General features: G+C 45.7%; 2 protein-coding genes across 4 annotated transcripts; one reads left to right on the top strand and one right to left on the bottom strand.

Moving 5' to 3' along the window:
- Positions 1-65,217: 65,217 nt before the first annotated feature.
- On the bottom strand, positions 65,218-107,033 carry LOC116979202 (ubiquitin carboxyl-terminal hydrolase 12). 3 transcript variants are annotated; one of them, XM_033030766.1, is made up of 9 exons: positions 106,949-107,033; positions 88,443-88,523; positions 86,476-86,689; positions 84,541-84,767; positions 81,972-82,048; positions 69,386-69,469; positions 68,835-69,032; positions 66,807-66,885; positions 65,218-65,904 (listed from the first exon to the last, which is right to left on the bottom strand). In XM_033030766.1, the coding sequence occupies exons 1-9, from the start codon at positions 106,994-106,996 to the stop codon at positions 65,803-65,805; spliced, it is 1,110 nt and encodes a 369-aa protein (XP_032886657.1). In that variant the 5' UTR covers positions 106,997-107,033; the 3' UTR covers positions 65,218-65,802. The 3 variants fall into 3 exon arrangements, with proteins under 3 accessions (XP_032886657.1, XP_032886658.1, XP_032886659.1); XM_033030767.1 differs by lacking the exon at positions 88,443-88,523 and having other exon boundaries at positions 106,949-107,026; XM_033030768.1 differs by lacking the exons at positions 86,476-86,689; positions 88,443-88,523 and having other exon boundaries at positions 106,949-107,018.
- Positions 107,034-116,201: 9,168 nt separating this feature from the next.
- LOC116979201 (ras-like protein family member 11A-like) lies at positions 116,202-130,411 on the top strand. Its single transcript, XM_033030765.1, has 4 exons — positions 116,202-116,574; positions 121,351-121,407; positions 121,501-121,580; positions 129,498-130,411. Exons 1-4 carry the CDS (start codon positions 116,433-116,435, stop codon positions 129,963-129,965), a joined length of 747 nt encoding a protein of 248 aa, XP_032886656.1. The 5' UTR covers positions 116,202-116,432; the 3' UTR covers positions 129,966-130,411.
- The last annotated feature ends 13,768 nt before the right edge of the window (positions 130,412-144,179 follow it).

The following is a 144,179-nucleotide window of genomic DNA, read 5'->3' as shown; positions in this document are numbered from 1 at the left end:
ACTTTGACTATGAGATGCCCACGAAAAAAGCCTACATCACACAGAGAGGTGGCACAGTGGTGCAGCGGGTAGAGCTGCTGCCTCACGGCGACAGAGACCCAGGTTTGATCCTGACCTCGGGTGCTGCCTGTGTGGAGTTTGCACATTCCCCTGTGACCGTGTGGGTTTCCTCCGGGTGCTCCGGTTTCCACCCACTTCCCAAAGACGTGCGGGTTGGTAGGTTAATTGGCCCTCTAGTGTGTAGGGACTGGATGAGCAAGTGTGAACGGGTGATCGATGGTGGGCATGGACCTGATGGGCCGAAGGGCCTGTTTCCATGCTGTATCTCCACACTAAACAAAACTTTCCATGGTAGATGAAAATGCTGGAGAAACTCAGCGGGTGAGGCAGCATCTATGTAGCGAAGGAATAGGTGACGTTTCGGATCGAGACCCTTCAGACTGATGTGGGGGTTGGGGGGGCGGGAGAAGAAAGCTTTCCTGACCTGAAACATCACCTATTCCTTCGCTCCATAGATGCTGCCTCACCCGCTGAGTTTCTCCAGCATTTTCATCTGACTTTGATTTTTCCAGCATCTGCAGTTCCTTCTAAAACATTCCATGGTATTGCTAAAATACATCTGTCTTCCAATAATGCCAGCCCTATTAACTGGCAATATTATCTATCTGAATTGATTGCTGCGTGTTCCTCATCCATTAGTGTTAAAATACACAGTGCCTGAAAAAACACAGTGGCAATCAATAAAGAGCTCTCTTTCCAACGAGCAGGTTTTGTCTGAGGTAAGACAATCTCAAAATTGACATCTACGGCCTTGTAGCTTGTACAGTCTCCTGTCATTACATCATGAACAAATAACTAATAACAATTCTAATTTCCAATCCCTTTCTCATCGATGTTACAGTGGCGTTAATTGTTTCACTATTTGCCTATGGTTTCTTCCCTGTGGCTATCAAACTGTACAACTCCTCCCCCCCTCTGTCGTTGGGTAGACTGAGACTGACTCCCCCCCCCCCCCCCCTCAATCTTTAAACATCCCCCAAGCCTTTCCACTCGTCACTTTGATTTCATGTTTCATGTATGTTATGTTTTTACGACTGTTAGCAGATCAATTTCCCTCCTGGGATAAATAAAGTTCTATCGTATTGTATAGTTTAGTTTATTGTCACGTGTGCCGAGGTGCAGTGAAAAGCTTTTGTTGCGTGCTAACCAGTCAGCGGAAAGACAATACGTGATTGCAATCCAGCCATTCACAGTGTACAGATACATGATAAAAGGAATAACATTTAGCGCAAGGTAAAGTCCAGTATAACCCCTGTCCCACGGTACGAGTTCATTCCAAGAGCTCTCCCGAGTTTGCTCTGATTCGAACGCAGAGATTTACGGTAATGGCCGCTCGTCGGTACTCGGGGCTCTCGTGGACATTTTTCGTCGTGTTGAAAAATCTTCACCAGTCTTCCTGTGCTTACCGAGTCTTCCTGAGTACCTGCCGTTAGCGCTAAGAGACGTCCCGAGCTCCGATGTACCTGCTACGTTCATTCTCCATGCTTACCACAAGTTTGATTTTTTTTAAACTCGGGAGAGCTCTTGGAATGAACTCGTACTGTGGGACAGGGCTATACAGTCCGATTAAAGATAGTTCGAGGGTCTCCAGTGAGGTAGATGGTAGCTCAGGACCACTCTCTAGTTGTTGATGGGGTGATTCATTTGCCTGATAACAGCTGGGAAGAAACTGTCCCTGAATCTGGAGGTGTGCGTTTTCACACTTTTTCCTGTCATAAATATTGCCTATTTTTATCAACTATCAGTGATAGGGTTCCTTCCAAATTATTCCTTTGTTTCTATGCTTTAAAAGCATTATTCAACCTGTTTTGCTCTTTCTATGATTTATATGGATTATTTATTTCAATAGCAGGGGTCGATCCTGACCTCGGGTGTTGTCTGTGTGGAGTTTGCACGTTCTCACTGTGACCATGCGGGTTGCCTCCGGGAGCCTCCTACTTCCCAAAATCACTCGGCTTTGTAGGTTATTGGCCTCTGTAAAGTTGTCCCTGGTGTGTGGATGAGAAAGTGGGATAATATGGAACTAATGTCAATCAGTGATCAGTGGTCAGTATGGACTTGGTGGGCCGAAGGGCCTGTTTCCATTCTGTATATCTCAACTACACTAAACTAAATTAAAGTAAACTAAACAAAGCTAAACTACACTAAATTAAACTAAACACTTGTATCCTAAATTTAAATACTAGATTAATTCCGCATTTCTCCCAATCTGAAGTTAGAATCTAATGATACCAACTAGTCTGGTCTGTATATTTAAAAAATACTTTATACTGCTCCAGATACATGCCCTTGGTTTCAGTACATAGATGAGGTTTAAGACAGTGATATCCCTGTAGAACATTATCTTTAATTGATAGCCCATTCAATTTATACATATAGATAGAATTAAACTACTCCCTGGGGCATTCCACCATCGTGCTTATGTTACTGGGATGACACCAGAGATGTTTGACTCATGGTCGGGAGATGTTTCTACAACGTTTATCACAAAGGCAAAGAATTTAAATTCAATTAAGTACATGCCTTTGGAATAAAAGAAAGCTGGTCCCGGCTATTTCCCGATCAGGAAACCACCAGGTTGCTAAAAATTCTGTCGGGTTCCCGGAGGTTGCAGGTGGTTACCGGAGGTTGCAGGTAGTGGAAGCAGGTAGGGAGACTGACAAAAACCTCCGGGAACCGCACGGAAACCTTGGGTGGGGTGTAAAGTCTCCAGAGGTTTCCATTCAGGTTTCCTAAGTGGGACAGGGGCATTACAGCGCCATAGACCCGGGTTTGATCCTGGCTATGGGTGCTTGTCTGTACGGAGTTTGTACGTTCCCCCCGTGACCTGCGTAGGTTTTCTCTGGGAACTTCGGTTTCCTCCCACACACCCAGGTTTGTCGGATCATTGGCTTGGCATCAATGTAAAAGTTCTCCCTAGTGTAGGATAGTGTTAATGTGCGGGGATCGCTGGTCGGTGCGGACTCGGTGGGCCTGAGGGAGGAAGGAAATCTGTGACTCTTAACCATTCTGGTCAATATATCACAGGAGATCAGCTGCAACAGGATACCTCTCATCAGCCTCAATACATGTCGTAGAGATGCTGCCTGACCCGCTGAGTTTTAGTTTAATTTAATTTAGTTTAGAGATACAGCGCGGAAACAGACCCTTCAGCCACCGAGTCCACGCCGACCAGTGATCTCCGTACACGAACGGGCACTATCCTACACACTAAGGACAATTTACGACTATACCAAGCCAATTAACCTAGAACCCTGCACGTCTTTGGAGTGTGGGAGGAAGCAGGAGCACCCGGGGGAAACCCATGCAGGTCACAGGGGGAACATAGGAACTTCCGAGTCAGGATTGGACCCGGGTCTTTGGCACTGTAAAGGGCCTGTCCCACGAGCATGTGACCTGCATGCGGTAAGCGCGACCAAACCGGAGGCGGGAGGTTGAGTGAGTGACGTGAAGTTCGAGCGAAGTCCGCGGGAAGTTCGCGCGTGACGTACGGCATCAAGACGCTGCGCGCGGAATTTTTGAACACGGTCAGTTTTTCGGAGCCCCCGCGCGATGTCGGGGCCAGCTCCGCACAACTCCATACGGCTCCGGCGATCGAAGTGGGACCAGCCCCGTGAGGCCGCACGGTTCAAGCGACCATGTTAGGTCATGTTAGGTCGCGCTTGCCGCATGCGGTCGCATGCTCGTGGGACAGGCCCTTTAGGCAGCATCTCTACTGCGGCGCCACTGTGGTGAGATACTTTGGCATTTTGTGTCTACCTTCGGTATAAACCAGCATCTGCAGTTCCATCCAGCACATAGAACCACTCAGTTGTGTATCTCTATGTTGTATATGATTTGTCTGATTCTATCTCTGAAAACCTCTTTGCTGAGAATATAAACTTGTAGATCTCATAGTCCACTTTTTCCTTAATTACATACCTAGTAATACCATATTACTCTCTACAAATTGCAACATGACCAACCAGCTCAGAAAGATCCTTCCACAAATCCCAATGCTCTCTCAGGATTCCACTTACAAAGTGTTGAATAATGTTTCCGGCTAAAGATATGTAAATTGATAAAGATATGTAAAAATAAAGATATCTAAAGATATGTTCACAGAGGGGAAGCAGTATGAGAGGGGCCCCAGTTGGCGAGAGGAGGAGAACGTTTTCTAAGTAGGCATACCTTGAGGAGATTTCGGAAAACCCACGTTCTCCAGGAATATTGCCCGACCCGCTGAGTCACGCCAGCACTTTGTGCCTTTTTTCATCAAAGAGCCAGCATCATTGCCGAAATCTAGGAAATAGTGTAAATGTCAAGAGTGTTTAATTGTCATATGTACCAACTATGGAAAAATGAAATTCTGACTTGCGTCATCTTAAAAGGCCCATAAACGCATTAACACACAGATAAGCACAATCTCTATACTATTAAAATCTCATCTTGTATGTATGTATACGTGTGTGTGTCACGTGTGTGTGTCATCTGTGTCTTTATAACTTTGTCAAAACGCCACGCGCTAGCGCAGATATTTTCACATCATATTAACACCGTTGACAAAATAAACCGCTTCACTTCACATGACATGCTTTATTTCACCTTATAGCGTTTTAAAAATAGCGAAAGCCAACTTTTTATTTTATTTTATTTATTTGATATTTTTTATTTATTTATTTATTTTAAATAAATTTTTATTAGAGGCATCTGCATATCATAGTCGAAACCAGTACAGACTTTGTTTAACGGTTACATATTAAGTATAGGGTGATTTCGCGAAAGGTCACTGGAGCGTAGATCCGCACCCACGTGACCGAAAATTTTAACTGGGGGACAAGCGTCACTTCCGGTACATGTTAGTGAATGGGAAAACACGCACTTTCACACCCGTTAAAAACATCGAAAACGGCCAGGTTTTGAGCTGCAATTTACTGAGCCAGTCGGGGTGACCGTGAGGAACAGCTACCTAAATTTACAGTCCAAAAAAAAGATAGAAACTAAGGTAAATTCAAGAAGGAGCTGAAGGTGTAAATACAGCGGAAGTGCTTAGCGGACATTTGCCGTGGAGATTTAAAGATCCAAAATATCGGGAATTATCGCGTTTGCTCGCTGCATTTCATCAAAAGTGGCATTATTGACTTTTTATCTTTATTCATTTGTTATATGAAAAGTATTAAAAGTAAAAAATCCGTCAGTAAAATTGCAAAATCGCCCATGGTTCTCAGGTGGGTTTTAACATGCAAAATGAAAACGCTTCTGAAGCTCCATTTACCATTTAAATAATCGTAAACTATCAATGCGTTTTGAAATAAATTTTACTGAGATGCAAGCTGTCAGCTGTTAGTTGGACAAAAGCAGGACATTTTATTATTTGCCAAAATATATTTCTCAATGTTTCTTGTTTAAAGCCTGCACAATCACCCAAACTACTTATTTATTTATTTATCATCTAATAACAGACAAGCCTGCAGCATGGAATGATGTCAACAATCCTAATTGGGCACCCACTGTGAGCAGGATAGACAATGTGCACAAGAACGCCATCAACTTGCAGAGCTATAGATGCTTGAGCTGCAACCAAATCTGCTTTAATACTCTCTACTTGTTGCACGTGCATGGCGTTCTTGTGCACATTGCCTATCCTGCTCACAGTGGGTGCCCAATCAGGATTGTTGACATCATTCCATGCTGCAGGCTTGTCTGTTATTAGATGATAAATAAATAAATAAGTAGTTTGGGTGATTGTGCAGGCTTTAAACAAGAAACATTGAGAAATATATTTTGGCAAATAATAAAATGTCCTGCTTTTGTCCAACTAACAGCTGACAGCTTGCATCTCAGTAAAATTTATTTCAAAACGCATTGATAGTTTACGATTATTTAAATGGTAAATGGAGCTTCAGAAGCGTTTTCATTTTGCATGTTAAAACCCACCCGAGAACCATGGGCGATTTTGCAATTTTACTGACGGATTTTTTACTTTTAATACTTTTCATATAACAAATTAATAAAGATAAAAAGTCAATAATGCCTTAATTTTGATGAAATGCAGCGAGCAAACGCGATAATTCCCGATATTTTGGATCTTTAAATCTCCACGGCAAATGTCCGCTAGCACTTCCGCTGTATTTACACCTTCAGCTCCCTCTTGAATTTACCTTAGTTTCTATCTTTTTTTTGGACTGTAAATTTAGGTAGCTGTGCCTCACGGTCACCCCGACTGGTACAGTAAATTGCAGCTCAAAAACGGGCCGTTTTCGATGTTTTTAACGGATGTGAAAGTGCGTGTTTTCCCATTCACTAACATGTACCGGAAGTGACGCTTGTCCCCCAGTTAAAATTTTCGGTCACGTGGGTGCGGATCTACGCTCCAGTGACCTTTCGTGAAATCACCCTATTCAGGTTTCCAGGGGCTCAGTTACCAAAGTAGCTGGGATCCTCCTTTCTCGGTTACATATTAACATTGCCTCTAATTATTTATTTATATTTATAGATAGAAAAAATACAGAAAGAAAGAAAGAAAGAAAGAAAGAAAGAAATGAGAAAAATAGGATAAACTATCAATAATGCAACTGAAAACCAACTTTTTAAACGGCAAACCATCAACCCACTTCGCGTTGACCCCAGCTGGGTTTTACGCGGCCATCTAGGAGGCATCGAGACCGCGGCAGTGATGGAGACATCGAGACGGTGGCGGTGAAGCCTCGCTCGGGTCCTCGGGTCCATGCCCGCCCGTGTTGAGAGCTGGAATATTGCGTTGGGGGAGCTGACCCAACGGGTCTGCACTTGGTCTAGCAACTTATAAATTCAATAAATTAATAACTAAATCAAGGGCCAAAATGACTGCAATGCAACCGAAGACACAGTCCATGGAAGTTAATAGTTGCTGAGGTTAGTGTTGTGTATTGTTCAAGAGCCTGATGTTTGCTGAGGAGTTATTCTGGAATCTGGTGTCCATGGTTTTTTCAAGCTCCTGTACCTTCCACCGATGGTAGAAGTGAAACGAGAGCGTGGACAGGGTGGTGCCATTCCTCGATGACGCTGTCTGCCTTTTTGAGGCAGCGCCTCTTGTAGATCCCTTCGATGGTGGGGAGGTCAGTACTTGTGACGGACCGGGCAGTGTCTGCCAATCTCTGTAATCTCCAGCGGTCCAGGGTATTTGTGTTGCCAAATCAGGGCGAGTCAGTATGCTCTCCATCGTACACCATGATTAAGAGGGAGTTAGATGTGGCCCTTGTGGCTAAAGGGATCAGGGGGTATGGAGAGAAGGCAGGTACAGGATACTGAGTTGGATGATCAGCCACGATCATATTGAATGGCGGTGCAGGCTCGAAGGGCTGAATGGCCTACTCCTGCACCTATTTTCTATGTTTCTATGTTTCTATGTGATGAAGCCCAATAGCTGGTGCTTGTTCCCTCAATAGCCACCTCAGCAGTGAGGACAGTGCATGCACAACACTTCTCCCTTAACCAGTAAGTGATTCAAAATGTCAAACATAATTCATCACATTTGAAGTATTATGCAGTGGAAATTACCACCCACTGTTTGTGGATGATAAGAGACTTTCAAAAACATACAGAAAGCCTTCAAGGATGCTGAATGCAGCTAAATTTAGTTCTACATCATTGCATGAAAAAGCAGGAATGAGGAACAGAAATAAACATAAAACTATTTTCACATAAAATGGAAATAGCTATTATTAGAACTGTAATAGCAAAATCACATTTATTCTACACAAAATCCATTCACATCATTCCTCACAAATTTATTGAAACGTTAACTTGAATGAATAAGTTTATTGGCCAAGTATGTTCACATACAAGGAATTTGCCTTGGTGCTCCACTCGCAAGTAACAACACAACATACAGTAAACCATTAAGAATAAATGCAGTTGTACAGGGTCTTGGTGAGACCACACCTGGAGTATTGCGTACAGTTTTGGTCTCCTAATCTGAGGAAGGACATTCTTGCCATAGGGGGAGTGCAGAGAAGGTTCACCAGACTGATTCCTGGGATGTCAGGACTTTCATATGAAGAAAGACTGGATAGACTCGGCTTGTACTCGCTAGAATTTAGGAGATTGAGGGGGAATCTTATAGAAACTTAAGGGGTTGGACAGGCTAGATGCAGGAAGATTGTTCCTGATGTTGGGGAAGTCCAGGACAAGGGGTCACAGCTTAAGGATAGAGGGGAAACCCTTTAGGACCGAGATGAGAAAAACCTTTTTCACACAGAGAGTGGTGAATCTATGGAACTCTCTGCCACAGAAGGTAGTTGAGGCCAGTTCATTGGCTATATTTAAGAGGGAGTTAGATGTGGCCCTTGTGGCTAAAGGGATCAGGGGGTATGGAGAGAAGGCAGGTACAGGATACTGAGTTGGATGATCAGCCATGATCATATTGAATGGCGGTGCAGGCTCGAAGGGCCGAATGGCCTACTCCTGCACCTATTTTCTATGTTTCTATGTTTCTATGTTTCTAAAACATTAAACATTAAAACATTAAGAATAAAACATTACAGTTTAAACATGTGAATGAATTCAAATACCAGAGCAAAAGGAGGCTGCAGACTTTTGGCTGTTGAGTAGAGCTACTGCTTGTAGATAAAAGCTGTTTTTATGTCTGGCTGTGGCAGCTTTGACAGTCCGGAGTCGCCTTCCAGAGGGAAGTGATTCAAAGAGTTTGTGGCCAGGGTGAGAGGGGTCAGAGATGATCTTACCCGCTCGCTTCCTGGCCCTTGCAGTGTACAGTTCATCAATGGGGGGAAGGTTGCAGCCAATAACCTTCTCTGCTGATCGGTCGATTCGCTGCAGCCTCCAGGTGTCGTGCTTGGTGGCTGAGCCCAACCAGACCATGATGGAGAAGGTGAGAACAGACTCTACGATGGCCGTGTAGAATTGGACCATCATTGCCTGTGGCAGATTGTGCTTCCTCAGCTGCTGCAGGAAGTACATTCTCTGTTGGGCCTTTTTGACTGTGGAGTCGATGGTGGCCCCCCACTTAAGGTCCTTGGAGATGATGGTTCCCAGGTACTTAAAAGACTCCACTGATGTGACTGTGGTGTTGGTGGTGAGTGGGGTGAGGGGAGGGGGAACTCTCCTAAAGTCTACTATCAATTCCACTGTCTTAAGAGTATTGAGCTCCAGGTTGTTACGATGGCACCAGGACGCCAGCTGTGTCACTTCCTGTCTGTACGCGGATTCCTCCCTATCCTGGATAAGTCCAATCAGGGTTATGTCGTCCGCAAACTTGGGAAGCTTGACAGAGGAGTCAGTGGAGGTGCAGTCGTTGGTGTAGAGAGTGTAGAGGAGGGGGGAGAGTACGCAGCCTTGCGGTGCTTCTATGCTGAGGGTTTGCGGGTCTGAGATGTCCTTTCCCAGCCTCACATGCTGCTTCCTGTCTGTCAGAAAGTTGGTGATCCATCGACAGAGGGGTTCAGGCACAGTCAACTGGGAGAGTTAGGAGTGTAGTAGCACTGGCACAATGGTGTTGAATGCAGAGCTAAAATCAACAAACAAAATCCTGGCGGTCTAGGTGCTGGAGGATGAAGTGCAGGCCTAGGTTGACTGCGTCATCCACAGATCTATTGGCCCGGTATGCAAACTGCAGAGGGTCCAGCAGGGGGTTTGTGATATTTTTCAGCGTGGCCAGCACAAGTCCTTCAAGGGTCTTCATAACTGCAGAGATCAGTGCGACAGGCCTGTAGTCATTAAGACCAGTAATCCTTGTCATTTTGGGTACAGGGACAATGGTGGAGACTTTGAAGCGGGCAGGGACAGTACATGTTTGCAGTGACTGGTTAAAAATGCCTGTTGTTCGGCACAGAGCTTGAGGGTAGAGGGGGAAACATTATCCGGTCCTGGAGAATTCCGGCTTTTCTGTCTCCTGAACCACCTCCTCAATTTCCATTGTTGGTGATGGAGAAGTGGCCAGACTGATATTGGGCAGCAAGGAGGGGGTGGGTAGTGGACGAGGGCCCAGTCTTTGCAGACAGGAGTCATGCTGTAAGTGGGTGTGAAGTGGTGATTGGGGAAGGGGGGAGCGGGTACCAGGATTAAGTTTCTCTTTGTCGAACCTGCAGTAGAACTCATTCAGGTCATTGGTCAGCTGATGATTGTTTTCCTCTTGTAGCTGGTGATTTCTTGCAAGCCCTTCCACACTGAAGAAGAGTCACTAGCTGAGAACCTGCTCCTCACCTTCTCAGAGTACCTTTCCTTGGCAGCTCTGATTCCTCTTCTCAGCTTGTGCTTGGCCTGCCTGTGGAGGTCTGCATCCCCGCTCCTGTAGGCCTCATCTTTAGACTGGCGGAGCTGTCTGACTTCTGCTGTAAACCAGGGCTTGTCGTTGTTGAACCAGATCCGGGTTCCTAGTGGGAATGCAACTGTCCTCACAATAGCTGACGTATGATATTGGCATTCACAAATAACTGGGAAGAGAATATTAATTTCCGTTCCCTTATTTGTAGGTAAGAGTGATGTCCTTACTGCGTGGGCTAACATTAATTAGAGAATTACACTCTCAAAATAGTAACAGTGCCATTATCCAACTGAGTCATTTTAACATTAATCAGTACAGGGGCGGCACGGTGGCACAGTGATAGAGTTGCTGCCTTACAGCGCCAGAGACCCGGGTTCAATCCTGACTACGAGTGCTGTCTGCGCAGGGTTTGCACGTTCTCCCTGTGACCACGTGGGTTTCCTCCGGGTGCTCCGGTTTCCTTTCAGTTTATAATGATCCCAAATGATCCCAAAGCAAGAATTTCATTGTCCTTTCAGGGACACATGACAATCAACTCCCTTGAACTTGGACTTGAACTTGAACTTGAACTAATTGTGTACTTGAGTTTGGCTTGATTGTATTTATTATAGTATTATCTGATTTAATAGGGTACGTGGCATGCAAAACAAAGCTTTTCACTGTACCTCGGCACACGTGACAATAAAATACCTGAACATGAATCTAAGCTCTGCCACATTCTGATTACAGTGTAACCGGCAGCGAGTCCTATAATCCAAGTTAGAGGAGTTTTTCTCCAACATGTGGCACGGTGGTGCAGCGGTAGAGTTGCTGCCTTACAGGGTTTGCAGTGCTGGAGACTCAGGTTCGATCCTGACTGCGGGTGCTGTCTGTACTGAGATTTTACGTTCTCTCCATGACCACGTGGGTTTTCCCCGAGATCTTCAGTTTCCTCCCACACTCCAAAGGCGTACAGGTTTGTAGGTTAATTGGCTTGGTTTTGTATACTTGGTATAAGTGTACACTATATAGTCCACAGTGTGTGTTGGCTTGTGTTAATGTGCGGGGATCTCTGGTCAGCGTAGACTCGGTGAGCCGAAGGGCCTGCTTCCACGCTGTACCTCTAAATTAAACTAAACTAAATGTCTTTACAATAGACAATAGACAATAGGTGCAGGAGGAGGCCATTCGGCCCTTCGAGCCAGCACTGCCATTCAATGTGATCATGGCTGATCATCCCCAATCAGTACCCCGTTCCTGCCTTCTCCCCATATTCCCTGACTCCGCTATCTTTAAGAGCCCCATCTAGCTCTCTCTTGAAAGTATCCACAGAACCGGCCTCCACTGCCCTCTGAGGCAGAGAATTCCACAGACTCACAACTCTCTGTGAGAAAAAGTGTTTAGCAATTTAGTACTTAGCAATTAAAACAATGACTTAATAAGAACTTTCATACATTATAAATCTTACCAGTTAAAACATCTTATTCTCTTCTTCTCTAACTTATTATAAATAATGCAGCAGATATAGACTTTAGAGATACAGCATGCAACGAGTCTGAATCGACCTTAGATCACCCCGTACACTAGCACTATCCTACATACTGGAAACAATTTACAGAAGCCAATTAACCTACAAACCACAAGTTCCACAATTTGGTTGAATTGTGGACATTACAGTGTATCATCTTCATAGAACCATAGAAACATAGAAAATAGGTGCAGGAGTAGGCCATTCGGCCCTTCGAGCCTGCACCACCATTCAATATGATCATGGCTGATCATCCAACTCAGTATCCTGTACCTGCCTTCTCTCCATACTCCCTGATCCCTTTAGCCACAAGGGCCACATCTAACTCCCTCTTACATATAGCCAATGAACTGGCCTCAACTACCTTCTGTGGCAGAGAGTTCCAGAGATTCACCACTCTCTGTGTGAAAAATGTTTTTCTCATCTCGGTCCTAAAAGATTTCCCCTTTATCCTTAAACCGTGACCCCCTTGTCCTGGACTTCCCCAACATCGGGAACAATCTTCCTGCATCTAGCCTGTCCAACCCCTTAAGAATCTTGTAAGTTTCTATAAGATCCCCCCTCAATCTTCTAAATTCTAGCGAGTGCAAGCCGAGTCTATCCAGTCTTTCTTCATATGAAAGTCCTGACATCCCAGGAATCAGTCTGGTGAACCTTCTCTGTACTCCCTCTATGGCAAGAATGTCTTTCCTCAGATTTGGAGACCAAAACTGTACGCAATACTCCAGGCATGGTCTCACCAAGACCCTGTACAACTGCAGTAGAATCTCCATGCTCCTCTACTCAAATCCTTTTGCTTTGAATGCTAACATACCATTCGCTTTCTTCACTGCCTGCTGCACCTGCATGCCTACTTTCAATGACTGGTGTACCATGACACCCAGGTTCATAAATCACTACAGTTACTGGCTGCTTTCTGACAGCAATGTTGTGAGTATAACTGTTGATCTATAGCTCAGGCATTTTAATGGTTAATTTTGTATTTGTAACCTGGTGTGGAAAATTTTCCAAAATAGTAAAGGCACAGTGAAATATTGGCAGGGGTAGTCCAATCATCTTAGAGTTGTTGCAGGAAAGAACTGCAGTTGCTGGTTTAAATCGAAGGAGGACACAAAATGCTGGAGTAACTCAACGGGTCAGGCAGCATCTCTGGAGAGAAGGGATGGGTGACGTTTCGGGTTGAGACCCTCGACCCGATACGTCACCCATTCCTTCTCTCCAGAGATGCTGCCTGACCCGCTGATTTACTCCAGCATTTTGTGTCTACCTAATGCCCCTGTCCTACTTAGGAAACCTGAACGGAAACCTCTGGAGACTTTGCACCCCACCCAAAGTATCCGTGCGGTTCCCGGAGGTTGCAGGTGGTTGCCGGAGGTTGCAGGTAGTGGAAGCAGGTAGGGAGACTGACAAAAACCTCCGGGAACCGCATGGAAACCTTGGGTAGGGCACAAAGTCTCCAGAGGTTTCCGTTCAGGTTTCCTAAGTGGGACAGGGGCATTAGAGTTGCTGCCAACTTCATGGGCTTAAGAAAGATTCCATCTATTTTGTAAAACATGTAAATAAAGAAAAGCTTCAGACTCATTGACCTCCACAGGGAAAAGGAATGTTGTGACATTATCTGAGACCCTGGACACTCCCTCTTCTCCCCTCTCCCTCTCGGGCAAAAGGTACAGAAGTGTGAAAACGCACACCTTCAGATTCAGGAACAGTTTCTTCCCAGCTGTTATCAGGTAACTGAACCATCCCACCACAACTAGGGAGCAGTCCTGAACTACGTCTGATGAAGGGTCTCCACCCGAAATATCACCCGTTCCTTCTCTCCAGAGATGCTGCCTTTCCCACTGAGTTACTCCAGCATATTGTGTACCACCGGGCTATCTTTGATCGGACTTTCCTGGCTTTACCTTGCACTAAACATCCGTTATCATGCACTGTCTTTCCTCTGGCTGGTTGGCAGCGCAACAAAAGCTTTTCACTGTACCTCGGCACAGGTGACAATAAACTAAACTGAACTGGGGCACTTACAATTTTGATTCACATAAACGCTGCTTCCTTGAAGGGAAGGTTGGGCCACATGGCAGAAGGAACCATTGTTCTGTGGCTATTCTGCACACGTGGGATAGAATGCATGTATGGGTGATTGTGGTGAGGTTAGTTTATCAGTTTAGTTTATTGTCACTTGTACCGAGGTACAGTGAAAAGCTTGCCGTCGGTGCGGACACGGTGGGCCACGCTGTATCTTAAACTAAACTGGACTAAATGGTTTAGACAATACACACCAGACAATAGACAATAGGTGCAGGAGTAGGCCATTCGGCCCTTCAAGCCAGCACCGCCATTCAATGGGACCATGGCTGATCATCCCCAATCTGTACCCTGTTCCTGCCTTCTCCCCATATCCCCTGACTCCGCCATCTTTAAAATCCCTATCTAGCTCTCTCTTGAAAGTATCCAGAGAACTTGCCTCCACCGCCCTCTGGGGCAGAGAATTCCACAGACTCACAACTCTCTGTGTGAGAAAGGTGAAAAAGTTTAGTTTAGAGTTAGATTTCGCTCTTAAGGCAAAAGGAATCAAGGGATATGGGGGGAAAAGCAGGAACGGGGTACTGATTTTGGATGATCAGCCATGATCATATTGAATGGCGGTGCTGGCTCGAAGGGCTGAATGGCCTACTCCTGCACCTATTTTCTATGTTTCGAACCTAAACTAAACTAGACTAAAAACTAAATATCAAGCCAACAAAAAATGACAGAAGACACAACAAATAATTTTCTTTTAAATAGCACCTTTAATATACAAATAATCAGTGTCCAAATCTCAATGGAAACTTTTTAAAAACACCCATGTGCAGAATTCTGATTAGCTCGGAGGCAGAATATATGAAATCTTACGTAAACTAAGTGACCTTTCCTCAAGGAATTCCCTTTGATAATACGATCTTGTGTTTGAGGAATCATTGCCCTTTGTGGTGATATTTATTCTCTGAATCGCAAAGAAACGCCTCCGGGATTGGCTCTGCCGAGGGTCCCATGAAACTCTTTCAGAAGTCTTCAAACTAAAGTAAGGACTACATGTCTAGATTTGTTTTCCAGGCACGCACCCATTTCTCCCACTCGCTTGATTCTCTTCCTTCTCCCCTCCCCCCTCCCCCTTCCCAACCACCCCCTCCCTCTGGCTTGACATTTCACTCCTCTTGTTCTTCATTGAAATGTTTTTCTCATCCCCTGTTACGTACTCTGCCATATTCTGTTGTGCTGCAGCAAGTGGGAATTTCATTGTCCCATCTTGACTCTTGACTCCTTATCTGACACACGTTTTTCTTCTTTTCATCTCTAGCCCCTGTTAGTTACTCCACCCATCGAATCCCCTCCACTCACATCTGTACCCACCCATCTAGAACGTGACAGGGAAATACTTCTTGCATTTCCTCCCTGGCGAATATATTTGTCTTCGGATGAGGGAAACAAAACTATACACGATACTCCGAACATGATGCCTTTGCCTGGTCCGTGTCCCTCTGTCCCATGCACTTGCAAGTACCAATCGGGGAGCCCCTTGAATGCCACTGTTGTGTTTGCCTCCAGTACACTTGCATTTATCTTCAGTAGACTTGACTACAAAAAGTAGTAAACACCGCCCAGTCCATCATCGGCTCAGACCTCCCTTCCATCGAGGGGATCTATCGCAGTCGCTGCCTCAAAAAGGCTGGCAGTATCATCAAGGACCCGCACCATCCTGGCCACACACTCATCTCCCCGCTACCTTCAGGTAGAAGGTACAGGAGCCTGAAGACTGCAACGACCAGGTTCAGGAATAGCTACTCCCCCACTAACATCAGGCTATTAAACTCAACTCAAACAAAACTCTGAACATTAATAGCCCATTATCTGTTATTTGCATGTTATCAGTTTATTTATTCATGTGTGTATTTACGTATAGAAACATAGAAACATAGAAAATAGGTGCAGGAGTAGGCCATTCGGCCCTTCGAGCCTGCACCGCCATTCAATATGATCATGGCTGATCATCCAACTCAGTATCCCGTACCTGCCTTCTCTCCATACCCCCTGATCACTTTGGCCACAAGGGCCACATCTAACTCCCTCTTAAATATAGACAATGAACTGGCCTCAACTACCTTCTGTGGCAGATAGTTCCAGAGATTCACCACTCTCTGTGTGAAAAATGTTTTTCTCATCTCGGTCCTAAAGGATTTCCCCCTTATCCTTAAACTGTGACCCCTTGTCCTGGACTTCCCCAACATCGGGAACAATCTTCCTGCATCTAGCCTGTCCAACCCCTTAAGAATTTTGTAAGTTTCTATAAGATCCCCCCTCAATCTTCTAAATTCTAGCGAGTACAAGCCGAGTCTATCCAGTAATGTGTATAATGGTATATGGACACACTGATCTGTTTTGTAGTCAATGCCTACTATGTTCTGTTGTGCTGAAGCAAAGCAAGAATTTCATTGTCCTATCAGGGACACATGACAATAAACTCTCTTGTCTTGACTTGACTTCACTAATGTAATGCTGTCTTCACAGGGTCTTCCTAAAAGATCGATTAGGCAGCTGCAGCTAATTCAGAACACCGCTGCTCGCGTCCTCCCAGAAGGCTCTGTCCCACTTATCCGAGTTACTCACGAACTCTCCCGAGTTTTCCCCTTGATTCCAACTCGGGGAATGTCGGGTAATGTCGGTAGCGAGTCCGTAGGAGCCCGTAGATGTTTCGTGGCGGCTCGTAATGCCAGCCGTAGGAACTCGGGGCATCAGGTAAGTCGGGACGTTTTCTCCAACATGTTGAAAAATGTCCACGCGTAAAAAAAATAGCCCCGAGTACCTGCGAACGGCTATTACCGCAATTCTCCGAGTTCGAATCAATGGGAAAACTCGGGGGAGTTTGTGAGTAACTCGGGAAGGTGGGACAGGGCCTTAAGACCACAGAAACTCCAGTTTTGAGGTCTTTACACTGGCTGTTGAAGAATTGATTTCAAAATATTACTGTGTTTAAGAAGGAACTGCAGATGCTGGAAAATCGAAGGTACACAAAAATGCTGGAGAAACTCAGCGGGTGCAGCAGCATCTATGGAGCGAAGGAAATAGGCAACGTTTCGTCCCGAAACGTTGCCTATTTCCTTCGCTCCATAGATGCTGCTGCACCCGCTGAGTTTCTCCAGCATTTTTGTGTACCTTCAAAAATATTACCGTCAGTTTATAAACCACCGAATAGTCTCGGCCGGGGCCAAAATACATTTCTGATCTTCTGCTACAATATGAACCATCCACACCTTCGAGGTGGTCTGGGACAGGTCTGCTTTCTGTCCCCAGAGTCAGAATTTAACATGGAGAAGCAGCTTTGAGTTTTTATGCACCATTTATATGGAACAAGCTTCCTGAAAACTGCAGGTCCGCTCCAACTCTCAGTTCTTTTAAATCGGGGCTGAAGACTTTTCTGTTTGACGCAGCCTTGAATTAAATTAAATAATTATTAATTTCTTACACTGCATTCACCATTATTCTTGTTTTTTATACTTGTCTTATTCTATTTTAGCTTGTTTTAATTCTCTATTATTTTTAATGACTGTTTTTAATTGCATTTGATTGCTCTTTAATGCTTTGTTAAACCGGTGGGCGGCGCGACTCACGTCACAGCGGCCTCTGCAGTCCGTTTGTCTTTTTGTTATTTTTTGTCCCGTTTTAATGTAGTTTTTATTATTTTTTTGATGGGGTATGTGTGTGTGTGTGGGGGGGAAACTTTTAAAATCTTTCCCCTGCACGGAGAACCCGACCTTTTCCCTGTCGGGTCTCCGTTGTCGTTGGGGCTGCAACGTGGAGCGGCCTCCAGCAGGAACGTTCCGGGGCTCCAGTCGCGGAGCTGCGGACCTACTCACCATCACGGAGCTGGGCGAGTCCGGAGTGGGTGGAGCGGTGGTGGCGCGCTGCTGTGACCCGACCCCCGGAGATTCGGAGGCTTACCGCAGGTCTGGCAGACAGTAATATCGGGAGCCCGCGGGTCCCTGGTGGGAGACCGCTTTTCGGGGCTTCTGCAACGGTGACTTCACCCGCCCGAGTAGCGGGGTCGAAGAGTGCCTGGAGCGGGGCCTTACATCATCGCCCGGCGCGGCTTCAACGGCTGCGGGACTTTGCTAGCGCCCGCCGGGGGCTCCAACAACAAGACCCGGAGCGTGGCCTTGCATCACCCGGCGCGGCGTTAATAGCCGCGGGACAATTGCCATCGCCCGCCGGGGGCTTTGACTCTGCCATCGGGAGGGGAATGGGGAGTGCAGGGGAGAGATAAGTTTTTTTGCCTTCCATCACAGCGAGGAGGAGATGCGCTGTGATGGATGTCTGTGTAAATTGTGTTGTGTCCTGGGTCTTTTTTTCATGTGTGTATGACTGCAGAAACAACATTTCATTTGAGCCTCTATAAGGTTCAAGTGACAAATAAATTGTATTGTGTATTGTGTATTGTGTGTTTGTGTAAAGCACTTTAAATTGCCTTGTTACTGAAATGTGCTGAAAGAAAATATCAATAAACTTGCTTGCTTGCCACCACCCCTGGCAGTCTGTTCCAGGCCTCCGATACTCTCTGTGTAAAAAACTTGCCCCGCTGTGAAAATATGCAGGGTGCTCTTGGATGATGCTCGGTACATTGGCATCGACTACCTACACACCAGTGGCAATTCACAGAGGTCACTTAGTTTAGTTTAATGTATTATTGTCGTTTGTTTGTATACAAATGCACACATCTATATAATATTAAAACTGTGTGTGTGTGTGTGTGTTTCTGCCTGACTTGTGGGTGCCAGCCTTTGATTCGTTGCTACGCCAACACCAGAAGCAGAAACGCCCAGATTTTTTCCATTTCGGCAGAGATTTCACTTTTCATTCCAAGTATCCACTCCTGATTAAATTTTGTCATGTTTATGTATACATTTTTAATAAAATCCTTCTCCCCCACCCCCCCCCTCCACTCACTAATTTTGTTGCCTCCTGCTGGCCAGCGACCATAACGGCTGCTGGCGCCCGCCTCTCGCCTCAAAGACGCCATTTAAAAACAGCTGCACTGCTGAGTGCTGGAATCTTATGTTCGGGTACGGCTTGAGTTGGAGGACCACGTCTCCCGTGGGGGCTACGGGTAGGCAACGGCTGCGATGGGGGAGCAGACCCAACAGGTCTGCACTTCGTCTAGTACTCAATAAATAACAAATATAGTGCAATAATAATAATAGTCTGTAGCAGTTCAGAGCTTGTTTGTTGTCGTGTTTAATAGCCTGATGGCTATAGGGAAGCAGCTATTCCTGAACCTGGACGTTACAGTTTTCAGGCTCCTGTACCTTCTTCCCGATGGCAATGGTGAAATAAGTGTGCGGTCTTTGATGATGTTGGCTGCCTTTTTGAGGCAGTGACTTCGATAAATCCCTTCGATGGTGGGGAGGTCAAAGCCGGTGATGGACTGGGCAGTGGTCACAACTTTTTTACAAATGAGATGTTCAAGGATTTATTTATTTTTTTTCTTTATTAGAAGTAAGTACAATACAATACCTTTTTACAGGTTCCCAAAATGATGTTAACATATTATATTCTCTGTACAGCTTCCATTTTTTTTTTTTTTTAAAGAAAAGAAAAAAGAAAAAGAAGTGATAAAGAAGGAAAGATAGACTAGTGTGCGTGAGTAAGAAGCAGAAAAAAGTAGCGAGGAAAATAAATAAGTGATGAAAAAAAAAAAAAGAAAAAAGTATTTTGTCCAATTGCCACAAGGAGATGATTTTTTATATTCTAAATCATCTTTCACCCATACCCAAAACTTTTAGTCTTTCCAATACCGTTGCACCACATGGCTCCAAAAAATCAATAAATGGAGACCAACTCATTAAGAATCGGTCTTGTTTGTCTATTAGGAGGAGTCTCATTTCTTCCAAATGTGCTGTGTCCAGCATATTACTTCAAGGATTGATTTGATTACCATTCTATGGAAAACACATTTGGTCACCACCCCCCAGTCTTTTTACCGATCTGTTTCACGTTTTTTTGTTGGAGATGGATTATTTTCAGCTTAGTATTTCTTCACGCTTTCACGAAGATTTAGATTCACCGCTCAATCTGTCTCCTTACATCGCTGTGAAGATTTAAACCATGAGAGCTCATAGTCTGGCCAATAATAACCATTCCACGGTGAAAACTGCACAATTAGGGTTTCTTCAATTCTTAAAGGGCTTGTATGCTTATTTTTGAAGAGCTGTCTCCACACGATTGAAATTCACACTCAATTAGTTTTAGTATCTTATGTGGCTACTGAATGTCCATTCTCCATCTTTACCGGTGGTGCAGCGGTAGAGTTGCTGCCTTACAGCGCCATAGACCCGGGTTCGATCCTGACCACGGTGTTTGTTCGTTCTACCCGTGACCTGCGTGGGTTTTCTCCGGGTGCTCCGGTCTCCTCCCACACTCCAAAGACGTGCAGGATTGCAGGCTGATTGGCTTGTTATCATTGTAAATTGTCCCTTGTGTGCGTAGGATAATGATAGCATACGGGGATCGCTGGTCAGCACGGACTCGGTGGGCCAAAGGGCCTCTTCCCGCGCTGTCTCTCTAACCTATACTAAACTAAATGCTTTCAAGAGAGAGCTAGATAGGGCTCTTAAAAATAGCGGATTCAGGGGATATGGGGAGAAGGCAGGAACGGGGTACTGATTGGGGATGATCAGCCATGATCACATTTAATGGCGGTGCTGGCTCGAAGGGCTGAATGGCCTACTCCTGCACCTATTGCCTATTGTCTAAATCTCTTAAATATGGTGTGCCAAGAAAAATACATCAAATAAACACACACAAAGATCAGAAGACACAAGTAAGAACAAAAATAGCTTCTATGGTTGAGGAGAGATACTGTAACTCCTGCTATGAAGAATGGTTGAGAGTGTTATTTTTAGGATGCTTTAGGTAATCGCACTACAATGTATGAGGCATCACTAAATCCCTCTCACTGCCATTTATTGTTTTTGCTCCTTCAAATGTATTTTGGTTTGTACGCACAGCATAAAATAAAAATCATATTGGGAACACTTATCGCTATGGTACAAGAAATTAAACAGGCATGAGGGAACAGAAGAAAACAACTCAAATGTAATAATTTCCAAAAGGATACAAGAGGCTTTGGCTGGCGACAGGTGGGAAAGTAATATTTACCCACATGAAGCCTGTTGTTTGATTTATTTGTTGAGGTGTATAAAAATAACTTGTCAATAAGTTTTCAAGTTTGTATTGCACATCAAATATCAATTGAAAAGTGTGTTTGAAGAAAAAAGTAACTGCAGTTGCTCGATCAGGACCATGGTACGTCAAGCACAGATAATACGATTAAAAAAAAGGATGTCTGAACAAACTATTTATTTTATTGTTCCACTGGCATCAATTCAGGGCATGCACTGGGGCATGTGTATAAAATCACCTTCGAATGAACTTGTAAAACTAGAAACTTTCAACCCATTGACAGAAGTCACGAATATGATGTATTCTGAACATTTAAAATATGTACGGTACAATTGTACATGGTACAATAAAATATCATTCATAGATCTTAAGAGGAGTAAATCGGGTAGATGCACAGAGTCACTTGCCCAGAATAGGTGATTCGAGGACTTAGGTTTAAGGTGAGGGGGGAAAGATTTAATAGGAATCTGAGAGGTAACATTTTCACAGAAAGGGTGACAATAGACAATAGACAATAGACAATAGACAATAGGTGCAGGAGTAGACCTTAGAGCCAGCACCGCCATTCAATGTAATCATGGCTGATCATCCCCAATCAGTACCCCATTCCTGCCTTCTCCCCATATCCCCTGACTCCGCTATTTTTAAGAGCCCTATCTAGCTCTCTCTTGAAAGCATCCAGAGAACCCGCCTCCACCGCCCTCTGAGGCAGAGAATTCCACAGACTCACCACTCTCTGTGAGAAAAAGTGTTTCCTCGTCTCCGTTCTAAATGGCTTACTCCTTATTCTTAAACTGTGGCCCCTAGTTCTGGACTCCCCCAACATCAGGAACATGTTTCCTACCTCTAGCGTGTCCAAACCCTTAACAATCCTATATGTTTCAATGAGATACCCTCTCATCCTTCTAAACTCCAGAGTGTACAAGCCCAGCTGCTCCATTCTCTCAGCATATGACAGTCCCGCCATCCTGGGAATTAACCTTGTAAACCTACGCTGCACTCCCTCAATAGCAAGAATGTCCTTCCTCAAATTAGGGGACCAAAACTGTACACAATACTCCAGGTGTGGTCTCACTAGGGCTCTGTACAACCGCAGAAGGACCTCTTTGCTCCTATATTTGATTCCTCTTGTTATAAAGGCCAACATGCCATTCGCTTTCTTCACTGCCTGCTGTACCTGCATGCTTACTTTCATAGACTGATGTACAAGGACCCCCAGATCCCGTTGTACTTCCCCTTTTCCCAGGTGGCAGTATGGAACAAGCTGCCGGAGGAGTTGGGCTGAAGGGCCTGTTTCCACATTGTATCACTCTATGAGTCTATGTCTCTATAGAGTCATAGACAGTCATAGAATCATACAGTGTGGAAACAGGCCCTTCGACCCAACTTGCCCACACCGACCAACATGTCCCAGCTACACCAGTCCCACCTGCCCGTGTCTGCCCCATATCCCTCTAAACCTGTCCTATCCATGTACCTGTTTCATTGTTTTTTTAAACCTGGATTCATTCATTGTTCCATTTCTCACAACTAATTTGAAAACGTTTATCCTAAAAATAGAAGAACAATATTTTAAGCTTTTAAGGAGTAATGAGAATGTCATGGTTCTACGAACATCAGAAATGACAGATATTTACCACAAGTCACATCCTCCATCTTAATTTGGTGGTAATCACATTTAAAAATTGTTTTTAATTGGCTTATTACCAATCACCGTCTTGTACAAGATAATAGGTTCATAGGATCATAAGTGATAGGAGCAGAATTAGGCCATTCGGCCCATCAAGTGTACTCTGCCATACAATCATGGCCGATCTATCTCTCCCTCCTGTTAAGATACACTCTTAAGAACACTGATATAAACATTATAATGATTGTTAATATTCCGATTTCAACCATGCTAACAAATGATAGATCAAATTCATGGACGACTCAAATGGTCCAACATGAAAGATCCATTTGATTCTCAAGAATCAAGAGTTAAGAGTGTTTTAATGTCATGTGTCCTAGATAGAAGCAATTAAATTCTTGCTTGAAGCAGCACAACAGAACTGTGTGTAGTGACCCATGTCACCCTGGCACTCCTGCCACCGGGAAGAAGGTAAAGCTGTATCTCTAAACTAAACTAAAGATAGGCACAAAAAAGCTAGAGTAACTCAGCAGGACAGGCAACATCTCTGGAGAGAAGGAACGGGTGACGATTTGTGTCAAGAAGAAGGGTCTTGGCCCATTCCTTCTCTCCAGAGATGCTGCTTAAGTCCACAGTTTAAGAATAAGGGGTAAGCCATTTAGAACGGAGATGAGGAGAAACTTTTTCACACAGAGAGTTGTGGAATTCTCTGCCTCAGAGGGCGACGGAAGCTGGTTCTCTGGATACTTTCAAGAGAGAGCTAGACAGAGCTCTTAAAGATAGCGGAGTCAGGGGATTTGGGGAGGAAGCAAGAACGGGGTACTGATTGTGTATGATCAGTCATGATCACAATGAATGGCGATGCTGGCTCGAGGGGCCGAATGGCCTACTCCTGTACCTATTGTCTATTGTCTGTTGCCTGTCCTGCTTAGTTACTCCAGCTTTTTGCGTCTATCTTCGGTTGAAACCAGCATCTGTAGTTCCTTCCTAAACTAAAATAAAGTTCATCGGTGAAGTTAGTGTTGTGTCAGGTTCAAGGGTGAGATGATTGTTGGGAAGAAGCTGTTCGATCCTCTAGAAAATCTAGAAAATACCTTCTATACTCCACGGAAAACATTCACATAATTCAATGAACCTCTCCCCAAAATTTGCAGGAATGCTGTAACTTGCCCAAATGATTGTTGATTTTCTTTCCATAAATGATTGTTTCCTAAAATCTTCCCCATCCTTGTGTTAATAATGCCCTGTATCCTGGACAAACCCCATCCATGACACACTGGTCAACCTGAGGAGCACCTTCAGCAACAGACTGGTTCCACCAAGATGCAGCACAGAACGCCACAGGAGATCCTTCTTTCCTGTGGCTATCAAACTGTACAACTCCTCCCCCTTCTGTCATGGGGTAGACTGACTCTCCCTCCCCCCCACACACCCTCCCCAATCTTTGCACATCCTCAATGTTTTTCCACTCGTCACTTTAATTTCATGTTTCAAGTATATTGTGTTTTTATGTTGGCTGTTGGCAGATCAATTCCCCTCCTGTGATGAATAAAGTTCTATCGTATCGTAAATTGAATGAGCCGTTGTTAACAGGTTGCCCTCTCCTGTTATAAACAAGGTTGCAACAATGAGATTATCTGCTCCTTTAAGGGCCTGTCCCACGAGCATGCGATTGCATGTGGCAAGCGCGACCTAACGTGGTCGCTTGAGCCGTACGGCCTCACGGGACCGGTCCCACTTCGATCGCCGGAGCCGTATGGAGTTGTGCGGAGCTGATCCCGACATCGTGCGGGGCTCTGAAAAACTAACACTGTCCATAAATCCCACGCGGCAACGGCCTGCCGGCCCGCAGCCGCATTGACGCCATACGCAGCGCCTCGACGGGCGTGCGCAGCGTCCTGATGACGTACGCAGCGTCTTGACGGTGTACGCCTAGCGCATGGCGTTGCGCGATGACGTCACCGCCCGGTGTGCCGTTGCGTGATGACGTAACCGCCCAACGCCGTGCGACGTCCAAATTCAGTCGGCCCGCCTCCTGCCCAGCTGATTGGTGAGTATGATGCCGGGACCAGCCCCGCACAACTCCAGACGCCTCCGCGGTTGGAAGTGGGACCGGTCCCGCGAGGCCGTACGCCTCAAGCCACCACGTTTGGTCGCGCTAGACGCATGCAATCGCATGCTGGTGGGACAGGCCCTTTAGTCCCACTGTTCACATCAGTTTAGTTTAGTTTAGAGATACTGTTTGGAAACAGGCCTTTCAGCCCACTGTGTCTGTGCCGACCAGCGCATCCTGTACACTGTCACTATCATACATACACTAAGAACAATTTACAGTGCTACCAAGCCAATTAACATACAAACTTGTACGATTTATGGAGTGTGGGAGGAAACCGGAGCAGTCGGGGAAATCCCACGCGGTCACGGGGAGAACGTACAGAATCCGTACAGACAGCACCCGCAGTCGGGATCGATCCCGCGTCTCTGGCGCTGTAAGGCAGCAACTCTACCGCTGCGCCATTGTTCCGCCCACGCTGTACATAAGGAGATTGGAGATATTGTGTCCATTACCTCCCCTCTTATCGTTTTAATAACATCTTACCATTCTGACTTAGTTTAATTTAGTTTAGAGATGCAAGCATAGAAACAGGCCCTTTGGTTTACATCGATCATTCATCACTAAGGGCATATCTCTTCAGACTGGCACTACTTGCCTATACACTCCCTACAAAACTAGGGGCCATTTACAGCAGCCAATTGACCTACAAACCCGCATGTCTTTGGGATGTGGGAGGAAACCGGAGCACCCGGAGAAAACCCACGTGGTCACAGGGAGAACGTGTAATACTCCACACAGACAGCACCTGAGGTCAGGATCAAACCTGGGTCTGTGGTGCTGTGAGGCAACAGCTCTATCAGCTGCGCCACCGTGCCAAATATGTTTGCTCAAGTCAGGTTATAAATGTTTTATTTGAATTATTCTTCAGTGCAAAAGTTGATATACACGATATGCACTTTGTTTCTATGACAATTCACAGCTTTCTGGAGTGCTGAAGGGGAATGAAAAAGTCAACACTGTTTTTCAAATGATGGACCATGTATAATTCAAGCCTTCAAATATGAATTTTTAATTAGACATATCTTGCCACCAAAATGGGTTCTCCACAGAGTCGCAATGAAGTTCACATTTATAAAGGAATGCATGTGAGTATGGATGCTTTGTCAGGTCAGAAATATTAATGTGTCTTTTCCTTTTTCAAATGAGTGCAATGCTCACTCTTTTATCGCTGGTTTTGTACATTCGAGAATATAATTTTTGTACATTCGAGAATATCGGTACTGGCGGTTGCACTCATTTTCTGGATGAGATTCTTTCTGGATTCTTCAATGAAAGCAGGACTTAAGAAACAGATTCTTTGCTCAGCAGGCGAGGCAGCACCTTAGAGTCTAGAGTTTGGAGAGATACAGCGCAGAAACAGGCCCTTCGGCCCACCGTGTCTGCGCCGACCAGTGATCCCAGCACACTAACACGATCCTGCACACACAATACAATACCGTTTATTGTCATTTGAACCTCAAATGAAGTTCAAACGAAATTTGGTTTCTGCAGTCATACAACAAGAAAAAAAACCAAGACACAGTTTACACAAACTTCCATCACAGTGAATCTCCTCCTCACTGTGATGGAAGGCAAAGTCATTGTCTCTCCCCTGTTTTCCATTCTTCTCCCGAAGTTAAAGCCACCGGCGGGCGATGGCACGTTCCGCGGCCGTTAAGGCCACGCTGGGCGATGTAAGGCCCCGCTCCGGGTCTTGATGTTGGAGTCCCCGACGGGTGATGGTATGTCCCGCGGCCGTTAAAGCCGCGCCGGGCGATGTAAGGCCCCGCTCTGGGTCGTTTTCAACCCCGCAATACGGGTGGGAGAAGTTGCCGTTGCGGGAGCTCCAAAAAACGGTCTCCCACCAGGGACCTGCGAACTCCCGTTGTTCCTGTCCACCGGGCCTGCGGCCGGAGCCTCCGAAGCTCCAAAGTCAAGTCACAGCCGCGCGCCACCACAGCGCTCCACGCTCCGAAGCCGGCCAGCTCCATGATGGTGAGTCCGCAGGCTCCGCGACTGGAGCCCCCAGGTCGTTCCGGTTGGAGGCTGCTCCACGGTGCTAGGCCCCAATGACAACGGAGACCCGACAGGGAAAAGGTCGGGTTCCCCTTACAGGGATTTAAAAGTTTCACCCAAGCCCAATCCTCCCACACCACCCCCCACATGTACAATATATAAATTACAACCAAACTATACACTCAACAGGACAAAAATTAAAAAAAGACAGATGGACTGCAGAGGCCGCTACCGCGAGGCGCCGCCATCTTAACTAGGGAATAATTTCCAAATTATAACCAAAGCCAGATGGATCTCGACCCAAAACATCACCTGTTCCTTCTCTCTAGAGATGCTGCTTGTCCCACTGAGTTACTCCAGCATTTTGTGTCTTAAGGATCTGTCCCACTTAGGTGATTTTTTTGGCGACTGCCGCCGACTGTCACAGTCGTAACAGGTCACCGAAAAAGCGGTGACTGACTGGATCCCCCTACGACAATGTCTTTGACAACCTCCCACCTAGTCGACGTCAAGCTACGGCAAGCTACCGACAACCAGCGACCCATTAGGACGCCCACCTACGACCACACAAACGACAACCTACGACCACGCAGGCAACAAACTACGACAACCAAAGTCAACCAATGTCCACCGACAAGCAACCAAACGACAAACAACGACCCTGTCAGCGACAAGTGAAGACAATTCAGTCGCCAGTACCCGTCGCCGGTTGACGTAGGTTGACGCAGGCAGCCGCCAATGGAATTCACCGATCAGCACCCGGCGACAACCAACGTCACCCGGCGACAACCTGCGTCATCCTGGCAACAACCTACGACACCACCTACGACAGGAGAAGCCAAACTACGTCAAGCCCACAGTCGCTGGAATGTTTTGAACATTTCAAAATCCAGCGGCGACCAGAAAAATGTTACGACTCTTTAGACGACTTGAGGAGAATAACTCACAACCATACAGGCGTCACCTCGTGACCATGTGGCGACAGCCTAGTCGCCTGTAGTCGCGGCCAAAATCGCCTAAGTGGGACAGGGGCTTAACTTTGTGCCAATCTTGGGTCTGTAGTACTGACAGCTTGCCACTAGATGGAGTATTGAGTTGAGGTATGTAGGTGAACCTCATCACTCAATGTGCAAGGCTGCGAAAAGTGAATGGAATTCATGTCTATTGGCAAGGAGACGTTAGCTGATGCCATGCATAAATTACAAAAGGTGACCGACTATAGGAAGGAGAACAATCTCGGCACGGTGGTGCAGCGGTAGAGATGCTGCCTTGCAGCGCCAGAGACCCGGGTTGGATCCTGGCTACGGGCGCTGTCTGTACGGCGTTTGTACGTTCTCCCCGTGACCTCGTGGGTTTTCTCCGGGTGCTCCAGTTTCCTCCCACACTCCAAAGACGTACAGGTTTGTAGGTTAATTGGTTTCGGTAAAATTGTAAATTGTAAATTGTCCCCCTGGTGTGTGTAGAATAGTGTGAGTGTGCGGGGATCGCTGGTATTGGAGTAAATCAGTGGGACAAGCAGCATCCTTAAAAAACCTCTTGAGGCCTGACCAGAAACGTTGCCCATTATGTGCTCCAGGGATGCTGCCTGACCCGCTGAGTTACTCCAGCACTTTTTTTAGACTTTTCTTTTAGACTTTAGAGATACAGCGTGGAAACAGGCCCTTTAGGCCGACCGAGCCTGTGCCGGCCGGTGATTGCCCCTATTCTACACTCCTGGGACAATTTCCAATTTTACCTGAAGCCAGTTAAACTACAAAAACCTGTACGACTTTGGAATGTTGGGGGAAACCGGAGCGCCCGGAGAAAACCCACGTGGTCAAAGGGACTAGCGTTTAAACTCTGTACAGACAGCACTTGTAGTCAGGATAGAACACGGGTCTCTGGCGCTGTGAGGCAGCAACTCTGCCGCCGTGCCACCGTGTAAACCAGGGAGGAGAGAATCCCTTGCGGTGGGGGAGACAAGTGAAAAATGTGATGGGACTGCTACAACTAGTGGGAGAACCATCATTAAACAAGCCGCCCGGCCTGCTTCAGCTGTGAGTGTTAATGCCCAACGGCTCCGAGACCCACTCAAATAACGAATCACAGCGGGAGTGGGAGTTTTGGAAATGGTAAATCGAGTGATCATTGTGTTTTAGTAACCGTGACAGCTGGATGACAAATAACCCCAGAACTCGCACAGAAATACTGCAAGGAGAAAAAGAGAGAGAGAGAGGGAGAGAGAGAGGGAGGGAGGGAGGGAGAGGGAGGGAGTGGGAGGGAGGGAGGGAGAGGGAGGGAGTGGGAGGGAGTGGAGGAGGAGGAGAGAGAGAGAGCGAGAGAGAGATGAAAGAAACAGAAGGGATTGCTGTTCAAAGCAAATTCTTGCCTTCTGCTTCTTCCTGTTGGGCCTCTGTCAGTGTGTCCATGCAGCCATGCATGTACTGCAGGTGACCTGTCAACAGTATCGTTAACTGTGTGTCCACTGGCTTGTGAGAGAGAGTGATCCACTTTAATCTCTCGTTACAGCCGTACCGGGTGTGTTAAGCATTGAGGGTTGCTTTTCAAGTTTCATGTTCATTGCTAATAGACCATATTTGTTTTAGTTTTTAGTTTTAGAGATACAGCACGGAAAGAGGCCCTTCGGCCCACCGGGTCCGCGCCGACCAGCGATCCCCGCACATTCACACCATCCTACACCCACCAGGGACAATTTAAAAAAAAAACATTTACAAAGCCAATTAACCTACAAACCTGCACGTCTTTGGAGTGTGGGAGGAAACCGAAGATCTCGGAGAAAACCAAGGCATTGTGACCTATTCCATTTTTCTATTTCGAGCCATAGTCATATATCATACACTTGGGATGGCACGGTGGCGCAGTGGTAGAGTTGCCTCCTTACAGTGCCACAGACCCGGGTTCGATCCCGACTACGGGTGCTGTCTGTACGGAGTTTGCACGTTCTACCCGTGATCTGCGTGGGCTTTCTCCGAGATCTTCGGTTTCCTCCCACACTCCAAAGTCGTACAGGTTTGTACAGGGCCGTAGGGCCTGTTACCGCACTGCATCTCTGAACTAATATGAACTAAGCATGAAAACAGGCCCTTAGGCCCAATAGACCACGCTGACCGGGATGCCCCATCTATCCTAGTCCCATTTGCCATATTTTAATGATTCAATGACACTTTATTGCCACATGTACCTAGGAACAGTGAAATGTTTTATTTTCCATACAACCCAGTAAAATCATTCAGCAGACCTGACCTCGGCAGTCACAAGTGTCACCACACTGTGGCACCAACAAAGTTACAAACATTCACCGAACAGTCTTATCTACTGCAATCTCCCCATCTGACCCAAATTCATTCACTGCACCTTCGGGTGCATGAGACAAATACATTTGACTTTAACTTTAACTTTGATCCCACTAATCCTTTCCCATCCATGTACCTGCCCAAGTGTCTTTTAAATGTGGTTATAGTACCTACCTCAACTTCCTCCTCTGGCAGTTCATTTCCCTATATCCACCCCCCTCTGGGTGGAAACGTTTTCTATTTGTGGAATTCTGTTTGTGGAATTCTCTGCCTCTGGAGGCAGGTTATCTGGATGCTTTCGAGAGAGAGCTAGATAGGGCTCTTAAAAATAGCGGAGTCGGGGGATATGGGGAGAAGGCAGGAACGGGGTACTGATTGATGATGATCAGCCATGATCACCTTGAATAGCGGTGCTAGCTCGAAGGGCCAAATGGCCTACTCCTACACCTATTGTCTATTTTTAATTTTGCCCTTTCACCTTAAACCTCTGGTTATTGATCCCCCTGCTCTGGGCAAAAGACTGCTGTGCTTTCATCCTATCCAATCCCCTTGCGGTTTTATACACAGCTATAAAATTGCCCCTTGGTTTCCTGCACTCTTAGGAATGAAGCCCTAGCCTGTCCAATCTCTCCCTATATTATGGAACACAAAAGCTTTTCACTGTACCTCGGTACACGTGACAATAAGAAACTAAACTAACCCTACATCAAAAAATTCACCCTTCAAACCGCTTTTATCTTATCCCCGCTCACTTTAAAATGATGCCCTCTAGTTTTAGACACCCTTAAAGGGCCGGTCACACGAGCATGCGACTCCATGCGGCAAGCGCGACCTAACGTGGTCGCTTGAGCCGTACGGCCTCGCGGGGCCGGTCCCACTTCGATCGCCGGAGCCGTATGGAGTTGTGCGGAGCTGGTCCCGACATCGCGCGGGGCTCCGGGAAACTGACACTGATCAAAAATTCCGCGCGGCAATGGCCTGCCGGCCCGTAGCCACCTCGACGCCGTACGTCACGCGCGAACGTCCCGCGGATTTCGCTCGAACTTCATGTCACTCACTCGACCTCCGCGCGGCCCCCGCTTCTGGTTTGGTCGCGCTCGCCGCATGCAGTCGCGTACTGGTGGGACAGGCCCTTAAATGTCTGAAGAAGGGTCTCGACCCGGAACGTCGCCTATTCCTTCTCTCCAGAGATGCTGCCTGTCCCGCTGAGTTACTCCAGCATTTTGTGTCTTTCTGCTGGTCTAAACCAGCACCTGCAGTTCCTCCCTACATAGTTTATATACCATATATCATCTCTCAGCCACATATGCTACAGGGAAAATATGACCTTGTCTATCCAACCTCCCCTTGTAACTCAAGCCCTCCATTGCAGGCAACGTCCTTGCGAGTCTGTCCAACAGACTGTGAGCAAAACAAGTTGTTATTAATCTAACCCTATTTTTGTACAACAGATCAAGTGAATTAAGTGACACAAATTTGCAAATGCCACTCATGAGGTGACATGTCAAACCATTTTACTTTAGTTCCCAGGGGACATGGCCCTAGAAGTTCAGACCAATTTGAACTAATCCATCTTTTCCAAGGCAACTGGCCTACATGCAGGGTGTACGATACTGAGTGGGCAGTGGGCAGCTGCTATAGACCTGCACGGGAAGGTAGACGCTCCCGCCCCCACCAGTCTCGGGCAGATGGGACTCGTCAGCCTGGGAAAGCAGTCCATCTAGGAGAGGGAAAACTCTGATTTAAAACCTCCACTGCCTTGTGGCCATATCCAGTCATGGAAAAGGCTCCAGGAGCAAACCTCAAGAAAACCGGAGTCGGAGCCCCTTTCATGCCCCTGTCCCACTTAGGAAACCTGAACGGAAACCTCTGGAGACTTTGCGCCCCACCCAAGGTTTCCGTGCAGTTCCCGGAGGTTTTTGTCAGTCTCCCTACCTGCTTCCACTACCTGCAACCTCCAGCAACCACCTGCAACCTCCGGGAACCGCACGGAAACCTTTGGTGGGGCGCAAAGTCTCCAGAGGTTTACGTTCAGGTTTCCTAGTCCCAGTCGGTGCAGTAAGTGTATTTTCCATCTGATGAGGAAATACCAGATGCAGTGCATGAGAACATTTACTTCCCACGAATATCATCATCACCATCTCAAAGCGACATCCACATATCACGACAAGTGCATCCAGAACTATTTGGAATTGGAACTAAAGAATAAGGTCTGAAATTCGTTCTGCACGCTCGTTATTTTACCTTTCATCCACACAGATAGTGCCCGGAGTCAGGATCGAACCGGGGTCTCAGGCGCTGTAAGGCAGCAACTCTACCGTTGCACCACCTTTAAATTCCTGCACACGCAAGTTCACAAGTTATAGGAGTAGAATTAGGCCATTCGGCCCATCGAGTCTACTCCGCCATTCAATCATGGCTGATCTCTGCCTCCTAATCCCATTCTCCTGCCTTCTCCCCATAACCCTTGACACCCGTTCTAATCAAGAATTGCCTTAAAAATATCCACTGACTTGGCCTCCACAGCCCTCTGTGGCAATGAGTTCCACAGATTAACTACCCTCTGACTAAAGAAGTTCCTCCTCACCTCCTTTCTAAAAGAGCGCCCTTTAATTCTGAGGCAGTGACCCTCTGGTCCTAGACTCTCCCACCAGTGGAAACATCTTTTCCACATCCACTCTATCTAGGCCTTTCATTGTTCTAAACTCTAAGAGCTTTAGAGATACAGCACGAGAATAGGCCTTTGGCCCACCGACTCCACACCATCGACCACCCGTTCAAACTAGTTCTACGTTATCCCTACTCATTTGGGTCAATTTCCAGAGGGCCAATTAGCCTCCATGTTTTTTTGGGATGTGGGAGGAAACCGGAGCACCTGGAGGAAACCCACGCCGTCACAGGGAGAACGTGCAAACTCCACACAGACAGCATTCAATGTCAGCATTTAATCTGGGTCTCCGGTGTGATGAGGTGACAGCTCTACCAGCTGCACCTCTGTGCCTCCCTCTCAGATACATTCGGCCCATCAAGTTGGCTCCACCATTCGATCATGGCTGATCTATCCCTCCCTCTCAACCCCATTCTCCTGCCTTCTGAGGAAAACATTTTTCACACAGAGAGTGGTGAATCTCTGGAATTCTCTGCCACAGAAGGTAGTTGAGGCCAGTTCATTGGCTATATTTAAGAGGGAGTTAGATGTGGCCCTTGTGGCTAAAGGGATCAGGGGGTATGGAGAGAAGGCAGGTACAGGATACTGAGTTGGATGATCAGCCATGATCATATTGAATGGCAGTGCAGGCTCGAAGGCCTGAATGGCCTACTCCTGCACCTATTTTCTATGTTTCTCGTCAGAACCAAACTTTGCTGTAAGATCTTTGGTCAGAACCCCTGACACCTGTACATTGAAGCATAAGGAAGCATTAAAGTATACATTTTCAATCATTAAGTTTTGAACTAAGAAATGGCTGAGTTCCTGTTTAGATATTCGCTGTGCTTTTGGATTCTACTGATTAGTAAGGGACCAACAAGACCAGATTTAATTATCAGCATCATAGCACAAACTAATTGAAACAATTTTAAATTCTCTATAATTGTGTGTGTCGCCAGGCGTACGTACAGCAGGCACCACTGCTTTACCTCATCAACCCATCAACAATTACAGTTTGACAACCTGACTATTTGCCATTCTCTCCCTGTCGCGCTCCTGGTGTTGGAAGGCCGTGGGACCATCTCGGGGGCGTGAGTTCATGTAAAAGATGCAATCCAGAAACCAACTCATGTGCAGAATCAAGATGCACGCAAAATCACTTTCATGTTTGAAGGAGAAAGATTTTTAAAAAGTTCAAAAACAGGTAGTTGAGTCAAGAGCAAAAAAAACACAAAACGCTGGAGTAACTCAACGGGTCAGGCAGCATCTACCTGGGCCTCCTCCTCTGTCAGAGTGAGGACAAACACTAAATGAAGGGACACCCTCTTATATTTCGCTTGGGCAGCTCATGCCAGCAGTATGATGTTTGATTTCTCTAACTTCAAGTAACCTTTGCATCATTATCACCTAGCCCACAGCCAACAACGGATCATTGTGGGCTCCAACTTTCCTTGATCATCGTTGCTTTTTGCATATCTTTCATCCATTTGTGCCGTCTATATCTCGCGTTTCCCTCTCCCCTGACTCTCTCTCAGTCTGAAGAAGAGTCTCGACCCGAAACGTCACTTATTCCTCTTCTCCATAGATGCTGCCTGACCCACTGAGTTACTCCAGCATTTTGTGTCTGTCACTGGCGGACATGGATAGGTGACATTTCGTGTCCAGATCCTCCCCCCCGCCAGTCGAGAGTCAAGAAAGTGTCAAGAGTGTTTAGTTGCCAAACGTACTGACAATGGAACAATGAGAGTCCTGTAAGCACAATGCACATATATAATATATCATAAACTGAATGTCAATAAATTAATAACTTTAGATTAGATTACTTTATTTGTCATTCAGGCCTTTCGATCTGAACGAAATTTCATTGCCTGCAGTCATAATAAATAACAAAACACACAATAAACACAAATTAACATCCACCACAGTGAGTTCACCAGGCACCTCCTCACTGTGATGGAGGCAAAAGTCTTAATGTCTCTGTCTCTTCCCTCCTATTCTCCCTCTGCGCTGAGGCGATCCAGGCCTCCGATGTTGTTACCCCACCGGGCGATGGTAAGTCAGTCCCGCGTCTTAACCGAGCTCCGCGAGCGGGCCGGTTCAAGCTCCGCGGCCCGAGGTGGTTGAAGCTGCCGAAGATGCCGCCCTCCAGTCCAGTGGACGTAGCTGTAGTTGCGGGAGCTCCGTAAAAACAGGTCACCAGCCTGTGACCTGCAAGCTCCCGATAATGTCGTCCACTGGGCCCGCGGCCGAGCCCCGGATTCAGGTCGCCGCCGCCGGAATGCCACCTCAGCCACCGGAACGCCGCCTCAGCCCCGAGTCGGGCCGCCGCCACCGGAACGCCGGAATGCTGGAACGCCGCCACAGCTCCGAATTTGGCCAGCCTCGCGTTGGTAAGTCCTGGCTGGCTCTCCATCCGCAGCCTCAAGGTCGGCCGCAGTTGGAGGCCACCAGCTCCGCCGTTAGGCCTCAGCATAGATGGAGGCAGAGAAGGGGGATACGACAAGTAGAGTGGCATTCCCCCGAAGGAAGAGACAAAAAAAACACCAATATAGTGCAAATAAAAACCTGTAGTCCTTGGTGCAACCAAAGTCGATAGTTCATAGATGAGGTAAGTATCGTGTATGGTGGCAGAATGGTTGCATTGCTGCCTCACAGCGCCAGAGAAACGGGTTTGATCCTGACTATGGGTGCCGTCTGTACAGAGTTTGTGCGTTCTCCCCGTGAGTTTTCTCTGGGTGCTCCGGTTTTCTCCTGCACTCCAAAGAGGTCCAGGCTTGTAGGTTGAAGGGTCTCGACCAGAAACGTTGCCTATTTCCTCCATAGATGCTGCCTCACCCGCTGCATAGATGCTGCCTCACCCGCTGAGTTTCTCCAGCATTTTTGTCTACCTTCGATTTTCCAGCATCTGCAGTTCTTTCTTAAACAGGCTTGTAGGTTAATTGGTTTCTGTAAATTGTCCCTTGCGTGTAGGATAGGCTTCTCTGTGGATTGTCACCTTGTCGTGGTGGAGAAGCTTGTGTGGTCCTGGGATCCTGAGAGCGATGCCGTCTGGAGCTATGCTCCTGGTAGAGCCACCCATGGCGGTAAGGTCGAGGGGGAGGTCTCTGACAAAGTGCAATCCAACCAAGACCTCAACGGTGGAACAGGCGGAGGACGATGGCTGACCTTAGTGGAGCGTCACAACGGCTGGGAAGGCGGATGAAGGCTGCAGCAGGAAAGGGTCTCCGGTCGTCTTGGACTCCGTGCCACTGGATCCTGACCCAGATCTGTCAAGGACCGTGTGGTGGCTGTCTGTGCACCAGTCTCCCCACGTTAAACAAAGTCACGCACTGGCGTCCCCCAACCCTGGAGACAGGGCCTAAGAAGAAGTAGGATAGTGCGAGTGTACAACGTGATCGCTGGTCGGCGCGGACTCGTTGGGACAAAGGGTCTGTATCCACCCTGTTGGGTTCATGTTTGGCTTCCCTGCTTTAAACTTCTGTGGAACGACAACCAGAAAACATTCTCATGTCAGGAATGAATGGCAGGGTGTTCTGCTGCATGTCATGGAGATGGCCAGGGCAGAAAGGAAATGTTTATTTCCTGACGTTCTTGGGAAAGAATATCAGGATAGACTTAGGGATAACATTCTCACACAAGGTGTGGTGGGTGTATGGAACAAGCTGCCGGAGGAGGTAGTTGAGGCAGGGACTATTACAACGTTTAAGAAACAATGAAACAGGCACATGGTTAGACTTAGTTCCAAGTCTAGAATCTTGTTGTTGTCCATGTTGTTGGCTTTGTTCCCCGTGCACAAAGTATAAATTTGTGGACACACTAGAGGCAGGAAATATGTTCCCGATGTTGGGGGAGTCCAGAATCAGGGGCCACAGTGTAAGAATAAGGGGTAAGTCATTTAGAACAGAGACGAGGAAACACTTTTTCTCACAGAGAGTGTGTGGAATTCTCTGCCTCAGAGGGCGGTGGAGGCCAGTTCTCTGGATACTTTCAAGAGAGAGTTTGATAGGGCTCTTAAAGGTGGCGGAGTCAGGGGATATGGGGAGAAGGCAGGAACGGGGTACAGATTGGGGATGATCAGCCATGATCACATTGAATGTCGGTGCTGGCTCGAAGGGCCGAATGGCCTACTCCTGCACCTATTGTCTATGGTGAAATCCTGCTGGTTGTTGCATCCAAACAGCGTTAAATTTGGCGATGAAATGGTCCTCCTCAGTCAGTGATAGGAGAAGAATTAGGCCATTCGGCCCATCAAGTCTGCTCTGCCATTAAATCATGGCCTATCTATCTCTCCCTCCTAACCCCATTCTCCTGCCTTCTCCCCATAACCCCTGACACCTGTAAGGAAAACAGCTTAAAATATAAGGGTCTCGACCCGAAACCTCACCTATTCCTTTTCTCCAGAGATGCTGCCTGTCCTGCTGAGTTACTCCAGCTTTTCCTTGTGTATGTTCAGTGTAAACCAGCATCTGCAGTTCCTTCCTACACATTTTGTCTGCTCCACTGTAAAATCTCCTCAAGGTATGTCTACTTTGAATGAGTTCTCCTCCTCCTCTCCAACGAGGGTTCTGCAACACTCTCTCTCTCTCTCTGCTGCCCCTCTGCAATTCTTCTGCATTTCTTTCATTCATTTGTTCTATGTCCCTGTTCATACCTCTTGAGCCCCTCTATCCTGACTCTCGGTCTGAAGAAGGGTCTCGGCCCGAAAGGTCACCTATTCCTTTTCTCCAGAGGTGCTGCCCTTTGGAAGGAGTAGGAGGAGGACCCACAGCCCCATTTATATCAACGGGTCGATGGTTGAAAGGGTCAAGAACTTCAAATTCCTGGGCGTGCACATCTCTGAAGATCTTTCCTGGTCCGAGAACACTAACGCAATTATCAAAAAAGCTCATCAGCGCCTCTACTTCCTGAGAAGATTACGGAGAGTCGGATTGTCAAGGAAGACTCTCTCTAACTTCTACAGGTGCACAGTCGAGAGCATGCTGACCGGTTGCATCGTGGCTTGGTTCGGCAATTTGAGCGCCCTGGAGAGGAAAAGACTACAAAAAGTAGTAAACACTGCCCAGTCCATCATCGGCTCTGACCTTCCTTCCATCGAGGGGATTTATCGCAGTCGCTGCCTCAAAAAGGCTGGCAGTATCATCAAAGACCCACACCATCCTGGCCACACATTCATCTCCCTGCTACCTTCAGGTAGAAGGTACAGGAGCCTGAAGACTGCAACAACCAGGTTCAGGAATAGCTACTTCCCCTCAGCCATCAGGCTATTAAACCTGGCTCGGACAAAACTCTGATTATTAGCAACCACTTTCTGTTATTTGCACTACCAGTTTATTTATTCATGTGTGTATATATTTATATCATGGTATATGGACACATTTATCTGTTTTGTAGTAAATGCCTACTATTTTCTGTGTGCTTAAGCAAAGCAAGAATTTCATTGTCCTATACAGGGACACATGACAATAAACTCACTTGAACTTGAACTTGAACTTGACTTTTCCCCGCTGAGTTACTCCAGCATTTTGTGTCTTTCCTCGGAGTAAACCAGCATCTGGAAGTTCCTTGTAGCACAATTGGATCCCTGCAACTCTTCCTGTTCTTTCACTCTCTCTGACAAAGATCTATCCTCCCGACCCGCTGGGTGAATCCAAAGGCATTTGATCGGGACGCATCAACACAAACAGAAGACCTCGATTAGGGGAGGGGGGGAGGGGGGGAGGGGGGAGGGTGGAAGGTTTCCTTGTGGAAAGGGGACTGGAGGAGTAGTGGAGGTGGGAATTGTGTAAGTGCACCTCGTTGTAGAGCAGACAGAGCCATCCAGTGTGGAAACGGCCCAACTTGCCCACACCGGCCAACATGTCCCATCCACGCTAGTCGCAAGCATTTGACAAGGTCACGCATGGCGGAATTATGTAGAACGTCACACAGGATCCATAGCGTGTTGGTAAATTGGATACAAAATTGGTTTGGTCATGGCAACCACTCTGGTGGCCTTTCAGAGAATGGTGGCCATTCTGACACAAGCAGAAAGCATAATATTGTCTTGCTTATCCTACTGAGGGTGTGCCCAAGACTGAAGAAGCTTCAGGTCCTAAAGCCGAATAATCTAACAGGACGATGATACATGACGAGGTGAAGCAAATGCAATGGACAACTTTACTAACACAGCATCGAGAAAACAGGTAATAATAACCGTAATAAAATGGACATCAGGTAGACACAAAATGCTGGAGTAACTCAGCGGGACAGGCAGCATCTCTGGAGAAACGTCACCCATTCCTTCTCTCCAGAGATGCTGCCTGTCCCACTGAGTTACTCCAGCATTTTGTGTCTACCTTCAGTTTAGACCAGCACCTGCAGTTCTTTCCTACACATAAAATAGACATATATTCTTCCTGACATTGGCTTTGTAACCACACGTTTGCGTATATAATTCTCCTTTCATCGCTTGTAGAATTATTTTCAACCTGTTGTCAGAAAATATAATCGCCAGAGTTTTCTTATTGGAGCAAGTGTCAAGGGCAGGTAGCCATGTATAAACACAGCTATGGAGAAATACCCAAGGCTAAATGGGCACTGATGCATTGCCACGCAAGCTCTAAAATAAGATACAGGATCTAATTTTAAGTGACAGAAGATTTCGTATTGAAACAGTGAAAGGCAAATTCTGTTGCAGCCGTACAAAGTGCAAGTGTGATGATCGTCCCTCATCAGTACACTGGCTGCCATGGATACTGCTCCCTCAATACGTGGACTTCCTTTCAATGATCCCGATGGCAGCTGGCTTATCAGCGAGGAGATGTGACATTGGGAACCTCCTGGTTTGGATCGGAGCCAGAACATGGAACAGTGCAGCACAAGGACAGGCCCTTCTGCCCACAATGTCCGTGCCGTACATGATGCCAAGACCATTGGGCGGCACAGGGGTAGAGTTGCTGCCTCACAGCGGCAGAGACCCAGGTTCGATCCCGACTTCGGGTGCTGGTCTGTACGGAGTTTGTACGTTCTCCCCGTGACCTGCGTGGGTTTTTCAGAGATCTCCGGTTTCCTCCCACACTCCAATGACGTACAGGTTTGTAGGTTACTTGGCTTGGTATAAATGTAACACTGTCCCTAGTGTGTGTAGGAGAGTGCTAGTATATGGGCATCGCTGGGCGGCGCGGAATCAGTGGGCCGAAGGGCCTGTTTCTGCGCTCAATCTCTGAACTAGCATGGAACAGTACAGCACAAGAACAGGCCCTTCGGCCCACAATGTCTGTGCCGAACTTGATGCCAAAACCATCTCTTATCTACGTCACCTGCGCATACTCCATATCCCTCCATTTTGACGTGACTATCCAAAAACCTCTATCGTACCTGCTTCCACCACCACCCCTGGCAGGTACTACAACGGTATTTAAACGGACATTTGGACTGGTGTGAAGAAGGGTCTCGGCCCGAAACATCACCCACTCCGTCTCTCTAGAGATGCTGCCTGTCCCACTGAGTAAAGGGCCTGTCCCACGAGCATGCGACTGCATGCGGCGAGCACGACCAAACCGGAAGCGGGGGCCGCGCGGAGGTCGAGTGAGTGACGTGAAGTTCGAGCGAAGTCCGCGGGAAGTTCGCACGTGACGTACAGCGTCAAGACGCTGCGCACGCCCGTCGAGACGCTGCGTATGCCCGTCGAGGCGCTGCGTACGGCGTCGAGGCGGCTGCGGGCCGGCAGGCCGTTGCCGGGCGGAATTTTTGAACACTGTCAGTTTTTCGGAGCCCCACGCGATGTCGGGACCAGCTCCGCACAACTCCATACGGCTCCGGCGATCGAAGTGGGACCGGCCCCGCGAGGCCGTACGGCTCAAGAGACCACGTTATGTCGCGCTTGCCGCATGCTCGTGGGACTGGCCCTTTACTCCAGTATTTTGTGTCTATCTTCGGTTTAAACCAGTATCTGCAGTTCCTTCCTACACATCAGGTTTAGAGGGTTGTGGGTCAAATGTGGGCACATGGGACGAGCTTAGATTGGACATCTTGGTCAGATTGGACAATTTGGGCCAAAGAGCCTGTTTCCCTACTGTATGATGTTATGAGTAAGACTCTAAGTGTACGGAGACCAGACAAAGTGGGAATAAGGGTTATATTAAGCGTGTTCTGGTGATTTACAGTTCTAATCTAATATAGTACCAACAGTTATTTCATTTTGTTAACAAATTAAGTATTAAGGTTGACCTCTAAATTAATAATTGGCATATAGACTGGCCTCAATGAAAGATCAAAGCTATTTCATTTGAGAGTGGAACATTTATAAATCTTTTTACAATGCCATTTTGTGGTTCAGTAATCACCATGAAATAAAATCTATAAAGATCCTTCGTAAAATATCCTTTGACAATAACTCATCTGGTGAATTTGCTTGTCCAAAAGTGCTAAAAATATTAAGGACCCTGTCGTCTGAAGAGGTCCCGACCCGAATCGTCACCCAGCCCTGTTCTCCAGAGAATGCTATCTGACCTGCTGAGTTACACTACAGCATGTAGTTTAGCTTAGAGATCCAGTGCGGAAACATGCCCTTTGGCCCACCGGGTCCACGCCAACCAACGATCCCGTACGCTAGCACTTTCCTACAGACTCGGGCCAATTTTCAATCTTCACCAAAACCAATTAATCTACAAACTCTGTACATCTTGGGAGTGTGGGATGAAACCGGAGCACCCGGGGAAAACGCATGCCGTTACAGGTGGCGTCTCTAAGTCAGGATCGAACCCGGGTCTCTGGTGTTATAAGGTTGCAACTCTACCGCTGCGCCACCATGACACCCCACAGTGCCTTTTTTTTGTGTAAAACAGCGACGCAGTTCCTTGTGCCTGTCTTTCCAGGTCCATGAAAATGCTGGAGTAACTCAGCGGGTCAGGCAGCATCCGTGGAGAACACGGATAGGTGACATAGAAACATAGAAAATAGGTGCAGGAGTAGATCATTCGGCCCTTCGAGCCTGCACCGCCATTCAATATGATCATGGCTGATAATCCAACTCAGTATCCTGTACCTGCCTTCTCTCCATACCCCCTGATCCCTTTAGCCACAAGGGCCACATCTAACTCCCTCTTAAATATAGCCAATGAACTGGCCTCAACTACATTCTGTGGCAGAGAATTCCAGTGATTCACCACTCTCTGTGTGAAAAATGTTTTTCTCATCTCAGTCCTAAAAGATTTCCCCTTTATCCTTAAACTGTGACCCCTTGTTCTGGACTTCCCCAACGTCGGGAACAATCTTCCCGCATCTAGCCTGTCCAACCCCTTAAGACTTTTGTAAGTTTCTATAAGATCCCCCCTCAATCTTCTAAATTCTAGCGAGTACAAGGCGAGTCTATCCAGTCTTTCTTCATATGAAAGTCCTGACATCCCAGGAATCAGTCTGGTGACTGTTCGGGTCGGGATCTACAATTTTCCAGGCCCAAGATTTGACATGGAAGATTTGACATGGAAGGGGGAGTAAGGGATGGAAGGAGCATGTGTAGAGACAAGAGGAGCTTGCCAGCTGCATGGAGGACAGAGATGTGTGGTGCGTCCATCACCGTGCCCGTCGGAAACCAGCACCACTGTGTCGCTAATGGTTTCAACAAAGCTTTTTGTTGCGTGCTGTCCAGTCGATGGAATTCTCTGCCTCAAGAGGGCGGTGGAGGCAGGTTCTCTGGATACTTTCAAGAGAGAGCTAGATAGGGCTCTGAAAGATAGCGGAGTCAGGAGATATGGGGAGAAGTGCTTAAGAATGAACTGCAGATGCCGGAAAATCGAAGGGAGACAAAAATGCTGGAGAAACAGCGGTTGCGGCAGCATCTATGGAGCGAAGGAAATAGGCAACGTTTCGGGCCGAAACCCTTCTTCAGACTGATGTAGGGTGGGGAGAAGAGGAGGAAAAAGGAAGAGGAGGAGCCCGAGGGAGAGCAGGAATGGGGTACTGATTGGGGATGATCAGCCATGATCACATTGAATGGTGCTGCTGGCTCGAAGGGTCGAATGGCCTACTCCTGCACCTATTGTCTATTGTCTAAGACAATACATGATTACAATCGAGCCCTTTGCAGTGTATAGATGCATTATAAGGGAATAACCTTTAGTGCGAAGAAAAACCTACTAAGTCCAATCAGGGATAGTCCGAGAGTCACTAACGAGTTTGACGGTCGTTCAGCACTGCTCTCTGGTTGTGGTCGGATGGTTCAGCTGCCTGATTACTTTATAAAGCTGCCTGATATCTTGCGAGCTATGAGTACCAGAGGCACCAAGTGAATCCTCTCAAGGTGACCCATGACATTATCTAAGCTTGCTGCTCAATTATATTTAGCTTTTCACGGTCCACAAACCTTACCTTTCTGCTCTGGCTCATTTCCATAGCAACAAAGTTTTGACTTTCCCCGATATCCCAGTCACATGGTCATTTGGGTCGAAATCGAATGCTGTTTCTCGTCATCAAGGAAGGTTTCAAAATCTATCCGAAACATTTTCATTTACGCTTTACTCTGGCACATCCTGCTTTTGATATTCTTTTTTTTAGCAACGCTGTCAGTTTGGGTCCCGGGGGAATGCTCCGTTGTTTTTAGATCCTATTTTTCCATCTTGTACAATGAGATGTTTGATGCGTCTATTTTGCAAAACAGCAGATGGTTTCCCCTTTGAGGGATTCGATCGCTTACAGTTCGACAAGACTCGTGCGTGCTTCTGTCGCTGCCTGCATGACCTTCTGTGCCTGAGCTGGCCACAGTTCCAAGATTGAATAACGGCGCCCGAAATGGCGGTGCCCGCCTGTGTAATGTACGCAAAAAGAATTTCACCGGGCAGTTACGTGTGTGACAAATAAAGCTCTATTGACCATTGAAGATTTAAACTCGTTCAACGGAACTGCAGAAAAAGAGATGTGGGGGATTTTTTTTGTCTGTCTGTCTGTCGACTAACCCTTATTCAATTCAAGAGAGTTGGATTTAGCTCTTACAGCTAACGGAATCAAGGGATATGGGGAGAAATCAGGAACGGGCTACTGATTCTGGATGATCAGCCATGATCATATTGAATGGCGGTGCTGGCTCGAAGGGCCGAATGGCCTACTCCTGCACCTATTTTCTATTATTCTATGTTTATTGCCTTTGGTTTGGTTTTAGATTGGTTTAGTTTAGATATACAGCATGGAAACAGGCCCTTCAGCCCACCGAGTCCGCACTGCCCATTGATCATCTATCCACTCCAGTCTGAAGAAGGGTCTCGACCCCAAACGTCACCTGTTCGTTCTCTCCAGAGATGCTGCCTGTCCCACTGAGTTACTACAGCATTTTGTGTCTAGCCACTTAGCACTTCAGGTGTGGACTGTGCTTTAATCGCCTTTTCTTAAGCTCCTTTTTTGAGTACTTTTTCTTCCTTGTGATTGAGGCAGTGCTGCGTCGGTTCACGAGATTGATCGCTGGGATGGCGGGACTGTCAGATGAGGAAAGATTGAAAAGACTAGGCTTGTATTCACTGGAGTTTAGAAGGACGAGGGGGCATCTTATAGAAACATATAACATTATAAAAGGACTGGACAAGCTAGATGCAGGAAAAATGTTCCCAATGTTGGGCGAGTCCAGAACCAGGGGCCACAGTCTTAGAATAAAGGGGAGGCCGTTTAAGACTGAGGTGAGAAAAAAACATTTTCACCCAGAGAGTTGTGAATTTGTGGAATTCCCTGCCACAGAGGGCAGTGGAGGCCAAATGGATTTAAGAGAGAGTTAGATAGAGCTCTAGGGGCTAATGGAGTCAAGGGATATGGGGAGAAGGCAGGCATGGGTTATTGATTGGGGACGATCAGCCATGATCACAATGAATGGTGGTGCTGGCTCGAAGGGCCGAATGGCCTCCCCCTGCACCTATTTTCTATGTTTCTTCTTTCTACTATAAATGTATGGGTACAATTGCCAACATGTCATTTACCTTTCCGACTATTTAAAAATAGCATGGGTGTCCATTTTATGTAGCTTAATTTAGTCAATGGATTTCACAGGTTAACCATGCTGTGGCTAAAGAAATTCCTCCTCATCTCCTTTCTAAGTCATCTTAGACTTTTAGACCTCGGAGATACAGCGTGGAAACAGGCCCTTCGGCCCACTGAGTCCAAGCCGACCAGCCAACACCAGCCCCGTTACCAAAACCAAAACCAATTAGCCTACAAACCTGTATGTCTTTGGAGTGTGGGAGGAAACTGGGAGAAAACCCACGCGGTCAAAGGGAGAGCGCACACAACATCCGAAGTCAGGATCGAACCCAGGACTCTGGCTCTACTGCTGAGCCACTGGGCTGCCAATATGTATGCCATAGAGTCATAGAGTGATGCAGCGTGGAAACAGGCCCTACTTGCCCACACCGGCCAACATGTCCCAGCTACACTAGTCCCACCTGCCCTGAAACCTGTCCCACCCATTTACCTGGTTAATATTGGGAGAGTCCCTGCTCTGGCAACTCGTTCCATACACCCACCACCCTTTGTGTGAAGAATTTACCCCTCAGATTCTTATTAAATCTTTTCCCCTTTACCTAGGTTTATGTCCTCTGGTCCTCGATTCACCTACTCTGGGCAAGAGACCCGATCTATTCCTCTCATGATTATATGTGTATGTGTTCTGTGCATGTTGAGTCCACCACCATCAAACCCCTTTCCACAGATCCTCCTTCTAGCTATTCACTATCTTCTATCCTCCCCATTGTGAATGACCTCACATTTACCTACACTGAAATCCCCTTTTCAGAGTTTTCTGATTTTGCTTAAATTGTTAATATTTTTTCAGTGTTTTCTTTTTACACTTCCATCCACATCGATTTTTGTGTCTTCGGCAAACTTTTATACTTGTCTTCATAACCCATCTACAAGGAATTTATAAGTGCAGTGAGTTGTTTTGGGCCACAACACAGGTCCCTCTGCGTGGGAAGGAACTACAGAAGCCGATTTAAACCAAAAGATAGACACAAAAAGCTGGAGTAACTCAGCGGGACAGGCAGCATCACTGCAGAGAAGGAATGGGTGACATTTCTGGTCCCGACCCAAAGCGTCACCCATTTCTTCTCTCCAGAGATGCTGCCCGTCCCGCTGAGTTACTCCAGCTTTTTGTGTCTGTCTACAGATCCTTCTGTGCCTCACAGCGCCAGAGACCCGGGTTCGATCCTGTCTACAGGTGCTGCCCATAAGGAGTTTGTACGTTCCCCCTGTGGCCGCGTGGGTTTTCTCCGCGTGCTCCGGTTTCCTCCCACACTCCAAAGACGTACAAATTCATATCCCTCCAGCCACTGCAAATCCATGTGCCTATCTAAGAAACATTCTTAAGGGCCCGTCCCACGAGCATGCGACCTGCATGCGGCAAGCGCGACCTAACGCGGGAATCTTGAGCAAATCACACAAAGTGCTGGAGGAACTCAGCGGGTCAGGCAGCATCTGTGGAGGGAATGGACAGGAGATGAGTCGGGTCTGAGTTGGGGACCCGACCTGAAACGTTATCTCCACAAATGCTGCCCGACTCGCCAACTTCCTCCATTTTGCTTTGGACATTCCACTGCTTCGTATTAATTTTTGCCTCGATGTATCTATGACCTTTGAGCAGCTCTAGAGTAAAAAGCCTATTTGTTCCTCGGGCAGAGAACGTCACTTTTTGTGACCAACCCGCAGGTGACAACTGGTCTCAAAACAGCGAGTTGATTCTCGTATCTCTTCATAAAGGCCAAGGGCAACAGCAGTCAGTTTCCATGGTAACCTCGGCCATTCAAACCTTTGCCTGGTCACAAAGAGCAGAGAAAATGTCATCAATTCATATTTCTCTTCAGAGTTTCCCAGAAGTCACATTATGTTGGGCTCGAAATTCACATGGAAAATCTCCACTGAGTATTCATGAAAATAGTGCAGCAAATGCTCAACTAGACGAGTAGTATCTAACAGGGCCTTGATACTTGGATTTTGGGGCTGAGGTAGTTCAAGTTCAAGTTCAAGTGAGTTTATTGTCATGTGTCCCTGTATAGGACAATGAAATTCTTGCTTTGCTTAAGCATACAGAAAATAGTAGGCATTTACTACAAAACAGATAAATGTGTCCATATACCATGATATAAATATATACACACATGAATAAATAAACTGGTAGTGCAAATAACAGAAAGTGGTTGCTAATAATCAGAGTTTTGTCCGAGCCAGGTTTAATAGCCTGATGGCTGAGGGGAAGTAGCTATTCCTGAACCTGGTTGTTGCAGTCTTCAGGCTCCTGTACCTTCTACCTGAAGGTAGCAGGGAGATGAGTGTGTGGCCAGGATGGTGTGGGTCTTTGATGATACTGCCAGCCTTTTTGAGGCAGCGACTGCGATAGATCCCCTCGATGGAAGGAAGGTCAGAGCCGATGATGGACTGGGCAGTGTTTACTACTTTTTGTAGTCTTTTCCTCTCCAGGGCGCTCAAATTTCCGAACCAAGCCACGATGCAACCAGTCAGCATGCTCTCGACTGTGCACCTGTAGAAGTTAGAGAGAGTCTTCCTTGACAATCCGACTCTCCGTAATCTTCTCAGGAAGTAGAGGCGCTGATGAGCTTTTTTGATAATTGCGTTAGTGTTCTCGGACCAGGAAAGATCTTCAGAGATGTGCACCCCCAGGAATTTGAAGTTCTTGACCCTTTCAACCATCGACCCGTTGATATAAATGGGGCTGTGGGTCCCCCTCCTACTCCTTCCAAAGTCCACAATCAGTCCACTCCTTCCAAAGTCCACAATATATTCAATTATTGGTCTTTTGCTCGATAACAAGAGAATGGACAAGTCATTGAGTGATACAGCATGGAAACAGGCACCGGCACATCTTGCCCACACCGGCCAACAATGTCCCAGGAACACTAGTCCCACTTGCCCGCGTTTGGTCCATATCCCTCCAAACCTGTCCTATCCATGTACCTGTCCAACTGTTTCTTAAACGTTGGGATACTCCCAGCCTCAACGACCTCCTCTGGCAGCTTGTTCCATACACCCACCACCCTTGGTGTGAAAAAGTTACCCCTTAGATTCCTATTAAATCTTTACCCCTTCACCTTGAACCTATGCCCTCTGGTCCTCGATTCACCTACTCTGGGCAAGAGATTGCATCTACCCGATCTATTTCTCTCATGATTTTGTACACCTTTACAAGATCACCCCTCATCCTCCAGCGCTCCAGGCTTCCTCCCACATCCCAAAGACGTGTGGCTTTGTAGGTTAAATGGCCTCTGCAAATCGCCGCTAGCCTGTAAAGGGTCGATGCAAAAGTGGGATAGCATTGAATGATTGATGGTCGAGGCGGACTCTGTGTTCCATGCTGTACGTTTAAACTACATAAAGATGAAAGGATGAATATGGATCATGTGCAGGCAGTGGAGATTCGTTTAACTTGGCATCATATTCAGCACGGACATTGTGGGCTGAAGGGCCTGGTCCTCTCCTCTACGTTCAGTACTATACAAGATAGAAACAGACCTGAATATTAAATATGAGTTTATATTTCCCTGTATGAGGTGGCTCTATCTGAGATTCACAGATTCAGATATAGCAGGAGATATCTGTGCCCATGCTCTGGAATAGAACATAAGTTCAAAGGTTCATAAGTGATAGGAGCAGAATTAGGCCATTCGGTCCATCAAGTCCACTCCGCCATTCAATCATGGCTGATCTATCTCTCCCTCTCAACCCCATTCACCTGCCTTCCCCCCATAATCCCTGACACTCGTACTAATCAAGCATCTATCTATCTGCCTTCAAAATATCCCTCGACTTGGCCTCCACAGCCTTCTGTGTCAAAGAATTCCACAGATTCACCGCCCTGTGACTAAAGATGACTAAAGATAAACAGTGACATTTGAATTGCAAGACACAGCCGAAGGGTATGGGGAGAAAGCAGGTGAACAATGTGGAGGCCAAGATCGGATCAGTCACAGTCGTATTAAACGGCGGAGTATGCTGGAGGGGCCACATTGTCCACTGCCGCTCATGTTTGTTATGTTCTTCTGTGCAGTTAAGTCAAGGGGCAGCACAAATAATCCCTGTGGAGTACTTGTATCTCTGGTAACTCCAAGCAATGCAGCAGACGTTGATTGTCACTTAACAAATTTCCAAGTCTAGGTTAAAACCAAGCTTCCTTTCAAGAGTCAAGAGCTTTTAGTTTTATTTAGAGATCCATCGCGGAAACAGCCCCTTCGGCCAAACGGGTCCGCGCCGACCAGCGATCCCCGCATACTAACACCATCCTACACCCACTAGGGACAATTTTTACATTTACCAAGCCAATTAACCTACAAACCTGCACGTCTTTGGAGTGTGGGAGGAAACCGAAGATCTCGGAGAAAACCCACGCAGGTCACGGGGAGAACGTACAAACTCCGTACAGTCAGCACCCTGTAGTCGGGATCGAACCCGGGTCTCTGGCGCTGCATTCGCTGTAAGGCAGCGACTCTACCGCTGCGCCACCGTGCCGCAGTACCAGGCTCCAGGTAAAAACCAAGCTTCCTTTCAAGAGTCAAGAGTGTTTTACTGTCCTATGTCCCGAAACGGGACAATGAAGTTCTTCCTTGAGGCACCACAACAGATATGTGAACATGGTATTCTGTAAAAACCCATAATTAAACAAGACAATGGGAAGTTCAATATTACACCTGGTTTGAGATGGACAGGCATCAGGGTTTCACATACACAATGTGTCCATTACACCAATTTGTTTCTGTCAACTAGTTCATCAAGTATATTTATTTCATCTTTTTTTCACCGAGTAAGTGATAAGGTCATGCGTAATAGGAGCAGATTTAGGCCATTCGGCCCATCAAGTCTACTCCTCCATTCAATCATGGCTGATTTCTCTCTCCTAACCCCATTCTCCTGCCTTCTCCCCAAAACCTCTGACACCCGTACTAATCAAGAATCTATCCATCTCTGCCTTAAAAATATTCCATTGACTTGGCATCCACAGCCTTCTGAGGCAAAATAAATTCACCGTCCTCTGACTAAAGAAATTCCTCCTCATCTCCTTCCAACAGGATCATCCTTTAATTCTGAGGCGGTGCCCTCTATTCCTAGACTCTCCCACTAGTGGAAACATCCTGTCCACATCCACTCTATCCAAGCCTTTCCCTATTTGGTACATGTCAATGAAGTTACCCCCTCATCCTTCTAAACTCAAGCGAGTACAGGCCCAGAGCCATCAAGCGCTCATTGTCCCAAGCAGTCGTTCCAGGTGCGACAAAGGTTCACCTGTATCTCCCGTCCCAAGCAGTCGTTCCAGGTGCGACAAAGGTTCACCTGTATCTCCCAGTCCCAAGCAGTCATTCCAGGTGCGACAAAGGTTCACCTGTATCTCCTCCAACCTCATCTACTGCATCCGCTGCTCTAGATGTCAGCTGATTTACATCGGTGAGACCAAGCGTAGGTTGGGCGATCGTTTCGCCGAACACCTCCGCTCAGTCCGCAATAACCTACCTGACCTCCCGGTGGCTCAGCACTTCAACTCCCCCTCCCATTCCCAGTCCGACCTCTCTGTCCTGGGTCTCCTCCATTGCCAGAGTGAGCAACAGCGGAAATTGGAGGAACAGCACCTCATATTCCGTCTGGGGACCTTGCGTCCTTATGGCATTAACATAGAATTCTCCCAATTTGGCTAGCCCTTGCTGTCTCCTCCCCTTCCTTAACCCTCTAGCTGTCTCCTCCCACCCTCCCATCCGCCCGCCCTCGGGCTCCTCCTCCTCCTCCCCTTTTCCTTCTTTCTTTCCCCCACCCCCCATCAGTCTGAAGAAGGGTTTCGGCCCGAAACGTCGCCTATTTCCTTCGCTCCATAGATGCTGCTGCACCCGCTGAGTTTCCCCAGCAATTTTGTGTACCAAGCGCTCATTATGTTAACCCACATTCCTGAGATCATGTTACTAAACATCCTCTGGACCCTCTCCTGGGCCGAGTTGTCCCGTTCCGATCTGGTTGAAACTGAGTGAGGTTGGAGGAGATGCCTCGCTTGGAAGGACTCTTTAGGTCTCTGGATGTGGTGTCAAGTCAAGTCAAGTCACATTTATTTATATAGCACATTTAAAAAACAACTCTCGTTGGCCAAAGTGCTTTACATTTGTTATAAGAATAGTATAAACAAACAAACTACATACATATATACATATAACCCTCGCTCAGTGGACTTCAGGAAAGGCTTGGGAGTATAGATACGATTTTAGTCTTGACTTAAAGGAGTCGATGGAGGGGGCGGTTCTGATGGGAAGGGGGATGCTGTTCCATAGTCTAGGAGCTGCAACCGCAAAGGCGCGGTCGCCCCTAAGCTTATGCCTAGACCGCGGGATATTCAGCAGCCCCAAGTCGGCCGATCTGAGGGACCTGGAGGTGGAGTGGTGGGTGAGAAGACTTGTAATGTAGGTGGGGGCAAGCCCATTGAGGGCTTTGTAGACATTGAGGAGGGTTTTGAAATTTATACGGGATAAGGTATGAGCTATAGGGAGAGGTTGAGTAGGCTGGGTCTCTATTCCATGGAGCGTAGGAGGATGAGGGGAGATCTTATAGAGGTGTACAAAATCATGAGAGGAATAGATCGGGTAGATGCTCAGAGTCTTTTACCCAGAGTAGGAGAATCGAGGACCAGAGGACACAGGTTCAAAGTTAAAGGGAAAAGATTTAAAGGGGAAAGATAGGAATCCGAGGGGTAACCTTTTCACACGGTGGTTGGTGGGTGTATGGAACAAGCTGCCAGAGGAGGTCGTTGAGGCTGGGACTATCCCATTGTTTAAGAAACAGTTGGGGTCTGTTGGTCAGGAAGCCAAGGATCCAGAGGATTTACTATCATGCCAATGACATTTGGAAATTCACAATACGCTTAATTCTAAAGTAACAAGCACATGGTGCGATGGAAAATGGACTCAACAAATTTAAGTTAAGGGATCATATTTATTGGGGTTGGAATCACAAGAGCGCCGTCTGTTGGGCTCCACTGCTAAAGACAAATATAACTAAAGAAATAAAAAATCTTCAGTGCAGTGGTAGTTGCTGCCTTACAGCACCAGAGACCCGGGATCGATCCTGACTACAGGTGCTTGTCTGTACGGAGTTTGTACGTTTTCCCCATGACCTGCGTGGGTTTTGTCCGGGTGCTCTGGTTTCCTCCCACACTCCAAAGATGTGTAGGTTAATTGGCTTGGTATAATTGTAAATTATCCCTAGTGTGTGTAGGGTAGTGTTAATGTGCGGGGATCCCTGGTGGATCCCGAAGGGGCTGTTTCAGCACTGTATCTCTAAACTAAACTAGACTACTCATGCAAGGTTCAAACAAGAACCGTTCCAAAAACTGGCACCAGGCACACCTTGTTGGATTGGCTACAGTGGTTTGCATTGGGGAAGTCCCATTGCATTAGCTTTTTGGGCAAATGGTTCCTTAGGAAGGAGAGGGAGATGGTTTGGTTACAGAGAACGTGCAGATAAAGAAGAATGCAAGATCGGGACTAGAAACATAGAAAATAGGTGCAGGAGTAGGCCATTCGGCCCTTCGAGCCTGCACCGCCATTCAATATGATCATGGCTGATCATCCAACTCAGTATCCTGTACCTGCCTTCTCTCCATACCCCCTGATACCTTTAGCCACAAGGGCCACATCTAACTCCCTCTTAAATATAGCCAATGAACTGGCCTCAACTACCTTCTGTGGCAGAGAATTCCAGAGATTCACCACTCTCTGTGTGAAAAATGTTTTTCTCATCTCGGTCCTAAAAGATTTCCCCTTTATCCTTAACCCTTATGTTCCTACACCCTTAGTTTATGTGAGGATCATTCAGTAGTCTGATAACAGCAGGGATGGAGCCGTTACTGAATCTGGTGTATGTGCTTTCAGGTTTTCGTATCTTCTGCCTGACTGGAGAAGGGAGAAGAGGGAATGACCTGGGTGAAAATGGTCTTGGATTATGTTGGCTGCTTTCATAAGACAGCATGAAGTGTGGGAGTCAAAGGGATGTATGCTGATTTGTGTGATGTGCTGGGTTACGTCCACAATTCTCTGAAATGCCTTGTGATCTTGGGCAGAGCTGTTGCCCAACGTGATGCAACCTGACAGGATACTCTCTGTATCTGTAGACATTGGCAAGAGTCATTGGAGACATGCTGAACTTCCTTGGTCTTCTGTGGAAGTAGAGGCATTGGCGTGCTTTCTTGGCCGTGGTTTCAATGCGGTTGGTGTCGGTCAAATTGCTAGTGGCTGGGAACTCGAGGTTCTCAACCATCTCCATTTTGGCGCCAATGATGTTGACTGGGGAATTTGCAACATTTCTTTGCCTGAAGTCAGTAACTAGTTCCTCGGTCTTGCTGAAATTGAGGGAGAAGTTGTTATCTTGGTACCGTGTTACTCAAGCTTCTCCCCGTACTTTGTCTCATCATTGCTCGTGATCCGGCACACTAAGGCGGAGTCATCTGCAATATTATACATGGAGTTTGGGAAGAATTTGGCCATACAGTTGTCAGTGTATAGGGAGATTAGTAAGTGACTGAGAATGCATCCAGGTGGGGTACCAATGATGACAATCATTGTGGAAGATATTTAGTTGGCCATATCCTTACTGGCTATGGTCCACAGGTCAGGACATCAAGTTGTAGAGTTCCATTTGCAATTTCTAAGGCACAGTATCTAACACATAGTGAAAAGCTTTTATTGCATGTTATCCTGTCAAAGTAGACTTGATTATAATCAAACCATCCACAATGCACATATGAAGGGAATATTATTAAGTGTAAGATAAAGTCCAATTAATGAAACAGTAACAGAAACTAGGTGCAGGAGTAGGCCATTCGGCCCTTCAAGCCAGCACCGCCATTCAATATGATCATTGCTGACCATCCAAAATCAGTACCATGTTCCGGCTTTTTCCCCATTTCCTTTGATTCCCATAGCCCTAAGAGCTCAATCTAACTCTCTTGAAAACATCGTGAATTGGCCTCCACTGCCTTCTGTGACGGAGAATTCCACAGATTCACAACTCTCTGGGTGAAAACGTTTTTCCTCATCTCAGTCCTAAATGGCCTTAAACCGTTCTTAAACAGTGACCCCTGGTTCTGGACTCCCCCAACATCAGGAACATTTTTTCCTGCATCTACCCTGTCCAATCCTCTAAGAACTTTATATGTTGCTCGGCTTAAACTCCGTCTGTGATTTCTCCACCCATGTCTGTAGCTGTTCTATATCCCACTGTATACTTTGACAATCTTCCGCTCGATCCACAACTCCAACAATCATGGATATAGTTCAAAGGACTCCGATGAGATAGGGTCAGGACTATACTCCAGCTGTTGAGAGGATAGCTCAGTTGCCCGAGAACAGCTGGGAGGAAACTGTCCCTGAATCTGGAGGTGTGCATTTTCAAACTTCTGTGCCTCCTACCTGAGGGAAGAGGGGAGAAGAGGGAGTGACTGGAGTGAGACTGGTCCTTGGTTATGCTGGTGGCCTTGCCGAGGCAGTGTGAGGTGCAGATAGAGTCAAAGGGAGGTTGGTTTGTGTGATGTTCTGGGCTGCATCCATAACTCTCTGCAATTTCTTACGGTCTTGGATGGAGGTGTTCCCAAACCATGAAGTGATGCATCTTTAATATATTATATAACAGATCAATGATGTAACTGCACACAAATATGGACATTGCAATTTCTATTTTTGAACATATGATGGCAGTAACCTGCAATTTCACATGAATGTCACCATTTTTCAGCGGGTTTTATTGGGCATTGCTCCATTACTAATATATAGTGTTCGCAAATCTTAAAAATACCCCAGCACTGACACACATTGGTACATGACAGAGGCAGAATTCCTCCACTGGGAATACAGAATCATAATTTCAAACGTACAAGAAAATGAAAGTTTAAAAATCTTGTGTAAAAATAAAAATTGTTGGGTCAGCAAAACAGAACAGATTAGAATTAGATTTTTTTTTAAATATAGTCACAGAGCGTAGAGACAGGCCCTTCGGCCCAACTTGCCCACACCGACCAACATGTACCATCTACACTAGTGCCACCTGCCCGCGTTTGGCCCATATCCCTCTAAACCTATCCTATCCATGGACCTGTCTAACTGTTTCTTAAACGTTGTGATAGTCCCTGCCTTAACTACCTCAGCTGGCAGCTTGCTCTTGCCAGCTCTCCTGTTTTCAGGGCTTGCTGGGAGGCTGGAGTTAATGTACACCATCCCCAGTCTCTTGAAGCACTTCATGATGGTGGATATCAGAGCCACTAGATGGGAGTTATTAAGGCACGCTACCTTACTTTTAGTTTAGGTTAGAGATACAGCGCGGAAACAGGCCCATCGACTCACCGGGTCCGCACTGACCAGCGATTCCTGCATATTAACACTATCCTACACCCACTACAGATAATTCTTACATTTACCAAGCCAATTAACCTACAAACCTGTACGTCTTTGGAGTGTGGGAGGAAACCGAAGATCTCGGAGAAAACCCACAGGTCACGGGGAGAACGTACAAACCCGGTGCAGACAGCACCCGTAGTCGGGATCGAACCCGGGTCTTTGGCGTTGCAAGCGCTGTAAGGCAGCAAATCCACCGCTGCGCCACCGTGCCGCATTTTCTTTGGCACCAGCTTACAGACCCAGGTTCGATCCCGACTACGGGTGCTGTCTGTGTGGAGTTCATACTTACTCTCCGTGACCCACTTAGGTTTTCTCCAAGATCTTCGGTTTCTTCCCACACTCCAAAGACGTACAGGGTTGTCGGTAAAGGGCCTGTCCCATTGCGGAGACCTAATCTGCAAGTTTAGACGAGTTTGCCCTCGACTCAAACTCGCAGCATGGTCGACACGTGGTCCTAGGAGGTCCTATGAGGTCACTGGAACTCTCCTTCATGCTCGAGGGAAGTTCCCGCATACTCGCGGCCTCAGCTAGGTCGCGGAAAAATTTCCAGCATGTTGAGAAATTTTACGCGAGTAAAGATTGGTCGGCATGGTTCTATTTAACTCGTAGTGCAGTGGAGTGGGGTCGCTATGTAGTTACAGGCAGTCGAGGGCAGCCGTAGGCAATCTCCTTCGCTGACCGGGCATTTTAATTGGCTCATTGGAGTTTACATGACCAGGGAAAACCTACCGGTAGGTTAAATGTCCGCTAAACTTTATTAAACTTCTTAAAAGTGTCTCCACTCCTTCTCCCCCCCTTCTCTCCTCCCTCCCCCCCACCCGCCCACTTCTGCGCTCTCTAAAGGACTTACCGTACACTGTGCCATCCATCTTTTACCGTCCTCATCATCGCAGGTGTGAATTTCAGACAGCGCTCCCCCGCTTTCCCTGGCCCCCGCCTTTGCGATGTGTTTGTGTGTGTGTACGGTCGGTCGATCCAGCTCGCGGTTTCAACGCGGACGGCCGATCCAGCTCGAGGTTTTCCAGGCGAGTGCCCTCGAGCTTGAAGGTCGAAGACATTCTTCTGAACTCACGTATAAGGTCGCCGCAGTGGGACAGCCCCTTTAATTGGCTTGGGTTTATATACATGGTATAAGTGTAAATTGTCCTTAGTCTGTGTAGGCTTGTGTTAATGGGCGGGGCTCGCTGGTCGGCGCGGACTCGGTGGGCCGAAAGGCCTTCCACGCTGTACCTCTAAACTAAACAGTATACATTTTCAAATTTAAAACAAAATTCACTATTTAGAGTAGTTTGGAAAGTTGGCTTGTCAGCCAAAACAACGTGTGCTTCAAGGCTGAGATCGAACTGCTCAGATCTGCTCAAATAACGATATATATATGTACACTTAAACCAATGTGAAAAAAAAACTATTTCAAGGATGAAATCATATTGATTTTAGTTATTATATTGCTTGACTGGCTGCCTTACACATAAATTACAACTTGTACAATCGCCAGACAGAAATTCATGAAAGAAATGTTTCAATTTTGTAATATCATTAACGTATGCGACAACCAGGGATGGTGATTGTACGTCAAGATACAGATGTATATATAATGTAGAAACACAACGTACCTTCATGATCATAAAGGCATTCCTCTTCAATGGTAAAGGGCCTCAAGGAAAACACGCTTAAAATGCTAAACACAGAATGAGATACTTTACCTACACTCTTGATAAGAAATTGCAGGTTCTTAAATGTAATTGAAATAAATAATTTTAAAGACATTACTTGTATGGAACATAAAGAGAGCTAAATTTATATTTATTCCATTGGTGCTTTTGCTTTTTGTAACATACTCACATTTGTTCCTAGCTTCTTTCATAATCTTGAACTGTGAACAATACTCCTAAGTTCATGTGACAGGAGCAGAATTAAGCCATTCGGCCCATCAAGTCTATGTAAGACTTTATCACTGTGAAAAACTGTCAATCAGGGTAGTGATTTTTATTACAAAAGTCTCGACCCGAAACGTCGCCTATTCCTTCGCTCCATTGATGCTGCCTCACCTGCTGAGTTTCTCCAGCATTTTTGTCTACCTTCATTACATTTTTAAACGAGATGCATTTTAGTATATTCTATTTAATCCAACTTGAGTTGGTGTCACTTCATGATAAGATGGACAGAGCTACCAGCCTTGGAGGGCATCTACCACACACGGTGCCTCAGGAAGGCCGTCAGCATCCATAAAGACTTATCACACCCCTGTAACTGTCTGTTCGAACTACTTCCCTCCGGCAGACGTTACAAGGCCTTCTACGCCCGAACCTCCAGACTCAGAAACAGCTTTATTCCAAGAGCTATAGCGGCTCTGAACCAGCCCTGCTGAGTGCCCCCCACCCCCCTGGACTGTCTCCCTCGGATGGCCACGACACATACCTTATTTATTTATTTTACTTTTCTTTTTCATCGGTTGGAGCTGCATACTAAATCTCGTTGAACTGACGTGCAAAGACAATAAAAGATATTATTATTATTATTATAAATAAATGTCCACACATGCAAATGCAATAAACAGCTCTGGTCTTGACTTCTGCGGTAGTTGGCAATCCCAGCGCTACAGATTGAATAGGAATCTGAGGGGTAACTTTTTCCACGCAAAGGGTGGTAGGTGTATGGAACGAGCTGCCAGAGGGGGAAGTTGAGGCAGGTACTATCGCAACATTTAAGAAACATTTAGACAGGTACATGGATAGGATGGGTTTAGAGGGAAATGGGCCAAATGCAAGTAGGTGAGACTAGTGTAGGTGGGACATGTTGGCCGGTGTGGGCAAGTTGGGCTGAAGGGCCTATTTCCATGCTCTGTGATGTAGTCTGATTTTAAACTATTGTGCATTGCTTGCTTGACATTTAGGTAAGACTGTGAGATATCGTTCATCTCTTTCCCAGCACAGATTGCTTCAGAGGCCTTTTTTTCTGGCCAAATGACCCACATCACCACACCCATACTCTAATTTCACTCCTGTCATCGGGAAGAAGGTATAAGAGTCCTATATTTACATATTCTGTTGTGCTGCAGCAAGTAAGAATGTAATTGTTCTATCTGGGCCACATGACAATAAAACACTCTTGACTCTCTTGAGTCTGAAATCCATAACCAAACAGTTTAAGAATAGCTTCCCAACAACAATCAGGCTCTATTCAACACTAACTACAGCAACAATGGTCTTCTGTGGACTGTGTCTTTGGTTGCACTAAGAACTGACGGTCTTGGCACTGGTTATTTTTTTTAAATTAAATGTTATCCAAGTATATGGCATTAACAGACTTGTTATGCCGCTGCAAGTAAGAATTTAATTGTTGTTTTGTTGCTACATGTGACAAACACTCTTCAAGTGTCAGTGGATATTTTTAAGGCAGATTCTTGATTAGTACGGTGTCAGGGGTTATGGGGAGAAGGCAGGAGAATGGAGTTAGGAGGGAGAGATAGATCAGCCATGATTGAATGGCGGAGTAGCGGCACATTACTCATTTTTAACCTTGGAAGGAGAAAGGTGGAAAATAGAAGAGAAAAAAACACTTCCTTTTGGCTTTGTCCAGCCATGAATGTATCAGAAAATCATTTGAAAAATTAAAGCAATTTATGTGGAAAAATAAACTCACTTTATTGATATGATTTCTGAATGGAATCAAACAGTTTGGAATAGAAACACACATATATAGACTGTATTGTGGAAAAAGTGAAAATAAATCCCACAATGGATATTTTAAGGCGGAGATTGACAGATCCTTGATTAGTGCAGGTGTCAAGGGTTATGGGGAGAAGACTGGAAAATGGGGTTGAGAGGGAAGGATAGATCAGCCGTGATTGAATGGCGGAGTAGACTTGATGGGCCGAATGACCCGATTCTGCACCAAGAACAATCCTCCACCACAGACAGATCAGAGACCACCATAGAGTCAATACCAATATTCACTAAAGCTGTTAAAGCATTGCAAAATGCCTGGTGAACACCCATGGAGAATACTTGGAGGAGCACATTTTTAGATGTAGTTTCCTGGACATGAACTGAAATGCAAAATTCCCTTGTGAGATTTCTAAGACTGGCCTTGACTCTTTTTCTATTCCCTCAGAAGTGAAAAACTTTTAACTGCATTAGAGAGACACAAAATGCTGGAGTAACTCAGCGGGACAGGGCGACTCTGGAGAGAAGGAATGGGTGACTTTTCGGGTCGAGACCTTTCTTTATTAAAAACTATTTGTGCACAAAAGAAATAACTGATTGATACTTCAATCCTATACCTTGGCCTGTGGGAACCACTCAAAAGATAGCTTCATGTGACGAACACACTGTAAATGGCTCGAATGTAATCATGTATTGTCTTTCCGCTGACTGGATAGCACACAACAGAAGTTTTTCACTGTACCTCTGTACAAGTGACAGTAAACTAACCTGTAAACTGAAGTGAAAGTTCATTATGTTTGCTTGAAATAGGTTTATACAATCTTAGACCAGTACTTTAGTATAAAAATGCCCATAATTAAGCAATAGCTCGCAGTTCGACTGAAAAGAAAAGTAGTTGATCTGAGAAATAAGACAAACTCATCATATGTCAAAATAAATGTGGGATCCATAGTTATAACTCCACAGATGTTATTTTCTGCTAAAATTATAAAGTGAATCATTTATCAATTTAGTTATTGTTATCAAGCACATATTGTTCCAAAAAAGTTGGCAATCAATTTGACCCAGGGTGATTGATAAGAAATGTCTGATTTCTTTAAAACAAAAACGTTGAAAGCTAGAAACATGGAAACAAAAGGTTTGGTGAATTCAGGTCAGGAATCATGTTAACAGAAGTTGGAAAATTGATGTTTTTGGTTATGGAAAATTTGAACTGATGCACAAAGTCCCTTCTTAAATGTATTCTAATTTCCTTGGGGGCAATTGCAGGCAACATTTTTTTAAAATTATTTTTATATTTTATTAGAAGCAATTGTACAAAGATAAAATGTTCCGCATCTAGAATTATACAATTAGTGTGCAGCTTCATTTTTAACCTTATAACCTAAATTGAAAAATTGGAAAAAAGGGAAAGCAAGAAAAAAAGAAAGGAAGAAGTGAAATGATAGAATAGAAAAGAATGAGAAAAAGTCCCCTAAGCTACCAAAGCAGTGTAGCAGAAAGGAAGAGGAATAAGAAAAGATGGAGATATACCCCCCCCCTCACCCAATGTAGCATCGGATTTAAATTTAAATTTGTGTTTCACCATACTATTGTTGTGAAAGTTCAGTAAAGGGTGTCCATGTCTTAGGAAATTGATCTGGTTTTTCCTCCTAATGTTTTCCAAGTGTAGTGTCTCGGACATATCTGTAATCCACATCTTCACTGTGGGGACTGTTGTCAAATTCAAATTCAACTCAATTTACAAGCTTGCAGACGACACCACCGTAGTGGGCCGGATGTCAACCAATGATGAGACGGTGTACAGGAAGGAGATGGAGAACCTGGTAGCCTGGTGTCAAAATACCAACCCCTCCCTCAATGTCAGCAAGGTGAAGGAGATTGCGATTGACTTCAGGAAGCGACGCAGTACACACACCCTGGGATACATTGATGATGCTGAAGCAGAAATGGTTGAAAGCTTCAAGATCAGGAGTAATGATCACCAGCTAGTTGTCCTGGACTAGCCACATCGAAGCGATGGCCAAGAAAGCACACCAACGCCTCTGCTTCCTTTGAAAGCTTAGGAAGTTCGGCATGTCCTCAACATTCCTCACCAACCTCTGCAGATAGATGCGCTATAGAAAGCATTTTATCGGGGTGCATCACACCATAGTTTGGGAACAGCTCCATCCAAGAACGCAAGATCGCAGAGTTGTGGACGCAGCCCAGACCATCAAACAAACCGACCTCCCTTCCATTGACTCCATCTACATTTCATGGTGCCTCAGCAAGGCCACCAGCATAATCAAGGACCAGTCTCACCGCAGTCACTCCCTGTTCTCCCCTCTTCCATCAGGCAACAGGTACAGAAGTTTGAAAATGCATTTCGTCAGATTCAGGGACAGTTTCTTCCCAGCTGTTATCAGGCAACTGAACGGTCTTCTCAGCAGCTGGTGAGCAGCCCTCAACTCCCATCTACCTCATTGGAGACCTTTGAACTATCTTTAATCTGACCCTATCTTACACTAAATATACCCTTTATTCCCTATATATACACTGTGAACGACTTGATTGTACTGTCTTTCCGCTGACTGGTTACCGTGCAACAAAAAAGCTTTTCACTGTTCCTCGGTACACATAGCATTGATAAACTAGGCAAATAGGACTAGCGCAGATGGGGCATCTTGGTCAGCATGGGCGAGTTGTGGCAAAGGGCCTGTTTCTGTGCTGTTTGACTCTATGCTTTCCACACCACTCCCCCACCACAGTTTCGAAATGTTTAAATGCTCCACACTCTGTTACACCCAAGATTAGTATTGTTTGACGTTGCCACTTGGAAGAGGGACGCTGTTCCCTACCCGTTCCCCAGTTGTCAAGAAACCTTCATCTTCAGCAACCTAAATAAATTAAATTGGCAAACAAAGAACTGCAGATTCTGATTTACACAAAAAGTGCTGGAGTAACTCGGTGGGTCAGGCAGCATCTCTGGAGAACATGGACAGGTGATGTTTTGGGTCTGAAGAAGGGTCCTGACATGAACCGTGCCCTGCCCATGTGTTCGAAAGATGCTGCTTGACCTGCTGAGTTACTCCAGCACCGAGTCCTATAAAATGAAATGGGGATTTGATAGATTTCTTAAGAAATACATAACTGCGATCAAAAATAAATCTTAACTGAATCTGCAGCCACTGGTGCTTAATTGGACTTTGTCCATTTCATTAATCAGTTTAATTGCAGTATTTCAGGAATCTCCACCCAGAGCCAACAATACGTATCTTAAGATTTCTATTAGCAAAGTGCCAAAAGCAGTTAAGGTAGAAATGAGGATGCAGTCATCCGAAAATGTGAGCCACTACTTCAAGAAATCCTGTAGCACTGGTATGAATAACTGCAAGGTCATGGTAGTCACTCAAAAAGACATAGTGATAACTAAAAAGCAAATAAATATGTCATTGGGCCCAGCTTGCAAAAAAAGTGTTGAATATTTGAGCTATTGTTTCTGCTTTGTACCAAAGACAGACACAAGCAGTTCTTTGCTTTTACATTCTATGTTAAGTTTCCTAGCCGCCTCCAGCTCAAATATTTGAGAACTGTGGACATCATATTTACATTTGCTGACACTTCACAGCTTTGAAACATCTTACAAAGAGAAGTGCAACTTGCAAAGTACACGTTTTTGTTTTGGAATAGCTCAGAAGCGTGATAATAGGAAACAATTGATTGAGATTAGATTCATAATCTACATACACTTTAGTAGGATAGACTGGAGTACATTTCAGAACAATTACTTATGCAACATTCTTGGATTTATTGATGTAGTTACAAACGAACAATATAACAATGTTTTGTGGATGTGCAAATGAGGATTCCGAGTGCACCCATTTTCTAAGCAGAACCAGGATCTGATGAGACATTACTGAAGAATTATGCTAAAATTAAAACTGTAATTATTACAGAACTTGTACAATATCCATTATTCATTGCTTGCCCAGATTTATTATTTCTAGTATAAAACAAAGGATGTTTTTTTTCCACTGGAAAAAACATAGTAAATCAAGTTATATTAATACACCCCATAACTTTGAAATAAGGCTTTGTGGATGTGACTATCATTTCATTCAAAACGATTTTTTCTGACCATGTTCGACCAACAGTTCAGGAAAAATATCCCAACTCCAGTGTTTATCCTAGAACATTTATAATCAAGCAATTAATTTGGAGAATACAACAGAAAGTTCTAATGAACCCGCTGCACCCTGTCCTACAATGTTGTCTACTTGGTTGTTCCTATTATATGATGCAAGCAATGGCTGCCTCCCCAACAGTCTGTCTATCCCTTCCTTCTTTGTTGTTTGTATGTGTTAATTGTATGTTTTTAGCTTGTTTTATGTGGGGGGTGGGGTGGGGGTTTGGGGGAAACTTTTTCTAATCTCCTCCCTCGACGGAGATGCAATTTTTTTTCTCCCGTATTGTATCTCCGTCCGCACTGCGGCCTAATATCGAGGAGTTGGCAGTCTTTGTTGGAGACCGACTTCTGGAGCTCCACCACAGAAGCCTGTGGACTTACCATCATGGAGCTCGCAACCCCTTTGCCAGGGATCGACCACTGAGCTCTACGGTGGGTGTCTGTGGACTTTAACACTGTGGAGCTCTGGTTAGAGACCGACTTCGGGAACTCGCAGAAGTCGCAGGAGCTTCGATCGCCCCGACTGCGGGACCTCCGATCACCTCGACTGCGGATGGTTCGACTCCCCCGATCGCCGGAGAATAAAGAGGAAGAAAATTGGAGTTTATTGCCTTCCATCACAGTGAGGAATGTGGGGAATCCACTGTGGTGGATGTTTATGTTAACATTTATATCGTTGTGTCTTGTTGCTTTTATTTTAGTATGTCTGTATGGTAATTCAAATTTCACTGTACTTTAATTTCACTGTATCTTCATTGGTACACGTGACAATAAACTGAACTTGAAACCTTGAAGTACACTAAGATAGGAACAATGGATTTTATCCCAGCTGGGTACAATAAGTAATCTAAGCCACTGAATGCTTATTCTACATTATTCAATTTTTCCTTTGTTAGTGCCTTCACAATTATCAAAGAGAAAGACAAGTTCAGAAATCATTCATACCTTGTTTAGTTTAGTTTAGATACAGCATGGAAATAGGCCCTTCCGTGATCACTACACACCAACATAACCCACACACGCACACACACCTGTACGTCTTTGTAGTGTGGGAGGAAAACGGAGATCCTGGAGCAAACCCACGCGGTCACGTGGAGAACGTACAAACGCCAGACAGACAGCACCCCTAGTCAGGATCGAACTTGGGTCTCTGGTGTTGTAAAGCAGCAATTCTACAGCAGTGCCACCCAAAGTTACCACCAACATGAGAGTTTAATTTAAGATAATTCAAAGCAATAAGGCGGCGCTGAAGCTTCGATGGTTTGTATCAGAGACCCATATCCTACCAAGGAATTGCTCCAAGTTACAGTACTATGGACCTGAGAATGAGTTGGCTGTCGATGGGCATGGCGCAAGGCACAGAAAGGCTTAATAAAGAACAGAATCAGGAAGATACAATAAACAGCTTATTGAAACCATTCAGAGCCTTAATTGGCCAATTTATATTATACTGCACAGAATCATTTCAGAATTTATTTTGGACCATTTCTTTTGGATGCTGCCTGTGTTATTCAATACAGGCAGCATCCTTGGAATACAAGACTGTGTCAAAACACATCTCATAAGTTATGCCTGTTTAGATACTTATAAATCTGTATCAAAAGTGCACTTTGCAACAGGTTTTCAATCTATACTACATCTTGCACTATCGTACATCTTGCAAGTTTTCAAATCACACGCTGATTGTCTGTAAAAATGTTGAGCCCAATATACAAAATACATGTCTCTAATGACCTGAATAACTTTCCATTACAGAAGCTAGAGCATGTGTTCACAGTGCCATCGAAAACACTGAGCTTGGCCCATTAGTCACCAAGGGAGTGTGTATTCACCAGTTGGTGGACAGCGAGGGTGGGGGAAATAGTTGGAGCTGGAGTAAAACGAATTTGAAATGAATAAGACATCTCCAAATTAAATTAAACCTTTCGTAGGTATTAATTTTCATTCACTTCTCACAACTTTATATACACATAATTTAGTCGAGTTTGTTGCAAGAATGAAATTCAGCAGCACCTGTTGTCAAAAATAGCCCTGATCACACTAGTTCTACAGCAAGCCAATATACCTCATCGCTTCATAAGCCTAAAAATTCAGTGATCATAATCGAACCTCCATAATTTTCACGGTACACAAAAATGCTGGAGAAACTCAGCGGGTGCAGCAGCATCTATGAAGCAAAGGAAATAGGCAACGTTTCGGGCCGAAACCCTTCGTCTGAAGAAGGGTTTCGGCCCGAAACCCTTCGTCTGAAGAAGGGTTTCGGCCCGAAACGTTGCCTATTTCCTTCGCTCCATGGATGCTGCTGCACCCGCTGAGTTTCTCCAGCATTTTTGTCTACCTTCGATTTTCCAGCATCTGCAGTTCCTTCTTAAACTCCATAATTTTGATCTGGGAGGAAATAATAGTTTGCATTCCATTAAAAAAAATTATATCTGAAAGAAAACTTAAGAGTTAAAAAAAAAAAAAATCAATGTTCTTCACATATCAGAATGTTCTCAGTGCCAAAATCAATTCATTGACTTAATACATTAATAACTAAATAATTTACAGTAGTGTCAAATATGCTTAAAAAAGTCAAATTATATTATTCAAAACCAGTTCTTTTTAAAAGTCACCGGGAAAAAAAAAGCCAACTTGTCTTCTCTTCGCCTAAATAGTGTACAATGATTTTTGGAAGATGATACATAATAACAGGAAGAGAGTGGTACGGAACACAAAAGTCTTGTGCCGTCATGCTGTAGGCAGACATTCATACTCTCAGCCTGCATACCATAGTACCCTTGTTGTTCATCGATCTCTTTAGCTGGTCCCAGTCCCACGGCGCACGTGGGTATTACTGTCGCGTACCAGCTATCTTCAACATGACAAGTAACTCCTACTTGAAATCTCTTAGTCCCTTGATTGGTAGAAAAGAATGTAACCTGATTCGGAGTTTTTGGAGATATCCGATGTCAACCCATAGAACTCTTCAATAGCTTGAGCGTCTATTTTCTGTAATTTGAAAAGAACAATTCAGGTTGAGTATTCAATATTTTACGACAATTTTTTTTTTTTTTTTGCTCCACTACCTTTTTGTTTAGGCGTCACAAATATTAAAAACCATTTTCTTTTCGGAGACACCAAGAACTGCAGCTGTTGGTTTACACAAACAAAAAAAAGACACTTAGTGCCGGAGTAACTCAGCCGGTCAGGCAGCATCTCTGGAGAACATAGATAGGTGATGTTTCGGGTCGGGTCGGGGCGCTTCTTCGGTCCGAATGTTACCTGTTCAGTTTGAAGAAAGGTATCGACACGAAACATCACCTATCCCTGTTCTCCAGAGATGCTGCCCGACCCGCTGAGTTACTCCAGCACTTTGGGTCTATCTTTGGCATAACCCGCATCTGCAGTTCATTTTTATTACTATTCTTTTATACATTTAACAGTTGTAAGCCAGTGAGTGTCCTTTTCTTCCGCTGTAATCAAAAATCAGAGAGGATTGCTGGGAAATTGTTTGTTTTATTTATCAAATCATTGAGATAATCGCTTTAGGAAACAGTCATGTAACAGATTGCACTTGAAAGTGCATTTGTACTTTGAGCCACGTCCTTGTTTAAAGCCTATAATACCCTTAGTGTAGTCCTCAAATTCCAGCCCATTGCCCTTGGAAAAGTGCTTATACAAATCAAACGTCAGAATTTATTTTGCCTATCAAAGAGCACAGTCGAGATTTTCTTTTTAATGACAATCACAAAACTGGCGGCAACTATTTTACGACAGGATACCTTCTGTATCAGTGAAGAGACAGAGAAGGTTCTACCATCGTGGGACTTTATCAGACAAGTTTACAAAAAAAAAGATTAATTACAAAGTCATCTAACACAATGTTAAAGATTATAATCGGAAGAGATTACCTCCACAATATCGTCATCAAATAGCAACCAAAAGCCATGACTCTTTACAATAGTGATATAATGTCCACGATTTGGCCCGCTAGAAGAATAAGATTTTAATGTCAGACTTTACGCATTTTTATTTACAATAAATCGTAACTTGAGTTGTTTTAAGTGATAAAGTTACGTTTATTTACTTTAGTTTCGAGATACAGCGTGGAAACAGGTCCTTCGGGCCAACCAGTCTGCGCTGACCAGTGATCCCCGTCCAATAACTATCATAACACTACAGGCTTGTAGCCAATTAACCTACAAACCTGTATGTCTTTGGAGTGTGGGAGGAAACCGAAGATTGCGATGAAAACCCAAGCGGTCGCGGGGAGAACGTACAAACTCTGTACAGACAACACCCGTAGTCAGGATAGAACCCGGGTCTACGGCCCTGCGGGTGCTGCAAGGCAGCAACTCTTACTGCTGTGCCAGTGCGCCATCCAAAGGATATACATTTGTGAGACACAAAGCACTGGTGTAACTCAGCGGGTCAGGCAGCATCCTGACCCGTATAAGCGATATTTCGGGTTCGGGACCCTTCTTCAGTCCGAAGATGGGTCCCTACGCAAAACACGACCTATCCATGCTCTGCAGAGATGCTGCCTGACCTGTTGACTTACTTCAGCACTTTGTGTCCTCTTTTTGTAAACCAGCATCTGCATTTCCTTGTTTCTATATAACTATATAACTTTCATATCATACCCAACAACATAACAAGGCAAACTGTATTACAAAGCAGTACAATAGTGTTAGTAATAAATCCTGTTGGTCTAGTAATAAATCTAATTTCATACTTAAGTACCTAAATGCATTGTGTAAATCTGACACTTGCAGGAATGGAGGAGGGAAGTCGTGGAATCTCCCCATATCTCCCACGGATAGAGTGGATGTGGGGAGGATGCTTCCACTAATGGGAGAGTCTCAGACTAGAGGTCATAGCCTCAGAATAAAAGGACGTACCTTTAAAAGGGGGATGAGGAGGAATTTCTTTAGTCAGAGGGTGGAATTCATTGCCACAGACAGCTGTGGAGACTGGGTATTTTTAATGCGCAGACTGACAGATTCTTGGTTTGTAAGGGTGTCAGGGGTTATGGGGAGAAGGCAAGCTACCCTATACACTACTCATAATTTTCTATCAGGCCTCCCTTCAACCTCTAGCAGAAACAATCCAAGTTTGTCCAGCCTCCCCTCGTAGCTAAAACCCTGGGCAATGTGACACAAGACAACATTCTGTTAACCCTTTCCTGCTCCCTCTCCAAATCCTTCACATAAAGGGGTGATGGGAACGACACACAATACTCCAAATGCGGCCTAACCGAGGTCCTGGAAAGTTGCATCGTAATTCAATGTGGCATCATTCATTACACTTAAATCCGTGTAGGAAGGAATTGTAGATGCTGTTCCACGCCAAAGACAGACACAAAATGCTGGAGTAATAGCCCTGTCCCACTGTACGAGGTAATTCAAGAGCTCTCCTGAGTTAAAAAAAAAAAATCTAACTCGTAGTAAGCACGTAGAATGAACGTAGCGGGTACGTCAGAGCTCGGGGACGTCTCTTAGCGGCTCGTAACGCTAACGGCAGGTACTCGGGAAACACGGTAAGCTCGGGAAGATTTTTCAACATGTTGAAACATGTCCACGAGAGCCCCGAGTACTTACGAGCGGCCATTACCGTAAATCTCCGAGTTCGAATCAGGGCCAAACTCGGGAGAACTCTTGAATGAACTCGTACATTGGGACAGGGCTTTAACTGAGCGGATCAGGCAGCATCTCTGGATAAATGGAATAGGTGATGTTTCCTATTCCTTTTTGCCGAGTCCCTTCCTCAGACTGAGAGTCAAGGGGGAGGGAAACTAGAGGTATGAAAAGGTGTAAATCCACTTGAACATGCATCAAAAAGAACATTTAACTGAAAAAACATTTGCATGCAAACTGTATCAGTTAAATAGCGATTTCCATTGAAGAAAATATTTTGCAGAGTGTAGAGTTTGAAGTTACCTGCCACAGTGAACGACTACAGCAACAAGATCATACATTCGATCTGGATTGGTGGCATCCCCCGAAGTGTTAAAGAGCCTCAGTTCTAGGGGGAAAACCACCCTGTAAGAGAGTTTCGTGTATCGGTGGAGCTGATCCATGTATTTGAAACGTTTCAAATGCAACGCAAGTATCATTGGTAGTTTCTTTACCCTCATTCTGCGAATGGAAGAGTGGAGAACAATATTATATTTGAATCGTTTGCAAGCACTTCAACTTGCAGCAAAATATGAAGCACCATTATCATGGAGATTCTGAATTTGTCAAAGTCGTGAATCTATTTTAAGTAACTGCATAAAAAAGTTTTTAAATCATAATTTACTAAGAACATTTTACTATCAAATTAGGACACAATGCAGTGAGGCAGAATAAATAACCAAAGAAATAAGTCCGTTAATGCAAAAAATAAAAAAAATTGTACAGTATTACTGTACAAAGATTTTCCAAGCAGGCTTAATTTGATAATCCACAATCATACATTTTTTTTGGATTCACTGCAGGGAAATGCTCACCTCTTTTGGGCTTCTTGTTTACTACGACACTGCTCACAGTAGTATTTGTATTCACTGCACAGTGTCTCAGTGTTACTGAAGCCTCTGAAGGGGAGCAATATGAGCAACAATTAAAAGATTAGAATCTATTAAACATTGTTTAATTATGCTTTAGAGAAGAGACTACTGTCATCTTGAATAGGTATCCCTGCTCTAGGCTTTGCTGAACACTTCCGCTCAGTCCACCATGGCCTCTGCAATCTCCTGGTTGCCAAACATTTTAATTCCCCTTCCCATACTGACCTTTCTGTCCTGGGCCTCCTCCACTGTCAGATTAAGGCCACGTGCAAATTGGAGGAACAGCACCTCGTATTTTGCTTGGGCAGCTTACAACCCAGCGGTATAAATATAGATTTCTCTAACTCCAAGCAACCCCCTGCAATCCCTCTCTCTCCGTCCCTCCCCCATCCTAGCCATCCTGCTCGTTTTGCTGTTTGTATCCATTTGCTAGCACCTCTTCCACAGCCAACAATGGATCATTTGTGAGCTCCATCTTTCCTCGTTCATTGGTGAGGGCTCTGATTTTGTTCTGAACCTTTCCTTACCTCTAGTTTCCCAGTGCCCTGACTCTCGGTCTGAAGAAGGGTCTTGACCCGAAACGTCACCTTTGCCATTTCTGCAGAGATTCTGCCTGACCCGCTGAGTTACTCCAGCATTTTGTGTCAATCGAGGCCGTTGTAGTTGTTTCATGGTCAATCATACATTTTTGCTAATTTTTCATTTCTTAAAAATCTTGAATTGTGCTTCAGCAGTAGGAGCTGAACAAGGGATACATTATAGTATTGAATCTTTTCCCGATATACACATGTACTTACAAACTAAATGACTCTTTAAAGTGCTCTTCGAAGATCACTACTTTAGATTAAACTCTTTATGCCTCTCACTGCGGTTAAAAACAGCAGGTAAAACATTGTAGTAAATAAAGTCCGCAGAAACTAGGTGACAACAAGATGAGATGTTAATAGCCCAGATAACAAGGATGGGGAAAAAAACAAACTGAGAAGCAAGTTCCACTGTTCTTAGTTCCTGCAGGAATTAAGTGGAAATGAATATCTAGAATATGGACAACCAGGGAATGTTAGTGTAGGAAGGCCGTGTAAAATAACATCTTTGTAATTTACAGGAAAGATCAAAGCTGTGATGATTATGTTGGGATCGACCAAGCATAGGTGACAATTATAGATGCATAAGACCAGTGTTTATTTAAATGAGCAAGATTCCCCATCGGAATGCCGGTGTTACCTGTTTGCGATGACAGGGGGCGCTCAAAGAGTCACTGCAAGTTTAGCAGCAGTATTCAAGTTGTGGGTGCATTCTGCCTTTTCAGAAAAGTAAGTTGTTGAAGAGAAAATTGTAAGTTGTTGAAGAGAAAAGGACACCGATCTTCACACAGTAACATTTAGCAATGAAGCTTCAAGTTCTCATTCAACTCAACAGAGAAAGTGAATCCAAGATAGACAACTACTGAAGAAAAAGCACTTAGAAACTGTAAGTACATTGTGACCTCACACCAAACTGCTTTTGAAGGTTAGACATTGCAAAGAATGATCAGTCTAGGAGGTTGACTCTAAATCAATTCATGCCTATGTTCAGCCAAATCTAACTTGCAAGAGTGGCTTATCACCTGGAGTGTTAACCATTTGTAGCCACAGGTGCTGCCAGACCTACTTAGTGTTTCCAGTATTTTCATTTTTATTTCAGATTTTCAGCATCTGCAATTTTGGTTTAAACTTATGTTTTTGGGATGTGGGAGGAAATTGAAGTACACCGCCACAATCAGGGGGAGATTGTGCAAACTCCACATCGATATCACAGGATTAACATAGAAAATAGGTGCAGGAGGAGGCCATTCGGTCCTTCGAGCCAACACCGCCACTCATTGCGATCAGGGCTGATCGTCCCCTATCAATAACCCGTGCCTGCCTTCTCCCCATAATCCCTTGACTCCACTAGCCCCTAGAGCTCTATCTAACTCTCTCTTCAATCCATCCAGTGATTTGGCCTCCACTGCCCTCTGTTGCAGGGAATTCCATAAATTCACAACTCTCTGGGTGAAAAAGTTTTTTTTCACCTCAGTCTTAAATGACCTCCCCTTTATTCTAAGACTGTGGCCCCTGGTTCTGGACTCGCCCAACATTGGGAACATTTTTCCTGCTTTGATTTGAATCTTGGTTGCAGGAGTTGGGAAGCAGCAGCTCTACAAGCGTCACATCGATCACGTTGAGCAGAACCAATAAAAAAAATTATATTTCTGCACTCAGCTTTTGGCTTGACTCAATTCAATGCTTAACGGCGCATGCACAGAGTGATAAAACAATTCATCAAAATGATATTGAAGTACAAAATGTATTCCTTTAATGCCCACAAAAAGCACTTAGGGCAGTATGGTGGATCTGCCTCACAGTGCCAGAGGCCCGGGTTCAAGCCTGACATCGGGTGCTGTCTGTGTGCAGTTTGCAGGTTCTCCCTGTGATCGCGTGCGTGTCCTCATGGTGCTCAGGTTTCCTAGCACATCCCAAAGGTGTGCAGGTTTGCAGTGTGTCGGGAGTGGATGAGAAAGCGGGATAACTTCCTACTATTGTGAATGGGCGATCAATGAGTGGTGTGGACTCGGCAGGCTGAAGGGCCCCATTTCAATGTTGTATCCAAACCACACAAAAAAATCCTAATCAACTCTCAGTTGTAAATTATTTTCAAGTAACAGGAAGGGAAAGAAAAAAAAAAAAATACAGAAAGAAACTTGCAGCTATTTTCACTCAGAACATGACACATTGAAGACTTCAGAATATTACTTGAGAAACTACTGAATGGAAGGAAAACTAATGGGGAACTCCAGCTTAATTGAAACTGAATAGCCATCATCTCAGTAATAAAACGCTTACCTGATGTTGCTATCACAGGTATGCACCCAGCAGTGGGAAAACACAGAAAATGTCCTGTTTCCTAAAGTAAAATTAAATAAAGTAGCATTTACTTCGAAAAATTAAAACTTTGGAAAAAATTGTAGATAAGAGTTATAGAGGGTCATAGAGTTATATAGCACGGAAACAGGCCCTTCAGCCCAATTTGTCCATGCTGACCCATCCAAGCTACTGCCATTTGCCAGTGCCTGGTACATTGTCCCTCTAAACCTTTCCCTAGCCACATACCTGTCCAAATGGTTCATTAAAAAGTTATGATTGCACCTCCCTCTACCACCTCTTTTGGCAGGTTGTTCCATATACCCATAGAAAAAGTTACCTCTCAGATCAGAATTATATCTTTCCCCTCTCATCTTAAACCTGTGGTCTCTAGTTCTCTATTCCCTTACCCCGGGAAAAATAAGGGGCAGGCCATTTAGGACTGAGATGAGGAAAAACGTCTTCACCCAGAGAGTTGTGTGAATCTGTGGAATTCTCTGCCACAGAAGGCAGTGGAGGCCAATTCACTGGATGTTTTCAAGAGAGTGTTAGATTTAGATCTTAGGCCGAAAGGAATTAAGGGACATGGGGAAAAAGCAGGAACGGGGTGCTGATTTTCGATGATCAGCCATGATCATATTGAATGGAGGTGCTGGCTGGAAGGGCCGAATGGCCTACTCCTGCATCTATTTTTTGCTATGTTTCTAAAAGACACTGTGCATTCACCCAATCTATTCCCTTCATGATTTTATGCCCTTTGGAAGATCACCGCTCAGCCTCCTGCGCTCCAAGCAATAAAGTCTTAGCCTGCCCAAACACTCCCTTACAGCTTACGCCCTTGAGTTATGGCAACAACCTCTTAAATCTTCTCTGCACTCTTTCCAGTTTAATGGCATCTTTCTTACAGCAGGATGACCAAAGCAGAACGATACTCCGTGCGTAGCCTCACCAACTATCTTGTATGACAGCAACATAATGCCCCAACTGCTTTACCCTGACTGATGAAGGCCAGTGCGCCACAAGCTTTCTTCACCACCCTATCTACCTCGGAAGCCACTTTCAGGGAACTATGTACTCGTACTCCTCCATCCCTCTGTTCTGCAGCTCGTCCCAGGGCCCTACCATTCACTGAGAAGGTCCTGCCCGGGACGAAGGTCGATGCCACAGATTATAGTGTCAAACCTATTCGTCGTGCCTTGTACATTCTCATCCAAATCGTTGATGGAGGTTAATTGGTGCGATTAGCCAGCACCGATCCCCAAGGCACACCACTAGTCACAGGCCTCCAGATCAAAAACCCTACCACCATCATCACCCTCCGCTTCCTGCCATGAAATCAATTCATAGAAACATAGACAATAGGTGCAGGAGTAGGCCATTCGGCCCTTCGAACCTGCACCGCCATCCAATATGATCATGGCTGATCATCCAACTCAGTATCCTGTACATGCCTTCTCTCCATACCCCCTGATCCCTTTAGCCACAAGGGCCACATCTAACTACCTCTTAAATATAGCCAATGAACTGGCCTCAACTACCTTCTGTGGCAGAGAATTCCAGAGATTCACCACTCTCTGTGTGAAAAATGTTTTTCTCATCTCGGTCCTAAAAGATTTCCCCCTTATCCTTAAACTGTGACCCCTTGTTCTGGACTTCCCCAACATCGGGAACAATCTTCCTGCATCTAGCCTGTCCAACCCCTTACGAATTTTGTAAGTTTCTACAAGATCCCCCCTCAATCTTCTAAATTCTAGCGAGTACAAGCCGAGTCTATCCAGTCTTTCTTCATATGAAAGTCCTGACATCCCAGGAATCAGTCTGGTGAACCTTCTCTGTACTCCCTCTATGGCAAGAATGTCTTTCCTCAGATTAGGAGACCAAAACTGTACGCAATTCCTTATCCAGCTCTTCCTAGATCCCACACAATCCCTGTGATCTAAACACCCAGAGCAGCCCACCATGTGTAAACTTGAAGGCTTTGCCAAAGTCCATCGCAACTACCTCTATGACCCTGTCCTCATCAACCTTCTTGGATACTTCTTAAAAAACCCCAATCAATTCATGGTAAATCCAGCACCTCCCCAACTGTAACAAGACATTGTCTTCAACTTTCCAAACCCCCCTACTCTTTGCGTCATTCTCTGTGGGAAAACCAGAGGAGAAATATTCATTGAGGATTTTGTCCCATCTCCAGCAACTCCACACATAAATGACCACTTTGGTTTCTGTGGGACCCATTTCCCTCCCGTTACCCTTTTTGCCTTCATAAACTTCGAGAATCCCTTTGGATTTACCTAATCTTATCTATCAGAGATATCTCATATAGCTTTTTTTGTCCTCCTTAAGAATTTCCTTCTTAAGTATGCTCCTCAATCCCCTAAACTTCTCCAGGGATATACCAGATCCCAACTGCCTATACCCAACCTACGCCTTCTCCTTTTTCCTGACCAGAATCTAAATTTCTATCCTCATCCAGGGTTCCTTACACCTCCCTGCCTTGTCCTTCTCGTTAACAGGAACATGTATACCTTCAACTCTCACAATCACACTTTCCGGATGTCCCTTTGCGCAAAAACAACCTTCTCCAATCAGCTTTTGCAAGTTCCTGGCTAATATATCGTCAAAGTTGGCTTTGCCCCAATTTAGAACATTAACTTGTGGGCCAGCCCTGTCATTATCCACAACTATTTTAAAGCTAATAGAACTATGGTCACTGGTGCCTCACCCACTGACATGGCAGTTACTGACCCTGCAAAAGTCCCTAAGAAGAGGTCAAGTTTTGCCCTCTCCCTTGTAGGGGCCTCTACATATTGCCTGAGGAAGCTTTCCTGAACATATTTGACAAATTCCACCCTGCCTAAGCCCTTGACACCTTGTCAGTCCCAGTCTAAATTGGGAAAGTTAAAATCCCCTACTATGACTAGCCTATTAATTATGCAGCTGTCTGCAATCTCCCTACATATTTGTTCCGCTAATGCCAGTTGATTATTTGGGAGTCTGGAGTACAATCACGTCGATATAATAATTATGTTTCTCTGAGGTTCACTCCTTATCAAGAAATAAATGATCAAGGGCCTTACATTAAGGGTCATTTTTCCACAGATGAGCACATACCAAGAATTGCTTTTGTAAGCCTCCCATGACTATAATGGCAGTTTGAGTTTCAGCTGAACCTTCCCAAAGGTTGAGTAAAGGTCACTAGTTGGGCAAAAGTTTATCTTCATGACAAACGCAACCGTAGACTATCTGGAAAAAGCAAGATAAATGGGCCAACAAGTTTTTTTTGCTACATTCCTTCCTTTTATGTTCACTTGACCATAATAAAAACTGTGCACTTCTAAATTTAGTAGACTGGTCTCATCATGCAATAATATATTTCTAATGATGCTTAACGTCAAAGCGTTTGAAATTTATTTTCTCCAAGGACAGAAACTTGCACTTGATCATCAATAATGTTATATTTTCATGAAACCATGAGCTGATATGGATACAAGCATCAAACATTCAAAAATGTTCAACTACAAGACAAAACCATTATAGCCCCAAACGATAATAAATCCACAATGTACTTATGGAATGACAAGTCTTTTTTGAATTCTATATTATCACTATTTAATACTTGCCAAGTAAAGTGTAATTGTATTTAGTTTAGGGCCTACACATTATATGTTAAGAATGTATTAGGTGTAGTTGTTGATTCAGTTGCACAGCATTGCCTCAATCCAGCTGTTTTGCTTTTCCTCTTCCAAAATACTTACAACTTTGAATATAATTTTGAATTAATTAGTTTGCACTAGCCACAAAGGCAGCCGTTAAATCAAAGCAAACTATTTATTATACAACAAGACTATTAAATGTATGGCAGATTAAGCAATAAGGCAAATGCAAATGTTATTGCAGTTTCATACCATGCGTTACGGGGTCTGAGAAAGGGTTCCATAGTATTAACACTTATCCAGCATATCAGCCAAACAATTTTTCGTCAGACCGCAAAATTCGGCAGATGCTGGAATCTGGAGCAAAAGTATAATTGCTGGAGGAACTCAGCGGGTCAGGCAGTATCTGTGGAGAGAAATGGACAGTCGATCCCTGCAAGGATGCGTTCGCAACCACTTACTTTTCTCCCTATACACTCATAACTGTGCAGCCAAATTCCTTAAAGTCTGCATCTGTACACCTTGGATGGCTTGATTGTAATCATGTATAGTCTTTCTGCTGACTGGATAGCATGTAACAAAAAAAGCTTCTCACTGTACCTCGGTATATATGACAATAAACTAAACTAAATAAAAAGACTCCACAACAGATATATTGAAAAAGGTATTGACTCTATGACAATTCAATCCAGTGCAACTGAAGACTGGTGCCCCAGAACCAGTCACATTTAGTTTAGTTTAGGTCAGAGATGGAGCATGGAAACAGGACCTTCGGCCCACCGAGTCTGCGCCGACTAGCGATCCCTGCACATTAACGCAATCTACACACAAAGAACAATTTACAATTATACCAAGCCAATTAACCTGCCAATCTGTACGTCTTTGGAATGTGGGAGGAAACCGGAGGTCCCGGAGAAAGCCCACGCAGGTCACGGGAAGAATGTATAAACTCCGTACAGACAAGCACCCGCAGTCAGGATCGAACCCGTGTCTATGCTGCTGTAAAGCAGCAACTCTACCACTGCGCCACCATGCCCCACAGCTAGGATGTGCAATATTCCTAAAAACACTGGCAATCAGCAATAAAATTGTCCACCCGAGGAGGAATCCAATCCGATCATGCACTTCCCCACCAGCTACTCGCAGTCATCATCAAGCCGCAGTTATTCATCACCAATCTAAGCACAGTGTTCAATATGGCTTCCGCCAACTCCATGCATTTACAGATAGTACAAACTTGGTCCAAACATCTACAAAAGCGCTCAGATCCAGAGAAAGGAATGGAAGTGATTGACATTAAGGCAACAACTGACAATGAACAACATTAATGAACTTGAGGTCAACGAGAAACACCAGAAAAACCTAACCCCTGGAGTTACACCTGGCAAAACAGACGGCTGTCATTATTGAAGGTAGCTTTAGGACAGTGATCTTGGCCAACATCCAGCTGCTTCATTAAGGACCCTCCCTCCATCAAAAGGATTTTGCTGATGATTGTAGAGTTTTATTCACAATTCCTTTGATAATGACTGGAACTGCAGATGCTGGTTTATACCGAAGATAGACATAAAGTGCTGGAGTAACTCAGCGGCTCAGGCAGCATCTCTGGAGAAAAAGGATGGGTGATGTTTCGGGTCAGGACCCTTCTTCAGACACAAAATTGAAGGTGGTCTGAAGAAGAGTCCCGAGTCAAAACATCACCCATCCATTTTCTCCAGAGATGCTGCCTGACCTGCAGAGTTACTCCAGCATGTTGTGCCTATTCTCACATAATGAAGTAGGCCACATCTGATGCAGCAATATTTAGTGTGCATTAATCTTTGTACTGTTCAAGTGATGATATTCCTGTCACTCAGCACCCACCTCCAGCAAGAGTCTAACCACCATTCTTTGTAAATCTGTGGCATGAACATCCCACGTGGAAGATAATTGGGTGAGGGTGGTAGTTTGGTGAGTGCATACCAAAGATGCATCTCATGGCAAACTCTTCTCTAGACTCCTTTATTACCATCTACAAGGCACGTCCGATGAAATATTCTCCACATGCTTAGATAAGTGCAGTTCCAATGGCACTCAGAAAGCATTTGTTAAGATCAACGACTGGTTGGGCTTATTGTCCATCTTAAACATTTACTTCTTCAGTGCTAGCACTCTGAGGCTGCAGCGTGCATCAGCTGCAAGATGTAATATGGCAACTCATGATCTCGTCAATAATGCTTCTTCACAAGTGCGTGATCTCTACCACTTAAAAGACAGCCAGGACGGCACATATATGGGGCCATCACCATCTGCAAGTTATCTTCCTAATCCAATTGAATGTATATTGCAGGTCCGTCAATGGGTTGAATTGACCTGACTGCCATTTGCTTGGGCCTCAGCATATCTTGGCATCCTATGCCAAATAAAGAAGCCCAAGATGACTTGGTTATTAGTTGCTAGCACATGCGAGTCACCTCAGACTTTGCCCAGCAGTGGAACACACATGCTTTAGGCCAGAGCCTGTTGATGCACAGTTGATGACACTATTCATTGGAACAATGTGGAAAAAGTACTTGAGTCGCTTTATAGTTTTTAATTACTTGGATAAACAGGGTCTGATTAGGAACAGTCAACATGGATTTGTGCCTGGAAGGTCATGTTTGACTAATCTTCTTGAATTTTTTGAAGAGGTTACTCGGGAAATTGATGAGGGTAAAGCAGTGGATGTTGTATATATGGACTTCAGTAAGGCCTTTGACAAGGCTCCTCATGGAAGGTTGGTTAAGAAGGTTCAATTGTTGGGTATTAATGGTGGAGTAGCAAGATGGATTCAACAGTGGCTGAATGGGAGATGCCAGAGAGTAATGGTGGATGGCTGTTTGTCAGGTTGAAGGCCAGTGACTAGTGGGGTGCCTCAGGGATCTGTGTTGGGTCCACTGTTGTTTGTCATGTATATCAATGATCTGGATGACGGTGTGGTAAATTGGATTAGTAAGTATGCAGATGATACTAAGATAGGTGGTGTTGGGGATAATGAAGTAGATTTTCAAAGTCTATAGAGAGATTTATGCCAGTTGGAAGAGTGGGCTGAAAGATGGCAGATGAAGTTTAAAGCTGATAAGTGTGAGGTGCTACATCTTGTAGGACAAATCAAAATAGGACGTACATGGTAAATGGTAGGGAATTGAAGAATGCAGGTGAACAGAGGGATTTGGAAATAACTGTGCACAGTTCCCTGAAGGTGGAATCTCATGTAGATAGGGTGGTAAAGAAAGCTTTAGGTGTGCTGGCCTTTATAAATCAGAGCATTGAGTATAGAAGTTGGGATGTAATGTTAAAATTGTACAAGGCATTGGTGAGGCCAATTCTGGAGTATGGTGCACAATTTTGGTCGCCCAATTATAGGAAGGATGTCAACAAAATAGAGAGAGTACAGAGGAGATTTACTAGAATGTTGCCTGGGTTTCAGCAACTAAGTCACAGAGAAAGGTTGAACAAGTTAGGTCTTTATTCTTTGGAGCGCAGAAGGTTAAGGGGGGACTTGATAGAGGTCTTTAAAATGATGAGTGGGATAGACAGAGTTGACGTGGATAAGCTTTTCCCACTGAGAGTAGGGAAGATTCAAACAAGAGGACATGACTTGAGAATTAAGGGACAGAAGTTTAGGGGTAACATGAGGGGGAACTTCTTTACTCAGAGAGTGGTAGCTGTGTGGAATGAGCTTCCAGTGAAGGTGGTGGAGGCAGGTTCGATTTTATCATTTAAAAATAAATTGGATAGTTATATGGACGGGAAAGGAATGGAGGGTTATGGTCTGAGTGCAGGAAGATGGGATTAGGGGAGAATACGTGTTCGGCACGGACTAGAAGGGCCGAGATGGCCTGTTTCCGTGCTGCAATTGTTATATGGTTATATATGGTTTAGTTTAGAGATACGGCGCGGAAACAGGCCCTGCGGCCCACCGAGTCCGTTCCGACCAGTGATCCCCGTACACGAGCACTATCCTGCGCACTAGGGACAATTTTAGCAAAGCCAATTAACCTACAAACCTGCACGCCTTTGGAATGTGGGAGGAAACCGGAGCACCGGGAGAAAACCAACTGGGAGAACGTACTTGGAAGAGAACATCTTCCAAGATGATCCTGGCCACAGCCCATGGAGCTGTATCCTGAAATATCCTACCTAACGTCCCTGTGCAAGTGTTTAAGAAGGAACTGCAGATGCTGGAAAATCGAAGGTACACAAAAATGCTGGAGAAACTCAGCGGGTGCAGCAGCATCTATGGAGCGAAGGAAATAGGCAACGTTTCAGGCCGAAACCCTTAAGGTAGGTGAGCAAGTAATACAAATAAAAATGCCATGGGTTTGAATGGAGCGAGTTTGGATTGTTTCGATTTATCTAAACGGATAGTTGGGTGCTCTGTATTCCTGGTTGCAAGCAGTTTTAAAAAAAAACAATTTTGAGATGCAGATTTATCTATTATTTGTCACCTCTTACTGCTGCTGTGCAGATTTTCTGTTTTCTTACATTATGTTCCATATTCTCCAGCTTGATATCATACGCTAATTTTAAAATAAGATGCTGGTTTCCGAGTCAAAACAAGTAGCATAAATAATGATAACAGTGGTCGCAGCAGAGATGCCTTTGGAACAACTTCCTTTAATCTGAAAAAACAACCTTTGCCATTCTTTGTGGTTTACATTAGTCAAATTGTTATCTGTTTTTATTCCCTGACTGCACATTCTGTAAAAAAGAACTGCAGCAGCTGGTTTAAATCGAAGGTAGACACAAAATGCTGGAGTAACTCAGCGGGTGAGGCAGCATCTATGGAGAGAAGGAATGGGCAACGTTTCGGGTGGAGACCCTTCTTCAGTCTGATGTCAGGGCCCCCTCCCCTGACATCAGTCTGAAGAAGGGTCTCGACCAAAATGGCCGCCCATTCCTTCTCTCCATAGATGCTGCCTCACCTGCTGAGTTACTCCAGCATTTTGCATTTACCAGCACATACTATAACGTACATTGTGAGATTACCAGTTAATAAAAAGTTAAGCATGGGACCTGTAATCCATCACCTTTGAATATTCTTCCTATTACATCTTCAAAGAATTCCATCTGGTTACAGACAACAACCTGTAATACCTGGGGATACACATTGCCTAGAGATGCATTTAATGTTTTTTTTAAATACAAATTCCAGATTTTTTTTCCAAGGCTAACAAAGATAATGACAGTTTGTATCCCATCTTTCTTTTGACACCTCTATGATGATATGTAGTTCCATATTATTCAAAATTTGGGCTTTATCCTTTTCACTCTGCCAATTATTTTCTCCATCTACACTCCAATTGGATTTTTAACTTCAACCCATGGTGACGTGTTTGGTTTATTATCTTCTTTTGTAAAAACTAAAGAGCACGGTACAACAAAACTATTGGATTTTTAGTATTCCAGATCTTTCTAAACCCATCCCTGCATTACTTTTCCTTAGAATTTCTGTATGTAGCTAAATATTATTTCTTTATGTAATCTATGGTAATTTTACTTTGAAATTGCTTTTTGCCTGCTAAATCTTCAAACTTTATTCTCCTGGGACCTGCAGTGTATCATATTTGAATATTTTTCCTATTACATCTTGAAAGAATTCTACCTAGCTACTTAAAACCACCTGTGATACTTTCTTCATATTTGTTTCATCCTTCAAGGTAGGATAACTTTAATCTGTAGTCAGATTTTTATGCGAACTGTGAGTGCACTATTAATGTGGATCGCATCCTATATTCCTCAGTTTTATTGATCAAACACCAGCACTCAATTCATCTGAGCTGCAAGGAGTCAACAAAAAACAGTAAAAATGTAGCTCTGAAAAATCAAAGTATGATAAACTGAGTATGGGCGTGTTTCCTTCCAGAAAATAAAAATGTCCATGTCTCACCTTTTACTTTGATCACAAATCAAATTCTAGCATTATTATTCCAAATAATATCCTTATCAAACTTCATCACACCAACCTACCTTAGACAATGAGTTATTGAAGTGTTTTGTTCTACATCAACCGAGAGATCCAAAAAATCTTCATCTTTGCTACTGACCTGTGTGGAAAGCAAACAAGATACTTAATAGAGAATGTTAATCAGAACTTTGCCCAATCCTTTATTTTGAGGGTGGAGATGAGAGGAATTATTGATCCAAGCATTGTATACAAAGCAAACTTCCCCACCGGCTCAAACATTAAAAGGTGATATCTGGGTGGCGTCTTCAGACAATGCGCATCCTTAAGGGCATGTAAGTTCAAAGGGAAAAGTAACCTTCGAATGCTGCAGAAGTGGGCTATGTCAGGAAGCGGCAATGAGATCATTTCTGACAAATACAACATCAGTTGCAGTCTGTGCTCAGTTATAGAGTCACATTCTGAGGAAAATACCGTACCATTCTAATAATACGGCATCCTGGGTAGACACAAAACGCTGGAGTAACTCAGTAGGACAGGCAGTATCTCTGGAGAGAAGGAATGGGTGACGTTTCGGGTCAAGACCCTCCTTCAGACAGAAACGAGACCGTTTTTCGTAACTCCAAGGTTTTTTTGAAAATTGTTGCAAACGCATTTTTCAATGAGTTTGGGGAGTTTAAATGGATTATATAGAAAATATAAATGGATGATATAGATGATAAAAAGATAAATGGATGATATAGAAACCGATTTCACTTTGTCAACTACTGAACGGGGGGGGGGGGGGCGATGGGGGCGAGGGGGAATCACAACGGAACAGCCTGCCTCAGCTCCAGTCCCAATCCCTGGCGCATAATCCATCTACCTGAAGGAAGAACCTTTATATATCATTCTCTAGTCCCTTGCATATTTTACTCTTCTATGTAATCATTCCCTGCCCGCAATTAAACATATGACATGTTATTCTATTAAAATGAAAATCTTTTCCCTTTTATAACAGGTCATTCATTTCTGATAACTTCTGATCTGACGAGTGTATTTTTGTTCTCCCCCAACAAATGCTCCTTGATCCACCAAATGTGTTCAGCATTTACTCCTCACCTTCATTCACCACTCTGGTCATTTCCACAAATAAAACAAGCAATTTGAGAGCTGGGACATAACTTTCCCAAACAAATGTTTTCATGTAGTTATTTATCATATTACATACACTGTTTTCAAACACGTTCCATCTTACAAACGTTAATCTCCTGTTTTGTTTTTTTAAGTCGACATGGTCTGATTGTTGCCTTTTGTCACTATCAGAAATGTGAACAGAATGTGAACAAGTTAGAATATGATTAGCAAGATTATATTATCAGTACAAACTCCCAAATGTGAGCATTGGCCTGATTTAATCATATCCCGTTTTAAAGGCAGGTCTCTGCTGGTTGCTATTAGAAATAACCTTTGAATCTAAATGATTGATTTGATAGTGTTGCAGTATTGAATTCCATTTTTTAAATAACTTTCCTAGATCTCTCTGGTCGCAACCAAAGATCCTATAGCGAGCAAGATAGATCACTCGACGAAAAAGACGTAGTACGGTCATGGGCCGATTCATGGGTAATTTTCGGCCCCATTTCCGTAACCGGCTTCCGTCTCTGCACCAAAGGTCTCATAGCGGAGCAAAGATACTAGTGCAGAGACGGAAACCGGTTACGGAAACATCCTCGTAAAAATAAAAGGTCTTTGGTAAAGATCTTCTCCTCATTTTCAGAATTATAATTTATTAACACAAACTGTTCCCCTGCAACGTTGATTACACTGCGAGTCGGGTCGGGTTGAAATGGATGAAATAAAGGCCCACGTTCCGCACCGTTGCGTACTACACGTCAGCCCATTGCATTTAGCAGGAGTGGTCTATCTTGCTCCGCTATAGGATCTTTGGTCGCAACTTCCCATATGGAAAATTTGTAAAGCACTAAATTTCCACAGGCCTCTGTGTCAGCAAACAACATTACCAAGAATGGCAAAGAAATAAGTTCCCAATTTCATTGAGGCACACCTCAATTATGGGGCTGTTGTCGGGACTCAAGGGCCTGAGCTATAGGGCGAGGTTGAGCAGACTAGGACTTTATTCCATGGAGAGCAGGATGATGAAGGGTAATCTTATCTTATAGAGATGTACATGATCACGAGTGGAATCGACAGGATACATGCACAGAGTCTTTTGCCCAGAGAAGGGGAATCAAGAACCAGGGGACATAGATTAAAGGTGAGGGAAATAAGATTTAATAGGGACCAGAGGGGCATTTTTTTAAAAAACATAAAGGATAGTAGGTATATGGAACGAGCTGCTGGAAGAGGTGGTTGAGGCGGGTACTATCACAATGTTTAAAAAACATTTAGTTAGGTACATGTATAGGACGGGTTAAGAGGGATATGGGCTGAAGCTAGGCATGTGGGACTAGTGTGGATGGGACACGTTGGTCGAGGTGGACAAGTTGGCCGAAGGGTCTGTTTCCACACAGCGTGACTATCTGGCAATGAGAGAAGCAACACAATGTTGGAATAATGAAAGTCTCTCCTTTCCTAATACAATTAATAAGCTCAGTAACATTAACTTTCAGATTTCAGCGCTTTGAAACTTACAGTTTCGCAGTTAAGGCACCTTGTTTCATTAGTTAGTGTTCCTTGAAATATTTCGTGTACCCAAGTTGGATCCGTTTTATCATTTTCCTCAGTTTCAAAGTTGCCATTCTGCACCTTGCCATTCTGTTTCTCCTGTTTCTTTTCCTCTTGTAATAGATCGGCAATTGTGTTTAAAAGGTAGTTCAGGAACTCGTGTGCGTCTTGCTGCATATAATTATCAAACAATTCTGGAAATGTAAAATAAAAACTATTAGTAACAAGTCTGAACAAAGTTCCCTTTGTAAACAGTCGATAAGCAATGTGAATCCACCAGCACCTCCAATTATGTTTGCCACAGGGAATCAAAATGGATAGCCATGCCACTAATTTATCATCTTTTCACATGGTACCAAAAACCACCAGAAGCAAAACACTCCACACCCATGCAGAGAAACTGACACAAATTGCTGGAATAACTCAGCGGGTCAGGCAGCATCTGTGGAGAACATGAATAGATGATATTTCGGATCGGGACCCTTTTTCAGGCCAATTGTAGCTGGGAAGGGGGTTGGGGGTGGGGGTGGGGTGGGGGGAGCAGGGGAAGAAAATGGAAGTGAAAAGGGGCAGGACAAATACAGCCAGCAACGAATGACTTCAGGCCGAGGGGATTCCCTGATAGGCAGTGATTGTTGAGGAAAAGAGATACAAAATGCTGCAGTAACTCAGCGGGACAGGCAGCATCTCTGGATAGAAGGAATGGGTGACATTTTGGGTCGAGACCCTTCTTCAGACTGATCGGCAGATTGTTGGATGAAGGCTAGAGATAGAAATAGGTGTGATCCCAAGGAAATACATAATTGTGAAGTGTGAAGTTAGTTAAGACTTTTAGTGGTAGAGGGGGGGCCTGACGGAGGGTCCCGACCTGAAAAGTCACCTATCCATTTTCTCTTTGGAGATGCTACGTGACTTGCTGAGCTACTTTTTTTTTTGTTACTGATCTACTGAGTCTTTTTTTTAAGTTTAACCATTTTTCCAGAGGATTTTTTAACCAGACTTGCCTTATTAGAAATGTACCCACATCCCCAATCTACTTGCTGATCAATATTATGGCATTATGGCATGAATGGAAAATTACTGTACATTACATTATGCTTCCCAAACTTGTTCATTATTCAAAAACTCCAGGAACTTTGAAATCAAAGAGATTACGCCAAAGTCATTTAGAGTCACAACATTCTTGCTATTGAGGGAGTGCAGCGTAGGTTCACAAGGTTAATTCCCGGGATGGCGGGACTGTCATATGCTGAGAGAATGGAGCGGCTGGGCTTGTATACTCTGGAATTTAGAAGGATGAGAGGAGATCTTATTGAAACATAAAAGATAATTAAGGGTTTTGGACACGCTAGAGGCAGGAAACATCTTCCCGATGTTGGGGGAGTCCAGAACCAGGGGCCACAGTTTAAGAATAATGTGTAAGCCATTTAGAACTGAGATGAGGAAACACCTTTTCACACAGAGAGTTGTGAGTCTGTGGAATTCTCTGCCTCAGATGGTGGTGGAGGCCCGTTCTCTGGATGCTTTTAAGAGAGAGCTAGATAGGGCTCTTGAAGATAACCGGAGTCAGGGGATATGGGGAGAAGGCAGGAACGGGGTACGGATTGTGGATGATCAGCCATGATCACAGTGAATGGCGGTGCTGGCTTGAAGGGCGGAATATGCCTACTCCTGCACCTATTGTATTTGACTCTTACTCAATGCATTAAAATACCCAAGAAATCATGATCACTATCGATTTCAAATAAAAAATCTGGATCAATATACTTTACATTGCACCTTCACATTCACTTGAACCTTATCTGGGTATAATTTGGAACCAGCTTGCAATAACATCAAGAGCTTAGAAGCAACACATTCTTTGCATTACAGACACAAAATAGTTGGAAATGTTCACATTACCGTTTTCTTTTCTTAATCTCGATATGAATTTTTTGGGTGGTATTACGCCAACTTTCTTTTTCTGTGTGGCTATACTATTAAAGAGGTCAGAGAGGCAGGTGAGCAGACTTTCCTTCTTCCTGGGCTGCACCTTGTAAGCCAGAACCTTTTCCCGAAATGGCCGGCAGAAGTAAAGTGCTTGTAAAACTGAATTGCAATAGCAAGTATTGCCGAACTAGTAAAATTAAAAAATAACACAGACAATAGGTAATGCGAAGTAACACCCTACTCTTACTTTCTTTCTTTTAAAATCTTTTTGTTGTTTTTTTTCCAAAAAAAGCAAAAATAAAACATAAAAAACAGAGCAAAAAGAATAATGATAAACATAACAATGGGATTGATACATAGGGATCAGGATTACATTAATAACAGGTATGACCTAATATATAGACCTAATATATAGACCTATAACCTAATATGAGACCAGTGTCAAAATACACACTGAATATAGACCTCCCGGTCTCTATGTAAATATAGTTAAATCTTTAAAAGGAAACTTATAAATGTTAAAAAAAAACACAAAGATAAAAAGACAAAAAGAAAAAAGGAAAAATAACAAAAAAAAAAACAAAACCCCCCTAAACTAAAGAAAGAAAAAAAGAGAAAAATTGATAATAAAATATGCATAAAAATAAAATAGATTAAAAAAAACAAAGCAAAGCAAAACCGATTCTGAACTGAGAATTTCAACCTCTTACTATTAGGCATTTTTCAAGTTATATTATAATGGCTAGTTCTCACTACTGAATTCCAGAACAATAGAGCATGAAACATATTAGCAGCATTTAGTTTTATACAAAAATGTATGCTTTGATATCAACAGAAATAATGAGCTCACCACTTTTAACTTCAGTTTTAATGTTATACAAACTAAAGAACATGGTACAGGGTTAACATTCTTGAACGTTAGGGTTGTTATGAAAATGTCCGTTATTATACATTGATGGTTCACTGTTTCAGCGTCCCTTGCAGCTAATAATGAAAACCACCTCCCTTTTCCAATCAGGGAACAAGAGCCCAGTCGTCCCCGTCCCCCCCATAGGTAAAGGATTAATCCAAGAGTAAATAATGAACAATCTGCCTTAATTAGGATAACTTCTCTGGGGATCAGTTTCTGTTTTGTAGAAGAGCGCCTCAGGAAATTTGGCAAATGGCTATATTCTTATCAGAGGTTTCTTAGACCTCTGGAACAATCTGTGGATGACAGCATTATAGGTTTAGATGACTTTGCTTTTTCTTCTCTTCAATTAAAAAAAAAATCCCTTTGCTTCTAATGACCCGATATGGAGAACTGCAATCCAACTACACTGCTGTCGATTCTAAATAGAACGATCATTATTTGATTCAATTTCTTCGAAGAAAAATGACAAGGCCGGCAGATAGTCATGTAGGATTTAAACTATGAGGAGAATAAACAGAACATATAGTGGTTTGGCTGAACACCCCATTCTCCTGTGGTAATTTCCATCTACGGATGAATATATGCTCAGAGTTTCAGGTTTTGTTAGATTAGTGTATTTAATTTTCTATAGTTGTGAACTGGGCATTTTCATATATATATTTTTTTAAAGCTACATCATGGAAACAGGCCCTATCAGTCACCTGTTCATACTAGTTCTAAATTATCCAAATTTCTCACCCACTCCCTACAAATGAGGAGCAATTTGCAGAGGTCAATCAATCTGAAAATCCCCACGTCTTTGGGATGTGGGAGGAAACCGAGGCGGTCACAGGGAGAACGTGCAAACTCCACACAGACAGCACCCAAGGACAAGATGGTACTCGGATCTCTGGCGCTGTGAGGCAGCAGCTGCGGCACTTTCAACAGACTTCCATGAGCACAAAAGAAACACAAACTACAAAGAGAATCATTTTGAAATGGGTAGAGAAATTAGATTTTAAGAGAGCTTCAGTAGAAAACAACTCACATTGACCAAGCCAAAGTAATGTTCATTTACGGGAAACTGTTCTGGCCCAATCTCTTTTTCCAAAGCAGATGCATTGGCGCCCTAAACATAAAAAGTCAAAGGTTATCGATAATTGTCATAATGAGCTTTTGGTTAACAAGGAAGGAACACTACCTTTGTGAGACCAGTTATTGATATTGCAAAGAAATCTAGAAATAATGATTCCTCTCGTCATTTTTTGGCATGAACTGAGGAAGCAACTTTGCGTCTAAAAGCTGCAGTAACTCAGCATGGTAGGCAGCATCTCTGGAGGACGTGAGCAGGTGACGTGTTGTGTCAGTACTCTTCTTCAGGCTGATTGTAGTAGGGGAGAGGAAGTTGGAAAAGGCGAGGGGTGGATACAGGTGGGGGGCACGGTTGATTGGCAGACGACTGGATAAAGGCCAGAGATGAAAGCTCAAAGGTTTGTGAGATAAGGTGATAAGAAAAGAGGTGAAATGTGAGGCCAGATATAGCTGGAAGCAGGGCCGGCCTTAAGCCGATTGGACCGATTGCTCCCAATTGGGCCCAGTGCCTTAGGAGGGCCCCAAGCTTGAGTAATCTAAAGCTCCGCTCTAGGATCTTTGTAGTAATCTACTCTCGGCTTGGATTGATCTACCCCGAGTGGAGGGGGGAGAAAGGGGTAGACGGGGAGGGGGTGTGAGGGGGAATGGAGAAGGGGGAGGTCCCTCACGGTCCCAGGGCAGTGCTCCCGCCCCTCCAGTCGCCATGCTTCACGCACACAGCCCCGGCTCCACCCTCTCTCCCCCCAAAAAGACGCGGTGAACAATAAAGGGGGGGCCGGGCTGGGGGTTGGAGCAACGTTTACAAACCTCAGCCTCAGCTCACACGCGTTCATCCAGACCCCGTCATCCGCTCCCGCCGCCGGCCCTCTCCCCCCCCCCCTTCGCTCCCTCCCTTCTCTCCTTCCCTCCCTCCCTTCTCTCCTTCCCTCCCTCCCTTCTCTCCTCCCCTCCCTCCTTCCTCTCTCTATTTTCCCTTCTTTCCTTCCATCCCTCCCTTCTTTCTCTCCTTCCTTCCCTCCCTTCTTTCTCTCCTACCCCGCTCCCTTCTTTCTCTACTTCCCTCACTCCTTTCTCTCCCTCCCTCCCTTCTTTCGTTCCCTCCCACACACACACATAATGCACAAACACCACACACACACACACACACACACCTAAGTTAGGATGGGGTAGAAACCCAAAGGGTAGGATGGGGCTGAAGCCCAAATTTTAATGCCTGGACCGGTTTTTCACCAATAGTATTGGTTTGCCAGGATCTAGTTAATTAAATTACTTTTTTTTCATTTCACAGTCACTAAAACAAGTGACATTGTAACTATGTACTTTTCAGAAGTGATCTACACATTTTGTTGTTACTTGAAGGCTTACATGTATGCAATTTTATATTAAAATGTAGCTTCGATCTGTTTGGTCCATTAACTCGCAGGCACTTTTTAAGTGCACATTTTGATTACTTTCCATTCTACCATAGAAAGGTAGCCTTCCTCACCTTGGTGCCACTGTGTTATGTTGTGTCGTGGACTTTCACTGTTTGTGCTTTTTTTTTTTTTTTTTTTTTAATTCTATTTTATTTTTAATATGTTTTATTATTTATTATTATTTATTTATTTTTATTTTTATGATACTGCCTGTAAGGGAAATTCATTTCGTTGTCTCTAACTGAGACAATGACAATAAATTTGAATACAATACAATACAAAGATATAAAGTCTATAATGGAATTTATTTGTATTTCTATGATTCTACCGACCTTGGCTGGGAACCTGGGGCTCACCAGAATTGTTCCCAATTGGACCCCGCACCTCCTAAGGCCGGCCCTGGCTGGAAAGGATAGGGGAAAGGGGGGAAGGGGTGGGATTGTGGGAACAATGGGTGTGCCTCCAGTGAGCACTGGGAAGGGGGGGAAGTGTGTGGAAGGTTTATTAGTTACCTAAAATTGGAGAATTCAATACTGTTAGGTAGTAAGCCTCCCAAGTGGAATATGAGGCAAAGATCCTATAGCTCCGCTATAAGATCTTTGATATGAGGTGCTGTTCCTCCCGTTTGCGTGTGACCTCACCCTGGCAAAGGAGGAGATCCAGGACGGAAGAGTCCATATGGGAATGGGAGGGGGAATTAAAATGGTTTGCAGCCAAGAGACCCAGCAGTGGACACGGACTCGGAAGCTAGCAAACTGGCGGAACCAGCACCTCATGTTCCGCTTGTGGCATAGCTTACAGACCAACAATATGAACGGTAAATTTTATAAAATTAGGTAACAAACCAAATTCAAGTACCTCCTCCCCTGCACACACACCTTTATTCCCTTTCTCTCCCCTGTGCCTAGCCTGAATGCACACCCATTCTCCCACAATCTCGCCCCCTTTTCCCCTTCCTCTGGCTTTGCATTATCTGAATGGTGGCTGATTAGGAAAAGGGGAGATGCAACGAGACCTGGGTGTCATGGTACACCAGTCATTGAAAGTAGGCATGCAGGTGCAGCAGGCAGTGAAGAAAGCGAATGATATGTTAGCATTCATAGCAAAAGGATTTGAGTATAGGAGCAGGGAGGTTCTACTGCAGTTGTACATGGTCTTGGTTAGACCACACCTGGAGTATTGCTTACAGTTTTGGTCTCCTAATCTGAGGAAGACATTCTTGCCATAGAGGGAATACAGAGAAGGTTCACCAGACTGATTCCTGGGATGTCAGGACTTTCATATGAAGAAAGACTGGATAGACTCGGCTTATACTCGCTAGAATTTAGAAGATTGAGGGGGGATCTTATAGAAACGTACAAAATTCTTAAGGGGTTGGACAGGCTAGATGTAGGAAGATTGTTCCCGATGTTGGGGAAGTCCAGAACAAGGGGTCACAGTTTAAGGATAAGGGGGAAGTCTTTTAGGACCGAGATGAGAAAAAAAATGTTCACACAGAGAGTGGTGAATCTCTGGAATTCTCTGCCACAGAAGGTAGTTGAGGCCAGTTCATTGGCTACATTTAAGAGGGAGTTAGATGTGGCCCTTGTGGCTAAGAGGATCAGGGTGTGTGGAGAGAAGGCAGGTACGGGATACTGAGTTGGATGATCAGCCATGATCATATTGAATGGCGGTGCAGGCTCGAAGGGCCGAATGGCCTACTCCTGCACCTATTTTCTATGTTTCTATGTTATCCAGTGAAATCACAAAGCAAAGATGTGTACGAAGGAACTGCAGATGCTGGTTGAAACCGAAGATGGACACAAAATGCTGGAGCATCTCTGGAGAGAAGGAATGGGTGACGTTTATGGTCTGAAGAAGGGTCTCGACCCGAAATGTCACCCATTCCTTCTCTCCAGAGATGCTGCCTGTCCTGCTGAGTTACTCCAGCACTTTGCATCTATTCCCACAAAGCACTATGATTAATATCCACACGATACTTTTGAAACAATCTGACAGAAAAAAATGGTTGGTGTCTTTATTGTGTGAAATTAGAATGAATTATAGAATTAGTCATATATTCTTGCTGTAAGATGTACAATTTTATTTTTAAAAAGATCAGATACAAAAGGAATGAAACCAAAATGGCCACTGCTAGATTCAATTTTAAAATGGTAAAATGCACGACTTTTGAAACCTTTGCAACTTCCATCATTCTTGCAACTCATTCCTATGTCTTTTGGTACAAGCATGGAAATAGGCCCTTCGGCCCTCTGAGTCCACGCTGACCATCGACCACCCGTTGATACTGGTTCTAGGTTAGCCCACTTTCTCATGCACCATCTGCACACTAAGACTAATTTACAATGGCCAATCAACCTGCAAACCTGAACATGTTGCGTACAGTTTTGGTCTCCTAATCTGAGGAAAGACATTCTTGCCATAGAGGGAGTACAGAGAAGGTTCACCAGACTGATTCCTGGGATGTCAGGACTTTCATATGAAGAAAGACTGGATAGACTCGGCTTGTACTCGCTAGAATTTAGAAGATTGAGGGGGGATCTTATAGAAACTTACAAATTCTTAAGGGGTTGGACAGGCTAGATGCAGGAAGATTGTTCCCGATGTTGGGGAAGTCCAGAACAAGGGGTCACAGTTTAAGGATAAAGGGGAAATCTTTTAGGACCGAGATGAGGAAAACCTTTTTCACACAGAGAGTGGTGAATCTCTGGAATTCTCTCCCGCAGAAGGTAGTTGAGGCCAGTTCATTGGCTATATTTAAGAGGGAGTTAGATGTGGCCCTTGTGGCTAAAGGGATCAGGGGGTATGGAGAGAAGGCACGTACAGGATACTGAGTTGGATGATCAGCCATGATCATATTGAATGGCGGTGCAGGCTCGAAGGGCCGAATGGCCTACTCCTGCACCTATTTTTTATGTTTCTATGTTTGTGATGTGGGAGGAAACTGGAGCACTTGGAGGAAACCCACGCGACTACAGGGAGAACATGCTAGTCCAACAGACAGCAGCCAAGGTGAGGATCGAACCCAGGCCTCTGGCTCTACGAGTCATCAGCTCTGCCAGCTGCGCCAATGCTGACTGGTGCACCACTGTGCCAACTGTGCATCAGTAATTAAACCTTACGACACTGTTGCCTCGAACATTATCCCTAGTAGGTCATGGTAAACTTTCGATATAAATGTTGCAACGTGTTAAAATTTGGAATGAATTTCAAAAGCAGGAGGCAAAGTTCTGACGGGATTACTTAGCACATTTAACACTATTGACCGTGATGGATTTTATGCAATTCACCATTTCCAATTCCTCTTCAAGCTGCCAAAGCTTCTTAAACCCAGACAACATATCCAAAATTGCAACGAAAGTCCTCATTTTGGATTTGAAGCCTGATAAATGTGAGGAGATTCATTTTACTCAATTTCAATACTGACTAAGAAAGTGAAGAGTTTGATAGAAACATAGAAAAATAGTTTCAGTAGACCATCCGGCCCTTGGAGCCAGCACCGTCATTCAATATGATCATGGCTGATCATCTAAAACCAGTGCCCCGTTCCTGCTTTCTCCCCATATCTCTTGATTCCTTTAGCCCTAAGAACTAAATCTCTCTCTTGAAAACATCCAGTGAATTGGCCTCCAGTGCCTTCTGTGGCAGAGAATCCCACAGATTCACAACCCTCTGGGTGAAGATGTTTTTCCTCATCTCAGTGCTAAATGGCCTACCCCTCATTCTTAAACTGTGACCCCTGGTTCTGGCCTACCCCAACATCAAGAACATTTTTCCTGCTTCTAGCTAGCCTGTCCAATCCTTTAAGAATTTTATATGTGTCTATATCGGACATATCAATATTTATGGATGAATGGAAATTAAATATTTTTAACACACGATGACAAAATGAGTACAAAAATATACTGCACTGCTTGTAATTTAAAATAAGTACAGTACAGGCATCTGTAGAGGGTAAACAAAATTAAAGTGTCAGGTTGGTGATTGGAGAAACGTGTTCCTTTCAATCAGTTCAGTTCCTTAATATTGAATTTGGTAACAAAAATTCAGGAAATACTGCAGCACCAACAATCTAGTGTTAAGTATTTTGCAATGTTCAGCAGCATTTTCATAAATTTACCATTTCCAAATCAAAGTGGACATGACATCGATTCTAGTTGAATGAAATAGCTACTCAACACGGAGGTCTTAGAGACAGACGCACTTGCACTAAAGGAATTTGTTTTGTTTCATTTGTTTGATCCAGTTGCTGATCTGTATCAAATCAATGCTTCTCCATTTATCCACGCAGCACAGGAACATTATTTATTATTTTTCATACATAGACATTAAACTTGAAGGAACACATGTAATAAAATTGGAAGATTTGATCAATTCACTGCAAGGCGCAGAAGATAAATATTTAATTTTTGTTCTTAATATTGACTGGAGTACTTTTGATAAAATGTTATGTTTTTATGTATCATTGCCTCGGGGAACTAAGCTGGCAACACATTAATAGACTGACTTGGATAAGTAAAAATATATTAGATATTCAGTCAATAGATTGGGGAGTGAAGTGAATAAATAATTTTAATGCAGGAAGAAGTTCTTGAAACAGTTTTGACCTGCAAAATGTGCAAGTTATTGGCTTGACTGCCCAGTATATCCATATACCAATGCAAAACCATAACTGGAGGTCAAGATTCACATTCACCAATCTAGCTTACAACTTCAGTGGGACAAGGCAAAGAATGGATGAAAGCATATTTTGCTTACCGAGCTGACAATGTAATGCTGTGAGAAAAGCCACATAACAAAATTATTTTACAAGTTGAAATGGAAGCATAAAAAAAGTGTGGAGTGGAAATTCATGGATATATTGCGACGCATTCTAAATATTATTGTAACTTCAACACATATCATGGAAACAATAACCGTTAAAAATCACTGGTAGAAATATTAAATTTTCTCTTTATAGTCGAGCTATTCTCAAAAACTATACATTTGTCGTCTACACGCCACAAGGACTTGGTTTCAACAGTTATCCACACCGATCCATTAAGTAGGCAAGAATTGAGCTTAGCACAGCGAAATAAAGAAGCATCGTTAAAAATAAAGACACTATAATGATTGAATTCAAGATGATTGGAGAGGTTGGTGAAGGAATATACTTTTAAAGAATTGCATTATAATAAAATGTGGTCACATAGTTTATTCCTAAAAATTAATTATCAGAAATGGTGATTAAAGTATTAACAGAGTTAAGTTCTGATAATAGACACAAGGTGCTGGAGTAACTCAGCGGGTCGGGGGGGGGGGGGAAAGGAGGAATAGGTGACATTTCGGGTCGGGACCCTTCTTCAGATTGAAAGTAGAGGAGCGTGAGCTGCAGGTAGGAAAAGGTCAGAGCAAAGTAGAGTTGGCAATGTCTTTACCAAAGAATAATCACAGCCTTGTCTTTCCCCAAAGAATGCATAGAACTATTTGTTCACCCATGTCTCTGAAATAATTGATCTATTGAGACCTGGGGTGGAAGATTGCAACCTTCAAGTGGTCCACCCTGTTTCGACTAATCCAATCAACCCGACGTGCACAAACAAATAGATCAAATAGAACAAGTTGACCTACAACTTTAGGCTGTGCACGCCATACGCAAGAAGAAGAATTGAGACCTATTGTGATTCAACATCTCACTCCCTTTTTGAATAATGGAGTTACACGTTCTATTTTCCAATCTAACCGAACCTTCCTGGAACCTGTAGACCTATAATCTGAAAGTTAAAAGCAATGCAGCAATTATCATACTAGCTGCTTCTTTTAAGACACAGAAATGATGTATGTGTCTTATCGCCCCACAACTACAAACAATTTGGACAGCACCACATGAATTAAATGTTCCCTGGTTCTTTCAATCTTCCTAATTCCTGAGTTAGAGCTATTAATCAATTGTTATGTATCCGCTAGTGTGTAGATAAATAAAAAAGCGAAATATGAGGTGCTGCTGCTCCAATTTACGGTGGTGCTCACTCTGGCCATGGAGGAGGCCCAGGACAGAAAGGTCGGATTCGGAATGGGAGGGGGAGTTGAAGTGCTGAGCCACCGGGAGATCAGGTAGGTTAATGTGAACCGAGCGGAGGCGTTGGGCGAAACGATCGCCAAGCCTACGCTTGGTCTTACCGATGTAGAGCAGCTGACACCTAGAGAAGCGGATACAATAGATGAGGTTGGAGGAGGTGCAGGTGAACCTCTGCGAACCTGGAAAGACTGCTTGGGTCCTTGAATGGAGTCAAGGGGGGAGGTAAAGCTACAAGTGTAGCATTTCCTGCGGTTGCAAGGGAAAGTGCCAGGAGAGGGGGTGGTTTGGGTGGGAAGGGACGAATGGACCAGGGAGTTACGGAGGGAGCGGTCTCTGCGGAAAGCCGACATGGAAGGAGATGGGAAGATGTGGTGCAGTACCTCATATTTCGCTTGGGTAGTTTACACCCCAGCGGTATGAACATTGACTTCTCTAATTTCAGGTAGTCCCTGCTTCTCCTCCCCTTCTCAGCTCTCCCTCAGCCCACTGTCACCGCCTCTTCCTTTCTTCTTCACGCCCCCCCCACCCTCACATCAGTCTGAAGAAGGGTCTCGACCCGAAATGTTGCCTATTTCCTTTGCTCCATAGATGCTGCCTCACCCGCTGAGTTTCTCCAGCATTTTTGTCTACCATCCTTGTGAATAACCCTCAGCGTGGCAACTTACCAAATGTTAACGGTTGGGAAAAGAAACATTTAACATTTATCTATATTAATTAATCAAGCCATCTGTTTTTGCAGCGTTCAATTCAAATAGCCTATCTGCCAAGATGCAAACTAATGCCTTCATCAAGGCAAATATAACATTCAAAATCTCAAATTAGATTTTTTTTAAATCAGTTTGAAACATGGCATCATTCAAATAACATCTGAACTTTTACAGATGTTCTGTATTTCCATCAGATCATAAAATATTCTAAATATAGCTGAACAAAATCTTTTTACAAGGAATAGATCTGTATCCCATTGCAACCAAACTTGATGGCAAGCCTTGCTTCAAATGCAAGTTTTGCATTTTGCACTAAGTCAAGTCAAGTCACTTTTATATCTATAGCACATTTAAAAAACAACTCTCATTGACCAAATATTGGTGGAGGTACAACAGTGGTTCATAGATTAAGTACATACATAAATACATACATATAGCCCTCCCTCAGAGGACGTCAAGAAAGGCTTGAGAGTACAGATGAGTTTTAAGTCTAGACTTAAAGGAGTCGATGGAGGGGGCAGTTCTGATGGGAAGAGGGATGCTGTTCCACAGTCTAGAAGCTGCAACCGCAAAGGCGCGGTCGCCACTGAGCTTATGCCTAGACCGCTGGATGTTCAGTAACCCCAAGTTGGACGATCTGAGGGACCTGGAGGTGGTGTGGTGGGTACGCAGACTTTTGATGTAAAGCTTTTGATTTTGAGACTAAAGCTCCGATAACCTAGCATCCCAGGGACTTCCATACTACACGACTACAGGTTTTCCCAAATATTAGATATGATTTCTATTAATAAACACACTGTTATGCTCCGTACTAGCATCATAAATTTAATAATAAACCAAGGAATTGAGAAAAGGTAGAAGTGTTCCAACCCCCCCCCCCCCGCCCCCCCCACCCTCTCCATTTGCCAACCGACCCAAACGCAAGACCTCAAATCCAGGTCCTGCCACACACCTGGCTCACAAACCAATCTCATGCATTGAAGATTCGGTCTTCCAATAAATGCAGGTCCATCTTTCTATTAATCTACTAGGTGCACCTTGACTGTTTTAATATATCATTTACACAAGGCATTCATTCATCAGGCCAGTAAATATAAAAATACTGAATCAAGTTTAGTTGTAGCTTAGCGATACAGTGCGGAAACAGACCCTTCGGCCCACTGGGTCCGAGCCAACCTGCAATCCCCGCACGCCAACACTATCCTACACACACTAGGGACAATTTCCATTTTATACCAAGCCAATTAACCTACAAACCTGTACGTCTTTGGAGTGTGGGAGGAAACCGAAGATCTGGGAGAAAACCCACCCTCCTTATGAGGAGAATGTACAAACTCCGTGCAGACAGCACCCACAATCGGTGCTGTAAGGTAGCAATTCTACTGCTGCGCCACCGTACCGCACTTTTGGTGAAGCATGAAGGGATTTCTTGGAAAATTTGGGTGCCTTCCCTTTCGATAGTCAAACATCAGTATCCCTAAACATTCTGCAGCAATGTGCAAATTATTGACATCATAAAAATCTTATAGGTGCCCAGAACCTAGGCAGTTGAACGCATGGCTGTACAAAGATAGACCTAAAATGCTAGAGTAACTCAGTGGGACAGGCAGCATCTCTGGAGAGAAGGAATGGGTGACGATTCGGGTCAAGACCTTTCTTCAGTCACCTCTCCACCGACAATCTTTTCCCCTCTCATTGCTGCCAATTGTATTGTAGATACGTTTAAGGGTTAGAGCGATTTAAAAAAATATCTCAAAGGGCTTGGGTTTATTAATGTCAATTGTAATGTTAATTATTAGTAAGAGTCATTGGTGTTATAGGATTGGATCAGGTTAGAGAGAATGGGATGCATTGGGGTTCTGTACGGATTTTAAAACAAGGATGCGAATGGTAAAACTGAGGCGTTGCTAAGTAAGCCATTTTATATCAACAAGTTTTAAGTTGGTGGACATGGGCTTGTTTTGTGCTCGTTCTGGGAAAGCAGAACAAGCACCAGTTACGCAAGGAGATAACAATGACATCGAAGATTGTGCCGGCACAAGATACACTGAAGCAAAGTCAGATTACAATGATGTTACAGAGATAAAAATGAGAGATCTTAGAGATGACATGGATAAGAGATCAGGCACAAATATGACACCAAGGTTGAGAACGGTCTGGGTCAATTTCAGACAGTCGCCAGGAAGTGTGTGCGAGGAGATGGAGTTCATATTGCATTATATTATCTGAAATACCACGATGTAAAAGAGACTTCGATCTGAATTTCTAAATGTAGCTGACGTAATAGAGCATTACTTTGAATCTGTCTCTCTCTTTAGTCACAGGACAACACCGTGGCTCCTCATACATTAACACAGGCGGGGATGCTGACTGGGCTGTATCATGATGACGAGGCATTTCTGCTCTAGTCTAGTGCGGGGGCGAAGCAGAGGCCAGAAGAGATCACACAAACAGCGAAAGATTTTCTTAGTAATTGCCTGGCATGATGACACTACTCAAATAAAAAAAGATGAATAATCAACAATAACCACTGTCAAATATTAAAAATCTGCTGATCGCACAGATTTATGGCAATGCAAGGGAGATCTCAAGGTGAATATTTATAGCAATGTACGTAGGCATGGGGCAGGTGGTGGCAAGAGCAATAGGAAGATTAAAGGGCCCGTCCCGCTTACGCAATTTTTGTCTCCGAAAATTTTCAATAGACAATAGACAATAGGTGCAGGAGTAGGCCATTCAGCCCTTCGAGCCAGCACCGCCATTCAATGTGATCATGGATGATCATCCCCAATCAGTACCCCGGTCCTGCCTTCTCCCCATAGCCCCTGACTCCGCTATTTTTAAGAGCCCCATCTAGCTCTCTCTTGAAAGCATCCAGAGAACCTGCCTGCAGAGAATTCCACAGATTCACAACTCTGTGTGAAAAAGTGTTTCCTCGTCTGCGTTCTAAATGGCTTACTCCTTATTCTTAAACTGTGGCCCCACTGTGGCCCCTGCTTCTGGATTCCCCCAACATCGGGAACATGTTTCCTGCCTCCAGCGTGTCCAAACCCTTAACAATTTTATGTTTCAAAGAGATGCCCTCTCATCCTTCTCAACTCCAGTGTACAGGCCCAGCTGCTCCATTCTCCCAGCATATGACAGTCCCGCCATCCCGGGAATTAACCTTGTAAACCTACGCTGCACTCCCTCAATAGCAAGAATGTCCTTCCTCAAATTAGGGGACCAAAACTGCGCACAATACTCCAGGTGTGGTTTCACTAGGGCTCTGTACAACCGAGTTTGAAAATCCAGCGGCGACCAGAAAAAGGTACGACATCGCGGGGTGACGCCTGTATGGTCGTAGGTAGTCGCCCAAAGAGTCGTATCTGTTTCTGGTCGCCGCTGGATTTTCAACACGTTGAGAATTTTCGGAGACCTGCTGCGACTCTGACGGGTGCCGGCAAGTCGCCGAAAAAAATCGCGTAAGCGGGACGGGCCCTTAAGGACTTGAAATCGTATAATAAATAACTGATGATTCCCTCTTTTTACGATGTGTTTTCGACCAAAAATATCCATATTAATACAGATTAATGTTTGCTCCTGCAGGCTGAGAGCGACAATGATAACATTTCTCAATGTGTCCAAGGACAAAAATGATCAAAATACAAAATGTGGATGACACTGAACTGAAAATTATTGTTTGAACAAAATTAATTGTGCAGGTTCTTCATTTAAATAACTTAGTGGGTTAAATGCAACATCGTTTTTAAGAAAGCAATCGAGGATAAATAATCTTGTTTTGATTGATTCCGAAACAGAATGGGTATTTTATACTAATTAAAAATAGAAATGAGCCCAGGTAATTCAACTCCCTTTTGAACTTCATTGATTTTTGGAAAGACTGCTAGATTCTGAAAAGATTTGAATGATTTAATTTCACTTTAACCAACAGAACAAGGACACTGTACAAAGTCTTTAATCATCTTTAGGGCCACAAAACTTGTACAGGGGGATCTTTGGTCAGAATTCATAACTCCCTGAAAGCGGCAACACATGTACATAGAATGGTAATGGCGACATATATGCTTGCCTTCATTGGATGGTCATTGAGTGTAAGAGGCAGGAAGTCAAGAGGCAAGTTTTTTAGGACGTTACTTAGGCTGCATTTATAGACAATAGACAATAGGTGCAGGAGTAGGCCATTTGGCCCTTCGAGCCAGCACCACCATTCAATGTGATCATGGCTGATCATCCCCCATCAATACCCCGTTCCTGCCTTCTCCCCATGTCCCCTGACTACGCTATTTTTAAGAGCCCTATCTAGCTCTCACTTGAAAGCATCCAGAGAACCTGCCTCCACCGAGGCAGAGAATTCCACAGACTCACCACTCTCCGTGAGAAAAAGTGTTTCCTCGTCTCCGTTCTGAACGGCTTACTCCATATTCTTAAAATAAGAATGGTCGACGTAACCTTTGGCGTATTCCACGCAGTTTTGGTTGCCACATTACAGGAACATGGTGGATGCTTTGGAAAGGGTGCCCGGATTAGCGTTTATTAGCTACAGGGAAAGGTTGGACAGACTTGGATTGTTTTCTCTGGATCGCCAGAGGTTGAGGGGAGACCCGATAGATGTATATACACAACCATGAGAGGCATAGATAGGGTAGACAGTCAAAACATTTTCCCTCCCCCCATCTTGAAAATATCAAATACTAGAGGGCATAGCTTTAAGGTGAGAGGGGAAAAGTTTAAAGGAATGAATGAATGGGTTTATTGGCCAAGTATTCACATACAAGGAATTTGCCTTGGTGCTCCGCCCGCAAGTGACAACATGACATACAGTGACAGTTAGGAATGACACATCAAACATTAAACATTAATAATAAAACATTATCGATTAAACATGTGAATTAAATAAAATACCAGAGCAAAAGGAGGCTACAGATTTTTGGTTACTGAGTAGAGCTACTACTCGTGGGAAAAAAAGCTGTTTTTATGTCTGGCTGTGGCAGCTTTGACAGTCCGGAGTCGCCTTCCAGAGGGAAGTGATTCAAAGAGTTTGTGGCCAGGGTGAGAGGGGTCAGAGATGATCTTACCCGCTCGCTTCCTGGCCCTTGCAGTGTACAGTTCATACGGAACAAGGTAGCTTTTCCACATAGAGGGTGGCGAGTGTCTGAATCACGCTGCCGGGGTTGGTGTGGAAGCAGATACGATAGTGGGATTTAAAAGACTTTTGGATAAGCACATGGATATAAAGAAAATGGAGGAAAATGGATTAGGTAGAGGAAGAGTTGGTCTTGGCATCATGTTCGACAGACATTGTTTCTGTAGTGTTCTGTTCTATGTTATTGTAAAGCAAATTAAAGGAGTAACTAAACTCAGATTATTATTCTAATCCCTAAACCAAAATGAGTTAAAAAAAATACCATAATAATACAGGTATTACAGTTTTTGGAGAAATCAATGAAGAGCATGGAAACAGGTCCTTTGGCACAATTAATTTACATCGACCAAGTTGCCTAACCAAGCTAATTCTTCTTGCCGGCGCTTGGCCCATATCTTTTACAATTCTTATCCATAGACCCATCATGAGTTCCTGGTAGGTTTTCAACAAGCACTGGTTGCAATACGTCTTGAGTTTAACAATAGGTATATTACAATTAAGTTTAGGGAATTAATGTCTCACTAAAAGAAAAGTATTAGTTAACTTAATAGAAATTCTAATTGCATGTTAACTGAAAACTTCAATTAGATTCAGGCAGGTGGAGACAAGAGGAATAGGAAGATTAAGGATTGAAATCTTATAGAGTCATAGAGTGATACAGTGTGGAATCAGGCCCTACGGCCCAACTCGCCCACACCAGCCAACATGTCCCAGCTACACTAGTCCCACCTGCCTGCACTTGGTCCATATCCCTCCAAACCCGTCTTATCCATGTATCTGTCTAACTGTTTCTTAAACGTTGGGATAGTCCCAGTCTCAACTGGCAGCTTGTTCCATACACCCACCACCCTTTGTATAAAAAAGATTCCTTTTAAATCTTTTCCCCTACTCTGGGCAAAAGACTCTGTGCATCTACCCAATCTACTCCTCTCATAATTTTGTACACCTCTATAAGATCACCCCTCATCCTCCTGCACTCCATGGAATAGAGACCCAGCCTACTCAACCTCTCCCTATAGCTCACACACTCTGGTCCTGGCAACATAAATCTTCTCTGACCCCTTTCAAGCTTTACAATATCTTTCCTATAACATGGTGCCCAGAACTGAACACAATATTCTGAAGAAGTGTCTCGACCCGAAACATCGCCTATTTCCTTCGCTCCATAGATGCTGCCTCACCCGCTGAGTTTCTCCAGCATTTTTGTCCACCCACAATATTCTAAATGCGGTCTCACCAACGTCTCATACAACTGCAACATGACCGAACTTCTATACTCTATACGTGTAAGAAGGAACAGCAGATGCTGGTTGGACACAAAAAGCCAGAGTAACTCAGCGGGACAGGCAGCATTTCTGGAGAGAAGGAATGGGTGATGTTTCGCATCGAGACCCTTCTTCTATACTCTGACTGATGAAGGCCAATGTGCCAAAAGCCTTTTTGACAACCTTGTCTACCTGTGACTCGACCTTCAAGGAACCATGCACCTGCACTCCTAGATCCCTCTGCTCTACAACACTGCCTACCTCTTGCCAGAGGCATTGAGATCAGAAACAGTCTGGGAGATGGTGTTCGTCTGTAGGGTCATGGGTCGAGGGATAGGCAGTGTCGTTGATTGTCAAGGGCAGTTTGTTAACCTGTCTTTTGATGGATATGGTCGCTGCCTGGCACTTCTGTAGTGCAAATGCTACTTGCTCCTTATTTAGCTCAAGCTTGAACGTGATCCAGGGCTTTATACTTGCAGGCATGAACTGCTTCACTTCACAGAGGAGTTGCAAATGAGGTTGAACATTGTTCATCGATGACTGTGCATTCCCACTTCTGACTTTATAATAGAAGGAATGTCAGTGAAGAAGCAATTTTGTGACATTCAAAGTCTCTTGGTCTCTCCCCTATCACAGAAGTTTCTATTGTCCTCTCACTGTTCTCTGTAATATTAAAAAATGATTTTTACAGTTTTTTCAGTTCTGATGAAAGATCAGAGCTGAAATGTTAAATATCTCCCTCTGCATAAACTCTGTCTGATGTGCTGGGCATTTCTAGCATTATGTTCATAAGTGATCGGGGCAAAATTAGGCCATTGGACCCATCAAGTCTACTCCACCATTCATTCATGGCTGATCTATCTTTTCCTCCCAACCCCATTCTCCTGCCTTCGCCCCATAACCCTTGATACCCTTAATAATCAATCTCTTCCATCGACTTGGCCTCCACAGCCTTCTGTGGAAAGGAATTCCAGATTCACCACCCTCTGACTAAAGAAATTCCTCCTCATCTCCTCGCTAAAGGTACATCCTTTTATTCTGAAGTTATGGTCACCGGTCCTATCTGTTTTGTTTTCAGATTTCCAGTATCAAAATGAGTAGGTTTTGTCCTTATATTATTGCTTAGGAACAAGAAAATAAATGTAAAATATAATTCTAAGTGTCGAGAAATCAAAAAGAACACACTCTTTAAGAAATGTGTAGGAAGGAACTGCAGGTGCACATTTACACCAAAGATCGACACAAAATGCTGGAGTAACTCAGAGGGATACACTGCATCTCTGGAGAGAAGGAATGGGTGACATTTCACGTCCAGGCCCTTCTTTAAACCAGTGTTTGAAGAAAAAGGTCTCGACCTGAAACATCACCCAATCCTTCTCTCCAGAGATGCTGTCTTTCTCGCTGAAGAAAGACTGGCTAGACTCGGCTTGTACTCGCTAGAATTTAGTAGATTGAGGGGGGATCTTATAGAAACGTACAAAATTCTTAAGGGGTTGGACAGGCTAGATGCAGGAAGATTGTTACCGATGTTGGGGAAGTCCAGAACAAGGGGTCACAGTTTAAGGATAAGGGGGTAATCCTTTAGGACCGAGATGAGAAAAACATTTTTCACACAGAGAGTGGTGAATCTCTGGAATTCTCTGCCACAGAAGGTAGTTGAGGCCAGTTCATTGGCTATATTTAAGAGGGAGTTAGATGTGGCCCTTGTGGCTAAAGAGATCAAGGGGTATGGAGAGAAGGCAGGTACAGGATACTGAGTTGGATGATCAGCCATGATCATATTGAATGGCGGTGCAGGCTCGAAGTGCCGAATGGCCTACTCCTGGACCTAATTTCTATGTTTCTATGTTACTCCAGCATTTTGAGTCTACGTTATTTAAGAATATCGGGTTCTTTTAACTGAAAGTTCCTACTGTGGAAAATTATTCCAATCCACTACACTGAATGATCTGAATCTATTTGAATGGGAAACAGTGGACTTTTAGATTAAAATGCACTTTGAAATATACTTTGGGGTTCAGTCCTAGAGCTCTCCAGAATACAACATTTAGAGTCCAAAAATAAGCACGGATATGAAATGTGCATTTGTTTAGTGAAGTTAACCAGAAATGCAATAGAATGTAGGCGGAGACAGTAAGGCTGGTGGGAGAACTGGGAAGGGGGAGCGGTTGGAGAGAGAAAGCAAGGGCTATTTGAAGTTAGAGAAGTCAATGTTCATACCGCTGGGGTGTGAACTACCCAAGCGAAATATGAGGTGCTGTTCCTCCAATTTGCACTGGGCAAATGGAGGAGGTCCAGGACAGGAAGGCCAGATTGGGAATGGGAGGGGGGAGTTGAAGTGCTGAGCCACTGGGAGATCAGGCAGGTTAAGACGGACCGAGCGGAGGTGTTCAGTGAAACAATTGCCGAGCCTGCGCTTGGTCTCGCCGATGTAGATGTTGACTATTATGCATTGTCTGAGTAATTGTTGAACATAGAAAGCCCATCTTCAACTGAAGTTATATTATTTCAACATTGTATCTGAAGATCAAAGATCTATTAAGAGTCATAAATTAAATTAAATTAAATTTCTTTATTTATATAGCACATTTTTAGTCAACTTGCATTGACCCCAAAGTGCTTCACATAATTACATCCACACACACAGGCAAAGGTGGGTGAAGTGTCTTGCCCAAGGACACAACGACAGTATGCACTCCAAGCGGGATTCGAACCAGCTACCTTCCGGTTGCCAGCCGAACACTTAGCCCATTGTGCCATCTGTCGTCATAGAATCATACAGCATGGATACAGATCCTTCGGCCCAATTTGACCAGCTCTATCATCATGACCCATCCATACCAGCCCCTTCTGCCTGAGTTTGGCCCATATCCCTCGAATCCCATCCTGTTCATATACCTGTCCAAATGTTTCTTAACCGCCTCCTCCTGCGACTTGTTCCATACAACCACCACCCTTTGTGTAAACAAATTGCCCCTCAGGTTCCTATTAAATCTTTCCCCCCCTCACCTTAAACGTATGTTCTCTGGTTCCCGATTCCCCTACTCTGGGTAAGAGTGTGCATTTACTCTATCTCTTCCTTTCATGATCTTGTACATCTCTTAGATCACCTTTTATCCTCCTGCATTCTAGGGAATAATGTCAGAACTTGTACTCCTACTAACAGGATCATCTGATAAATGTACGCTGTCATTTCTACAAATCAATATTCATTTAGATAAAATTCCTAACTGATAGTTTTGCAATAAACCAGTCGGCAGTAGCCAAATAATGTGAATACTTACATTGATGCACTGAACTATTTCCCCACCAAGCTAGGAACATGCGCCTTTGTAGCTATTACACAAAAACAGGGGGAGTGGCACATTTTTTCCCTTCAATAAACAAATACAAAGCTGGACTGGGACATTCGACCTGCAAGCCAGTGTCATCAGTCCTGACTAAGCACCTAATATCATCAGAGGCTAATAAACCAAAATCACAAAGGACAAATTTGAAATGGGGAAAATATGTTTGACATAAATCTTGCAATGAGAATTGCACCGAGCCCAGAGTTGCAGCTGGTCAGAGACACACAAGGCTGCTTATTCCCATTGATCGGTTGGCTGCGGGTTTTGTATTTTTTTGCCAGGGATAATAGTAAAAATTGCAAGTTAACAGCGGGCTAGGGTCTGACCGGAGGGAAGGGGATGGAAAGAGAGAGGGGAAGGAGAGAGAGGGAGAAGGAGAGAGAGGGGGAAGGAGAGAGAGGGGGAAGGAGAGAGAGCTTAGAGGTGGGAGGTGCCGGTGGTGCTCTAAGTGGGACTATCGTGTTGAGTGCGTATGTCGCTTCTCTAGTTGTCTTTGTTTCGTGCTGTTTGTCGAGACTCACCATGGTACAGATCGAGGCGATTTTCCTGACAGTCATCAGTATTTCCATCCGCCCGCCGCCATGTTGCCCCAGGCTGTGCCCCGCAAACCCCGCCCCCTCCTCCTCCCCCCCCACAAACCCCGCCCCCTCCTCCTCCTCCCCGCAAACCCCGCCCCCTCCTCCTCCCCCCCCCAAACCCCGCCCCCCCCCTCCCTCCACCTCCCCTCCCACTCCGCCCCTCCTCCTCCTCCTCCTCCCCTCCCCCCGCAAACCCCTCCCCCTCCTCCTCCTCCTCCCCCCCTCAAACCCCGCCCCCTCCTCCTCCCCCCGCAAACCCCGCCCCCTCCCCCACCTCCCCGCAAACCCCGCCCCCTCCTCCTCCTCCCCCCCGCAAACCCCGCCCCCTCCCCCACCTCCCCGCAAACCCCGCCCCCTCCTCCTCCTCCCCCCCCGCAAACCCCGCCCCCTCCTCCTCCTCCCCCCCGCAAACCCCGCCCCCTCCTCCTCCCCCCCGCAAACCCCGCCCCCCCGCAAACCCCGCCCCCTCCTCCTCCTCCCCCCCCGCAAACCCCGCCCCCTCCTCCTCCTCCTCCCCCCCCGCAAACCCCGCCCCCTCCTCCTCCTCCCCCCCCGCAAACCCCGCCCCCTCCTCCTCCTCCCCCCCCGCAAACCCCGCCCCCTCCTCCTCCTCCCCCCCCCGCAAACCCCGCCCCCTCCTCCTCCTCCCCCCCCGCAAACCCCGCCCCCTCCTCCTCCTCCCCCCCCGCAAACCCCGCCCCCTCCTCCTCCTCCCCCCCCACAAACCCCGCCCCCTCCTCCTCCCCCCCACAAACCCCGCCCCCTCCTCCTCCTCCCCGCAAACCCCGCCCCCTCCTCCTCCCCCCCACAAACCCCGCCCCCTCCTCCTCCTCCTCCCCGCAAACCCCGCCCCCTCCTCCTCCCCCGCAAACCCCGCCCCCTCCCCCACCTCCCCGCAAACCCCGCCCCCTCCTCCTCCTCCCCCCCCGCAAACCCCGCAAACCCCGCCCCCTCCCCCACCTCCCCGCAAACCCCGCCCCCTCCTCCTCCCCCCGCAAACCCCGCCCCCTCCCCCACCTCCCCGCAAACCCCGCCCCCTCCCCCACCCCTCCCCGCAAACCCCGCCCCCTCTTCCTCCTCCTCCCCGCAAACCCCGCCCCCTCCCCCACCTCCCCGCAAACCCCGCCCCCTCCTCCTCCTCCCCCCCGCAAACCCCGCCCCCTCTTCCTCCTCCTCCCCGCAAACCCCGCCCCCTCCTCCTCCCCCGCAAACCCCGCCCCCTCCCCCACCTCCCCGCAAACCCCGCCCCCTCCTCCTCCTCCCCCGCAAACCCCGCCCCCTCCCCCACCTCCCGCAAAACCCCGCCCCCTCCTCCTCCTCCCCCCCGCAAACCCCGCCCCCTCTTCCTCCTCCTCCCCGCAAACCCCGCCCCCTCCTCCTCCCCGCAAACCCCGCCCCCTCCCCACCTCCCCGCAAACCCCGCCCCCTCCCCCACCTCCCCGCAAACCCCCGCCCCCTCCTCCTCCTCCTCCCCCGCAAACCCCGCCCCCTCCCCCACCTCCCCGCAAACCCCGCCCCCTCCTCCTCCTCCCCCCGCAAACCCCGCCCCCTCCCCCACCTCCCCGCAAACCCCGCCCCCTCCCCCACCTCCCCGCAAACCCCGCCCCCTCCTCCTCCTCCTCCCCCGCAAACCCCGCCCCTCCCCCACCTCCCCGCAAACCCCGCCCCCTCCTCCTCCCCCCCACAAACCCCGCCCCCTCCTCCTCCTCCTCCCCCGCAAACCCCGCCCCCTCCCCCACCTCCCCGCAAACCCCGCCCCCTCCTCCTCCTCCCCCCGCAAACCCCGCCCCCTCCCCCACCTCCCCGCAAACCCCGCCCCCTCCCCCACCTCCCCGCAAACCCCGCCCCCTCCTCCTCCTCCTCCCCCGCAAACCCCGCCCCCTCCCCCACCTCCCCGCAAACCCCGCCCCCTCCTCCTCCTCCCCGCAAACCCCGCCCCCTCCTCCTCCTCCCCGCAAACCCCGCCCCCTCCTCCTCCCCCCGCAAACCCCGCCCCCTCCCCCACCTCCCCGCAAACCCCGCCCCCTCTTCCTCCTCCCCCCCACAAACCCCGCCCCCTCCTCCTCCCCCCCGCAAACCCCGCCCCCCTCCCCCACCTCCCCGCAAACCCCGCCCCCTCCTCCTCCCCCCCCGCAAACCCCGCCCCCCCGCAAACCCCGCCCCCTCTCCGCAAACCCCGCCCCCTCCTCCTCCCCCCCGCAAACCCCGCCCCCTCCTCCTCCTCCTCCCCCCCGCAAACCCCGCCCCCTCCTCCTCCCCCCGCAAACCCCGCCCCCCCGCAAACCCCGCCCCCTCTCCGCAAACCCCGCCCCCTCCTCCTCCCCCCCGCAAACCCCGCCCCCTCCCCCCCGCAAACCCCGCCCCCTCCTCCTCCCCCCCCGCAAACCCCGCCCCCCCCGCAAACCCCGCCCCCTCTCCGCAAACCCCGCCCCCTCCTCCTCCCCCCCGCAAACCCCGCCTCCTCCTCCCCCCCCGCCCCACGCTGCCGTTCCGCCGCCCACGCGTTCCTGCGCCGCCTACTACAGTCTCCATACCACTGGAGGACAGACAGACCGACAAGCTGCTTATTGCTGGTACACAAAATTGCTGGGGGAACTCAGCGGGTGCAGCAGCATCTATGGAGCGAAGGAAATAGGCGACGTTTCGGGCCGAAACCCTTCTTCAGACCGGGCGGGGACAGACACCAAACCCAGCATCTGCACCTCCTTCCTACACAACTGCATCACCGGGGTTACGATGCAGAGCTAAATAAAAACCAAAATAACTCACACATCGCCTGCAGTAATTTGCTGGCTGTCTACATGAGGTTTATTTCCCAACGATGAGAAAATGCATTTAAAAACAAGACACTTGCAACGAACTGCAAATGCAACACCCAACTTGAACAAAGGAAACTGTATTGTGAGAGTGATTTCATCAAAACAGGTCACATTTTCAATTGTAATTCAATTCAATTGAGATGACATGGCCGGTAGTATTCGCTGACTGTTTAAAATGGGAGGGGGGGGGGGGGAGGGTTCTTTCACAACGTTGAGAAAAAAATACTCTTAAAGCAAGATACTGCAACTAATTGCAAATGAGAAAACCCCCATCAAGAAAGGAAACTGTGCTTTAACAGTGATTTCTTAAGAATGCTTCAAGATAGCGGGGTCAGGGGATATGGGGAGAAGGCAGGAACGGGGTACAGATTGGGAATGATCGGCCATTGAATGGTGGTGCTGGCTCGAAGGGCCGAATGGCCTACTCCTGCACCTATTGTCTATTGTCTATTGCCAATTGCCAAACTGCTCACATTTTCAATTGAGATTACATGTCCAGCAGTATATGCTGACACTTCCCCCTGTTTCAATACACAGCGGGGATTTCTCAACGTTGTGAGAATATACTTTAAACAAGATACTGCAACTAATTGCAAATACAGAAACACAAGTTGGAACAAAGGAAACTGAGTGATTTAATCAAAGCAGGTCACGCTAGCAAATGAAAACACATCGCCAGCAGTATTTGCCTCTACAAGGGAGGGGGAGGGGGAGGGGGAGGGGGGGGGGGGGGTCATAACGTTGAGAAAATCCATTTAAAGCAAGATACAGCAACTAATTGCAAATACAAACCCCAGCTTGAACAAATAAAATTGTTTTGTGAGAATGATTTCACCAGAACAGGTCCCGTTTTCAAACGAAACGAATGTACAAAGGTCCCAAACGCATGTATTAGCTCTGTGAACGTGCAGTTTTTTTTTTAAATTAGCTAACCGGGACACCAAACATCGTGTGTTCTAGCCATTTAAATATAATGATTAAGAATTGACAGAAAGAAATGCCTGCGGAACAATTTTGTATTCCATTCCAAAGTGTCACATTTTGCTATTAGCGTCAATTTGTTGCAAATTAATAGACTGTGGAAATAACTAGTTGTGTTACAAGTTGTTCAGGATAATACTGCATGAAATGATATTCTAATATCCGCTGCTAAATGTAAACACATTCCACCTATGATCTCCTCACACAAAATACGTGATGCAAATCGTTGCAGATTTTTACAATGTCAATCAAATCACGCCTGCATTTCGTTGCTGGTGTTATGTGTTTGTTCCTGTGCTATGGTATCAAGTACATTTCTACAGAGATGACGCAGCGGTAGTGTGGCTGTCTTACAGCACCAGAGACCCGAGTTCGATCCCGACTCCGGGTGCTGTCTGTTCGTTGTGTTTGTACGTTCTCCCTGTGACCGTGTGGGTTTTCTCTGGGAGCTCCAGTTTACTCCCACACTCCAAAGATGTGCAGGTTTGTAGGCTAGTCGGCTTGGTATAATTGTAAATGGACGAGTGTTAGGGTGCTGGTCAGCACGGACTCGGTGGGCCGAAGGGCCTGTATCCGCGCTGTATCTCTAAACTGAACTAAACTGGGACCGTGTGGTTTTCAGCAGCTTTGACACAAGTGGTCTCGACACCTGGTAATATTTTAAGGGGGTTCCTTTCAAATGGAAAGTTTGAAAACTATTGTGCTCGCAGCTAAAATCATCTTGGAAACTGCTGTCGCCAAGAAGGAGATGATTAAGAAGGAGATGAAATTGGATTTTACAGGTTCTATTCATAGCAAGGTCATCCTTTAGGTATTCACCACTATATGTTATGAAATCCTGTTCAGTAATTAATAACCATCAGATCATCTTTTTGAGTTAAAAATTATTCATCATTTGCACTGACATCATAGGTTAAATTCTTATCCTGCCCAATCTCTCCCTTTAGCTCTGGTCCTCAAGTCCTGGCAACAACTGTGTAAATCTTCTCTGTACTCTTTCCAGCTTCATGGTAGTTCTTTCAAAGAACTGGAACAGGCACAGTTATCCCAAGAGACTTATTAGTTTAGTTATCGGGAGAGATTGGGCAGGATAAGAATTTATTCCTTGGAGCGCAAGAGGCAGAGGGGTGATCTTATAGAGGTGTATAAAATCACATGGGGAATTGATAGGGTGAATGGACAGAGCCTTTTACCCAGGGTAGGGAAATCAAGAACCAGAGTGCAGGGTGAGAGGAGAAAGATTTGAACCTGAGGAGCAACTTTTTTACTCAGAGGGTGGTGGGTGTATGGAATGAGATGCCAGAGGAGGTGGTTGAGACAGGTACGATAACGACTGCCGGCACGCAGCCTACAACATCTTGAAGCCACGGACTGCGGTGCTTCTAGCCGCGGTGCGGCAGGGACTTACATCTTCGGCCGCAGGCTTGCGGCCTACAGCATCTTGAAGCCGCGATCTCCGATAGCGAAGCACCGATTTGGGACTTACCGTGCCTGTACATCTGGCCACCCACAGCGGCGACTGCAGAGGTTTGTGGTCCCGACCACGGGGGGAAATGGAGGAGGACTGACCAAACTTTGTGCCTTCCACCACAGTGATGAATGCTGTGGTGGATGTTTTGTGTTAAATTTTTGTTGTTAATTGTGTGTTCTTTTTTATTGTACCGCTGCTGGCAAATTCATTTCACTGCACTTCATTGTGTCTGTGATGAATAAATCTGACTATAGACGAACATCTATATTACTAAAAGTCTGTTCTTGACCGGTTTTGGCCTTCTGTGCTGCGATTTCCGAGAGAACGCCGCCACCTACGGCCGTCATTTTTGGCCACCTAGCTCAGAGCCCCCCTCCGCCGTATGTGCCGAGGATTTTTCCCATCGAAGAAAAGTGACAGAGATATTAATGTTTTTACAAAATTCCCCATTCTCTCTGCTGCCCCCGCTGGAGGGAGGGGGAGGGACTATAAAACCAGGAAGTGGTGTGCCTCAATCAGTCTCTGCAAGTGGTGTGCCTCAATCAGAGCTCTGAATGACACTGAACAAATGTCTCCACAGCTGTGAGTACCCATAATGTGGTTTGAAAATGAAAATATGGTTAGTTTGAGGAAAAAAGCACTGCCTGTAAATGGTTGTTTGGGGGGTTTGGGTAAAAAGGCACCCCCTCTCTCTCCCCTCCTCTCTCTCCCCTCCTCTCTCTCCCCTCCTCTCTCTCCCCTCCTCTCTCTCCCCTCCTCCCTCTCCCCTCCTCCCTCTCCCCTCCTCCCTCTCCCCTCCTCCCTCTCCCCTCCTCCCTCTCCCCTCCTCCCTCTCCCTCCTCCCTCTCCTCCCTCCTCCCTCTCCCCTCCTCCCTCTCCCTCCTCCCTCTCCCTCCTCCCTCTCCCTCTCCTCTCCTCGCCCCTCCTCCTCTCCCCCTCCTCCCTCTCCCCTCCTCCCTCTCCCCCCCCATCCCCTCTCTCTCCCCCTCTCTCTCTCCCTCTCTCTCCCCTCCCCCTCCCTCGCTCTCCCTCTCTCCCTCTCTCTCCCCGCTCTCTCCCCCTCTCTCTCCCCCTCCCTCCCCCTCCCCCTCCCTCCCCCCCCCCCTCTCTCCCTCTCCCTCCCCCCCTCTCTCTCTCCCTCTCCCCCCCCCCCCTCCCTCCCCCCCCCCCCCCCCCTCCCCCTCCTCTCTCCCCCTCTCTCCCCCCCTCTCCCCCCTCCTCCCCCTCTCTCCCCCCCCCTCTCTCCCCCCCCATCTCTCCCCCCCCTCTCTCTCCCCCCTCTCTCCCCCTCCCTCCTCCCCCCCCTCTCTCCTCCCCCCCTCTCTCCCCCCCCCTCCTCCCCTCCCTCTCTCCCCCCCTCTCTCCCCCCCCCTCTCTCTCCCCCCCCCTCTCTCCCCCCCTCTCTCTCTCCCCCCCTCTCTCCCCCCCCCCCTCTCGCTCCCCCCTCTCTCCCCCCCCCTCTCTCCCCCCCCTCTCTCCCCCCCTCTCTCTCCCCCCCTCTCTCTCCCCCCCCTCTCTCTCCCTCCCCTCCACACCCCCTTCCCTCTTCCCTCCACCCTCCCCACCTCACCCCCCTCTCAGCACACCCTCTCTCTCCCCCTCTCTCTCCCCCTCACTCTCACCCTCCCTCTCTCCTCACCCACCCTCCCTCTTCTCCTCCTCTCCACCCCCCTATCCCTCTTGCCCCTCTCTGTGTCTCTCTCTGTCTCTGCCCCTTCTCTCTCTGCCCTCACTCTCTAACCTCCCCTCCCCCTCTCTAGATGTGACTGCAAGTTGGGGGCTATGCGTCAGTAGATAGGGTGGTTATGGGGTAAAAGGAGCAAATTAATAATATTAATATAATTACAAGGGGGGTAATTAGCGTGAGTGCGGGGGGGGGGGGGGGTAGTTAGTGTGTGTGACGCTGCATGCCGCCTCCCCCACCCCCCACAACCGCACGTTGGGGGAACAGACCCAACGGGTCTGCACTTGGTCTAGTTTTTAATAAACTTGGACTGCTACATGGATGGGAAAGGTTTAGAGGAATACGGGCCAAATGCAGGCAAATGGGACTATCTTAGATGGGGCGTCTTGGATGGCATGGACAAGTTCATAAATTCATAAGTTATAGGATCAGTTGTGAATCTGTAATTCTCAGCCATAGAAGGCAGTGGACGCCAATTCACTGGACGTTTTCAAGAGAGAATTAGATAGAGCTCTTAGGGCTAACAGAATCAAGCGGTATGGGGAGAAAGCAGGAACAGGGTACTGATTCTGGATGATCAGCCATGATCACATTGAATGGCGGTGCTGGCTTGAAGGGCTGAATGGCCTACTCCTGCACCTATTTTCTATGTTTCTATGATCAAAATGAGGCCATTCGGCTCGTCAAGTCTACCCAGCCATTCAATCAGGGCTGGCCTATCTTTCCCTCTCGACCCCATTCTCCTGCCTTCTCCCCATAAACCCTGACACCCGTACTAATCCTCTTCTGCTTCTTCTTCTTTCATATGGCGTGCACAGCCTAAAGTTGTTGGACAACTTGTTCTATTTGATCTTCCGTTTGTGCACGTCGAGTTGATTGCATTAGTCGAAACAGGGTGGACCACGTGAAGGTTGCAATCTTCCACCCAACCCGTACTAATCAATAATCCATCAATCACCACCTCAAAAATATCCATTGACTTGACCTCCACAGCCTTCCGTGGCAATGAATTCCACAGATTCACGACCCTGTGACTAAAGCCAATAGACAATAGGTGCAGGAGTAGGCCATTCGGCCCTTCGAGCCAGCACCGCCATTCAATGTGATCATGGCTGATCATCCCCAATCAGTACCCAATTCCTGCCTTCTCCCCATATCCCCCGACTCCCCTATCTTTAAGAGCCCTAGCACTAGATCTAACCAAGTTGGGCCGAATGGCCTGTTTCCCTGGTGTGTTCCCTCCCTCCTGCCTTTCCCTGGCAGCCTTGCAAGAGTTTCCATTCCCTTCCCCGTGTTCCCGATGTTGGGGGAGTCCAGAACCAGGGGCCACAGTTGAAGAATAAGGAGTAAGCCATTTAGAACGGAGACGAGGAAACACTTTTTCTCACAGAGAGTTGTGAGTCTGTGGAATTCCCTGCCTCAGAGGGCGGTGGAGGCTGGTTCTCTGGATGCTTTCAAGAGAGAGCTAGATAGGGCTCTTAAAATCAGCGGAGTCAGGGGATATGGGGAAAAGGCAGGAACGGGGTACTGATTGGGGATGATCAGCCATGATCACAATGAATGGCGGTGCTGGTTTATTTCTCAACGATGAGACAATGCATTTAAAAACAAGACACTTCCAACGAACTGCAATTGCAACACCCAACTTGAACAAAGGAAACTGTGCCGTGAGAGTGATTTCATCAAACCAGGTCACATTTTCAATTGAAATTCAATTCTAATTGAGATGACATGGCCGGCAGTATTCGCTGACTGTTTAAAATGTGCGGGTTCTTTCAGAACGTTGAGAAAAAAATACTCTTAAAGCAAGATACTGTAACTAATCGCAAAGGAGAAAAAACCCCAACTTCAAGAAAGGAAACTGTGCTTTAAGAGTGATTTCTTAAGAGTGATTTAAGATAGCGGAGTCAGGGGATATGGGGAGAAGGCAGGAACGGGGATGATCAGCCATGATCACATTGAATGGCGGTGCTGGCTCGAAGGGCCGAATGGCCTACTCCTGCACCTATTGTCTATTGTCTATTGTCTATTGAGAGCCACTGTGTGTGTGATGTGCACTCACTGTCGCTTTGAGGCGGCACATTCCACACAGGACATCTCAGGCACAGCGCATCCAAGCAAAGATATTTGTATTCAAGTACTCACGCCAGGGGCAGGCTCCGAGCAAGTTTGGATTCTCTCATTGGCCGCCGCTGCCAGAACATCCGCAGCAAGTTTGGGAAATTTTCACTCTTCCTTCCGATGGGAATCGACCAAGCAGCAACACCGAGCGTGGATCGCGGCATGGGGGCGGGGGGAGCCCAGAGAGGAACCGGGAGAGGTCTGACATCGGACACACACACACACAGTCAGAAACAAGGGTCAGATCCTCTCCGGAGACCAGGGGGATCAGTCAGACGAGGGGGGGAGCAGTGCCCAAAAGCCTCCTCTATTTCTCGGCTCGTCTCAAGTGCGTGGCGCTGAGTTTCATAAATGCTTGTCCCCCACAGCACCATGTCCAACAGCTCCAGTAACTTCTTGCTAGTCCCCATTCCCGAGGTCCCAGCCGTCGACTGCCTCCATCACAGAAACGTGAAGATCGCGGTGCTGGGAGCGAGGAGCGTTGGGAAGACTGGTGAGCGAGAGACTGGCTGAAAACGACAATTCATTTTTTTTTTTAAATTTCAGAAGACAAGGCACAAATAGCTGGAGTAACTCAGCGGGAAATAGGGCAGCATCTCCGGAGAGAAGGAATAGAAAAATGAAAAAAATCTCCTTTTCTCAATCTGATGAGGGTGTCTCGACCCGAAACGTCACCTATTCCCTTTCTCCAGAGATGCTGCCCGACCCGCTGAGTTACTCCAGCTTTTAGCGTCTATCTGTTTAAGAAGGAACTGCAGATGATGGAAAATCGAAGGTAGACAAAAGTGCTGGAGAAACTCAGTGGGTGCAGCAGCATCTATGGAGCGAAGGAAATAGGCAACGTTTCGGGACGAAACGTTGCCTATTTCCTTCGCTCCATAGATGCTGCTGCACCCACTGAGTTTCTCCAGCACTTTTGTCTATCTTAAAGTGCTGGAGTAACTCAGTGGGTCAGGCAACATCTGCAGAGGGAATGCACAGGGACGTTTAGGGTCGAGACTATTAAGTGTCTTTATAGCAGTGGAACACTCCGGGTAGAGTGTATATTCCCCACTCGCCCCTCTCAGAAGAAGGGTCGCGACCCGAAACGTTACCTATCCATGTTCTCCACAGATGCTGCCCGACCTGTTGAGTTACTCCAACACTTTGTGTCCTCTTTATGTCACCTATGCATGCTCTCCACAGATGCTGCCCGACCCGCTGAATTACTCCAGCACTTTGTGTCTTTTCTTCTGTAAAGCAGCACCTGCATGTTCGTTGCGTCTCTTGCCCACTACTTCGCTGGCGACATATTAACAAGTTCTTGGAAGTTTTTTTTTGGCATTTCCTCCTCTCTTCCCAATTTCCATCCCCCACTACTTTTTTTTTAGAGATACAGCGCGGAAACAGACCCTTCGGCCCACCGAGTCCGCGATCACCCTCAGAGTTCACCAACACCACCCTACAAGGGACTCGAAGGACTATTTACATTTTTTTAAACTGAAGCCAATTAACCTCCGTCTCGTCTTTGGGGTGTGGGGGCGAAACCAAAGCACCCGGAGAAAACCCACGCAGGTCACGGGGGGGAAGGTACACACTCCGTACAGACAGCATCCTGTGGACAGGATCGAACCCGGGTTGATGAGGCAGCAACTCTGCCGCTGCGCCACCGTGCCGCCACTTTCGCTTCTCAAACTAACAGTCACTTTGCCATTAACTTCTGAAGTCTGAAGAAGGGTCTCGACCCGAAACGTCGCCTATATCCTTCGTTTCATAGATGCTGCCTCACCCGCTGAGTTTCTCCAGCATTTTTGTCTACCTTGCCATTAACTTTATTTTCTGACTACACTGGGAAATACCGTCAACATCCTCACTCCTTTAGCGACCGCTATGTTGATCCTTAAAACGTATTAAAAGATAAGAAGGTCTCGACCCGAAACCTCATTCATTCCTTCTCACCAGAGACAGCATTTTGTTTCTGTCTTCGGTGTAAACCCGCGTCTGCAGTTCCTTCCAACGCATTAAAGATGTTATTTCCTTAATACTTTAGCTGTTAATATCCCCAGATGTATAAAACGGTTGGTCTGTGGCCACCATCCCCAACTGCGGATAAGATACATCATTTTTTGTCCAAAACATACAATAGTCTGAAATATATTTTAACTCAAATCTCATTAAGAAAAAAAGTTGTTTGCACTGATTTTATGATCTCAATAAAGCAACAGCTGTACTGTACACAGCTCAAGAGCTGATATATTAAACATATATGTTAAAATGAAAGTAGCTTTAATGCAATAATCTATGGACCATGAGAACTGAAGGGTCTTTTTTTGCCATTTACTTTGTTGAAAATTGATGGGTTGTAAACCTGATTCAAAATACTGTGTTTCACACGACTCTGTCAAAATACTGTGTCGGGGTTATGGGGAGAAGGCAGGAGAATGGGGTTGAGAGAGAAAGATAGATCAGCCATGATTGAATGGCCCAGTAGACTTACAGTAGTTTAGTTTAGTTTAGAGATACAGCACAGAAACAGGCCCTTCGGCCCACCGAGTCCGCACCCACCAGTGATCACCCTGTACACTAGCACTATCCTACACACACTAGGGGAAATGTACAATTTTACTGAAGCCAATGAACCCACAAACCTGTACGTCTTTGGAGTGTGGGAGGAAACCGGAGCACCCGGAGAAAACCCACGAGGTCACAGGGAGAACGTACAGACCGTACAGACTCCGTACAGACAGCACCCGTAGTCAGGATCAAACTTGGGTCTCTGGCGCTGTAGGGAGCAACTCTACCGCTGCGCGACCATGCCGCCCTTGATGGGCCAAATGGCCCAATTCGGTTCCTATAACTTATGAATTTATAAACTGCATTTCTATTAAAATTACACATTGTCACCAGACAGAGTGGAACACTAAGTGAGCATTGACACCACCAAACACACCAAGGTAAGGTGAGAGGGGAAAGATTTAATAGGAACCCGAGAGTCAACCTTATCACAAGAGGGTGGTGGATATTTGAAATGAGCTGACAGAGGAGGTTTTTGAGGCAGGCACTATCACAACATTTAAAACGCATTTTGGAGAGGGACATTGGATAGGAAACATATAGAATTCTTAAGGGATTGGTCAGGCTAGATGCAGGAAAAAAGTTCCCGATGTTGGGGGAGTCCAGAACCAAGGGTCACAGTTTAAGAATAAGGGGTAGGCCACTGAGATGAGGAAAAACTTTTTCACCCATAGAATTGTGAATCTGTGGAATTCTCTTCCACAAAAGGCAGTGGAGGCCAATTCACTGGATGTTTTCAAGAGAGAGTTAGATATTGGGGTTAACAGAATCAAGGGATATGGGAAAAAAGCTGGAACGGGGTACTGATTTTAGATGATCAGCCATGATCATATTGAATGGCGGGGCTGGCTCGAAGGGCCGAATGGTATACTCTTGGACCCATTTTCTATGTTTCTATGTTTCTATGAAAGGTTTGGAGGAATATGGGCCAAATGTTGGCAGATGGGACTAATGCAAATGGGCAACTTGGTTAGAATGGGCTCATTGGGCTGAAGGGCCTGCTTCTATCCTGCACGATTCTATGATAAATATCATATTGAGTGGCGGTGCTGGTTCGAAGGGCCGAATGGCCCACTCCTCCACCTGTTTTCTATGTTTCCATGTTTCTCTGTCTGAATGGCACTGCTTTAAGAATACTGAAACTCTCTGGCACTCTTCAAATTGCAGGGTTGTTTAAAGGATAAGTACAGTATTTAGGCACTAACTATACATTTCCCACCAAAACACACCATCCTTCTAATGGCCCCACATCAGCCGCGAGTAACAGTTTTATCTCTTCTGCCGTGTCAATTTTCTGTGAAATTGTACACATTTTGTTCTGTGACATAGCCTCCTCGTTTGACATGGGAGGTTGAGATTGTGGATTCATGACTGATACGATCCGTGTCTTGGAACTGAAGTGGCGATTCCAACTGCTCTTGAAGTCTTGTTATTTTTTAGATGGCCGTTTCAACCTCTTGTCAATCAGAAGTGCCAGCATGGTAGACAAGAATGCTGGAGAAACTCAGCGGGTGAGGCTTTTTTTAAACCGAAGCCAATTAACCTACGTCTCGTCTTTGGGGTGTGGGGGGGAAACCAAAGCACCCGGAGAAAACCCTCGTTGAAACATATAAGATTGTTAAGGGTTTGGACACACTAGAGGCAGGAAACATGTTCCCAATGTTCGGGAAGTCCAGAACCAGGGGACACAGCGGAGTCAAGGGATATGGGGAAAAGGCAGGAACGGGGTACTGAATGTGGATGATAAGCCACGATCACAGTGAATGGCAGCGCTGGCTCGAAGGGCCGAATGGCCTACTCCTGCACCTGTTGCCTATTGTCTACTGTCTACGTCATTGAAGCTGACATGCAAACGTGAGATAGGAATCATGACGTCTTAGTAATTAGCAATTGTCAACGTTTACCTGCAGGTGAGCCTCATGTTAGTTTATTAGTTTAGTTTAGAGATACAGCACTGAAACAGGCCCTTCGGCCCATCGAGTCCGCACCGACCAACGATCCCCGTACATTAAAACTATCCTGCGCACACTAGGGACAATTCTGTTTTTACATTTTTTTACACCAAGCCAATTAACCTACAAACCTGTACGTCTTTGGAGTGTGGGAGGAAACCGGAGATCTCGGAAGAAACCCGTGCAGGTCACAGGGAGAACGTACAAACTACGTACAGACAGCGCCTGTAGTCGGTATCGAACCCGGGTCTCTGGTGCTGTGAAGCAGTAGCTCCACCGCTGCGCCACACGGTGTCGCCCTATTGTGTAGCTATAAATACACATGTGGACAGATTTTAAGTTCAAGTTCAAGTTATATCCTGATTCGAGATATAAATAAATATGTAGTGCAGAAAGCCGATCTTTTGGATGAAGTAGACAATAGACAATAGACAATAGGTCCAGGAGTAGGCCATTCGGCCCTTCGAGCCAGCACCGTCATTCAATGTGATCATGGCTGATCATCCCCAATCAGTACCCCGTTCCTGCCTTCTCCCCATATCCCCTGCCTCCGCTATTTTTAAGAGCCCTATCTAAATCTCTTGAAAGCATCCAGAGAACCCGCCTCCACCGCCCTCTGAGGCAGAGAATTCCACACTCACCACTCTCTGTGAGAAAAAGTGTTTCCTCGTCTCCGTTCTAAATGGCTTACCCCTTATTCTGAAACTGTGGCCCCTGATTCTGGAGGTATTTTGTTTTAAATGATGTTTGTTCTTTTTTTGCAGCTTTGATTGTACGTTTTCTAACAAAACGATTCATTGGAGATTACGAACCAAACACAGGTTGGTGTGGATAGCAGATACTGAGTCATTGGTAAATTAAACTAATTGTTGGTGTTTGTTGGCATTTACCTTGGCTTATTCTTTGACTTTCAGGAGCTTTGTACACCAGGCAGATAAATATTGATGGGGATCAAACGACACTACAGGTTCAAGACACTCCCTTTGCTACTCAGGTAGATCCCATCCCTGTTCTCACTCCTTTGTTGTGAAGTTTACACTGATCACAATATCTTTATTAGTTCCATTACGGCACAGAGAGTTCAAGCAAGGTTTAACAAATACAAAGCTCCCTCTATTTTACATCCAAATGTAGCAAATCACATCTTCAAATGAGGAACATCAGAGACGAAGAGAAAAAAATTGCATTTCATTCAATATTTCAGAATCATTTTGCCACCTTTAATCCAAAGCCCCACTGAATTGCCAGGGATGGCGGGAATGTCACATGCTGAGACAATGGAGCGGCTGGGCTTGTAAACACTGGAATTTAGAAGGATGAGAGGGCATCTTACTGAAACGTATACGATTATTAAGGGTTTGGACACGCTAGAGGCAGGAAACATGTTCCTGATGTTGAGGGAGTCCAGAACCAGGGGCCACAGTTTAAGAATAAGGGGTAAGCCATTTAGAACGGAGATGAAGAAACACTTTTTCACACAGAGAGTGGTGAGTCTATGGAATTCTCTGCCGCAGAGGGCAGTGGAGGCCGGTTCTCTGGTTACTTTCAAGAGAGAGTTGTTAAAAATAGCGGAGTCAGGGAATATGGAGAGAAGGTAGGAACGGGGTACTGATTGGGGATGATCAGCCATGATCACATTGAATGGCGGTGCTGGCTCGAAGGGCCGAATGGCCTCCTCCTGCGCCTATTGTCTATTGTCTATAGACATGGATAGGTGACATCTTGACTTCAGACTGATGGGAAGTGTCGTGACCCGAAAGGTCATCTATCCATGTTCTCCAGAGTTGCTGCCTGACCCGCTGATTTACTCCAGCACTTTGTGTCCCTTTGGGTAAAAGTGCCTTGCTTCGCCACCTATCACTTGCCAGGCTTTGTCCTGCCCCAACCACTCTTCCAGATCCCACCTCTCTGCCCCCTTCACAATCAGTCTGAAGAAGGGTCCCAACCCAAAATATCGTCTATCCATTCCCCCCACAGATGCTGGCTGACCCGCTGAGTAACTTCAACACTTTGTGCCTTCATTTATACAACTCCAATTGGTTTCTGTATATAGAATGAAGAGCACTTGGGCAGCTTACAGCCCAGCAGTATGAATATTGATCTTTCAAATTTCAAGTAATCCTTGCATCCCCTCTCTCTCCGTCCCTCCCCCACCCTAGTCGACGTACTAGTTTCGCTGTCGTCCTGATCTGTTCTTTTTATACCTTTAATTCGTTTGTTCTTTGTACCTCTTCATACCTCTAGTTTCCCTCTCCCCTGACTCTCAGTCTGAAGAAGGGTCTCGACCCGAAACGTCACCCATTCCCTTTCTCCAGAGATGCTGCCTGTCCCACTGAGTTACTCCAGCATTTAGTATCTATCTTCAGCTCAAATGTCACTGTGAATACTGTTGCTCTTTCTTTGTTGCAATAACCATTTTCAGCTGTGGTGAAGCATTTTCAATTATTAGTCGGTATTTGAAGTGACTGTGAGCCAAGCGGCACGGTGGCGCAGCGGGTAGAGTTGCTGCCTCACAGCGCCAGAGACCTGGGTTCGATTCTGACCGCGGGTGCTGTCTGTACGCAGTTTGTACGTTCTCCCCGTGACCTGCGCGGGTTCTCCCCGGGTGCTCCGGTTTCCCCCACATTCCAAAGACCTACAGTACAGGTTTGTAGGCTAATTGGCATGGTATCAATGTAAATTATCCCCAGTGTGTGTGCAGGATAGTGCTAGTGTGCGGGGATCGCTGGTCTGACTCAACTACCTCCTCCGGCAGTCCGTTCCATACACCCACACCACCCTTTATGTGAAAAAGTGACCCTTCAGATACCTATTAAATCTTTTCCCCCTAACCTTAAACCTATGTCCACTGGTTCTCGATTCCCCTACTCTAGGCAAGAGACTTTGTGCGGCTACCTGATTTATTCCTCTCATGATTTTATACACCTCTAAAAGATCAGTACAATACAGTAATGATTAAGAAAAAGATTCGTAAGACTGGCGGCGGCCGGCACGTTGGCGCAACGGTAGAGTCGCTGCCTTACAGCGCCAGAGACCCTGGTTTCGATCTTGACTACGGGCGCTGTCTCTACGGAGTTTGTACGTTCGCCCCGTGACCGCATGGGATTTCTCCAAGAACTTCGGTTTCCTCCCACACTCCAAAGACGCCCAGTCCAGGTTTGTAGGCTAATTGGCTTGGTATAAATGTAAATTGTCCCTATTGTGTGTGTAGGATAGTGTTAATGTGCAAGGGTCGCCGGTCTGCATGGACTGGCTGGGCCGAAGGGCCTGTTTCTGCGCTGCATCTGGGGAAGTCCAGAACAAGGGGGTCACAGTTTAAGGATAAGGGGAAAATCTTTTAGGACCGAGATGAGAAAAACATTTTTCACACAGAGAGTGGTGAATCTCTGGAATTCTCTGCCACAGAAGGTAGTTGAGGCCAGTTCATTGGCTATATTTAAGAGGGAGTTAGATATGGCCCTTGTGGCTAAAGGGATCAGGGGGTATGGAGAGAAGGCAGGTACGGGATACTGAGTTGGATGATCAGCCATGATCATATTGAATGGCGGTGCAGGCTCGAAGGGCCGAATGGCCTACTCCTGCACCTATTTTCTATGTATCTATGTAAAAGCCTACAGATTTGTAGGTTAATTGGCTTGGTATAAATGTAAATTGTCCCTATTGTGTGTGTAGGATAGTGTTAGTGTGCGGGGATCGCCGGTCTGCACGGACTTGCTGGGCCGAAGGGCCTGTATCTGCGCTGCATCTCTAAAACTAAACTAAACTTTCCTGTGTGATGATGAGCCAAGAACACTGATGACTCACGATGATTTCATTGCCGTTTTTCTAGACTGTTTACCAGAATTAACTGCATCCAGAACTTTTAACAATCTGACAACTGATTCAGTGAATGTAAACTGTTTGTGGAAATCAGTGAAGATGAGTCAAACTATGAGAGCATAGTTCCATTGAATAAGTATAAATGATGTGTCAAAAATGATTGTAACATTCAATTCACATTCCTTTGAATGAAAATGGTAAATAGGATATAACAGAATTGAATTTGCTTTTACAGCAATAAACATATAAAATTAAATAACATGGGGTTATGTCAAAGGAGTTTTTTTTTGATTGATTGATTGATTGAAAGATACAGCATGGAAACAGGCCATTCGGCCCACCCAGTCTATGCTGACCATCGATCACCCATTCACACTGGTTCTATGGAACTGGTATGTGTGTATGTGATTCTTTTTTTTAATTAGAAGTAAGTACAATAATGTAGTACATAAGTATCTAATACATAATGAGATAATACAGTTCATGTACAACTTCTTTTTTCAAATTTAGCAGAATGGAACAGAAAATGAGAGTAGTCAAGATAGAGGAGAAAAGAATATCCTAAGCCGTAGTATTGGTTCGTGAGATAGTAAAGAAACCCCAAAGAAAAGGTAGAAGGAGATAGAGTAGAAAAAAGAGAAGAAAAAAAAAGAGAAAAAATGACATAGAGAGACAGAAAGGAAATAAAAATAAAGAGATTGAGAGAGATATACCTATTTAATATGTTTATCCACCCTGCACCCGGTGTGTATGTGATTCTAATTGAATACATTGCATCTGTCTTGGAAGAGGGGAATCATCTATTAGGAAATAGAAATATGAAACATTGGAAGTGATAAACAAAAGATAAAAGCTACAGTAATGATGGAGTCATAGAGTCATCCAGCCTTTGGCCCAACTTGCCCACACTGACTGACGTGTCTCATCTATACTAGTCCCACCGGCCTGTGTTTTGGTCCAAATCCCTCTAAACCTGTCCTATCCATGTACTTGTCTAACTGTTTCTTAAACGTTGCAATATTCCCTGACTCAACTACCTCTTCCGGCAGCTCGTTCCATACACCCACGCCACCCTTTGTGTGAAAAAGCTACCCTTCAGATACCTATTAAATCTTTTCCCCCTCACCTTAAACCTATGTCCTCTGGTTCTCGATTCCCCTACTCTGGGCAAGAGACTCTGTGCGTCTACCCGATTTATTCCTCTTGTGGTTTTATACACCTCTAAAAGATCAGTACAATACAATAATGATTAAGAATAAAAATTAATAAGACTGGCGGCGGACGGCACGGTGGCGCAACGGTAGAGTCGCTGCCTTACAGCGCCAGAGACCGGGTTTCGAACCTGACTACGGGCGCTGTCTCTACGGAGTTTGTACGTTCGCCCCGTGACCGCATGGGTTTTCTCCGAGATCTTCCGGTTTCCTCCCACACTCCAAAAGCCTACAGATTTGTAGGTTACTTGGCTTGGTATAAATGTAAATTGTCCCTGTTGTGTGTGTAGGATAATGTTAATGTGCGGGGGATCGCTAGCTGGTGCGGACTCGATGGGCTGAAGGGTCAGTTTCCGCACTGTAACTCCAACCTAAACTGGAAATACTTGAGATGGTCTGGAAACATCTGTGGAAAACTAAAGCATGTTAGTTTATTTGCTTTAGCACAGATGCCTGACCACATTTCCAGCATTCCCTGATTTTATTTTCTGATAACCAACATCTGAAATTCTTTGCTATTCAAGACGGGATCCAAATTCTGCCATAACAAAAATGCAACATCTAAGGGGTTATCTTTGAAAGCAATTTTGAAATATCCACTGGAAGCAGGATTGAGTTCAAAGACATATCGTGCAGATTGGAATTGCCATCGGAACTGGAGTTTGAACTTAGTTAACCAAGATCGATAGGAGCTGACTTTAATTTTAGGATTTCAATGATATATCTTTGCAATAAATGTTGTACCCTTTATCCTTAGTACAGTTCGGTTTAGTTTATTGTCACGTGTACCGAGGTACAATGAAAAGTCTTTGTTGCGTGCTCTGCAGTCAGCAGAGAGACAATACATGATTACATTCGAGACATTTTACAGCGTACAGTGAAAAATCCACCGGGTGGCGCTACCACGGTGGCTGCCTCGCCAACAGCCTGTCAGTCCCCTCTCTGTTTATGTTATTTTAAGTATGATTTAAAGTATGATTTAGTAGTGTTTCTTGTTTGTTTTATGTGTGGGGGGGAGGGGAAATGGGGGAAACCTTTTTAACATATAACCATATAACAATTACAGCACGGAAACAGGCCATCTCGGCCCTACAAGTCCGTGCCGAACAACTTTTTTCCCTTAGTCCCACCTGCCTGCACTCATACCATAACCCTCCATTCCCTTCTCATCCATATGCCTATCCAATTTATTTTTAAATGATACCAACGAACCTGCCGCCACCACTTCCACTGGAAGCTCATTCCACACCGCTAGCACTTTCTGAGTAAAGAAGTTCCCCCTCATGTTACCCCTAAACTTCTGTCCCTTAATTCTGAAGTCATGTCCTCTTGTTTGAATCTTCCCTATTCTCAAGGGGAAAAGCTTGATCACATCAACTCTGTCTATCCCTCTCATCATTTTAAAGACCTCTATCAAGTCCCCCCTTAACCTTCTGCGCTCCAGAGAATAAAGACCTAACTTATTCAACCTATCTCTGTAACTTAGTTGTTGAAACCCAGGCAACATTCTAGTAATCTCCTCTGTACTCTCTCTATTTTGTTGACATCCTTCCTATAATTGGGCGACCAAAATTGTACACCATACTCCAGATTTGGTCTCACCTAATGCCTTGTACAATTTTAACATTACATCCCAGCTTCTATACTCAATGCTCTGATTTATAAAGGCTAGCATACCAAAAGCTTTCTTTACCACCCTATCTATATGAGATTCCACCTTCAAGGAACTATGCACGGTTATTCCCAGATCCCTCTGTTCAACTGTATTCTTCAATTCCCTACCATTTATCATGTACGTCCTATTTGGATTTGTCCTGCCAAGGTGTAACACCTCACATTTATCAGCATTAGACTCCATCTGCCATCTTTCAGCCCATTTTTCCAAATGGCCTAAATCACTCTGTAGACTTTGGAAATCCTCTTCATTATCCACACACCCCCTATCTTGGTATCATCTGCATACTTACTAATCCAATTTACCACCCCTTCATCCAGATCATTGATGTACATGACAAACAACAAAGGACCCAACACAGATCCCTGAGGCACCCCACTAGTCACCTGCCTCCAACCCGACAAGCAGCCATCCACCATTACCCTCTGGCTTCTCCCATTCAGCCACAGCTGAATCCATCTTGCTATTCCTGCATTTATACCCAACAGTTTAACCTTCTTAACCAACCTTCCATGAGGAACCTTGTCAAAGGCCTTACTAAAGTCCATATAGACAACATCCACTGCTTTACCCTCGTCAATTTCCCTTGTAACCTCTTCAAAAAATTCAAGAAGATTAGTCAAGCATGACCTTCCAGGCACAAATCCATGTTGACTGTTCCTAATCAGACCCTGTTTATCCAGATGCTTATATATATTATCTCTAAGTATCTTTTCCATTAATTTGCCCACCACTGAAGTCAAACTAACAGGTCTATAATTGCTAGGTTTACTCTTAGAACCCTTTTTAAACAATGGAACAACATGCGCAGTACGCCAATCCTCGGGGGCTATTCCCGTTTTACAGTCACTTGCCTCGACGGAGATGCGATTTTTCTCCGTGTCGCATCTCTATCCCTCCTCGCGGCCTAACAATGTGGAGTGGTGCGGCCTTTCCTGGAGACCGGCCTGGAGCTTCAAGCTGCGGGCGGAGCGTGGACTTTAACATTGGGGGCTGCGATCCTTTGCCGAGGGTCGCCAGCGGAGCTCCGACCGCGGGGCCTGTGGACTTTTAACACCGTGAAGCCGCGGTTTCAGGTACGAAGAAGCGGACTCGGGAGCTCCATGACGCCAGACGTACCGACGCCAGAGTTTTGATCATCCCGACGAGAGGGGTCGAACATCGGACCGTCGGCAGCGGCGACTGCGGCGGGTTCATGGCCCCGACCACGTGAATAAATGAGGAAGATGACTGAACTTTATTGCCTTCCATCACAGTGAGGAATGTGGGTTCCACTGTGGTGGATGTTTATGTTAAATGTTATTTCATGTGGCTGTGTGTATTGTTGCTTTTTACACGGTGTGGCTGTATGGTAACTCAAATATCACTGTACCTTAGTTGGTTAAGTGACAATAAATGCAAACTTGAACTTGAACATGGTAAGGGGATATCCTTTGTCTGTGCACTGTGGACAGCTTGATTATTATTATTATTATTATTATTATTATTATTATTATTATTTAATTTATTCATGTACATTATATTCATGTACAGTAAACCCTCACAATAACAGACCTCTATATGTAGCGGATTTCAATTATGCCAGACCGAGGCTCCTGTTGCACCATCCCATCAGGTTCCCCAACGAGCTGATGCCTCGTGGCGGGATCTTCTGGTTGCAGGAGAGGAGAGAGGAAGCAGCATGGAGGCGACATGAGTAACGTGCGTGTGTGGGGCCAGGGGCTCTGCTGCTCCCCGGCCTCTGAATTCCTACTTGTTTAACCTCCCTCCCCCCAACCGCATCTCATCTCTCCCTTTCTCGGGATAAACTTTCACCCCCCCACATAGTTACAGACAATAGACAATAGATGCAGGAGTAGGCCATTCGGCCCTTCGAGCCAGCACCACCATTCTATGTGATTATGGCTGATCATCCCCAATTAGTACCCCGTTCCTGCCTTCTCCCCATATCCCCTGACTCCGCTACTGTGGACAATCGGCACCACCCCCCTCCTGTGGTCTGTTGTAACGAGGGTTTACTGCGCAGTCTTTTCTGTAACTGGATGGCATGCAAACAAGAGGTTTACACTGGGCTTCGGTACACGTGACAATAATAAACTGAACTTGTAAAGGAAACAAAACTAAAATAAACTGAACTGAAATGAACTGAAGTAAAGTAAACTGAACTGGAATGGACTACACTAACATCCTTGTGTTCCCCTGACAGGGAGATGGAGATGACCGGAGGAGCCAAGATGTTATAACCCGATCTCTTCACTGGGCAGATGGTTTTGTTTTTGTCTTTTCGCTTACGGACACGGACAGCTGGAAAAGTCTCCGCCCGCTCTATCAACAAATCAGGAAGATTTATCCCAGCATCCGGCTGCCATGTGTGCTGATGGGAAACAAAGCTGATCTACCTCACGCCCGGCAGGTGGAGACCATCGAGGGCATCCAGTTGGCCAACGAGATAGGGGGGACTTACTTCGAAGTCTCCGCCAGGGAAAATTGTAACGAGGTCTACGACGCTTTCTATCAAGTCTGCCAGGAAGTTAGTAAACTGATTGCAAGCAGCAACGGGGAGAAGAGGAGAGGCCTCCTGTTAGCTCGGCCTAAATCACCAAACATGCAGGATTTTGGAAGGCGCTTAAAACAAGCTCTGTCGTCCAAAGTCAAATCTACCAGTGCTATTTAATATTGCTTCTTTTGATAGTCATGAAAGGCTGGAGTAACTCAGCGGGTCAGGCAGCATCTCTGGAGAACAGGAAGCGTTTTGAGTCCAGACCTTTCTTCAAACCACATTACTACTTTTGCGCAGGTTCAAAGCTTTAAATGCATAATATTTCTAGTTTGCTCCAAGACTGAATGGGAATTGTGCTTAGAAGATCCCAATTAAGTAATACCCCAAGATGGTTAAAGACTACCACATGTTGGCCGGTGTGGGCAAGTTGGACCAAAGGGGTTGTTCCCACACTGTAAGACTCCATGACTCTATAAATGCAATTTGTAATATACTTATTTCCTGTATTAACAAAATTCTATTACGGTTCAGCACCTTTTGAATCAGATTATGAATAAAGGGGCTGTCCCACTGTACGAGGTAATTCAAGAGTTCTCCCGAGTTTCCCCTGATTCGAACTCGGAGATTTACGGTAATGGCCACTCGTAGGTACCCGGGGCTCACGTGGACATTTTTCAAGGTGTTGAAAAATCTTCACGAGTCTTCACGAGCTTACCGCGTTTCCCGAGTACCTGCCGTTAGCGTTACGAGCCACTATGAGACGTCCCGAGCTCCGACGTACCCGCTACGTACATTTTTGATTTTTTTAAAAAACTCGGGGGAGCTCTTGAATTACCTCGTACAGTGGGACAGGCCCTTTTACTGTGTTTACATATGATGTTTACAGCCATTATAGTGGTATCATAGAGTCACACAGCACGGAAACAGGCTCTTTTGGCCCAACTTACCCAAGCCGAGCAACATGCCCCATCTACACTAGTCCCACCTGCCTGCGTTTGGCCCATATCCCTCTAAACTTTTCCTATCCATGTACCTGTCCAAATGTTATTTCTAGTTGTTCTGGTCCCTGCCTCCACTACCTCCTCTGGCAGCTCGTCCCATACATTCCTCACCCTCTGTGGGAAAAAGATGCCCCTCAGATCCTCATTAAAACTTTCCCCTCTCACCTTAAAACTACGTCCTCTGGTTCTTGATTCCCCCACTCTTTTTTCCCCCTCTGCTTTGTGCCCCCATTTCCACCCCTCCCCTGCAACCTACATTCCTTCCTCTGGCTTCACAATTCAGACAGCTTCTATCGTTATCTCACACCGCTTGTCTTTCCCTCTCTGGCCATTGTCCAGTCATCTGCCTCTCGAAAAGAAACCCTGGGGTCCTGTCATAGACACAAAGAAACATGGAAAATAGGTGCAGGAGGAGGCCATTCGGCCCTTCGAGCCAGCACCGCCATTCATTGTGATCATGGCTGATCGTCCCCTATCAATAACCCGTGCCTGCCTTCTCCCCATATCCCTTGACTCCACTAGCCCCTAGAGCTCTATCTAACTCTTCCCCCACTTCTTTTCCAGCTTCCTCCACCCCCACCACAATCAGTCTGAGGAAGGGTCCCCGATCCGAACCATCACCTGTCCCTGTCCTCCAGAGATGCTGCCTGACCCCCTGAGTTACTCCGGCACTTTGTGTCTACCTTTGACATTTCCTTGACAAGGGTGTGGTGAGTTTTGCTTCTGGTGGTGTCCAGTATCATTTGGAAAAAGTAATAAAATGGTGGCATGCCAATACATTTCAATTCCATGTGGCATAAGTACTTGGAGGTGCTGGCGGAATCATCATACTTACCCTACAGTTCACAACGTTGGTTCAGACCAGCCACTAACAGGTCTTCGTGGCTTTTGCAGAATTGTTTGATAAATTATTTGCAACAAGATGCATACGAGTTCCTGAACTTTATGTTCGACTCAAGATTCCAGCATCTGCAGTTCCTTGTGTCTCAGTGATTCATATCTGATTCCTTTCGAGGAACAACAGAACATGTGTCTCTCTGGTGGGGATGAGCTGAGTTGGTGAAGCAGTCCCAGAAAGTTATAAAGGACTGAATGAATAGATGACTGAATGAATGAATGAATGAATGAATGAATGAATGAATGAATGAATGGATGGATGGATGGATGGATGGATGGCTGGATGGATGGATGGATGGATGGATGGATGGATGGATGGATGGTTGGATGAATGGATGGATGGATGGATGAATTAACACTTTGTTGTCACAAGTAACAAGTCACAGGGAAATTCTTCGTCTTGCATACATAGAAACATAGAAAATAGGTGCAGGAGGCCATTCGGCCCTTCGAGCCAGCACTGCCATTCATTGTAATCATGGCTGATCATCCACTATCAATAACCCGTGCCTGCCTTCTCCCCATATCCCTTGACTCCACTAGCCCCTAGAACTCCATCTAACTCTCTCTTAAATCCACCCAGTGACTTGGCCTCCACTACCCTCTGTGGCAGGGAATTCCACAAATTCACAACTCTCTGGGTGAAAAAGTTTTTCTCTCACCTCATTCTTAAATGACCTCCCCTTTATTCTAAGACTGTGGCCCCCTGGTTCTGGACTCGCCCAACATTGGGAACATTTTTCCTGCATCTAGCTTGTCCAGTCCTTTTATAATTTTATACGTTTCTATAAGATCCCCCCTCGTCCTTCTAAACTCCAGTGAATACAAGTATTCAAGGTATGCAAAGAGTCACCACATAAAGGTCGCCGACAATGTTACAAAGTTATACAACTTCTCCCGTGGGGCTTTAGGCACCTTTTGCCACCTGGGAACTCGGTTCACAAGCACATGTCCCAGCATTGCAAACTACTTGGGTCGAGAACAGTTCACAGAAACGTTCAAGATGGTGCCATGGCATGAGACTAGCACTCGGTGTCTATCTTTGGTGTAAACCAGCATCTGCAGTTCCTTGTTTCAACTCTAGGTGTTCTTAATCTATGAAAACTCTTTCATATCAAATAAGAGGCGGCATTTTAGAAACATAGAAAATAGGTACAGGAGTAGGCCATTCGGCCCTTCGAGCCAGCACCGCCATTCAATATGATCATGGCTGATCATCCAAAATCGATACCCCGTTCTGGCTTTCCCCCCCATATCTCTTAGCTCTAAGAGCTGAATCTAATAAAGCCCCTGTCCCACTTAGGAAACCTGAACGGAAACCTCTGGAGACTTTGCTCCCCACCCAAGGTTTCCGTGCGGTTCCTGGAGATTGCAGGTGGTTGCCGGAGGTTGCAGGTAGTGGAAGCAGGTAGGGAGACTGACAAAAACCTCCGGGAACCGCACGGAAACCGCACGGAAACCGCACGGAAACCTTGGGTGAGGCGCAAAGTCTTCAGAGGTTTCCGTTCAGGTTTCCTAAGTGGGACAGGGGCTTAACTCTCTCTTGAAAACGTGTTACATAAGTGATGAAAACCGAAGATTGCCACCTAAACGTAACCTCCACCAGATTCTTTACAGATCCGGTTTCAGTCGTTTCCCACATTTGTATTTTGTCTTGGCCAACATCGTGGTCTTACAGTGGAAGTGGTTTTGAGATCTATATCTTCACATGTCTATTAAAAGCCACAGCAAGCTCCGTTTCTTTGCCAATCTCTCTGCAGGAGAATTGAAAATCTACACTGGACTAATCCCAGATGGGAGAGGGAATTCAAACATGCGAGAATCCAAAGATAGACGCAAAAAGCTGGAGTAACTCAGCGGGACAGGCAGGCAGCATCTCTGGAGAGAAGGAATGGGTGACGTTTCAGGCCGAGACCATTCATCACTCTACTTCTTCGAAAGAATCTTCCATCCTGCTTAGGAAACTGGGCAGGGGACCAAACACACCATGGGGACATTGTCAATGGATACCATGGAGAATTCCAGGCGGTTCATGTCTTTAAGAGAAAACTACGAGCTATCAATCTAAAATAGATATTAGTTGCTGCCACAAACAGCACCATGATTTTTGTTCAGTCTAAAGAAGGGTCTCGACCCGAAACGTCACCCATTCCTTCTCTCCAGAGTTGCTGGCTGTCCCGCTGAGTTATCTGATTCTTGATTTGTACGTGTGTCAGGGTATACGGGGAGAAGGCAGGAGAATGGGGTTGAGAGGGAAAGCTAGGTCAGCCACGGTTGAATGGCGGAGTAGACTTGATGGGCCGAATGGAGCATCTATGGAGTGAAGGAATAGGTGACGTTTCGGGTCAAGACCCTTCTTCAGACTATGTGGGGGTGGGGGGGGGGGGGGGGGGGGGGGGAAGAAGAATGGAAGAGGTGGAGACAGTAGGCTGTGGGAGAGCTGGGAAGGGGACGGGAAGGAGGGAGAAAGTGAGGAAATCAAGATATTATTTCAGGTAGTCCTTGCTTTCTCCCTCCTTCCCCTCCCCTTCCCAGCTCTCCCACAGCCCACTGTCTCCGCCTCTTCCTTTCTTCTTCCCTCCCCCCCCCCCCACCCCCACATCAGTCTGAAGAAGAGTCTCGACCCGAAACGTCACCTATTCCTTCGCTCCATAGATGCTGCCTCACCCGCTGAGTTTCTCCAGCATTTTTTGTCTACCTTCGATTTTTCCAGCACCTGCAGTTCTTTCTTAAACTATTCCAATGTCATTCACCCTTGAGTCTCTATCCCAAAATTTAATTCAACCTCCACTAAATGTCCTAATTTTTGGGGGTAATTTTCATCTTATTCTCCCCTGTGTATAATTTTATTATATAAATTCTTTTTATTGGAGGAAAAAAAAAATTATAGTACATCTGACGTATGGCATTACATTTCCCTCCATTTTGTTTTTTATAAATAATAATAACAAAATAACCCTAATTTTATATATAAATTATACATATATATATAATTTTATATATAATTTATATATAATTATATATTATTATATACAATTTATTTTGTCATATAAGCAAAAAGCAAAAATTAACTCATTTCTTAAGTGTCTATTTTATTTAAATTTTTGAACATCTAAAAATATGTAAAGAAAACTAGGATCGAAAAAAAGCAGTTTAATTACCATTCGATTAGAATGATAAGAAAAACATTCCAACATCTAAACTGGGCTTCAGCCCCATCCTACTCTTTTGGGCTTTGATCACCGCAGTTTTTTTCTTTGAAAACTTGCTCCAAAAACCATGGTCTTCCCTAAAATGTTATATTACAGTAAATTGGGAAATATCCTGCTACTTTTAGAAAACCATAGGAAGAGAGGAAAAAAACATCAAATATCCAGCTCAATTGCCATTAAAACCAATAAGCGCCTACTAGACACTTTATTGTCAATGCCTTTTTTAAGTATAGAAAAAGATATATAGATATCTGAATAAATTAAGTCATTCACCCCTCTAGTTTCATTCACCCCAAAATAATTTCATTCGCCCTTGGGTGAACCATTCACTATTTTAAGAAGCACTGTCTTAAAGTACCGAGAAATAAATATATAAAATCCCCGCGATCAGGATCGAACCTGGGTCTCTGGTGCGGTGAGGCAGCAACTCTACCTCTGCGTCACCGTGCCGACCTTTGATCAAAGTTTCCTAATGTTTCAGGCACCGAGGAGCATTATTGAGCTGCACGCGATCAAGGCATGTGTAAAATCAGGAGCAATTTCATGCTTGGGTTACATTCTAATTCGATCAGTCAGCCTTTAGGCTTCAGCAGGCAGAGGCAGCTGACCCGCTGGTGGGGGTGCTAGGGGGTGGGGGGAAGGATATCCTACGGTTCTTCTTTGGGATGGAGCCAGATTCATGCTCCGTGGGAGGGCGTCAGCTCCAGGTTTAACACTCCGTTCTGTACTGGGCAGCTTTCTATGGGGCCAACAGGCACATTCATGTTTAGAGTATCGAGATACAGCGCGGAAACATGCCCTTCAGTCCGTACCGAGTCCGTGCCGACCAGCGATCACCGAGTGCATTAGGACTATCCTACATACTAGGGACAATTTACAAATTTTTACTGAGGCCTATCAACCCACAAACCTGTACGTCTTTGGAGCGTGGGAGGAAACCGGAGCATCCGGAGGAAGCCCATGCAGTCACGGGGAGAACGTGCAAACTCCATATGGACAGCACCTGCAGTCGGGATCGAACCAGGGTCTCTGGCGCTGTAAGCGCTGGAAGGCAGCAAATCTACCGCTGCGCCACTGTGCTGCCCATTATGTGCAGGCAGATAAAAGATAGTCTTGGCATCACGTTGGGTACAGACAATGTGGGCCGAATGGCCTGTTCCTGTGCTGTACTGTTCTACGTAGGAAAGAGCAGAGGATACTGGTTTAAATGGTAGACACAAAATGCTGGAGTAACTCAGCGGGACAGGCAGCATCTCTGGGGAGAAGGAATGGGTGACGTTTCGGGTCGAGTCCCTTCTTCAGGCTGATCTGTACTATATCTGAACTACATTCTGTACTGTTCTATGTTCTATATTGATGAGTAGGCAGCAATTGCCGTTTATTCCGAACCTCCTTCAAAGTTGAGTCAGGGAGGACCCCAGGCAGTGAGTGGGAGGTAGATTTTATTAAAAATTGACATGCACAGCATTGTTAAGAATGAAAAATCACTAACCATTCAAAAATATCGTTCCTGACATATTCTGCAGTTTTCACAGTGGATGTGATTTTTTTTTTTCCAAGGGAAAAACCAAGAGTTGGTTTTCAAAGAAGTGGTGGGATGATGGCAGCCTGGATGAAAGCATTTCATTGATTTGAAGCATTGAGAGGGTGAAAGGCACCATATATGCTCATATTCTTGTGCTTTATTTTTAACCTTTGGTTCCAGATGGATCTGTGAGTCATCCTTGTGAACACGATGTCCTGTGGAGATCTGCTCACAGTGGGAATGTAGCACAAAGAACCTGCCCTTGACTGCAGAGAGATGCATTGGGACGTGTGCATGCAGCAGCACGGTGGTGCAGCGGTAGAGTCGCTGCCTCACAGCGCCAGAGGCCCGGGTTTCATCCTGACTAGAGGTGCTGTCTGTTCGGAGTTTGTACATTCTCCCTGTGACCACGTGGGTTTTCGCCAGGTGCTCTGGTTTCCTCACACCAGGGGGCGGAAAATCCGGGGGGACCAGAGGGGACACGTCCCCCCCATGTTTTGAGAGGTGGGGGGACATCCCTCCCAAGTTTTTGTGATCGCGATTTTAAAATCTCCGCTTTTAGCGCTGGATTGAGCCTCCGAAGCTTCGCGCGTGTGTGTGAGTGTGCACTTGCGCGCGTGGCCGCCAAAGAATTGTGTCCCCCGTCCCCTCCATGTTTTGATAGTGAGTTCCGCCCTTGCCTCACACATTCCAAAGAGGTGCAAGTCTGTTGGTTAATTGGCTTCTGTATATTGTCCCTAAGGTGTAGGATAGAACTAGTGTACGGGGTAACCGCTGGTCGGCGAGGACTCGGTAGGCCGAACTCTGACGGGCGGTGGAGGCAGGTTCTCTGGATGCTTTCAAGAGAGAGCTAGATAGGGCTCTTAAAGATAGCGGAGTCAGGGGATATGGGGAGAAGGCAGGAACGGGGTACTGATTGGGGATGAGCAGCCATGATCACATTGAATGGTGGTGCTGGCTCGAAGGGCTGAATAGTCTACTCCTGCACCTATTGTCTATTGACTCTGTATCTCCAAAAACTAAAAAAAAAAAAAAGCTAAGTGGGACTCTTTTTAGTAACATTAAGGGCCTGTCCCACTTAAGCTATTTTTTAGGCGACTACAGGCGACTAGGCTGTGTCGCCACATGGTCGCCGGGGTGTCGCCTGTTTGGTCGTGAGTCGTCTCCTCAGTCGCCCAAAGAGTCGTAGCGTCTTTCTGGTCGCCGCTGGATTGTCAACATGGTGAAACATTTCGGCGACAGTTGGCGAAAGAGAGTTTGACGCCAATGAGCGTAGCTTGACTTCTCCTGACGTAGGTGCTGTCGTAGTTGTCGCCCGTTAACGTAGGTTGTCGCCAGGTTAACGTAGGTGGTCGCCCGTGCTGACATCAGTTTTTTTTGGTTGTTAAAGTAATGACTCTATTTCAAATTTTATGTTGAATGGGGGTCCAGTCGCCGTTTTTTCGGCGATCTGCTACAACTATAACAGTTGCCGGCAGTCGCCAAAAAACATAGAAACATAGAAACATAGAAATTAGGTGCAGGAGTAGGCCATTCGGCCCTTCGAGCCTGCACCGCCATTCAATATGATCATGGCTGATCATCCAACTCAGTATCCCGTACCTGCCTTCTCTCCATACCCTCTGATCCCCTTAGCCACAAGGGCCACATCTAACTCCCTCTTAAATATAGCCAATGAACTGGCCTCGACTACCATCTGTGGCAGAGAGTTCCAGAGATTCACCACTCTCTGTGTGAAAAAAGTTCTTCTCATCTCGGTTTTAAAGGATTTCCCCCTTATCCTTAAGCTGTGACCCCTTGTCCTGGACTTCCCCAACATCGGGAGCAATCTTCCTGCATCTAGCCTGTCCAACCCCTTAAGAATTTTGTAAGTTTCTATAAGATCCCCTCTCAATCTCCTAAATTCTAGAGAGTATAAACCAAGTCTATCCAGTCTTTCTTCATAAGACAGTCCTGACATCCCAGGAATCAACATAAGTGAGACAGGCCCTTTAGGAATAACTACTCATGTGAACTGTGAAATTTAGTTTTAGTTTTAGAGATACAGAATGGAAACAGTCCTATTCACACTAGTTTAATTGTCCTACAAATTCTCACCGCTATGGGAGGTGGGGGGGAAACCGGGGCACCCAGAGGAAACCCACACCACACAGTCACAGGGAGAACATGCAAACTCTGCTCAGACAGCACCCGAGGTCTGTAAGGGTGTCGAAGGTTAGGGGGAGAAGTCAGGAGAGTGGCGCTGAGAGGGAAAGATCGATCAGCCATGATTGAATGGTGGTGTTGACTTGATGGTACACAAAAATGCTGGAGAAACTCAGCGGGTGCAGCAGCATCTATGGAGCGAAGGAAATAGGCAACGTTTCGTGCCGAAACGTTGCCTATTTCCTTCGCTCCATAGATGCTGCTGCACCCTGCTGAGTTTCTCCAGCATTTTTGTGTGCCTTCGATTTTTCAGCATCTGCAGTTCCTTCTTAAACACGGTGTTGACTCGATGGTCTGAGCGGCCAATCTCTGCTCCTGTGGCTTGTGGACTTGGGGTGGAACCTGCGAGGCATCAGCTCTACCCGCTGCACCATCTTCCTTCTTGCTCGGTGGCACATGGATGTTCCAGGGCGCTCATGTATGGGCAAATGTCACAGCATTCGAGCATACATTGTGCACTGTCCCAGTGTGTGTTGGTCCACGGAGAACTCAATAGAAAATCTCCCAACATCATAATCCAAGCAGAAAATTTCCAATTTTCAGTCATGCTCGCTATTAAAAGAAATTGCCTTGTCTCATACAAGTATGGCAGCATAGTGATGGTTAATGATAGAGCTACTGCCTTACAGCGCCAGAGACCCGGGTTCGATCCTGACTACGGGATCTTGTCTGTACGGAGTTTTTTAGATGACCTGCGTGGGCTTTCTCCGAGATCCTACTCTGGAGTACACAAAAAGGTGAAGTTTCAGGTTGGGATACATCATGACCCTTCATGTTCTCCAGAGATGCTGCCCGACCCGCTGAGTTACTCCAGCACATTGTGCCCTCTGTGCTTTGCCCAAGATTCCAGCATGAGGTTATCCACTTTGGTGGCAAAAACAGGAAAGCAGACTATTATCTAAATGGTGGCCGATTAGGAAAAGGGGAGATGCAGCGAGACCTGGGTGTCATGGTACACCAGTCATTGAAAGTAGGCATGCAGGTGCAGCAGGCAGTGAAGAAAGCGAATGGTATGTTAGCTTTCATAGCAAAAGGATTTGAGTATAGGAGCAGGGAGGTTCTACTGCAGTTGTACAGGGTCTTGGTGAGACCACACCTGGAGTATTGCGTACAGTTTTGGTCTCCAAATCTGAGGAAGGACATTATAGCCATAGAGGGAGTGCAGAGAAGGTTCACCAGACTGATTCCTGGGATGTCAGGACTTTCATATGAAGAAAGACTGGATAGACTTGGCTTATACTCGCTAGAATTTAGGAGATTGAGAGGGGATCTTATAGAAACGTACAAAATTCTTATGGGGTTGGACAGGCTAGATGCAGGAAGAATGTTCCCGATGTTGGGGAAGTCCAGGACAAGGGGTCACAGCTTAAGGATAAGGGGGTGTGAGATATATTGTTTGTGCTCACAATCCTTTAGGACCGAGATGAGAAGAAACTTTTTCACACAGAGAGTGGTGAATCTCTGAAACTCTCTGCCACAGAGGGTAGTTGAGGCCAGTTCATTGGCTATATTTAAGAGGGAGTTAGATGTGGCCCTTGTGGCTAAAGGGATCAGGGGGTATGGAGAGAAGGCAGGTACGGGATACTGAGTTGGATGATCAGCCATGATCATATTGAATGGCGGTGCAGGCTCGAAGGGCCGAATGGCCTACTCCTGCACCTATTTTCTATGTATCTATGTATCAGTAGTTCCTTCCAGTAGTTGCAAGAATGGACATTTATTTGGCAATGGGAAGGAAGCAATACTGGAGAATGTTTAGGAAGGAACTGCAGATGCTGGTTTAAACTGAAGATAGATGCAAAATGCCGGAGTCACTCCGCGAGAGAGGCAGCATCTCTGGAGAGAAGGAATGGGTGACGTTTGGGTCGAGACCCTTCTTCCAAAAATATCTTCTTCCAAAAAGGTAAAGTTTTTTTTAAAGTAGAACACTTGTAGATCTTGTTAACTGGCAGATACAAAGCCCTCCACCATCTGCCCCCCCCCCCCCATATCTCACTGACCTCCTCTCCCCATACCAACCCTCACGGTCCCTCAGATCCACATCAGCCGGTCTCCTCTCCATCCACAAGTCCAACCTCTGCAGTTTTGGGGACAGAGCCTTCTCCAGGGCAGCTCCCAGGCTCTGGAACTCCCTCCCCCATTCTACTATTTATTTCATTCCCCTTACATGTTTTTCCTCTACTTGCTAAATTTTTGTACGGTGTCCTTGAGATTCTTGAAAGGCGCCCATAAATAAAATTTATTATTATTATTATTATAGACACAAAATGCTGGAGTAACTCAGCGAGAGAGGCAGCATCTCTGGAGTGAAGGAATGGGTGACGATTCAGGTCGAGACCCTTCTTCAGTCTACTTCTTTGGAATAAATCGAGATGTTTTATTGGCAGAATATCTCCAGGTTCTGTAATATCTTGGAAATATATGTTTCGTGTCATTGACTCTCCAGCGCTTTCCTGCCTCTCAAAATAACATTGTTTTCTGGATATAGCCATCATTTATTTTTTCCACAAGCCGTCAAATGTGGGAGTTATTCTCATGCTTCCCAAAATAATGAATACGATGGGAATTCTTGGGCAGAGACGCTGCTCTTTGGGAATGAAATATCCTGTGTGGAATAATTCAGACTTCTCCTATGTATTTGATCTCTGACCACGTGATGGTCGGAATGCAGAACAAATATAAACAATAGTCCTGGCAGAGTTTCTGACGTTATTGACGTATGTGAATAGTCCGGGCAAGATTAGTGTGTGCCTGCAGCCATAACATAACTCAAGCGCTTGAAATAAATTCATTTTCCTCCTTTCCACACAGTTTACTGGCCAAGCGGTGATTGAGTCCACATAAAACAAGGGCAGAAATGGCATTGTTGACTTGACCCCAGCATCGTGAGAATATGCACCTCATGAACCATTTGACTGCTTGAAGATCCCCAGTGGTGACGTTATCCCCCTTATAATGGCTTAAGTGCTTGCCAGAAGTGTGTGAAATTCTACCTGAACTTTTCACTGGGTCGGGCAGCAAAGAATAGACCCACTATTGTTTGGGCGGTCATGGGCGGCCACGGTGGCTCAACGGTAGAGCTGCTGCCTTACAGCGCTTGCAGCACCAGAGACCCGGGTTCGATCCCGACTTCGGGTGCTTGTCTGTACGGAGTTTGTACGTTCTCCCCGTGACCACGTGCGTTTTTTCTGAGATCTTCGGTTTCCCCCCACACTCCAAAGACGTACACGTTCGTAGGTTCATCGGCTTGGTGTACGTGTAAAAAAAATGTCCCTAGTGTGTGTAGGGGTAGTGTTAATGTGCGGGGATCGCTGGTTGGTGCGGATTCGGTAGGCCGAAGGGCCTGTTTCCGCGCTGAATCCCTAAACTAAACACTCGAGTATTGTGAGCGGTTTTGGGTTGAGGCTGGCGCTGGAGAGGGTCCAGAGAAGGTTTACGAGAATGATCCCAGAAATGGTTTGGTTAACATATGATGAGCGTTTGGTATCACTGGGCATGTACTCGCTGGTGTTTAGAAGGATGAGGTGGGGACCGAATACGTACCGAATAATGGCAGGCCTGGATAGAGTGGATGTGGAGAGGATGTTTCCACTAGTGGGAGAGTCTAGGAACGGAGGCTATAGTCTCAGAATTAAAGGAGGTACCTTTAGGAACGAGATAAGAAATAATTTTCTTAGTCACGGTGGCGCAGCGGTAGAGTTGCTGCCGTACAGCGAATGCAGCGCCGGACGGAGACCCTGGTTCGATCCCGATTATGGGTGCTGTCTGTATGGAGTTTGTACGTTCTCCCTATGTCCTGCGTGGGTTTTCTCCAAGATCTTCGGTTTCCTCCCACACTCCAAAGACGTACACGTTTGTAGGTTAATTGGCTTGGTAAATGTAAAAATTGTCCCTAGTGGGTGTAGGATAGTGGTCACACGGACCCGGTGGGCCGAAGGGCCTGTTTCCGTGGTGTATTTCTAAACTAAACTAAACTAAACTAAATTTCTTTAGTCGGAGGGTAATGAATCTGTGGAATCCATTGTCGCAGAAGGCTCTGGAAGGCATCGATGGATATTTTTAAAGCAGTGATAGATGGATTCTTGATTAGACAATAGACAATGGGTGCAGGAGTAGGTCATTCGGCCCTTCGAGCCAGCACTGTCATTTAATGTGATCATGCCTGATCATCTCCAATCAGTACCCCGTTCTTGCCTTCTCCCCATATCCACTGACTCCTCTATTTTTAAGAGCCCTATCTAGCTCTCTCTTGAAAGCATCCAGAAAACCTGCCTCCACTGCCCTCTGAGGCAGAGAATTCCACAGACTCACAACTCTCTGTGAGAAAAAGTGTTTCCTCGTCTCCGTTCTAAATGGCTTACTCCTTATTCTTAAACTGTGGCCCCTGGTTCTGGACTCCCCCAACATCGGAAACATGTTTCCTGCCTCTAGCGTGTCCAAACCCTTAACAATCTTATATGTTTCAATGAGATAGCCTCTCATCCTTCTAAACTCCCGAGGGTACAAGCCCAGCTGCTCCATTCTCTCAGTACGGGTGTCGGAGGTTATGGGGAGAAGGCAGGAGAATGGGGTTGAGAGGGAAAGATAGATCAGCCATGCTTGAATAATGGAGTAGACTTGACGGGCCGAATGACCTAATTCTGCTCCCATCACTAATGCCATGAACTTATTGTGTGTGAGTCTGGTCTCCCCATTACAGCAAGTATATGGGAAGCTTAGGAAAAGGTGCAGGGGAGGTTTACCAGAATGATGCCTGAATTAGGGTTCATTAGCTCTTGGGGGAGGTTGGAGAGCATTTTGTGTCCTGCTCTTAAAGGGCCCCCTTGCGGCAAGCGCGACCTAACGTGGTCGCTTGAGCCGTACGGCCTCGCGGGGCCGGTCCCACTACGATCACCGGAGCCGAATGGAATTGTGCGGAGCTGGTCCCGACATCGCGCGGGGCTCCGAAAAACTGACCGTGCGGCAACGGCCTGCCGGCCCGCAGCCACCTCGACGCCGTACGCACCGCCTCGACGGGCATACGCAGCGTCTCGACGCCGTACACACAGCTTGACGCCGTACGTCACGCGCGAACTTCCCGCGGACTTCGCTCGAACTTCACGTCACTCACCCGACCTCCACGCGGCCCCCGCTTCTGGTTTGGTCGCGCTTGCCGCATGCAGTCGCGCACTGGTGGGACCGGCCCTTTATGCCCTCTAGTTTTAGATCCTTGGGAAAGGACTGTGGCTATTCATCTTGTCTATTCACAGAGACATCAAGTCAGACAGCGTGGAAACAGGCCCTTCGGCCCAACTTGTCCATGTCGACCAACACATCCCACCTGTCTGTGTTTGGCTCTTATCCTTCAATAACCATCGTATCCATGTATCTGTCCAAATGTCTTATAAATGCTGCGATAGTCCCTGCCTCAACTACCTCCTCTGGCAGCTCGTTCCATACACCCACCACCCTCTGTGTAAAAAAAAAATCCTATTAAATCTCTCCTCCCCCACCTTAAATCATTGCCTCTGCTGTTAAGACTTGCCTTTTCATGTGTTAATCTCAAAGA

This window comes from Amblyraja radiata, chromosome 12 (assembly GCF_010909765.2).
Source record: "Amblyraja radiata isolate CabotCenter1 chromosome 12, sAmbRad1.1.pri, whole genome shotgun sequence".
NCBI lineage: Eukaryota > Metazoa > Chordata > Chondrichthyes > Rajiformes > Rajidae > Amblyraja > Amblyraja radiata.
The sequence above is the reverse complement of the archived record's forward strand: the minus strand, read 5'-3'. Positions and strand labels throughout refer to the sequence as shown.

Coding starts and splice junctions, on each gene's coding strand:
- LOC116979202 (XM_033030766.1), bottom strand. CDS start 106,996: ATGGAAATACTGATGACTGTCAGGAAAATCGCCTCGATCTGTACCATG. Junction 88,524..106,948: donor TCGCCTCGATCTGTACCATG/GTGAGTCTCGAC, acceptor TTTTATGTTTAG/GGCGCCAATGCATCTGCTTT. Junction 84,768..86,475: donor GAGATTAAGAAAAGAAAACG/GTAATGTGAACA, acceptor TTACATTTCCAG/AATTGTTTGATAATTATATG.
- LOC116979201 (XM_033030765.1), top strand. CDS start 116,433: ATGCTTGTCCCCCACAGCACCATGTCCAACAGCTCCAGTAACTTCTTG. Junction 116,575..121,350: donor GAGGAGCGTTGGGAAGACTG/GTGAGCGAGAGA, acceptor CTTTTTTTGCAG/CTTTGATTGTACGTTTTCTA. Junction 121,581..129,497: donor ACACTCCCTTTGCTACTCAG/GTAGATCCCATC, acceptor TTCCCCTGACAG/GGAGATGGAGATGACCGGAG.